Source organism: Halichoeres trimaculatus, unplaced genomic scaffold (assembly GCF_033239565.1).
Source record: "Halichoeres trimaculatus isolate MK-OKI-2021-1 unplaced genomic scaffold, fHalTri1.1 fHalTri1_scaffold_16, whole genome shotgun sequence".
Lineage (NCBI taxonomy): Eukaryota > Metazoa > Chordata > Actinopteri > Labriformes > Labridae > Halichoeres > Halichoeres trimaculatus.
This window is the reverse complement of record NW_027437194.1, coordinates 30,260,199-30,404,377: the sequence shown is the minus strand read 5'-3', so window position 1 is coordinate 30,404,377 and position 144,179 is coordinate 30,260,199. Positions and strand designations below refer to the sequence as shown.

The 144,179-nt window shown below is 40.3% G+C and overlaps 1 protein-coding gene across 1 annotated transcript; it reads left to right on the top strand.

Annotated features, from left to right (window-relative positions):
• The first annotated feature begins 25,378 nt into the window (after positions 1-25,378).
• Positions 25,379-117,181, top strand: trabd2a (TraB domain containing 2A). Its single transcript, XM_074690620.1, has 7 exons — positions 25,379-26,010; positions 26,973-27,533; positions 67,802-67,948; positions 68,411-68,585; positions 106,527-106,617; positions 110,712-110,984; positions 115,729-117,181. Exons 1-7 carry the CDS (start codon positions 25,906-25,908, stop codon positions 115,928-115,930), a joined length of 1,554 nt encoding a protein of 517 aa, XP_074546721.1. The 5' UTR covers positions 25,379-25,905; the 3' UTR covers positions 115,931-117,181.
• Positions 117,182-144,179: the final 26,998 nt, after the last annotated feature.

Genomic DNA, 144,179 nt, shown 5'->3' with positions numbered 1-144,179 from the left:
CTCCACCAGAGGGCGCAACCAAAAAGTGGAATACTAGTTTTCTTCCTTTGCATGGTCAGGTCATATGGACTGAGTAAGAAGAGCACAGCACATTGTAAGTTGAGATGAGCACCAATTAACCATTTTCCACCACCCAAAGTAAAAAATATTTACTCTATATCTTTTTAAATAACCCTCATTCAGATAAAAATCCTTGCAGTTATACATGTGGACTTGTAAAAGAAGATATTATGGCATCCAGTCATACTTCAGCCATTGTCCTGATTTAAGCTAACTTTAAGATAGAGCTAATATTAGCAAACATGTTCATATGGGGCAACTCGTCACTGTCATTCTGGGGTAAGTTGTCACATGTGAGTCACATGTAAGTTGTCACAGCTTACCCAAAAGCTGGTCTGAGAAAAAAAGTTACCCAGCAGAGAAAGAAGAGAAAAACTTCTATTCTCACTGACACACCTGTGAAGGAGGCTCTTAAAGCTGAAAAGGAGGCACAGGGGAAGAAAAGACTGTTCAAAAAGAAAGGCAAGGCAGCCAAATCTAAAATGCCAAAGAAGCAAAGCACAGGAAAGAAACAGAGGGCAGATACAAAAAGAAAAACTCCAGATGACTCCTCAGAAGAAGAAGATGAGTCCCTGTGCCTGGTCTGCATAGAGCCATTTGGAAACAGCTGCCCAGGAGAAACATGGGTGCAGTGCATGATATGCAAAGGATGGGCACATGAAGAATGCACCTCTGGCAATTCAGCCTTCATATGCCAAAACTGCAACTCAGATGAGGAGTCTGACTAGTGAGCTCAGATTTTGTCTGAAGTTTTCTTTTGTTCCAGGACCAGTTTTAGTGTCAGTTGCATGCATGTTGCATAATGTTTCATGTTATTTCATGAGTAATAAAAGTGAATTATTGTCATTTATTCACTTTCAATAAAAAAAAATAACAACAGTAATTTGGTCCTTATTTTATTGGTTGCAAAATCCAGTGTGACAACTTACCCCACATAGTGTGACAACTTGCCCGTTTGTGGGGCAACTTGTCACATGGTGACAATCTCCATTAGATTGCTTATAACTCTGTACTGACACAAGATACGGAGACTACATGAATACAAAATATATAGCTGAGACTTTGGTCTTTCATCTGGTATAGATTTTTTTTATGTATGGTGTTTATATTCCAAAATAAATATATGAGTGTAAAAAGTGTGACAACATGCCCCGGTCTCCCCTACACATTTGTTTTTAAATTGTAGCACAATGTTGAGAACCTGATAGACCCAACACATGACTATAAATAATGACAGGCTGAGCAGCTTTGTACTCATGGTGTGAAGATGGAACAACACGGCCAAAACAGCACACCACACACTGACAGAGTCCATTTATCAACAACAACCAACGCTCAAAACTGAAATCTCATACAATTTCTTGTGGTCAAATGGGGCTTTTGAGGAAACAAACACGGCCAATAACGGGATGGTTGTCAAACTTAAAGAGAGGGTATTTTGCTGCCCCATATCATCACCCTGTTAAAATAATGTCCCTAAGTCATTTTTTGGTGAAAATGAGTTTTTGGCTTAAATCTTCATTTGATAATGCTGGCTATTTGTGGTAAAATTGCTTAAAGCTTTAGCTAAAAGGATCATGCTCTAACTACTGGTGAGTTATCACATCTTAAAGGGTAGGGTATAATGTTGTGTAGTAACTTAGTCTAAATTTCACAAGTTTTGTTTACAAAATTTTATAAATCTAGCTACTTCTAGCTAGCTAACTATTCCTGGCTGGCCCACTTATTTCTGTGCCCAAACATAGATGAGCAATAATACCCTTCAAAGTATTCTACAGTTCTACGGTTTCATTTAGCAGACGCTTTTTTCTAAAGCAACGGACAACACAATCAAGAATTCAGATAGAAGGGAAAACAAAATTAGTGCGACAAAGTGCTCCAAGTTATTTTGATGCAGGTGCTAACATTGAGCACAAGAAGTTTTTTCATTTTTTATATATTTTATATATATAGAACGATGTAGCCAACTAACCACAACTAGTTACTGCAAAACTATCGTTCAACCTTCAACAACATTCAATGATCAGTGCTTAATATTGACTAAGAGCTGGGTCTGAGACCTTCTGACTTATTCTACTCCTGAGGACAAAGAGGAGAAGGCGCAGACTAAGGGCCTAAGTGTTCCCTGAACAGATGAGTCTTCAGACATCTCTTTAAGTAGAAAGGGACTCTGTGGATCGTATAAAGTTAAGAAATTCATTCACCATTTGGGAACAACAGAGGAGAAGAGTCTGGCTAGAGATTCAGAGCCGCGCTGGGCTGGGAGCACCAGGGCCCTGTTCTACGAAGCAGGATTACTGCCTAGCATGGTAGCTTTGAGGATAGGTTTCGGATTCCCTGTTCTACGACACGGGATCACTCCTCAGCGAGGCGAGTCTCCATGGCAACGTACGCTGAACGGCTAACCTGCCTCGGGGCAGGTTAGGTTCCAGATTGAACTCGCGGACTATCAAAACCCCGCCCACTGACCAATGAGTCTTCACGAAAAAATGGCTTGTCCGTTCTTAGAGGATCCCGTGGACATCGGAGCCCGACCCACTCTCTTTTTCAGATGACCACCTTTATGAAAATTACCGGTTTTCCAGGGAGGGGTTGGTAGTACATGACACTTTCTACAGGCAGTTAAAGGGAATGAAGAACTCTCATTGCCGTAATAAGATCTTCAATGCCAACACTTCTGTTCCATGACAATATTTTATTGCCCGTATTAAAATTGTGACAGGAATTCATGTAGGGCTCATGTGGGCTACATATCACACAACAATGTAAACACGATAGGAATGAACAAATGAATAAATTCATCTAAGAAATAAATTAGGTATGTTGCATGTTATAGTAAAAGTACATGGTGAACAGTGCTATTTCAGGATGATAATGGCACAAAAGATTTTATTTGCACTACACCACTACACTTACGCATTTAGACTGTCAGCAATTTTCTGCCAGCACTCCTTCCGTGCTTTAGCAGCGGCGACGGTGTTGCTTTTAACGTTAATTACATGTTTCACCTCTTCATAATTCCTCATGATCACCTCCTGCTCCTCCTGTGTGAAGTATGCGGTCCTTCTCTCTCCAGCCTGCTCTGACGCTCCAGACTGCTCCATGTTCGCGATTGGTCAGATGCAGTGGGCTCCGCCTTATATGTGTGCACACGCTCATTGCCTAGCTGGATCCACTTATGAGGTTGATAACCAGCGTCGTAAAACCGTGTAGCGAGATTGCTGGCTACCGCGCTCAGTTCAGCGAGGTAGCTCCAAGGCTATCTCGCTAGGCTGAACTTGCTTCGTAGAACAGGGCCCAGGTGTCTTTCACAAGCAGAGCATTGTGGGCCAGAAGGAGTGTAGATCTGGATGAGGGACCCCAGGTAGGCAGGAGCTGTTCTTCAAGAAGATCTTTGAATTTGATTGGAGCTGCAACTGAAAGCCAGTGAAGAGAGATGAACAGCAGGGTGACATGTGGTGTGCAGTTTTAAAGTTAAAGAAATGTTTTTGCTTTTTGGTAGAAGATGTATTGGTGTGCTGAGTATGCCTACTCAGCGTATGATTAACCTGACATTTGTTCAATTTAGGTTGGAGTTATTTACATTTTGAGTTTGCTTTATGGAATTAAAGGACACTTAATGGTCAGGTTTCAAAATGTTGTCAAAACTAGATGTTAGAAATGGGTTTAGTTCTATAAAAAAGACCCAGCAAGGAAGACCTGGAGAAGTTTAATTTTAATTTAATTTAATTTAATTTATTTGATTTACAGGGACAATGCATATTAATAGACATTTACAGTAAATATGCCAGAGTTAGCCAAAAGGCTAATTTTCATCTGTAGTCCCTGGCCAGATGTTAAAATGGTCAACCTAAAAAGCACAAGATGAAATAAAACAGAGCAGAATGAAAGAATGCAGAGTTAGTTATTTTAAAAAAATAATTATAATAAATCAATAAAATTACACCCTAAAGTTAAACAGTACTAGGATCTGAGAGAGAAGAGGAGAGAGACAGAAAGAGAGAAAGAGAAATAAAATAAAATAAAAGAAGTGAGGAGAGGGACTGTCTCCTGACCAATTTGATTTACCCGACATTTGTTTAGTTTAACTCAAGGTGATTTTAATTTCAGGGTCTTTTTCTGATCAAAACACTCCACTCTAAAGTAGCACCAGATCTCTGCGAGACTTGCTGAAATTATGAGGTCATTGTATAAGGATCTCCTAACTGCTTTATGACACTCTACCCTGACAGTCCTCCAGAGGGCTGGCCAATCAGAGTGAAGGGTTTGTGAAGCAGGGAGCCTTAAAGAGACAAGTAGGTGTTTCTAGGTGTTTCAGACTGAGGCTGAAATAACAGTTTTGTGAAACACCTGTAAGAGAAAAAACAGGACTAACTTTGATCTGTAAATCATGTAAAAGTACTACGCTGATAGCAGAGGTACAGATAAGATAAAACTTTATTGATCCCCAGGGAAAAATTGTTATTATGATTATGATTATTATTTCAATAATAATAATAATAATAATAATAATAATAATAATAATAATAATAATAATAATAATAAAAATAATTATAATAATAAATATTACAGCATAAACAATTAAAAAGGAAGCACAATACCCCTTTTTAAAGCTACTAGCTGTTAGCTCCTTAGCACATCTATTATGGTAACAATTTTCAATCAACACTTTCCCCGAACTGAAAACAATAAATCATTTAATTAAGCTGAAAGGTAACCTGTTGGCCACTTACCTGTCACAACCCATAACAGTAGTATCCTCTGATCTTAGCAAAAAGTAGTAAAAAGTTGCAAACAACAACAAGTACACCAGAGTCGAATAAGTACTAGTCATTAGGTTAAGAAAAGTCTGTGTTTCACGCCTGAAAAGAGTAAAATACAACTACAAGAGTGATGCTGTTCCATTTCTGTGTTATATGTCAAATAGATGAAGAGAGCGCTGATCTGGACTCATGCTGAGACACAATCAGTCCATCACAGATCAACGTAGATCAAAATCTTTAACAATCCAGAACATAACAAAGCCATAGTAAACCTTTGTAGCATTTTTTTTTGTAACATATTACTGCTTTTTTTAATCAATTCAAATGTTTTGATGATTCAGGTTGCTCTCTGTAATCACTCTGTATTGTATTTACTGTATCTGTATCCCAAATCTAGTTCTCAGCATTAAAGCAAACTCTGAACTTGGAGAAGTCTTTAAAACTGATTCATCACTTTTCACCCTGTCACATGTGCACATAAAAACTCACCCATAAAAAGTGTCATAGAAATTCAGCACACAGAGGCAGAAAAGCAGCGGTGCAGAGCGATAAACGTGTGAGTGACCTCCACGCTGTTTGAGCCAGAGTGAGTCACATCAGGCGCCGTGACCACTAAATCAAAGAGCTGTTTGAACAGCTGCATTCCTTCACACTGCTTCACACTCCTTCACACTCCTCCATCCTCTCTTTCTCTGTGTAGTTATACTCCTACTGCAGGATACCTTCCCCCCTCTGGGTCCTGTTCGGGTCTGATGGAGCTGAATAGAAAAAGAGTGTAGAGGTGAGGTAAGACATGGACTAATGGACAGGTGTCTGTTAGAGGGAGGTGTTAGGATGAGACACAAACTCTGTGAAGCTGTGAAGCTGATTTATAGATCAATGACAGACAGTGAGTGATTGTGGAGCTTCCATGACTTTCCACAAATACATCTGTCCCCCACCGCACTCAAGCTGTCAGCCATTAGCTTTTAGTGGCATTCACATAATTACAAATCAACAAATCAAATTTCAATAAGCAGTGAATTGCAGTTAACCATCATGTTCATGAATATATGTTCAAATTGTTTGGAAAAAAAATAAAAAGATAGAAATTGGAAAAAAAGAAAAAAAAAAAAAGATCACTTTTTCAAGATCAGTTAGAAACTCCTCACAGGCACTTCACACAACATAATTCTGACAGCATCATTTATAAAGATCTGAATAACTGCTATAACACAGTAAGGCATTGATTATTTTGTTCATAAAACTGCTCTTAGCTGTTATCTGTTGGTAAAGTAAAAGTGTAATGCAAAAGTGATAGATGAAAGATCAGTACATGACCTCAGAGTGTGTTTTTGTTTCAGTTAATAGCATAAAAAGTCTGACAAGCATGGAAACACAACGTTAGAGTCACTATTCATTTCAGAACAGTGGAGTATTCTGTATTTTTCTGAAAGTGGAAAAATGTCTGAATCCTTTAGCAGTGATGGATAGACAGACATGAGCTTGAGCATATCACCATGAAAACAAATGGTGTGAACACACACGCTCAGTGAACATCAGAGTGAGTCTCCTCAGAAAGGTCTGGAAGTTGAGGGAGGAGTTGGAATGATAATAGTAGGAAGGATAATTATTATTTTTTCTTACCTAACGCTGGCTCGGAGCAACGAACAACTAATCGTCAACTTTTGACCTCGACTGGAGACAATCCTGGAAGTGACAGGATGGATTTCACAATTTCACTCTGCAGATCAGCTTTACCTCACTGAACATGTTTCATTTGTCTGTCAGATCCGTGAGTGATTTTACATCAATAACTTAACAGTATCTGCTTCCAACTTACACAGGAAACAGACAAAAGTATACATATACATATACATGTTTTCATGGGACCCTCAGGACAGGGTAGCCAACTGTAAAAGCACCAAAACATCATGAATACAGAAAGCCATATAAGCTGATTTTTACAGCAAAGATAAACATGTTAACTACCTGGTTTATAATTTGTTTTCAGAGTTGTTAAACTTACAAGTTTACTGTTGACAGGTGGACATCCTGTAGGTTTCTGTTCAGACGCTTTCCCTCATCATAACAAAGGGGCTGGTAACACAACGTTGATTTTTAGGTTCAAAACACAAAGGTATTGTTGACTTTCAAGCTCTCGCCTCCAGAGTGGAAGTCTTCTGAAATTGAGCTGGAGTTTTCAGTGGAAACGCTGACATCAAGCTCATCTTGGCGCCTGACAACAGTAACAGAGGTGGACTACCGTGTCGTGCTTGTGCTGCTGAATCTGCTGACTGTCTTTCAACATCATGTATTGTTGCTCTATCTCTGCAATCAGCAAAGACACATTCAATATATACACCAGATGATCAGATCACCTCTACTTCAGCAGAGAGCTACCAAAAATCTACAGTTATATTGCCAACCACAGGCTTAGCATGTATACTACAACATTTATAGTCCCTCAGTGTTTCTGCGTAAACATCTTGTTTTTTTTTTCCACTGCGTTTTGCATTTTTAGGTGACAAGTCATATAAACAGAGTCTCGGTTAGGTGGAGTTCAGTATTGCCAATATGGCTGCCGTCAATAATGAGCTTTAAACTCTGCATCAGAAATGAGTGACACTGCAAAGTCAGTAAGTGGTTCATATTTGTAAATTTTAGTAAAACTTCAGGAAACTAGCTGATCAAAAAAATATTGTATATTATTTTTAAAAATTGTCTTGATTCTATTATTGACCTGCTGTCTGTAAAACAGAGCTGTGTGCACATGCACGTGCAGGTCTCCGTGTGTATGTTGTATTTATATATCATGTGTTCACATTCCTGTAATAATGTAATGAAAGTGTAAAAAAAGGTGATGGTGAAATCTGTGAGTACAAAGGCTTTGTGTTGGCTGAACATTATTCCAGAGCTGCAGAGCTGCTGTGTAAGAGGTTAATGGCTCTGACTGAGCTTCTGAAGGCCGTCTCAAGAGAGCTGCAAAGAATATAAACATTCAGACAGACAACTCAACATCTACCTCTTTAAATCTCACTTTTAACTGGGTTTTATTCCATCTGCTCTCTCTTATCTGACTAAATTATTCTGATCTGTCAGTTCGGTAGCACACATCTGGCTTATTTTGATTTATTGTATCAACTTTTTAAGACACTTATTTCCCCATTTTTGAAGACCTCGTGTTAAACAGCTCAACAGTTGTTATTAAGCCTTTTATTTTGAAAGTATCTTTGCCTGTAAATGCATTGTGAAGTGGGAGTAGGAAGGGTTAGCCTTACTTGTTTCTTATTTGTCTTTATATTCAGCACTTTGTGTCAATCATTGTTGTATGAAAATAAATTTACAACTTAGTCTGATTGATTGGCACTCGTTTAAAGTGGCTCTAAGTTTTTAGCACCCTGTGCTGCACACTGGACTTTCCTGAATTGACTCCCTGAAATAAATTAAATAATCCAGTCCAGGAGTTCCTGCACTTTTCACCCAAGGGTGGAGGAGACCAGTGGCCAGTCCTAAAACAGACAATACCAGATTTAAAAAAAGAAACCCAGAATGTTCAAGATACTTAGTGTAGCCTAGAAAGCAAGATTACCTATGGTCACCTATTCCTGTGTTATTTTATCACACTAAAAGGCGTATTTTTCACACTAAGCTGTGTTGTTCTGTTACACTAGGGGGTGTTCATTGCTAGCATTTACAGTGTTGATACATCCCCCATTCAGTGTACTTATGACACTAAAGGGGGCTTCACACCGCTGCGTGGCAACGCGCCGCCTCCAGTCATTTTAATGAGGGACGGCAAGACGGCAAGCGGTTCTGGCCACGGCGGTAGGACCCAGAAGCGGTTGCCGCCCACGTGAACATGCACAGATTTTCCCATGCCGCCCGGAGTCCAGTGTGTTGAACTTTCTGGCAGCAGCTGCCTGGGAACAGCCAATCACATTAAAGGAAAAAGAAAACCCGGAAATAGCAGGCTTCGCGGGGCAAAACAAGCAATGGAGGAGCTAATATCGCTGGTATCTGAATATCCAGAGCTCTACAATACTGCTCTACCGTTGTTCTACGTTTACCATTTACCATCTACATTGATTTTGATTTGATTTATTCACAGTAAAGGGGTTCAAACCGTATTTTCCCCTCCGTTTTATAGTCAGTAGTAATGTAATATTGTGGAACCAACCATTAAGACGTATTTCTCTAGGGAATTCTTTTGATGATAGAGCCTTATTTTCCCCTCCATTTTTTAGTCTGTAGTGATGTTAAATTCAAAAATCAGCCTTTAAAATGTATTCACAGAGGGAATTCTGTTGATGACAGAATCCTTTCTTGCACATCATACAGTAAACAGAAACTATAAGGTACTACTCGGGGGTACGTGGTTTTGAGGAGGGAGTGTTGTGAAGGACTTTTGGGTGGGCTCTGCTGTGACGTTCGCCGAATAACCTCTATGTCACTGCCGCCCATTACCCCATGCTCATGCCGTGGCGGCAGGAGCAGCTTTGAAAAACGCTCTGCATTTCAGGGGCCTCCGCCGGCAGAGAAGCAGTTTTTGGGGCGGTTACCGCGCAGCGGTGGGAGGGCTGCTTAAGTTGTGTTATTCCCTTACAGTTTAGAAGTAATTTTGTGGTATTCATAGTGTTACTTTATCTCCCAAGTCCATGCCATGCAGCACACAGGCAGACCGTCTGTGATGTGTACAGCATAGACAGCCAACCTGTGCTGTGGAGCGCAGACAAGCAGTCTGAAGCATTGAGCACACGCAGCTTGAGCCCTCATATTGAGCAGGGTCTCATATCCACTGTGTTCCCTCCTCACACACGGTTACTAAACACTGCCACAGCAAAAATGACTTTGCTAAAAATTGTCTTCAAATGTAAAGAAGCAGTTTTTTTTAAGTTTGCTTACAGAGAATATTTAAATGAAAAGTTTGGAAATTTAGCTTAGCTTGTTTTGAGTTGGATTTATACAAGGTGACGATTTAAAATGAATCAAATTACTAAGCACATCAAACTTAAACCAATGATGTTAGCCCAACATAAAACAGTTATTTGAAGAAACTTTGTGTGTGACCATTTGAAACTGTTTTGTAAAGTTGGAGCAACAGTTTTTTTTTTTTTACAGTTCACTGTAGTTTAAGTCAATACTTTTAGCATTGAAGTTGAACCTACTTAAACCTTTAATTTAGTTCATCATGACTCAAATCATTTGAGTGAAATCACTTGCCTCAATTTTAAAACAAAGCAGTTCTTGACAAAAACTTCAGTTTAATTTTGATTGAGTTAAAAGTTGTAAACGGCCCACTCATCATTTTTACTGAAACTCTACTGAGAAGGTTTGCTAACAAACAACTTCTGGGTTAACAGTGCTGATCAAAGGACAGGTTATTGTAAAAACACATGATTATTACAATCATGAGTGAGGAGTGTTTAAAGTAACACTGTGTGGTGTTATTTTTCATTTTTCAAAGTAACTCCCACAGTAGCATGGTTTAACATCAGTGTAGAGTTAAATTTCTGTGAACAACACCAAGAATTTAACACTTTACTCTGAACTGGACTGACACGGGAAGTTTAACACCAGGGGATTTGCTGTGTAGAGATGTGGAAAACAGATCAAACATTTCATGTTTGTGTGGTTTCAGAAAACATTTGACTCCTATTTTTGTTTAAATTTTTACAATAATGGAAAAAATATGAAACTTAAAGGTTTTGATTTTGGAAGGCATTATGCAACCCCTCTCTCTGCATTTTGTGGACCCCCACTTTGGGAACCACTGCTACAGTGTCCAGTGTTTTCCTTGGTATAGTTTGTCTAACCCAGATTAGTCACTTTAATGTCTGATAGGAAAGAAACCTCTCCAACAGTTTGTTACCTTTTATCAAAGAGTGGCCAAAGAGCCAAAGGGTTTGTTACTACTTATACCAGTGTAACTTTCATTTGGACACAGTAATATCTAAAACTCCCAACAAACTCTTCCACAGATGCATCTGAAAGAAGAGTAATATATGAATCATGATCAGGAATGTTCTTGGATACAGATAAATGAAATCTAGAAATGTGTTTCCTAATAAAAAGAGGAGAAACAGGAGAGTGGTGGTGAGAGGTTGGATCCAGTATACATGGTATGTGTGTGCGTCTGCCCACAGAGCCGCCAGGACACCCTGGATTCCAGTAAATGCTTTTTACCATGAACACCATTTTCGCTTTGATGCCGTGACTAAGAGCTCAGTCACAAAACCACTTCCATCAGCGCTAACCCAGCAGTCATGTCTTTATGCTCTGCGTGTCATGTGCAGTTAAAATCAGGGTTTTTGTTGAAATCCGAAACTGTTCATGTTTACAAGAAGCAGATAATTGGACGTGTTGTGAATATCAAAAACAGCAATCCTGTGGTTTGTTTCCCTTCCAAAGTTAAAGGTTCAGTATGTGAAATATACTGGAGTTGAGTAATCTGGAAGAATTGTTAAGGAATCACACATCAGATTACACAAGATTACTGTACATAGCCGACACCAAAACACCATTGACATCATCAGAGTAGTCAAGTCAGATTAAGATTACGCATGAAGGAAATCTATGTAGGTTACAAAACACTCAATGTTTGGACCAGAAAAAACAAAAAACACTGTGTTTAAATCTGTTATTATTGGCTGTAGTGCTGAAGCTGCTAGAATAACAGTTAGCAATCCACTTTATGGCCCTGGTCTCTGACTCCTCATCCTGACAACAGGAAACTAAACAGAATCAGTTTAAGTAGAATCAGAGCCTTGTCCTGTCAAATGAAACACTGGTTATAACCATCAACACAACTCCCTCCAGCAGCTGCTGAGACCTGTCAAGACATTCATATCAGACACTTTTTATCAGTTTGGCTTGAGAATAAAAATCCTCAAAGTCCAGCAGGGAGACCAGTCAGTGATCTATCTACATTATCAGAGGGACATTGTTGTCTTTACAGTCAGTCAGCAGCTCCAGATGTTAAAGTTAAAAACCACTGACCATGGCAGAAACCTGGGTGTGATCATGGACTCAGAGCTGAATTTTAACAAAAACATTAAGACAGTTACAAAGTCGGGCTACTATCACTTAAAGAATGTGTTGAGGATTAAAAGACTGATGTTGTTAAGGTTCAGAGGAACCGATGTGTTTTTAAATGACCCAAAAGCAGGCGGAGGCAGTGGAAACAGTTAGATGAGTTTTTAATGAGAGTTGTAGATTGAGAGGTAAGTCCAAATCCAGAGTCCGTTATCAGAAAGTTGAGGCTGTGTGAATGTAATAAGGGCTGCTGCAGGTTGATGAGAAGGCACTGGAAAAGAAAGAGGGAGAGCAGGCGTTAGGGGCAGGAAAACAGGCATACAAACAATCTTTATCCAAACAATCTCTAGCAATACTTAGACAAGTTGAGCACTGGTACCGTGGTCGAAGCTTCAATACTCTGGCACCGGTCTTCACTCTGACCAGAGCTTAAGAGCTGGAGTGGCTGATTGCTTATGTGGCGCAGGTGTGCCAGGATCTCATGCAGCAGCTTCAGAGAGGGGAGGAGGGAGAGGAGGAACAACTCCACACAGCCAAGGAATCACCACAGATGTGTCAGCAGGACCTGGAAAAACTGGTCCATGCTCTTATCTGCAGTAGGCTTAATTACTGTAACAGCGTCTTTACAGGTCTCCCTAAAAAAATTAGTCAGACAGCTGCAGCTGGTTCAAAACGCTGCTGCTCGAGTCCTCACTAAGACCAAGACAGTGGATCACATCAGTCCAGTCCTGAGTTCTATACACTGGCTTCCTGTTTGTAAGAGGATAGAGTTTAAAACACTCCTGCTGGTTTACAAAGCTCTGAATGGATAAGGGCCAAAATACATCAATAATCTTTTGATCCCGTAGGAACCATCAAGACCACTTAGGTCTTCTGGATCAGGTCTGCTTTCAGTCCCCAGAGCCAGAACCAAACATGGAGAGGCAGCATTCAGCTTCTATGCTCCGAATATCTGAAACAAGCTGCCAGAAAATATCAGGTCTGCTGAAAATCTCAGCTCCTTTAAATCCAGGGTAAAGATTCACCTTGCTGACTTTCTCCTGTATAACAATGTGTTTGATACTTTCCAATCAGGCTTTAGGCCCCACCACAGCACTGAGACAGCTCTGATCAAGGTAAAAAAAAAAAAAAAAAGATATCTGCCTGAACACAGACACAGGCAAAGTCTCAGTCTTAGGAGCCGTTTACACCACAACGATTTTAGGGCAAAACGCAAAAGTTTTGGGTTGCACTTTAGATTACGGCTCGCGTTTTACAGTGTAGCAAAGACAAGTGTGATCTTAATGGCCGGGTTACTTAAAAGGTGAATTACTATGTGGGGTCTCTGTGTGTTTAAAAAAATAAAGATATTTTATATGTCTGCATGTCTTGTCATTATTTTGTGAAACACATACTTATCAATACATTACAGTGTTTAAGTTCATCACTGGTCTACATTATCTGTTTCCATACTGATTGTTAAGATGAAGTGGCACATCAAGGTTTGCACAGCAAAAGCGTGTGTCCAGGAAAATTACAGTCCTGATAAGGTAAGACACAGGAAATTACACTGTAAGACTCCAGGACTTACACTGTAAGACGTGAGCTTAACAACCCCGTAGATACCACAAAATGTCATGGAACATGTGAGAGTTACCCCAACAGTTGAGGAAACTTCACTGTAAGAGACGGGAAACTACACTGTAAGACGCGGGCCGTAACCTAAAGTGCTACCGAGTTTTGTTGCATTTCAGCTTTGGGTTTACACGGAAACAGCGTTTAAGCCGACCTAAAACGCAAACTTTTGAAAATGGCTTCCAGGGTGGGATTTTTCTGGAACGCTGCTGACTCTTTTTAACAGTAAGCTGGCATTTTCAGTGAAAATGCTGGCGTCACACTCCGCTTTGCGCGAGCGCACACAACAGTACAACAGTACCGTTGTTACAATCGTCGCTAACTACCGTGTTGTACTTGTGCTGCTCAATCTGCTGACTGTCTTTAACCAAATGGGCATCTGTTGCTCCATTTTTTAACGTACCATTCCCCAATACACCAGATGAACGGCTCAACTCTACTTCAGTGGAGATCTACCTAAAGCTGCTTCTTGACAAGACAGTTGTAGCACCACCTACAGGTCTGGCATGCTTACTACAGCGTTTTCAGTCCCATGGCGTTTCTGTGTAAATGCAGATTTTTTTCACTGCATTTTCACTGCCTTTTGGTGTTTTCAGATGAAACGTTGTAGTGTAAACGGGGCCTTAGTTTTGCTGGACTTGAGTGCTGCCTTTGACACCGTTGACCATGTGATCTTATTACAGAGGTTAGAAAACTGGGTGGGAATCTCTGGTACTGCTTTAAACTGGTTCAAGTCCGAATTGGTACCTGTGTCCCAGACCAAATGGCTCTGACCTGTGGGGTTCCCCAGGGTTCAATCTTGGGACCCCTACTGTTCAATTTGTACATGCTTCCATTAGGTCAGCTAATACGCAGCTTTAACGTGTCCTACCACAGCTATGCTGATAACACTCAGATCTACGTGTCAATGATGGCAGGCGAGCATGGGCCTATAGATTCACTCCCTCGCTGTGTCGAACAGATCAGTGTGGAGAGTAGATGTGAGTCAGGTCCCAAATCTGACAATGTTCAAAACCCGGCTAAAAAAACGGCCTTGTTTTGCTTATCATACAACAACTGAAAGTATTGTAGTATCTGCACTCTCCTCTTTTAATTTAATCATTTTTAATGTTTTAAGTTGTAATTTTATGCAATGGTTTTATTTTGCCTATTGTGATTTTATTTAAGCTGTAAAGCACTTTGAATTGCCTTGTGTATGAATTGTGCTCCACAAATAAATTTGACTTGCCTTGCCTTTTTACTGCTGCCTTGTATTAGAAAACTTTAACTAATCTTTTTAAAAGCTTTTTTAACCGCACAGCTCTGCAACTCTGCACCGTGACTTTTATGCTTACGTCTCAAAAACTTTTTCAACCTTCTTTTTTTTCTTTTTCTAATTCCGTTTTGTTTAATTGTATATTATCTTATTTTTTCATCTGCTGTTTAATTGTTTTCTTCTAATATGTCTTCTCTGTAAAGCACTTTGAATTGCTTTGCTGAAATGTGCTCTATAAATAAAAACTTGCCTTGCCTTGCTTTGTGTCTGTCTCACTTCCTTTAGGATCTGATTTTCCGATGCTCTGATGTGAAGTTTTTGAAGCTTCCAGGTCAGAGAGTTCTGAAGACACCTCTTATTCAGTGTCTTTAAAATGTTTCAGAATTGCTCCTGCAGAGACAAAACTCCTCAGGTCTCCAGGAAAACTCGATCATAAGCAGATAGTTCTGTGACATAATAACAATGACGCTGCAGTATGCAGGAATAATCTGTTTTTATATTTAACACTGAGATGAAAAGTGTCTCTTTGAAGCATTACTCAATTACAAAGTCTTAAATGTGCTCTGGGGAAGATCTGTTTGAAGTAGACTGTAGCGTCACCTTTTGGCCCCGAGTCTCATGCACACCGTCATGAAGACTTTTAACAAGATATGTGTTTGTTTTAGAAATGAATGGAGATAGGGTTGAAACAAAGGGCTCTAATTTCGTAGACCAGGCGCAAGCGTAGGTGCACCTGCCCTGGCCTTTGCCGCGCAGACAGGGCATGACCGGCTGCAAGTTTCCTGCAGTGCCAAAAGAGGCGCAGTCAAGGCGCAGAGGAGCGCATCCACACCTCCCTTCGCGTACATGGCAGAGAGGCAGGAGAAAAGCCGTGAGTGGGTTTAACACAGCCAAGTGCTGTTTTCACCAATCAGATGAACTTCCAGCTGCCGTCAGGTTAACTTTCCATTATGACAAACGGCTTTAATCTGACATCAGATGTGACGGGACAGTTAATATAGATATAAATGTATATGCTGGTTCAGACAGTTACATTAAATAGCGATTGCTGTGATTGTTTATTGCATTAAAATTTGCCTGACACTCTGGAAACCTGCCTCTGAGGCTTTGATGACATGTGCGCACATGTGCGCCTGTCACCAAATTACAGCTGAGAATAGACCAGGTTGGAGCTGGCGAGTTTTCAGCGCACTTTCTGCACTGTTTTTGGCACAAAATTGTCACTGCGCCAACATGAATCTGCTGACACCTCCCCCTGGTGCGCTGTCAACTCCCCCTGGCGCGCAGTCACACCCATCTCTGCGCAGACGGTCTACCAAATTGTCAAATTGGAGCCGCACAATTTAACACTGCGCAGGGTGCGCCAGGCTTGCGCCCCCTGTGCTGCGCCAAGAAATTAGAACCCGAATTGTTCAAGACAACTTTTTATGAGAAACAGAGGGGCAAAAATGTATTTAGTCAGCCACTGATTTTGCAAGTCCTCCTACAGAGAAAGATGAGAGAGGTCTGGAGTTTTTATCAGAGGTAAACTTCAACTGTGAGAGACAACATGAGAAAAAACTCCAGGAAATCACATTGAAGGATTTTTAAAGAATTTATTTGTAAATTATGGTGGAAAATAAGTATTTGGTCAGTAATACAATTTCAGCTCAATACTTTGTAACATAACCTTTGTTGGTGAAGACAAAGGTCAAAGGTTTCCTGTCAGTCTTCACCAGGTTTCCACACTTCATTCCAACAGCTAATAAGCCACAATGCTAGCCATGCTTTTGACTGACCAATTTTTGCAAACAAATTTCTGACCACCTCCTGGTTACACAGATAAATTTCTTCACCTTCTCATGTGGAGGACATTTTCCCATTTTCTACTAATGTGATTGGACCCCCCCACCTCCAGCGCACTCTGACCGACAGCAGAAGTATGCAGACAGTCTCTCACACACACAGAAAGAGAGCAAGAAAGAAATGCAGGTACTTTGCCAGGTCTTGTAAATCAGAGCTTAATGTGCTGTGAAGAAAGTGGACCATGGTTGATATGACTGACCATCTGTAAATGGACTGAGTCACATGAATTTCAGCGCTTACTGGAAGCCTCACACAGCTTCTCTCTATCCACTCTTTTTCTCCTTTTTTATTTTCCTCCTCTTCCTTTCTCTTCTGCGTTCATGTGTAAAATGAGTGAATACATCTGGCCTGCAGTCTGTTACTGAAAGTTGTGCCTTCTCTGGTATTTATTCTGGATTATAAAAGCATCAGATGTGTGTAAACACAGTGTGCATGCACACATACAGATCCTGTGGAGTATAGATAGCAATCTGGAAGCACTTGCAAGCTTACATACAAACACAGATCCTTATGTTTGTTGGAATTAATATTTTCCCAACTTGACTTTAGGCTTAAACAATCAGAAATGGAGGTTGTGTTTAGACTTAAAAAAAAAAGGAACACTTAAGATACAAATACACACAGTCACAAATATTTCTCATTATATTCTCATTTTACCAGGAAGAGACTTGTGTGGGTCACCTGATAGGATCAAATAATCCACCTCCCAGTCTATATAAAACAAAACATATGTCCTCATTTCCATATTGTGCAATCCTTTTGAAGGTTTTGTCCAAAGACGGAGACTCAGAGGTTTGCTCGGGAACCCTCAGAAGAGCCCTCTTTGATGTTCACAAACAGAGCCACTTTAAAGTGGAAATGTACAGATGTGCCATAGTGTCAGTATTAACCGGAGGTCACTGAAGTCCACAAGTGGCTTCAAACAGATTCCCTTTCATAAAATAAAAGAACCGCATGAAAATGTTGAGTGGCTCGTTTTGTTGTGAGATTCATTTGACATAGATTTGAGGGACAGTGCAAATGCAGAATCAGAGAAAATAACAGAAAAGGATCATAAAAACAGAAAAGCACAGCGTTGATTCATTTCATGGCAGCCTGTTTAATCAAACTGCAGAATAATACCATCCATCATTGTACAGTGTTTAGTGAAATAACGAACCTTTACTCCTGAGCTAAATATCCATCAGTCAATGTGATGTCGCCAAAGGCTGCAGAGAGGGGTGCGTGCAAATGAATGTGAACTTATGTGATCTTTTTCTTGTCTGTCTGACCTCTCAAGGCCCATTTATGCTCACCATTAAATACAGATCTGGATAGAGCCTTCTGTCAGTACTTCTGCATGTTTCCATGAAGCTTACAGATTCACGCCAAACAGAGCAGTACCACCTTAAACTGTGGGGGCAGTGTTACTGTTACTGTCTGACACTTAGTTTAGCGGTCACACTGGCTATCCATACCGTGCCGTGCCTAAGCACAAATGACCCCCCGCAGCGCTGTTCCCCAGCTGGAGAGTACGGCCAGGGGTCACACTACCCCTAAATGAACCAGACTTTAGCAGGCATCATAAACACACATGGCCCACTAACATCATCATGAAGCTTCTGTTTCCATGAAGTGCAATCTCATCAGAGTCAGCACAGTGAGACACAGAGAGCACTGCTACAACTTTAGAGACTTTTGGACTTATGGTAACTTGTTCTGGCCCGACACAGCCCTCTAACACCCCGTTTTGTTTAAAATAATTGTTAAGAGATGCATTCGCAGCGTTCATGCGTCATGGATTGCATGCACTGTCCGTGCGCTTGTGCTCGTGCATGAAGTAAACCATGCGAAGGCCCACCTGTCTGAAGCGTGTCAAAGCAGAGAAGTGAACTGTGCTGAAGCACGACACGGTTTGCCAGTGTGTCCATGACCTTAGTGAGACATAAAGAAGAAGAAATTACAATGGCAGAACTTGTGCGATGTATTTTACTGCCTTACTGATCACCGCCCCCTACAACACTGCCTCTGTTTTTGTCTTTCATGCAAGAAGTACATCAGTGATGCCCCCTCCACAGTCGCCATGTTAGGTTTTGAGTTTGTTGTAGTTATAAACTTTTGACTCTGGGCTGACCCCCCCTGGTGGATGTATTGGTAAACAGCAATGCCAATGTAAAGGACACATGGAAGTATTACACCAAACACGAATTTGCGGCGAGATCACATACAAAGTCAATGCAAAGACGGCTTTAGATGCCGATTCACCCCAGACTGCGTGTTTAGGGCGTTTGGCATGGCGTGTTTGGAGCGTTTGCGCGTTTGGGTGGCAGATGCGAATTCGCTTGAGTTGGAAACATTGAACTTTTGATGCGAATTCGCGTGAAGGCTGTGCCGCGGCAGCCAATCAGCAATGACATTCCCCCACGACGTCATTGATTTGATGACGCTGGGGGGGAACTGCCACCTGCTCCGACTCCAACCCAGCAGGAAGATGAAGGAGAAAATAATCTGTGGGGTTTGTCATTATCCAGAGTTATACAAAACTCACCTCCTCATCACCGACGACGCTCTCTCCTGGATACAATCTTATCTAACAGACCGGAAACAATTCATCTTCACCAACAGCTGCTCCTCCACTACTGCCCCCCTGTCCCAAGGTGTCCCCCAGGGCTCGGTGCTTGGTCCCTTCCTCTTTATCCTGTACCTCCTCCCCCTCGGTCAGATTATCCATCACCACAGTCTCCATTTCCATTGCTACGCAGATGATATTCAATTCTACATATCCACAAATTCCAACCCTCAGATCCACTCCACCCTCACTGACTGCCTCTCTGACATCAACTCCTGGTTAGAAACAAACTTCCTCAAACTCAACAGTTCCAAAACAGACATCCTCATCATAGGTCCACATTCCCTAACCTCCGCAGCCAAAGATTTCCACCACACCTTCAACGGCACCACCCTAGCACCTGCACCCTACTGCCGTAACCTTGGAGTCATCTTGGACAGTTCCCTAAATTTCAACCAGCACATAAAATCAGTAACAAAAACAGCTTTCCACCACCTCAAAAATATTGCCTGCCTTCGCCCCTCTCTCTCCTTCCCTGCAGCTGAAACCCTTATCAATGCTTTCATCACCTCACGCATTGACTACTGCAATAGCATCCTCTACAGCTCACCATCCACCCTCCTCAACAAACTCCAGTACATCCAGAACTCTGCTGCTCGCCTCCTCACTCACACCTGTTTCCGAGAGCACATCACCCCCATCCTTCACAACCTGCACTGGCTCCCCATCCCATTCGGCATCTCATTCAAAATCCTTCTTCTTACCTACAAAGCCCTCCATAACCAGGCTTCTAGATTATGGTGCAGAAAACAATAGGTGATACGACTTAGTCCAGGTACATGCTTTTTTTTTAAGTCTATGGTACTAACTTATCTTGTTCATGTAACCCCCATACTGCAGAGCAGTGGAGGCTGTTGGTCAGTAAACGAGGGGAAGCTCATTTTTTTCCGGCCTACATCATAAATTTGTTTATTTATTTAAATGTAAATTCTACCTTCCGTGTCAGCTTGCTCGCAGCTGGAGCTGCTACGTGAGACTACGACAGACTGTAAGTGTGAGTGACAGGGGGAGAAGCTCCACAGCTGTAGCTGTAGCTGCTTATTGGTGAAAAGAGAGAGCATCTTTAAACACAACGCTCGTTTTTAAGAAAAGTAAACTCGCTGGGGATCGATACAGCCTCCGGATCAGTCCAGAACAACTGAATGTAGAACTCAGAAGGTGCTAGGGGGGTTATACTTCAAGATCGCTAACTGGCTCATTTCACTGTCAATCAAAAAGAGATTCGGCCTCAGACAGATCATCCAACCATCATCCAGAAGCCCAGCGTCCAGGCCAGCCCACTACCTCATGGACCCCAGAGACGCTGAGCGTCCGATGGGCGGGACAAAGCCCAGCATTTATCCAATGACCGTCCAGTTTCCACAGTGGAACAACCCACTCTACGCTTCCCCGCTGAAGCCATTGGTTCCACTCACTGGTTACACTGGGGCCTCTGGTTCCACCTGCACCCACCATCCCTCCCCCATCACATTTGTTTCAAATGGCAAGAGTTCCATTATCTCAACTATTATCTGTGGATCTACAAAATCATCTCACTCAGTTCTACGATCACTATCTGCCATCTCTGCTCTTTGGTTCACGTTTAACTTGCAAACTGCTGCCACTGTAAGAATGAGGTGTTTCCTGCTGATCCCTGGTGTAAAATGCAGATTTCACTTCCTGATGGCGTTAAAAGTAGTAGGATGAAGGGACATCATAGTTATATATATAATGTGAAGTGATAATGAAGTGGAAGTAAACAGAATCCCCAGAATTGTTTTTTTTTTTTTTTTTTTTTTTTAATTTGCTTAAACTGTAAATATTCTGAGTGCAAAGAGTTCATTAGCATGACACCCAAAGGTACAATAGGCATGATTGATAACTACACATCGTTCCCATCAGAGAGGATATGAACAACAAACAGCTACATGATGTCAAAATGAATCATCCCACCAGGACAGAAAAACAAAAGATAAAGAAAATAAAGAAGCAAAGAATAAGGAACTGCTGTTCCAAACAATATTTGATCATCTCCAAGTTTGATCAATTTTATAAATGTACAAAACTGAACTGGACTAAATTGATTCACATCATAAACCAGAACGTTTTTTTTTTTCCATATTTATAATCATCACAAAGAAATTAATAACTTTTCCCAGCAGGTACTTCATAATCTCAAAATAAAAGAAACCACTGCAGCAAGTGGTGTGTTTTAACTAACAACATTTCAAATTGAAAATTTGTTCAAAACAATTCTCGAAGGTATGCTTTTCTACATTCACTTTTAAATACAGTGAAAAAAAAGTATTAAACTTAAATGAAAGAGAGCAATTAAAAATAACATAGCACAACAATGAAAAGAGTAAAGAAATCTCAGGAGAAAAACTGAAGAAGTCCAGAAAATAAAATCCATGTCACCCTTCCCATATTAAGCATTAATAAAACACTGATTGAATCGAGGTTCATGATATATTCCCCAGCACTTCTTCTGGGATAAATAAATTCTATTCTATTCTATTCTATTCTATTCTATTCTATTCTATTCTATTCTACAATAATTGTTTCAATTTTCTGAATGACAGTGAGGCATTGCTAGGACTTGATGTTTGGCATTTCATAAGCAGAGGTAATGAGGGCATGATATTAAATACAACATCACTACCTTGAGTTTTTACGTCCCTAACCCTAACCCAAAGTAATGAATAAGAGATAGAAAACCTCCCAGAGTGCCAGCTTGATTTGGCAGAAATCTTATCCAATGAAATTATAACTCAGAACCTACTGTTATAAAAGGTTTTATGAGACTGTGTAGTTCGTCTCCCAACCTTTAATCATGTGAGCTTGTTTGTTTAGCAACTAATGATCCCTAACTTTCCCCCTGTTCCCTTAGTTTGGTGTTTGTGAAGAGCTTCGGCATGTGGTTCGTAACCCAGTGAACGATGAAAAACGAGCTGCTGTCTCCAGGTTTTACTTCGACATGTGTGATGCTGCACAGAGCTGAAACAGATGACGTATGCCGGATGAGTATTTATGTAAAAGATCCTCTGTGGACTAAGTGGGGAGATAATGGAAATAAAAAACAGGTGTGCCTGTGTGTGTGTGTGTGTGTTGTTTCCAGACATTAAAGAGGAAGCTGCTGCAGGTGTTCTTTTTACATTTCTACAGATACACAGCATAAACAAAGATCAGAATACAAACACTTCCACTCAAATATGTCCTCTTTCATCCCATCAGACTATTTTTACCGCTTTCATTAGCAGTCGACAACAGCTTGGATCATTTAGCTTGTTACAGAGGTAACTTTAAACAGGCTGCATATGGGGGATTGGCATTTTACTGTATTGTTTGCACAACATGTCTGATTTATATATTCCCAGAGTCTTTGACGCTGTTTTATTTTCCCTTCTCCATCTAATAAAGTGATGTAAATATGTGAAACAATTTTGCTCAGTTATTAAGATTTAAGAGGTTAATGCTGGGTCACATGCTGTGCCCACCCTGTTTGGCTTTTTTTCCACTGACAGAATGAAATGAGAGTGAACAGAGAAGAGTTGCAGTATTTTAAATTAAATGAGCCTTTTATTTTGGGGAATTATTCTTAACACAGATTAAATAAAATCTAGACAAGCCAGTCTTCAGATCAGTGCAGCTCTGAGCGACATGAATCACTCCTCAGAGTCTCTATCTGTTACTGTTTGTCTCTCTCAGATACCGCCTGACGGATTTTTCCTTCCTCGTCTGTGTTTGGGTTTCCACCTTTCCTTTCATCTGGGGTTAGGAAATGGAAAAAGGGATTGGGCCTGGTGTTATGTGGTCAAAGCCCAGACTGGTTATAGTAGAGTTGAAGAGATCAGAGGAGACCGAATGGAAGAGAGAACAGATGGTAATCATTTATGTGTCCACTAGGGGGAGCTTTAGCAGATTCAGATTACAAACAGTGCGCCCACTAACACTCAGATGGACTAACACTCCTGGATGAATGGTGTGTAGTCCCCAGTGAAAAGGATAAACTGATTCAAGGGAATTCTCCTTCAATCTGTGAGCTGAATCCAGATTTTGTTGCGGCATGTTTGATTGGCAGAGTGTCCACACCTACAGGATCACACAGAGATAAACCTCATCCTTTTTTTTTTCCAGGCCTTTTATTTGACTGCTGACTTCTACACGGAGCCATCCCTCGCGATAACAATCCGTTCCGTATTTACTCAGACGTCTGACAACATCAACATGTGTCCGCTGCCCCCGTGTGAATCAGCAGTTTGACGGTGGGACACAGAGCATAGAGTCAGGGCGCACAGATCGGCATGCTGCGCAAATAGGCTACTGTCCCAACATCTGCACTTTGGCCTGGAATTTTAGAGCCAGTTTTGAGTGAGGCATAGATTAAAGCTTTGCAGTTTGAGTAAGGAGTCTCACAAATAACTAAAACCTCATTTCCCCCCTCTCTATAGAGACATAAAAGTGTCAAATCACGTGTGAAGGAAAGTTGGTGTGGGCAGTTTTTAGGAAAAAGTATCCTGAGCTCTCCACATTGGTATCAGATTTTTGAAGTAAACAGGTTTTATCCATCTATTTCTCCATTCAGCAGTTTCAAAAGCACCTAAAGACAGGCAGTGATACCCAACATGAAAATAATGACCAGCGATCAGGCAAATTAATTAAGTTAATCTTCTGTTCACGGCAATACTTTTCTACTTTTCTGTATTTCTTTACATTTTTGATTTTATATCCTTCTTTTTATTCTACTCTCATTATTACTGCATTTTTGTACGCCTGTGAGCTGCTATGACAAAAAATACCCCCCAAGATAAATAAAGAATATTCTATATTCTATTCTATTCTATTCTATTCTTAAACTTAGAGGCAAATAATAAAAAAAGTTCATCCTAATGAGTATATCAACCACTTTGACGTCAGTGTGTTATTAGGCTATACAATTAAGACCCTAAAACTAGAGACAGACGCTTCTTTGGATGCAGTTACAGCATTAAATCTATTAACTGGAAAAGCCCTCAGAGCAAGCACATAGCTCCGTTAAGCACATTTTGATTGTGACATTACACAAAGTCCTACTTCAATGTTATACTCCTTTTTAGCAGACTGTCTGCTACAATTTGGTGTTAGCAGGTTTGTAACCTGCTTGTTACCTGACAGTGTTGGAAATGATGATGACCCAATACATATTTTATATTCAGGATCTTAGAATCTAGAATATTTCCAGGATCTAGATCGTACTTTTACATCTGTCAGAAATTATGGTGACCTTGTCTTGTATTGTTTTGCAAAGCAATCCAACCATTTATGGTGGAGTTATATACACATATGGTGAAAACAGCCCTATCTCACAATGATAAAGAACCCTTTAAAAAAGTCCTGGATCCAAACGGTGAGCCGGATCACCTCCAAATTTCAATCATTTCTTCCTTATCCTACTTTGAACATTTCCTGAAAATTTCATCAAGATCTGTTTGTTACTTCTTGACTTATGTTGTTATGCACCCTCCGTGGTGGAGGTTAAAACAGTGAATTATGTGAAGAGTTAAGTTTGGGTTTTGTAAGAGAATGCAGTTCTATGCTTTCCTGTTCTATGCTCGGATGTTAAGTTGAGCAAATTGCTGTTATTGCGGGTTTTCTCATGTTAATGCCGCCTGTTTGTGAGCCATTAACTAAGCAGGGCATGATCTGTCCACGGGATCTCCTCTGGCACCTCAGGTTCTCTGTGGGCTCCTTACAGGGTGACAGCAAGAGCAACACCTCACCGCCCCTTCTTATAAAGCATGTAGATATAAATATAAATAAATGACCTGATGGTACAAAGACACCAGGCTACATGGTTTTTACTGTCACAGCTCAGAGTCTGGCTCTTGTTGTGGATCGTAATGGCCCTGAGGACCGCAGACTAACACACCTTGTTTATTGACACGACTGATGTGAATGGAGACTTTACATGTCGCGGGCGGGGTGATGTTTAATCAGATTACCGCTGTGTGTGTGTGTGTGTGTGTGTGTGTGTGTGTGTGTGTGTGTGTGTGTGTGTGTGTGTGTGTGTGTGTGTGTAAGAGCGAAAGAGGGGGAGGTGGGGTCGGTCCGGGAGGGAGGGGTATGCAGGCGACCCAGGGGGTAGGTTGAGTCGCCGGACGGAGATGCTCCCTCTCTCTTTCACACACACACACATACACACACATGCCGTGGAGAGAGAGTTGCAGAGTTGCAGAAACAAACTCTGAGCCGGCAGGGAGGCAGAGCTGTGTGTGAGTGTGAGCAGAGAAGTGTCGAAGTTACTTCAGTTTACGCTCGTGTTCAGAAACAGGAACAGGGGTCCAGGTCCAGGTTCTGTTTTGGCTTCAGGTGCGCCAACGCGCGCGGACCTGCTGTTGTCTTTTTTTTTTTTTTGAACAAAAAGTCATCAAACTTTTGAGGAAAGTCGTGCAAACTTCCCAGGAAGGCGATGCAGGGACGGGAGTGTGTGGAAAGCAGGGTGATGTGACCCTGCGTAAACCCTGATGACCACCTCTCTCCCCCTCTTTTCCCCCGAACACACGTGAAGCAGCAGCGGCAGCAGCAGCGTCCATGTCCCGGCTCCAGCCAGCATGACTCTGTCCGGCGGTTTGTCGGATACTTGTCAGCTCGTTTTACTCGACCGCATGGAGCCGGGGCTGTGGAGATAACTGGACTTGACTCGTGTTTTCTCGGGTTTTGTCGCTGCAGCACGTTGGGAAGCAAACACCGACCACCGCGCACACTTTGGAGAGTGACCGAGAGTTACGATGCGGGGGACTTTACGCGCTTTCATTCAGTCCTGTGTGATCCTCCTGGTCCGAGCAGACCAGTGGAGGCTGAAGGACTCCACCAACTGCGAGCTTAACAAGAAAGTAAGTTATACACACAAACAAGTCAGGTTTTGACTGCTTTGACAGTCATTCTGTCTCCATCAGCCTCATGGATCCCTTCAAACCTACCACATGTTGACATCCTGTAGGTGCCTTAAAGTGTCAGAGAGTAAGACTTTAAGCTTTCCTCTGTTTTGTTTCACTAAAGTTCCCTTCATGACATCACTTCAGCAAGTCAAAGCCTAAAGCAGGTTTGAAACAGTCTTGTAGCTGCATTGTTTTTTTTATAAGTAAACATTTCATTTAAAAGGCATAAAAAGGAGAAATACTGTTGGAATTTTCATCAAAGATCCCACATAGCCTCAGTTTTACCTTCAAATTTATTTATTTATTTATTCTTAACCCGGAACAGCTAAAAATAACCAAATTTAATGGAAGAAATTCATAGAATCGTCAAAAAAATCGGTATTTTCAGGATAGTTTTTGAATAAAATAAATAAATGTTAGAAATAATAAAAGAACTCAGTCTAACTAATGTTTTTATTTGAAGAAACTTTGTCTTCCCACTCCATCCACATGTGTGTGTATTTATAAAAATGCCAGGATCTGAAGACTTACTGTGTCTTCTGTCTACACTTAAGTGCCTCATTCATGAAATTTACAGTTTTGTCCTTTAAACTCACAATCAGACAGTTTCCTGGCCAGATCCAGAGGAACCAGACAGGACCCAACCAGCTCTGCGTCTGACAATCACTGACATGTGTATTGTTAATTTGGCACCTGGGTCCTAAGTGGCCTGTTAATACGTCATTATCAGTCTGTTAGGAGCCGGTCTAATAAACAGCCTCTGGTAGACCCAGTGCTGGGTGAGCTGCTTGGTGTCGTACAGGCATCTCTCCCTCCATCGTCTGGTTCTCACTCACTGATGTTCACTGATGTATTTAAAAGAAATGTTAAATTTCAACAGACAGAAAAAGAAATGTGATGTTTTATCTTCTTCCCAGCAAACTGACCTGAACTCCTTCTTGTGGACCATCAAACGGGACCCACCTTCATATTTCTACGGCACAATCCACGTTCCCTACACCCGTGTTTGGGACTTCATCCCTGAAAACTCCAAGCAGGCCTTCCAAGAGAGCAACATTGTCTACTTTGAGCTGGACTTGACTGACCCATACACAATCTCAGCTCTGACCAGCTGCCAGCTGCTCCCTCAGGGCGAGAACTTACAGGACGTCCTGCCCAGGGACATTTATCGCAGACTGAAGAGACACCTGGAGTATGTGAAGCTCATGATGCCTTCGTGGATGACCCCAGATCAGAGGGGTAAAGGGCTCTACGCGGATTACCTCTTCAATGCCATTGCGGGGAACTGGGAGAGGAAGCGGCCTGTTTGGGTGATGCTGATGGTGAACTCGCTAACTGAGGCTGATATAAAGACACGAGGGGTACCGGTGCTGGACCTGTACTTGGCTCAGGAGGCAGAGAGGATGAGGAAGAGGACAGGGGCTGTAGAGAAGGTGGAGGAACAGTGCCATCCTCTCAATGGCCTCAACTTCTCCCAGGTAAGTCTGAAACTGTTGGATTATGGTTGTGTCTGTTAAAGAGTCTCATTAAGGTGAATAATGCACCCTAGATTATGGCTGACCAAAGTGAAGCTCAAAGCTGTCACACACTTTCCACACTCTGTCAGGGATTGTGACTTTTTAGAGCAGAATATCACTTTCTCCCTCTGTGTTTAGACCTCTGCAGCGTAAACTGTGGGACTTGTAGTTCACGGCTAAGTTTGTGGCTCAACAATTTTCTGTGATGGTTTCAGACAACAGGCACTTCTGATTATTGACTGTTTTTTGTTGATTAGTGTTTTTAACAGACTCTCTTAGTTGGGTTTATAATCAGGGCTTTTTCCTCTTTCCTTAAAGGAATTACTAAACTCAACACTTAACAGCTAAATCTCTTTGTACTACTAAGGTCAAAATAGACGTTTGGTTTTCCGTCTTAACCTGTCAACCAGCGGTTTTGACTTCGACTTGAATACAGAGCTTTATAGATTCTGTGAGGTGTTTTAAACCTTAATACTAAAGTGTGAAGTTTGCTGTCCTTTTGATTGACACCTCATTTGACTAACTGGGTCAATTTATGGTCTTTCTAGAGCCTAAACAAAAAGCAAAACAAAAAAATCCAGGTGAGGACAAAAATGTTTGAACTATGTCTTCTTACTTTAGTAACTACATACTCGTTACAGTTACAGTAAGTTTAACTGCTGGGGTTAAAATTTCAGTGTTACCTTTACAGAGACCAAGCTTCTGTTTGTATTCCAGAGGGTTTAGGAACGGCATAAGGAATGGGTACCCAACTAGGTACTTAAATGGTACCAACCAAATTCTGTCTGTACTACCGCGTATCTATTCATGTAAAATCAGATGGTATATTTGGGTACCTAAATGCATCCATGACTGTGAGGAAAAAGTAGGCGATTTTCCGTGCTGGACATGAACACAGCATTGCAAGGTTATATATTGAGAAATGATATATACTAAATTGAAAAACTTTAAGATTTTAGTATTAACGAATTGATATCTCTTACCTCGTTAACACTCAGAAGTACCAAAAATTGGCACCACTGAGCACCGTTACCGATTGCCAAGTACCGGGTATCGATACTATATGGTTTTAAACGTGAAAAGTACTCATCCTTAAACAGCATCTCATTTAATTTAGGTCTGCCTTTAATGGGCGTCATGGCATTTTTTGGTGTGTGTGTGTGTGTGTGGGGTAGTTAATGGGTTAACTTTGCTTGATTTTTAGCACTATCAGTGTGATTTTACAGCAGTACTGGTGTGTACCTTTTTTACCCCAGAGGTTGAATGTCAGAGCTTCAAATGTTGTCACTTCCCAGTGAATCTTGTTTCATTGAGGACTTCAAGAGAAAGTTTGGAAGTTTTTTTTAGCCAAATGTTCTTTTTGTTTTTAGCATTGTTAGGTAAAGCCTGGTTTATAATTCTGTATTGACCGTATGTTGCAGTGGTCGACATAGATGTGAGCTCCACACACTTTCATGATTGTCTTGCTTTGCGATACCTCTTCAAAACACTGGGGGTGGGAGAAAAAAATGTAATACAATATTTCAAGGTTTTGTGTTTGGTAACATCAAAATCTGGATTCTTTGTAAAAAAAAAAATGTTTTTTTTAATCTAAATTCGAATTCTTCATTTCAGTCTTTGTTTATAAACTTGATTGGAAAAAAGTTTCCTCCAGCAGATGGTTAAATGTTTCTCTCTGACTTGCGTGATGTGCATTTTATTGAAAAATATGGCTCCTGATACCATCTGTAGACATCATCATCCTCATTGTCAAATAGTTAAATTGCATTTTAAATCAAATCAGCACCCCAAAATATAGAACTGAATCACGAGAATAGCATCCCAGCCCTGCCAAACACATGAGTGCAGTGTGGTCTGTATAGGTATAAACCAGGCTTCATACAGGGGATAAGAACAAGTGACATGATGGTTTGATGGTTTCATCTGGTGGGGACACTGTAGATGAGGTATCAAACTTGCAGCTGAAAATCATACCATTTTCGAAATCATGTAAAAAGCACCACATTTCATCTCTCTTTAAAACACTGTTACACCCTTTGACCTTTGGCTGAAGTTGTATTTGCATCAAAGACAAAAAAGACAGCGAGTTAACCATTGGTTTATTAGCAAATTCCTGCTTGTAACTTTTCCTTTATCTAAACGCCATATTCATTTTTCACTTGTGGTTTTTTGGCAAATGCTTAATAAAGCAGCATCCCTCTAAAGTTGTTTTCTGTAAACAGCCCCACATCTCCTACAAGGATGTGCACAGCACATGTAAAAAGCAGGATGTATACATTCGGTTTTTCACAAAGGAGGCCTGTAGTTGTAGTTTTTCCCTCTGTTTCCCATGGCTTCACCTAATGCAGGAAGGTGTGCTCTTAATAATCAGCTGTACAAACATTCAGCCGTGCTCCACCACGCTCTTTGTTATTAAAGAAAAATGGATCCTAATGACTCAAGTCTGAAATTACCAGATAAAAAGGGACCTTGTTCCCCAAACCAGCACTCTGAGGTCCCCCTGTCTGTCTGCCTGACTGTCTCTGCGCCTGTGCCTTTCACTGACCTTCTTAGCATTACAAACATCTCCCAAAGGCAGCAGTCACTATGAAATCATGTTGCGTATTATTGAGGAATTTCTGCTAATGCTGGTTAGAAGCTGAGGGGATTACATTCGGGCGTTTAGCTTAACACCCAGAAGCTTTAAGTGTTGTTATTTTAAAGCAGGCCTCCTCGGCCTCTCAGATGTCTCAGAAACCAGCCGACGGCACTTTTATTAGCTTTCTCTGCAGAGTTTGAAGAAGTAGAGGGGAAATGAAACAGAAATGATTTTATTCATGCAATTTTGATGCATTGATGAGGTGACTGGAGTTAGCTTTCAGACATTAAGCTATTGTTTCTCCACCCTCATTCATGTCTCTGTTTTGGCAGATTAGACCATTCAATTTTATGTGTTACTTCAAATAATCACGAGTGATTTTGACTGGCTGTTGTCACCAGACAAGCTAAAACTGGTCGACCTGAAATGCTCTCTTGTGGTTGGTAAAATACTGATTTTTATGTCTCTGGTGATGTGTTGGAGACCAGTTGGTTTGCATCATGTCTCATTTGTTTCTTTTCATTGTATTACTACAAATACATAACTTATTATTTAAAAACAGATGAGACAGGTAAAGATGTGCCTGAGCAGTTTGTGGTTTCAGACTCAGTCTACCAGTAATAACTTCCCCCTCATTATCTGATACTTTGGGATATACTGTGAGGTGAGCTCCTGAAAACTTTGACTATTTTTGATTTTTGAACAGGAGACCATCTTATTACGTGGGCTAACCACATCAATGTGTCTAACCAAACTTTTTTGCTGTATTTAGTCTCTTGTCTTATTAGGTGTGTTTGAGCATTTAACAAAACACTTGGTCTTGTGCATTGCTGTTAGGGTGCATTTAACTCTAAATTTACCCCAGAGAAGTCTTTGTGTGGTTTTGCCACCATCAGATAGAGTGGCGCCAGAGAGTTATTTCTAAAGGTCTGAGGCCTGGTCATTTTCTGGCTTGTACAAAGCTCCTGCAGGGATCCAGTAGAGATCCCTTAGGTGAAGCAAACATGAAAGCAGACAGGGTTTATTCATCTGGTCTGCTCAGAAGCGATAAAATGAAATGAGGAACCAGTGAAACAGTGAGTGCCCGTGCCTCTAGGTGCCTCTTGCAGTCTGGATCTGAGGTGCTGTGAAGAGTTTCATGGTCCTTCAAGGAAGCTTAAAGGTAGGGTCTGCAGGATTTTTGATTACTTGTTAATAAACACAACATTCAAACTGGGCTCCTCCTCCTTGGGTCAGTGCCAGCAGCAGCGCACACCCACAGCCTCTCTCTGTGACATGAACACATTCACTAGCCCAGCAACCACTTGTAGCTTCACGTTTCTATGTGGGAGAGACTCACCTGACTTGATATGTTAGCACAAGCTAATCACAGGTGTTTCACGCATACCTGGTTAGCAGAAAGCTAAAGAAAGGCGAACCATACTTTACCAGTTTTTAGGAAAACGTTTTATCTGTTTGGTGTCTGTTGTGTTTTTCTTCCTCCGTGCCACGTTATGATTAGCTTCTTCACTCTCTATTGTCAGAAAGCAAAGTCACTTTTGCACTGGGTGCACTGTGATTGGCTGATGTAACCATGTCTACTCTTCACCCAGAAATGTCCTGAAACAACCAAAACGTCAACAAACAAGCAGAGGAGGGGGTTGAGGCAGACCCAGACACTGACACACATGTAAAGAGACCCATAGGAGATAATCAAGCAGGATTATTCCTGTAAAAGTTGACTTTCTTTTAGGAAAATCCTGCAGATTATACCTTTAAACTCTGGTAATTACTCTAAAGTAGGAAACACTGAGAAGATTGTCATTCAACATAGCCAAATGCATATTTACAATCTGTTAGCAGAGGAAGCACCACCAGCCTTTGGTCGTCCTAACTGGTCAGCATACACATTACTGTGATGACATCCTGGACCTGTTGAGTGGTCAAACAAAGACTAGAATTGGATAGAATAGAAGAAGCTTTACTTGTCTGCAATGTTTTAAATATAACATTTTCTGGATGATGATACTGAGCATTATTAGCCATAGCTTAAGAAATAACTAATAAATAACTGAAAGCATACATTTATAGTCTGAATGCAATGCTGCAAAAAAAGCAGGCGAAGAATACTGTTTTCCTAGCTGTTGATTTTCATGATCAGACCCCTGGTGTAACTGGTGTGACAGCTTTCTGTCCACATTTCATTCGACTCTAAAACACTGTTGTGCCCTCAAAACGTCTCAAGTCAAAGGTTTGGTTACCTGTTGCATAAACATAAGGTCTGATCTCTATTCACAGATGAATTCCTAAGTCAAGAGTAAAAGATAACAACTAGCCAATTAAAGTTCATGTGGTTCCTTTGTGATGCTGTAGTCGCCCTTAAAGCCCTGACACAGAGCCACAGTTTCAATGAATGAAGGTGTTCCTTTACATTTATTCACTTGGCCTCTAGAGGCATGGTACGACTGCTTCATCCTGAAGTATAAATCAAGCCTAACCATAATCATCATATTCTGACAGGCCTTTCTGTTGTTTTTGGAAGACGCTGGCTCATTGAGTTACTTTGCTGTTTACACACGGGCCGACTTGTTGGATATCAGAGGGAAAGTCAGTGGGTGGCTTAAGTTGGATTTGTCAACAGGGCTGTAAAGAAAGAAAACCTCCCATCATTACAGCTTTCATTGAGTAAGGTCCACAAAAGCTCCATAAAACTCAACAATGACTTGTAGTGTCCCAGAAACCACCCTCACCCCGACACTGCACCAACACAGCACACAGCACCGCTCTCCATGATTTCCACACTCTGATTCATTCTCAGCAGCAGCAGCCGCTTGATGGACGCCTTCACCCTGCTGGCTTGTGGCAGCCCGCTTAATATCTCTGTAAACATTTCCTTCACAGTTTAACAATGTAGTTGAAAAGGGCAACTTCATTTAAAGCCTTTCAGCTCAACCCGGCTGTGAGATGTCCAGATAGAGCGCGATGAGTGAGATACACTCTTGGTGAAACAGGACTCCCACTTCAGCCACCATTGATGACTGAAAGTTCTGTTTAATCAGGCTTCAGCTAGACAACCACATGTATTTATAGTCCGTAACAGTCTCTGTGAAGTTTTCACAGGCTATTTACATCTGGCATGACACTGACCTCAAGAAAGAGGAAGGAAAATGGAAACAAAGCGCTGCATTTGTTCAAGCAATGAAAAGCTCCACGTGCCTCGATCTTACCTCTTAGCTTGTTTCAGATGATTCAGGTGTTGGTGAAAGAAACAAACTTTCACTTTTTGGCTGAAATAAATCAAGACATTCTTTCTTTTCTGCAAAATAATCCTATAGGTTTTGTTGGGTTGAATAAATTCTGAATTGTTCCTTTTATCTGGAGAAACAACAGGTAGAAAGCTCCATGACAGCCACATCACCCTCTGATAGCTCATGTTCTGTTTGACAGAGCTAGCCTTCAACAATGAAGCACCAATCCACCTCTGACTGTCAGAGAGAAAAGAAAACTCTCAGACAGAGAAACGCTGACATTTGTGAGACTGTACCATTAACAATAAACAACACAAATTAGTGTTGCTATGGAAACATTCTCTAGCGGTACCTTTACCTGTGGAGCAGAAGGAGCGAACTTCAGGGTCGTCCTTCAGACCCAACTTTTTCATTGATGACTCCCAGCGCTGAAACTCTACACCTATGTTTACTCTCCTTTTAGTCGTCTGTCCCGATTTCTCTTCATTTCTTCCTGATCTTTTTGGACCAAAATGTGAGATTTACACTCATGTGATGCATTTTTGTGATTCTCCATCAGAAAATAATCTTAATACAAATTTTTCATGCAAAATAACAAATATTTATTCTCTCTTCTTCATCTTTTATTTCTTCAACAACAGCAACAACAACACCCACTGTCTTCTTCTTTGCCTGACTGCCAGGTAGCTATCAAGACCCCTGGCCAGGTGTTTCGCTCTTTCTTTCTCCCAAAATCTGCTGTAGACCAACATGGCCATTTGTTATTACTGCCTCTGTGAACAGATTCTGCGCTAATGTTAATATAAAAATCTTTTTTCTAACTTAAAAAAAGAAAACAAAGGTTTTATAGGGATAATTTTTCACTTATTTTAACACATTTTATGAGTATTTATAAACATTTTATCTCATTTCCTCTGTTTCTATTTGGACAAACGCTGACAACTTCTACATACTGCACCTTTTAATTACTTGAGGGATTTTGACCAATCAGAATTGAGCATTTGCACATCCAACAGACATAAAAAGAAATAATCTTCTTTGTACCTAAAGTTCTGATTCTGACTGATGGGGCTGTTGGCTCTAGTTTATATAAACTAACAAAGTTTTCTTTTTTTGTAACCCTGAGACTTTGTGTGACTCTGATTAATTACTGCAAACAAAACATGAAATGTGATCTATCAATCACAATGTTGTTACTTTTTCTGCTAAGCTTGGAAAGTATAACTTGGTTTCAACATTATGTCAACATTTTTTTCTGAAATCAGTGTGCAAACCTTATTACAAAGACTGTCAAGGTGATATATTTGGGATGCTAAAAAGAGATTGAGCATTAGAGATCTAAAGATTTATCAGTGATTGCTTGTAGTCTAGGCAAATTGAAGTGCTCAGCAAATAGTCCAAAGGACAGCTGAATTCACGAGCACTAAACATGATGTCTTCTTAAAATCTTATTTTAAAGCATTTCCATCTCGAGCTTGCCTGCCATAGTAAATGAAGCCCATTGAGCTCATTATTTTCAAAGCACAATGAATAATACTTTCTCTGCTCCGATCTCTAATCTGTCCAAGCATGACTGCTCTTATTCTTGCGCAGTGCCCCTTGTCTTTTGAAGAGCAGGCCCGGCCTTGCCCATTACACTAAGTGAGCTTGTTGAGGACAACAATGGCCGCATGAAGGCCGCCTTTCTCTGTCCCCGTTGTTGGAAACCCGCGGGACATTCCACACCTCAGTGGAGCAGTCCTGCTAATGAAAGTGTTGTTTCTTTCCTGCCATCACTGCGAGTAATGGTGCATGGAGAGGTGATGAATGCAGGTCTCAGTGAACGTCCATGAGCGCAGGGACAGAATGTTTGAAGCCTGATTATGGTTTATTCATGATGAGGAGGGACTGGGACAAGGAGAGTTGAGATGTAGACTGAGATCAGTGGAGGAGCCATTAAGGAAGGAAGGCGTGACTCCGACTCCATTAAAGGTATCATGACGTTACCTCTGTTTGACAACCCAGGACCTTCAGATGTGGTGTTTTTGTTTCACTTGAACTGACGGCGCTTCAAGGCTCAGGATCTGCAGGGTTTCACAAGGCCAGGCCAGATGAAATCCAAACAAAAGCCACTTGTATAACTTGATGGAAAGGCAAGGTTTTCCTCCTGAAACACTGACGGTTTCCCACAGAAAAGAGTGCTCACTGGCAAATGCAAAAGCTACATTTTTCTGCCAGTTTGTAAAAAAAAAATTCAAACAGTTTTTGAAAGATGTGTGAGTTACAGGGAATCTGATATTGAATTTATCCTGTTTTAATCTAGGCTTTCTAACATTAAACCAACATGAACAATTCACATTTGGTTTCAATGACTGACAGAGTTTGAACAGTTATTTTATATGTCAGAGAAACAGTTTCTACACAAAGTAAAAGTTGTACCATGTAAATCATAACAACAGAGCTGAGGTTGGTGTACTCTGACTTGAACAGAAAATATATCAAAATCTATTTTTATCTGCAGAATTGTGGGAGTATGTCCTGCTTCAAACTCATTGGACAGGATCGACTGTCACAAAGTGTGAGTATCTAAAAGATCCTCAAACTCCCCCGTCCTGTCCCGATGGTAAAAACCACTAAGTGTGTTGGTTTTACGGATATTATTAAAAGTGACGCTAGACAGCCTGGACAGTATAATGACTGTCCTTATTTCCAGCCCAGCATGGGCAGCACTTTTGGGAAAGCGCCAGCATGTTTGCCCACAGAGGAAAATCTGTTAAAGTCGCTTTGGTAGTGAGAATAAACGGCAAAGTGAGAATTATGATAATAGTGATAAGTAAAGGGTCTTTGGGAACCTTAAACTTAGTGCCATGGTTTGGTCATACCCATTCTTGCTCACATAGAGAACATGGTTTCTGTGAGGGCAGGTTGTATTAGGAACTTGTGGATGGTAGGTGTGTTACCTATGAGGAAAGAAACCAGGCAGAGATCCCACCATGAACCTGAGATACACCCAGCTACAGACTGGAGTCCAGGTCGCTGGGGCAGCAATGTCTTCAGCAAATACTAGGGATAGACGGATTATCGGCTGGGCCGCTTATGGGGGACAGTATTTGGCATTTTGAGGCATATCCGCATCAGCCTTTTTTTAACTCAACAAATTCAAAACTGCGTTGTTGCGGCTCTGATGCAGCCGCTCTGCTGTCTGCAGTCACTACTCAGTCCCCAGCACTGGCCCACCTACAGTACCATCTGATTGGTTACAAGCAGAGCCATGGCTCGGGTAACAGCCAATCATCAGTGCAGTTATTACAGTAATTGCTGTAACATTGAAATTTTGGAAAACTTTATTTACTGTGGAAAACTTTAGCTATTTGTTTTTTAAGGTTTAATTTAACTTTATAAAATGTGCTGCTGAGCCTGGGAGCTGTTTATTAAACTCATGCTTAAAGTTATTTGAATTAATGAAATAAAAAGATGAAAAAATTGACAGCAATATTTGCACTTGCAAATTTGAACACATTGCAATTTAATATCGGTTATTGGCCTCCTTCAGTATAAATAATCAGTATTGGTATCGGCCCGGAAAAATCTATATCGGTCTATCTCTAGCAAATACCAAAGACCTCTGTCCCAGTCCACTTCCACCAGCTCCTCTGGCGGGGATACGAAGGTGTTCCCAGGTCATCAGAGAGACATAATCTCTCCATCATGTCCTGGGACTACTCTGGGGTCTCCTCCCAGATGGACATGCTCATAACACCCCCCCAGGGAAGCACCCAGGAGGCATCCTGTGCCCAAACCACCTCATCTGGCTCCTCTCAACACGGAGGAACAACGGCTCTGCTTCCAGTCTCTCCGAGATGTCTCAGCTCTAAACACTATCTCAAAAGGCCTGTTTCCACCAAGCTGCTTAGCTAGGTTTGTGCGGTATGGCACACTTTTTGGTACCCTTCTGTTGGGGTGCCGGACGGTATGTCAAACCTCAGAAGGTGGAGCTACAAACACTGAAGAACAACATAAACCTGCCATGTTTAAATGTCCAGTCGACCTTCTGGTGAAATGTAGATGTCTTCCATCGTTGCTCTTTGTTAACGTCGTGTTTTCTCCTTTATTGGACTTGTTTGCGGGATACACTGTGTCCTGCTGCTATGCCGTCAAGCTATTATGTAGCTGATGCAGCTATCAGCATCTGGCTTACACGCCGCTTACCAAGGAAGGGCTGGTAATGTCTCAGAGGTGTAATGGTGAGAACAAGAGGTGCCACTGCTGTGCTAGCCAATACATACCTGTTTTTTTGTGGTGATGGTTTTGATCTAGGGAAGGATTTTCTCAACCCAGCATCTCAGGCTTATGCCAACAGAGCTAGTTCAGGGAGAAATACAGTGCATGGATGCAAAAGTAGTGCATTCTGCGAGGTTAACCGGGGAATTGTGGCATCTGCTGGACGTGAGGATCTGCATAAAAGTATAGAAGCATGATGGAGACAAAGCTGTTTTCCAGTCCAGTCAGACCCCAAAAATTGTGTTGGTGTACGTGCACACAGCTTCATTTTGCTGTCACAAAGCCTATTTGTTTAGGCACTATTTTCTGATGTGTCAGATCTATATGGTCCCCTGAAACCACTCCTAAAACAGGATTTCTTATACTATAGACATTATTTTTTGATGAATTAAAGAAAAGACTATGAAAAAAGCTGCACTTACCATCTCCCAGAGCTTCACGTTACATATCAACAGTCTTCTGATCTTACTCCTGGACTGGAAGCAAACAGGTATCCTCAAATGTCCTTTCCCTTAAGAAAATAACTATTCGAGGGGGTAGATAGTTTCAGTTGTTGCTTATACCGTGTGTGTGTGTGTGTGAGAGAGAGAGAGAGAGAGAGAGAGGGAGTGAGAACACATGCTGGCATGATGACAGTACTACACACTAATGCACAGGCAGCAAATCTGATTACATCTCATTTGTCAGACTGAAAAACCCCACACCTATCCGGTCGTGGCTCAGTGATCATAGGAGCAGAATGGCCTGCAGTGATGAAACGTATACAGATGGATAGATGCAGCCAAAATAATGACAACAGCAATGCATCTTAATCTGTTCTTGAATTTATTGAGCTCATTAAGGTAATCTAAGTTGGACTTTAAAACTCTGCCAGATGATGTCTGGGCTTGGGGAGAGTTGATTTTTTTTCTGAAGACAAATGATGAAATGTGGACTTTATAAACAGCCAATGAAAAACTTGCTCCATGAAAATGTCACTGTATGAGAAATGAATAGAAACAAGTAACCTAATATTACAACAACAGAGAAAAGTGAATGTGAACTGAGGAAGATCAAAGTGAAGAAAGTTAACATGCTACTTTTTAAAAGAAGATTTCAACTGATTCTTTGCTCATTCTTTGGAAACATGGCTGCAGACTGGTGCTCCACTAACCTCAACAACCACTAACTGTCTTTGTTTCATGGCTGTGTTCACAGTTTGATTCAGTCTTGGTAAAAGAAGATAAACTTTACATGTTCAGTGCCTAGTGCTGTTAATCAGTTCGTCTCTGACACAAAGATGAATGTTCTTACATGACCGTTTACAGGTACCTGCATGATTATGTCTTTGTATATGGATGTATACAGTTTAATGCTTGAATTACCATCCTGTCCTTACCTCTGAGTCGCTGGTTTCATGTGGCGCTGCGGTGCCTGGTTTCCTCCCCACTGTTGACCAAACACTTCCATATAAGATGTCTGACATTACCTCAGACGTTATCTGTCCATCTGGATACGTGACACCAGAGATGAGGATAGTGAGATCCTACTTTTTTTTCTTCTAAAACTTTCTGTCAACAAATCACTTCAGAAGAAGCTGATGAGCCAAAAAGGCCCAGAGGATGTTAGTGTTGATTTCTGGAGGTTTCAAACAGTCTTGCTCGCATTTGTAAAGTGTGTGTTCAGTGAGTGGTACAGTATGTCTTTGTCTATGAGGCTGTTCTGGATAAGCTGTTGGACTACCTTCTCTTCCTTTTCTAACAGAAAGATGGAATCCACAGCCCCTGTTTTAGGGGCCATTCACACGACTGCGGTCTTGGATAAAATGCAAAAGTTTTGTTGCGTTTTAGCCTCACGTTTACATGGAAACGGCGTTTCAGCCGACATAAGACGCAAACTTTTGAAAACGGCCTCCAGAGTGGGATTTTTCTGAAACGCTCCCGATACCGTTGCCATGTAAACAGTAAGCCGGCGTTTTCAGTGGAAACGCTGACATCACACTCCGCCTCTCGCGCACACATACAACAGGACAACAGTAGCGTTGATACAGTTCTCGTGAACTTCCATGTTGTGCTTGTGCTGCTTAATCTGCTAAATCTGCTGACTGTCTTTAAACAAAATGTGCATCTGTTGCTCCATTTTTTAACGTACCATTCCCCAATACACTAGATGAACGGCTCAACTCTACTTCGGTGGAGATCTCCCAAAAGCGGCTTCTGGACAAGACAGTTATAGCACCACCTACAGGCCTGGCATGCTTACAACAGTGTTTTCAGTCCATCAGCGTTTCTGTGCAAACAAAGATTTTTTTCACTGTGTTTTAGCGTTTTCAGATGAAACGTTGTCGTGTAAACGGGGCCTTAACGTCAGTATGACTTGAAAACAAAAACAATAAATGAAACAACTCAATGAGGAGAGTTAGGGGTGGAGAGTTTGTGACTGAGGGTGGAGCAGAAAGACACACAGCAGGTCACGCTGCTTCAGCAAGCAATCACAGGACTGAGGAGTGGATGTGTTTCAAGTCTTTTTGGATGCAATTTGTTATGCCCAAAAAACAAACTTTGGGTAATCTGCACCTTTTGTCTTGTGTTTAAGTTGACTTCTGTCAAGGAGCTTGAGGTTCCTCTTAGGGATGCAACAATAAACTCAGGATTCAATTAGATTTCCGATACAGGGTTAATGATGCCATTTACTCAAGGTTTTTTTTTTTTTAGAAAGAGCTTTCAGACAAAATATGACTGAAAAAGATTCTGTGTGAGAATATATTTTATTATATTTTTGACAAATTAGAGACAACTCCTTTGTTAAATCTCTGAGGGAGAGTAAACTATGCAAAACAAAGTATGCCCTCTCCTAAAAAGTGCAGGTAAAATGACATTTTTATCTTGAATAGCAAACACAAATACAAAAAAAGACTTTTTAAATAAATTCCACATCAAAATAACTAAATGAATAACACAAATAAACAATTTCAGGTTTGCATGTTTTAGTTTAGGATTTACATGTTTTTTACATCCTTACATTAGAGGTGTCCCAGTCAGATATTGATTGATATCGGAAATTTGTCCGATATCAACAAGTATCAATATCGTATCAGAATGCATCTAAAATCTCCGATATAAGCAGTTTCTGTTACCCACTGGTTAATAATAAATGGGTCAGTTTTTCCTCATACCTACTGTTGCTGATTACTGTTCTTTGTTTGAATGATACCACTTAATCAAGCCTTTTCTAACATGACAGACATACCGTAGAACAAGTAATAAAAGTATGCATGTTTAATGCTGATATCGTAGCGGATTAATATCGGTATCGGCCAATACTCAATGCTGCAGTAACGGTATCATATCGGAAGGGAAAATGTTGGGACATCCCTACGTTACATCCCTTGTTCCTCTGTATGATTCAGATCATATAGCTGTTAAACTTATGCCACGTTTCCACCAAGCAGTCCGGGTCGGTTCGTCTCGGTACAGTGCCCTTTTAGCGGCGTTTCCACTGACTCATCCCGGGACGGATCCCTGAAAACTGAGACGAGCTGTCCCACTTTTTTGGGACCCTTTCGTATGGGTGCCAGACTGAATCGATCCGCTCTCGGAAAGTGGAGCAACACACTGCAGACGGTTGATTGGTCAAAAGAATCGTCACTTACCCCGACAGCGGCTGTATTTCTCCTGGCGGCACACAGACTTCTCTGAAACAAAGCTTGATTGCACTTTGTAACAGAGAGTTACATGGAAATCACAGAGAGGACGAAATGCTGCATGTCTTCCATCCGTGCTCTTTGTTTACTGTGTCGCGTTTTCTTCTTTGTTGGATTTAATCGCGGGGTAAGCTGCTACGGCGTCGCGCTACAGTTAACCAGCTGCGGCTTCCGACATCCGGCTTACACGCTGCCTACCACATGAGGGCACAGTTTGCTGTGGAAACGCAAACAGGATCAGACTTAACTGTCCCAAACCGTACTGAACCGACCCGTACTGCTTGGTGGAAATGCAGCTTTAGTGTTCCCTGAGTTAAGAGGTCTGTGATCTAAGTGATACTATCCTGATTAAGTAAAGATGACAAAGAGAAAATGAAGAGTAAAATAAATTTAAGGGACAACGTTCAGCGAAGGGCTGAGCTCAGAAGTTGAACTAATGACCTCTGAGATGAGGCCTACAGCCTTCACACATGCTTCCAACAGGCCTGACATGCTCTTTGCACTATCTTTGAACAAATTTTCCTCCTTGCTGTTTTTGTATCAAGGCAGATCAAACCCCAAAATTAAGATTTTTGTTCTTCTGAAAGCCCATCCATCTCCAGTGTTGTTTTTCCTCTAGCGTCTTGGATTGAAAGTAGACTGATTCAGCTGGATGCTGCCAAACGTGCCAAAAAGGAGTCATCTCAGATCCTTAAAGGCATAAACGATAATACGCTGCAGTGGAGGAGACTCTGGCTTTTGCTGAGAGCAGCAGACTTTCCCTGGCTGTGTAACTCTGGCTTCTGCAGCTCAAAAAGGGATTTAACAGCTTGTCTCTGTGACTTAACACCAGGTCATGAAAACTTTAGCAGACTGAAGAGAACCATGGCATGATCACCGCTCTCTACCCCTTGATTCTACTTAATCACATGTGTCGGCTCTTTTAAAATGCCCACTAACACTACTTATCTGCACCGTGAAGGGAAATAAAAATCTGAGGTAAACCAGAAAACATACTTTACATCCCACAGGACTCATTAAGTGTTATTTGTATCTTTATTACTGTAAATATGCCATGAATTAAAATAGAGGAACTCTGATTAGAGTAAATACATCTCAGAGTTGTGCTTTAGTTGGCAAAATAGTTCCAAGATAACACTCAAGTTGAACCTTAAGTGAAATATTTAATAACTTGATCCACACCAAAGATTAATCTTCAATAAGGGAAGGAGTAAAAATAACTGTAGTTATAATAATAATATTCATCTCTGACACGGTTTTGTTTAAACAGGCAGTTTTCCACTCTCTGTTCCAGCATGTGATTGTGAAATCCTGCAGAGGGCAAACAGTCAACACAGAAACATTGTGACTGTGCCGCCCCGTGGTGTGCCTCCACCCTCATTTCACTAAGAAAAGCTCAGCATCTACAAACGTAGCCATCAGTCACCAACAGCGGCCTTCACCCAGGCTGAGCTAATGTAAGTTTAACCAAAGTGCCATTAGAGTCATTACGAGGCTCATTTGAATGAGCTTGGTGCCCATCATTTCCTCCATTGTTGTGTAAGAGAGGGTTATTGGAAGGCTGAATGTGGCTGCGGCTGTGGGGGTCATTGTCATTCATAAACTATGACTCATCACATTTGCATTTGACCAATCAAAACAAGGAGAGTTGTGTATGCTCTTCAAGTGGAAAAAAAGTGAAAACATTAATGGCTTTTATTTTATTTGATGAATTTGATTTAGTCTAATTATCCAAGACACTCTTTGAATGCCTCGTAAGGGGCTAAGGTCTTATTGGTCCAAAGAATGGAGTTCATGAAGCTGGTTTGATGTGACATGGTGCCTTTAAATGGGGTTTCTTTTGAGGAATTCACGCTGTGTTAGTCAAATTTTCTGACAGCTTTGAGTTTCCATGTTGTGATGATCTCACAGCTGGTGGAGCCATTGGATTCACTTACACATTTAAATTTATGTAATAAAACCTGATTTCCACCAAGCAGTCTGGTTCAGATCAGTACAGTTTGGTACAGGTTGGTTCAGTAAAGCCTGATCCTGTTTGCGTTCCCATAGCCAACCATGCCCTTCTTGGTAGGCAGTGTGTAAGCTGGTTGCTGATAGCTGCATCAGCTACGTTACAGTGTGACGCCACCAGTGTCCCTTGCAAATAAATCCATTGAAGGAGCAAAACGCTGAAAGACATCCAGCGATTTGTCTTCTTTGTGATTGTGGAAGTTATGTGTTGTTCTTTATACTGATGTCAGACAGGAAGTGACAATTCTTTTGACTAATCAACCGACTGCAGTGTTTCTAGCTCCACCTAAAAGAGGTACCAAAAAGTGGGAAGGTAGAGGTCGGTTATCTGGGGACCTGTCTTGGTTGCAGTCGAAGAGAATGCCACAAAATCTGTGCTGTACCAAGACAAACCGAACTCAACGGATTGGTTGAAAATGGGTTTTGGGTTATGTTACTGACCTGGTCTGTAGTTCGAAGAGCTAACATTAGCAATAGCACAGAAGTTTGGTTAATGTTAGCCATGAACGCCAAAAGGAGCAACAGCAAGTGTTGATGTGAGTTGTTCTCGTTCCAGTTTTGACACAAATTAAACAAAAATATTTTAGCATTTCTACAGAGAGAACAGAGAGTATATAAGTTTTGCATCTACGCTGCTCCGGCCTATTGCGCGCACAACTTTGTGACATAAATTTTTTTACTCTACTGGTTCAATTTGAAGGCAGCAATCGTGGGAAGCTTTGAAACAACCCCCTTAATTCACCATGTGTTTTTTTATTTAAACTCAAAATGGTAACTTTTAAAGTTTTGTTGTAACACTAAACAAGGCAAATTTATTTACATAGTACATTTTAGCAAGGCAATTCAAAGTGCTTTGCAGAGGTAGCAAGCAGCAAAACATAATGAAAGAAAAATATTGAAAAAACAATAAAAAAGCAGAAAAAAATCATAAATTACAATTTAAAAAATATCACAAAAATGTATACTATTATATTATATTAACATTTGTATTATATTATATTTTTTATAATACATTAAAATGATTTGTGAAAATACTCTAATAAATGCAGCTTTAAAAAGATGAATATTGAGCTAGCTTTTAGCATTTACTGTCTTCACTTACTTTTATCATAGTTTACCTTTTCAGTTATTATTAGACCTTTTCCAGATATCATTGGAAAACACACTTTTTCTACTTTTTACATCTTCACCCTGACATGTAGAAGTGTCACAAACCCCCACAATGACCAAACACAACTGGACTGGACTGTTGTCTTTAAGCTTGTTCTTTGTTATCAGTTACATTTTAACTTAGGTTAGGGTGTTGCCCAGAGGCTAAACGTAAAAATAAACTCATGGCTACTTACTTAAAAGAAACAATTCATAGGTTAATGGGTTAGGGGTTAGGGTTAGCTATTAGATTTGTGATAATAATAGTAGTGTCAGTCTCAATTGTGAGAAGCTGAAACCTTAATGTTGCAGTCTTTTAACTTTTTCTAGCTTAGCTTTCAGAGACCATTAGCAAACTCTTCACACAGTCAAATACTTTTTATTTGTAATGAGAAAGCTGCTTTGATTTGAAGAGAAATGCTCAAAAATGTGACATAAAGTTCCTTTGTTGTTTCATTTGACCTTTCATGGTCCAAAGTGAAGTCTTAAAAATTAGTTTACTACTGGTATTCATTATGCTCTCTCTGAACTGGCCAGCTCTGTTGCTGCTCTGGAAAAAATCAAACCTCTGCACCGCTGGTAGAAATGAGCCAAACCTGGCTGAATTACAGCCAAGCAATATGAGGCCAAAGCTGTCCACACGCTCCAACACAGAGGATTAATAGATCCTGCTTTCTTTAGGAGTGTCACCTGGAACTTATGGAAAGAGTTTGTGCAGCAGCCACTTTGAAACGGGGATTAAATATCTTCTTTTTTTAATGGACCCCTTCCCCCCAAATGAGACCTCTACTCCAGCACTGTTTGTACAATGCTCAGAGGTAGCACTCAGAGTTGTTTAAGATTTTCTTTACTCTTTAAAAAACACAGACTCTGTGGTTGGTTGAGTAGAAATTGTGCCTAAGAACGACAGCAGGGAATGCCGTCATATATGCAAACAAACAAAAAAAAACATGATTTCAGATGATTTGATGACAGCAAACAGCTGAACAGTTTCACAAAATTTGTACAATACTGTTTAAAATACCCATTTATCAAAAGTTCGAACACGTTTTTCTGCTAACCTGGTCGTACTGACCCTTGTCTTCCTGGCTCCTCTCCACATTTTTGGAGGCTTTTGTGGAATCTCACAGTTGAGCTCGACACTTCAGGGTTTTGTGAGACTGTCTTCCTCTTTACGGATGTTTCAGCAGACCCGGACTGAAACAAGCAAACATCTTGGCGCTTCGACGATGTTTCACATATTCTGGCAGCAAAATGAAGAATTGCTTGAAACATCAACAAGAACTTCTTCCAGCTGGGTGACTTCTCTAACCGATACGGCATTCTGCTGTTTCATGACTGGAGGCATTTTATCCTGTATTAACATTTGTGGTTTAATGTTCAAGGTTGACTGCATCATTAGTAGACGCTTTTCACTGAATAGAAGTTGGCTTTAAGTAAAGTGCATAGTACTGCAGAGAGAATTGAAACCCCTTACAAAATGACCTAACTGTAATGTTACAGCGCAGAAGAAAGAGGAAAGATTCAGTGAAGAGTTGTGCTTTTCCAAACTTTGATACACATAAAAGAGGTTGTTAAACAGTGGGCATGTAGTCATACAAACAAGAGTCTCTAAAGCGCCAACAGGGCCTCTCTATTAAGCAGAAGAGCCTTGTGTTTGCCCACCAGACACAGTCTGAAGATTAGATCTGATTTGATGACTGAGGAATGACAACCCATTTCTGTCCTCTCTCAACTTTAGTGTACAGATACATCCATATGGTTTTTTCAGGGCCGATACTGATACCGATTATTAGTAGTGAAGGAGGCCGATGACCGATATTCATTTGCAGTCAAAGTGAAAATATTGGCGTCGAAGTTTTGAATCATACGAACTCCAACACTTAACTATGTTTGAATACCTCTCAGCATATGTTCATTAAACAGCTCCCAGGCTCAGCATGTCCTATGAAGTTCAGTGATAATCTAAAAAAGTAAATAGGTCCCTAAAGTGTTCTACAGTAACTTAAGTTTTCCAAATTTTCATTGCAACAGAAAATTAACGTTATCTTTATTTTGAGTTCAATGAAAAACACTTTTCTTCTCTCTGCAGTGTTTGTGAGAACTGCGCATGCACAGCTTTCACTGCTGATTGGCTGTTGCCCAAGCCATGGCTCTGCATGTAACCAACCAGAAGGTACTATGGAGGGGACGGTGCTGCAGGCAGAGAGGTGCAGTTGTATCAGAGACAAAATAACCCAGTTTTAAATTGAATTCTTGCCATCTGTGGATTAAAAAAAAAAAAGAGAGAGAGAGAGAAATCTGATGCCGATGTGCCTCAAAATACCAATAATCTGTCAATCCCTACTTTAAAGTAGCTCTCTGGTTGTGGTGCACTTAACCAGTGAAGTATGACAACTGGCTAATGACTGTTCAGTTTGCTAACTGTGTGTAAAAGTTAGTAAATGCATGGGAAGCAGTCAAAAGAAAATCTCTGCTACTGGCTAACAGTAGCAGCCCAGTTAGCCACCAAAACGATGGCTTGCTTACTTGCTGGCCTCGTGAGTCGTCACTGTTCTGAGTTTGTACCAGGCTTCTCAGTGTGAGTGTCAACATCTGAAGCAACCACAATTTTTTTTTTCACTTAACAAAAAAAGTTCTGCTAATATTAATGGAGGGGCTTTGGTAACTCTCATTATGTCTTTGTTTCTTGAAGTCACTGTTACTGAAAATGAAATTTGATATTTTTCTCTGGACTTTGCATCCAACAATTTGCATGATTCTTTTTTCACACCAGCATTAGTCGCCCCGTAGAACAGCTGATTGATCGGGTGTTTTGATATTACATGCTCTGCTTCCATTTTCTCTCCTGAATGTGAAAGTGAAGAGAAAACACTCAGATCTGCCAGCTCCAACAGCCCGTAGTTGTATTTTCTAGATAACATCTTTTCAGTGGAACATATTCTGATTAATAGTTGTTGCTTCTTGGATGAGTGACAGATATTGGTATGAACACAACTGGAAATGTGATGGTCTGCTGCTCTGACTTGTTTTGCATGCGTTAAATAAATGGAGAGATGTTGTATAAACCTGTGGTGTGTGGTTGTGTTTCTGTGTGGTGCTCGTCTGACTTCATGTCAGTTCATCTCTTTGGCACCGTGAGGAACTTGAGGAATCTGTGAAGTTTTCAGGACAATTAAATCTGATAATAATATTTGATTCTTGACACTTCATCAAACCCGAGCAGAGGGTTGGAGCCCGATATTTTGATCCCATGTGCAGCATTAAACTGAAGATGCTTGAATCAGAGCTGAATCATACATCTGTGGTGTGTAATCTGTTTATATCTGACTGTCATATTGAAGCTGAGATACACACATGCACAGACACACCAGTACGTTGAGGTGTGTGTGTGTGATCTAAAATATGCACACATGCTTAAAGTTTTGTCAGCACACATCAGACCTACACATACACAAACACGTGAATCAGATTCCTATATACACACTGACTCGGTTTCATGCTGTGGATGATGGTTTCTGGCTCCTTTTAATGTCCCATGTTTCCTATATGCTGTTTGTTTTTGGGGGGTTTGTCCAGCTGTGGTATTTGAGATCATAAACCAGTAAGGGCTTAACAGCGATGCTATTGTCTGGTCTCCCAGCTTGTTTCACATCTGTGTTTTACCCTCTTTGGCTGGTTGGTCCTCTTCTTAAATGCAAACTGAAACAGACCAAAAGATTTTCAGTGAGTCCCCTTAAAATTTGGTTTAGAAAATCAGAATCCCATGTGGATACATTCTCCCCATCTTCTTTAATACCACCGTAAAACATTCTTAGTTTTTAACAGGACAGCTTTGGGATGGTCATTTTATGTGGTGGAGATTTTCATGCTTCCAAGAGGATGTAACCAAATCACTAGAGAGACTTTTCTTGTGGCGCCAATCAGAGATCAGAGTTTTATTCACTCAGCTAAATATCTAAATAAGAGGTGTCCCAGTCCGATATTGATATCGGATATTGGTCCGATATCAGCAAAAAAACAAGTATCGGTATCATATCGGAATGCATCTAAAATCTCCGATATAAGCAGTCCGATATAAGCAGTTTCTGTTACCCATTGGTTAATAATAAATGAGTTAGATTTTCCTCATACCTACTGTTGCTGATTACTGTTCTTTGTTTGAAATATACCACTTAATCAAGCCTTTTCTAACATGAAATACATATTACAAAATAAGTAATAAAGGTACGCATGTTTAATGCTGATATTGTAGTGGATTAATATCGGTATCGGCCAATACTCAATGATACAGTATCGGTATCGTATCGGAAGTGAAAATGTAATATCGGGACATCCCTAATCTAAAATTCTTCTGACATGAAAAATTGGCACTTCAATTGGTACTGAATTCACAAGTTGACTCCTTTGTACTTTATTTAATAATGATAATAATTATAATTGATGATTGTGGGTCTGTTCAAGAAATTCATACTTCCTTCAGGATAAACCATAAGAACCTTTGTTCTTAGATGTTGTGTCCATTAGCAGAAGTTAGCATGCTAATGCATCAAACTAAGATGGTCAAGGCAAACATCATATCTACATATTGAGAATGTAACCGCACTTTCATGCCTGTTAACACACAACATTTTACCCCAAAATGCAAAAACACAGTGAAAAAAATTCTGCTTTTACACAGAAACACTGAGGGACTGAAAACGCTGTAGTAGGCATGCCAGGCCTGTAGTGGGCGCTTTAACTGTCCTGTCCAGAAGCAGCTTTTGGTAGATCTCCTCTGCCAAGTGCAGAAGTGGAGCAACAGATGCTCATGTTGTATAAAGACAGTTAGCAGATTTAGCAGATTGAGAAGCACAAGCACAACACGGTAGACCATGACAATCATAACAACGGCACTGTTGTATGCACAAAGCGGAGCATGATGTCAGCGTTTCTGTTGAAAACTTTGGCTTGCTGTTATCACAGCTTGATGGCTTCAGCATGTCAGAGAATATTTACTCTGGAGGCGTTTTTTGTAAGTTTCTGTTTTAGGTCGGCTAAAAACACTGTTCCTATGTAAATGATAGGGGTGTAAATCACCAGTTTCATGACGATATGGTACGATATCGATTCTTTGGACAACGATATGATATTTGCCGATATCACAAAGTCTGTCACGATACGATAGGATTCAGGGGCCTTCGATTGATTTAAGACGATATAATGTCCTCACTGAACACAATCAGCAACATTTCTCCTGAGGCAAGAAAGAAATACAAAACAATTTTGTTAGTTTTATTACTGAAATGTGGAACGATTTGCTGACCTTTGGGTATGATAGTTTGTAGAGGATTATAGCCATCTGTATGATCTAATTATGATTTAAAATTAAAACTGGTTAAATTCAGGTAAGGTGCTTTTTTACTGTTATACTGTAATATTTGATTATTATATCAAGTAATGATGCAACACTATAATTAAAAATGACTGATTACATAAACTTTATTATTGACCTCCATCATTTGACCATTTTCTATCAAACCAAAAATCTGAAGCTTTGATTTTAATTAAACCCAAACATTTCTATTGTTTAAAATTAGAACTATCAACGTAACTAACTTAACATGGATAGTTTTTTTTTACTGTGATGCCTGATAACCACAGTTTGTATGTCAGTGTGATCAGACTTTGTTTCACTGTGTAATAGTTGATGTGGAGGAGGAATGACACTGAGCTCTCGCTGTTTTACTTTTTAACTTTATGAAATTTCATGAATCAGTGGCTACAAAATCAAATTGTGATATAACTCACTGCAGTCGTGTGATGATGCACTCCTGTTGTGTGTGCAGCATGAATCCTCTGCAGTCAGGTCGACCGTATCTTACCCGGATACAGGAGAGCTATTTTATGATTGGCCGATTTGTCTGGCTCTCGTTTAGCTCTGTGACGCTAACAGCGTCTTCCTACACGTTCGCCTACAGCGGTGTGACTCGGTGGGCGCTAAACAGTCCATTTTACAGCAGGAGAAATATCAGGCGTGGCGTGTCAGAGAGTGAAAAGGTTCAAATGTGTGTCTCATACGCGGAGTGCGTGAGGTCTGAGAGGAAACTTCAGAACGACTCGCGGAACGGACATGCGTGTCTGGTCGGGATTTCAAAATAAAGGCGTACATTAAAGATCACGATGATGATCGATGTTTTGACTTTCCATCTTTGTGATTGGATCATTGCTTAACCAATCGATGTATCGATGTATATCAATGGATCATTACACCCCTAGTAAATGAGAGTCTGAAATCCAACGATACTCTGCATTTCATCCCTGTTGTCAGGTAAATGCCCCTCAGTGGCCTCTACCTTAAGCCAGTGCTGTAGCTTGCCTAGAAACGTTTGCCTAGTCTCGAAAGAGGTACAAGGTTGCGCCAACTTCACTTTTATAAAAGCCTACACAAAATATAACAAGCAACACAAGTGCATGTTCATTTAACTAAGCCTGGATCCAGCAATATTTTCTGATTGAACACACCTGATGGTGCCATAACAGATCGAATCAGGTATAACTCCGCTTTGTTTTGAGTTTTATCAATAAAGCTCAGATGTTAGCACACTGATGTGTCAGTTACAGAAGGAAGGAACTTGACCATTATCTATGATTACCTATAAAAGCCCTAAAAACAATTTGCAAGGTAAAAGTTTAGTGGATTAAAATGGCTTGTCTAGTCCAGCCTCTTAAAAGCAAGAATTTTCACAGCTCTGCTGTTTTAATCATATCTCTTCTTTGGAGCTTACATTGGGTTGATGAAGGGAAAGTAATCTAGAGATTAAACTTTTTGCTGTTGTACTTTGTGTTGTGGGTGCTTCACAGTTTTCTTTTACCATCAACATTCTCACTGTTTAAAGTCCTAACTGAACTGACACTGAATCTGTAACCTGGTTTGGTCTTCCCAACATCTGCTGCTGAGTCTCTAAATAATCCAAAACCAGAGGAAAACGGTGCTTCTATCTGTGAGTGTGTCATTCTCTCCCCACAGCACGTCTTCCCTGATCTAAAATGAGTAGAAATCTTTTTTTTTCAGACTTGTGTTGTTTATGCAGTTTTGACAGTTGTTATTTTGGTCCTAAGCTTTTATGACTGAAGTAAATATGTATACAGTGTCAGTCAATGGAAACTTTGGATTCCCTCACACTCAGGATGCTCGGATGTTTTTCATATTTTGTTGGTGTTTGTTCGTCTGTGGTGGGGAGGCTGTGGGTTTTGGCGAACATCTGCAAAACAACAACAAAACAATCGCTCCTCCTTTGGTTTCTCCTTTCTTCATCCTCTCATCTTTTACCTATTTTCTTTAACCCATTTAGCATTTTGTCTCACCTCCAGACGAGATGCTCCCTTCCTTTGATTGGTCATCTCTTCCAACCTCTTTGTCACCTTTGCAGATAAGTGTTTCACCTCACGAAACAAGCACCCTCCTCACAGCTTTGGGTGTTGTGTGTCTAAATGTCCATGACAGACTCAGCCTGGATATGACTTTGGGGTTTGGGGTTGATGGCATTGAAGGCTGAGGTTAAGCATAATGTACTTTGGGTCAGGGGTTTTGGTCAGAAAAAGAAACGGATGCAGAGTGCCTTTTTACATGCATTATAATAAAAGCCTGCTTGGTTGAGAGCTGCTCACTGATCCCAGGACAGTGGTTTTAGGGAAATGCAGATGCTCTTAAATAGAGCTGTGTGGGTTTTTGATTCCTACTGTCTGTCTTTATCTGACTACTGCAGAGTCAAGGGGTCTATTTCTGGGACTGCTGTCTGCTGTTTTTGTTGTCCAGTTCTGAGAGCATGTTGTTTAGACTAAATTATACCCATCCTCCTGTGCACTTGGGGAATTGGTGTCTCTCAGTCCAAAGGCAGTGATCTGTGAAAGAGCAGTGTCAGTTCACACCAGGCCTTTGGATATTTTTCACCCTAAACTGCAGACATGCTATTAACAAAAATATGAAACCATGTAGTTTTAAGGTTTGGAATGGAAAACCAACACATTTTACGTTTTATAGAAAGGAGAGTAACAAAAGTGCATTCAGCACTTTGAAACTTTGTTAAGGATAACAGTTTAGTTTAGGATAACAGTTTAACACCAGTCATGGATGGGCTCAAAGTTTCAAAGTGTTTTTTTTTCTTTTAAATAAAAAAATAAAATACAAAAAATATGAAACATTTAAATAAATAAAAATAAAATAATAACAATAACAATAAAAATGGATAAAATAAATAAATAAAAAAAGCACTTTGAAACTTTGAGCCCATCCATGACTGGTGTTAAACTGTTATCCTCTAGAGAACACATTTCTGTGTGGAAATCAATTTGATTTGAAAAAAAAAAAAAAAAAAATTAAAAGTGCCTTTCACAACCAATGAAAGTGTTTTTTTTATAAGTATGGTTGTGTTAGGAACTTGACCAAAGGAAATGTTTTATCCACAGGGGTTGCCAGTTGGCTCAGTCCAAGGGCAAGAGATTAGAAACTGAAGCTGCCCCATCAACTGCTGCAGACTGGGTCAAACACATCCATGATATCTAACCAGCTATCAGAAACCCAGACAAAAATATTACTCACTCTGGAATAGGGATACACCAATCCAATTTTTCTGGTTCCGATACCGATACTGATACCTGGGCTTTAGATATTGACCAATACCTATACTGATCTGATACCGACGTTAATGCCCTATTATGGGATAAGACAAGTGATGTTTTGGGGAAAAGGCACAAAATGAGTAGATGGAATTACTGAAGTTAATATTTATTTAAACTTTAAAGTATTTATATGTTTCCCAGCAGTTTGGTAAAAGCAATGCTTCAGCATGAACAACATTGTAAACTTTTTTTACCCTGCAGGTAAAGCAGCAAAAACCAAAGAAAGTGTACCAGAGGTAACACTTTAAATCAAGTAGCCCAGACCGGTAAGAAAAAAGGCATAGAGCTGGTTGCCTGGGTCGGCACCATGGATCGGCCCCTTCCTATCGCTACCGATCCAGCTTTGAGGGGCACCGATACACCAATACCTAATACCAGGATCAGTATGAGTGCATCCTTACTCTGGAAATCTTTCAGCTTCTAACCTTTAGAAAGACCATACAGATCTGCACCTCTCTCAGAACTAAAACACCCACCTTCTTCAGCCTGCAGGGCACCCATCAGCTATTTAGGTATTTGATGTGAAAGTAAAATCAGATAATTTAAGATTTGATATTTTTGCATTTTAGGCTTTAAACAAATCAAGAATAGAAAAGTAGACTTACATTTTGCCACAGTGTCAAAAGGTTTCATCCTAAAACTCCTCTCTGTGGGTTGATTTGATATTATGTGTATGGTTGAGTTGTTTCTGGTCATGCTCTTGGTAATCAGTTAATTAACTTTATTTTTTTTTTAATTGAATAATCAGAAAAAAAAGTACCCAGGGAAACAGGAAGAAGGTCAGGAGTTCCTTCTTTTCTAACCAGAATATTTGGTTATGTATACGCCTATCAGGATATCTCCATCCAAAGGAATATTACTTTGTGTTCTGCGCATGTTCTGTTTGGAAGGAATCTTGGTCTTTTGAGTACAGGAAGTCTACCGTTGTCTGTGCGTCGCTGTTTTGATCAGGATACCATGTAAAAAGGAATAACCCTGTTAGCTCACTCATTTAAACAGGTTATTCTGAATGTTTCAGAAATGGAATATTGACCTTAACCTGAATACTGACTGCATGCAATGTAGCTAGTATTTTACCTTTTTCAAAATAAAATCAACTTTGAACGTCCCATGCTGTGTCCCAAATGCACTTGCTACTATTACTCACTATTTTACTGCTTAAGTGTGTTCACACTGACACTTTGATTCCTCAGCTGGCGCACTCAAAACAGTCAAAAAGTTTAGTGAACTGTAAACACTCACTGGTCACCATAATGTCTATGAAGAGGAAGGGGCGGGAACAGGTCAAACAATGTTTGATGGATGTAATCGATGACTAGCAAAAGGACAGCTGTGAAAGTTTGTGAGATGAAAAAGTAGTTTTCGGTAAGTGTGAAGCTGCAGTGTTTGATTTGGGAACACATTACCCTGTAAGACTTTTTGTGCTGTTCCAGTAAGTGCAGAGTGTACATTGTTGTGCCTGTTTGGAAGTGTGTGTCCTTAAATATCCCATGCAAGGAGCATGACTTATACACTGACAATGAAGAGCAGACTGTAGGGGATGATCATTACTTTGAACTCAGTCTTCTTCGCTTTGTTTACATGTAATAACACGCAATGTGAGAGCTCTTATGGTCAGTGTGAATCCATGATGAGTTCCTGCAGCTGTATTGGTTTGAAGGGCTTGGCGTGAAACAGCTCAGTCGTGTTGTTCCTGACTCACGCTGTTCTGAAGATTAACATCGTTCCTTCACTCAGAGGACAAGTTGTAAAGATTGATAGCTGTTTTCTTTGTGGCTAGCTGTGTTTTCAAGGCCCTGGACATGTTTCTGAGTGGACTGAGTGGCTGGACGGCTGCTCTGTGTGGTTATCTGTGTACTGTTTGTGTCTGTTTATGAGAAACAAAAGAGAGGAAAAGAAACATTCAGTCACAAAGAAAGAGATTAAAAAAAAGGGTGAATGAATGAGGTTGCAGAATTATTTGTCTGTGTTGGTAACTGCCACTGTGCTTTATGAGGCACCAGATAGCGTCAAGCAGCAACCTCCGGTCTAAGAATATGAGACAATGTGGAAGTGCTAAAATCTGCTGTTTCTTGAGTGTCCACTTGAAGCTGGCTCCAGACGTACAGGAAGTCACATACACACCAAGCCAAAAAAGCTGCTTTCACAGCAGAACTTAACCTATTTACAGCCTGGTTCAGAAACATCTCCTTTCTGAATCACTTATTTCACTATCCCCACACACTGTACGGGGGGGATTTTTTTTCTTGCTCTGCTTTTCAGAGGATATTAAGATGGCTAGCTTATCCAATTAGAGGCACAGCTCAGCTCATGTGACTGGTGAGCGCCCTATAGCTGTACTCATAGCCCATGTGACTTTCAGTGCGTCCCAAATCGCATACTTCCATACTCAAATACTCAAAATTTTGAGTATACTGCGTCAAAATGAAAAACAGTGTGCATAGTATGTGAGAAATGAGTATGCAAAAGTACCAGGATGATGTACTCAAATCGGCCCGGATTTTGAGTATGCAGCTGTGGACACTTAACGCACTCATTTCATCCTCTGGCAGCAATGTATAAATGTAACTTATTGATGTTGTTTTTTACACGTGTTGTTTCCACCAAGCACCATCAGCTGTTGACATTGTGTATGTGGTGTAACTTGTTTTTGTTTGTTTTGTTCCGCGAATGATAGGCTATGCCAGTGTTTCTCAAATCTGGTCCTGGGGACCCCCTGCCCTGCATGTTTTAGATGTTACCCCACTCCAACACACCTGATTCAAATGATCAGCTCGTCATCAAGCTCTGCTCGAGCCTGATAACGAGCTGATCATTTGAATCAGGTGTGCTGGAGTGAGGTAACATCTAAAACATGCAGGGCAGGGGGTCCCCAGGACCAGGATTGAGAAACACTGGGCTATGCTAATGCTAGTTGAGCTAACAGCTATCTCAAATGCCAAAGCTCATTGGGCTAACAGTTACCGGGGCCCTAGCATTACCTGGTGAACCAGGTAAATATAATAACAAGCGGGTTAGACCCTGCACAGTGAGTACATGACCAGAAGCACCACTCAGACATTTAATTTGTGGATGTATTTTAACTGCCACAGCGCCCCGGTAGCTCTCTTGGTAGCTTCAGTCAGCTGCACCGACCCCCATTAATAAACTCTACACCGCTGATTGTGTTATTAGCTGTGTTTAATATACTACTGAAAAGGCTTTGAAAATTTGCTGGCAAATAGTGGCGGTGTTTGGCGGAAATGCGCTGCACAATTAGACGTAGAAGCAGAAGAGGTCGACATCATGTCATCATTCCCGGTAAGTACGGCGCTCGGAAGTATGCGATTTGGGACAGCACTACACCCTCAAAATTTGCGCACTGAGCCAGTGAGTATGTAGTATGCTTAGTACACTCAATTTGAAAATTTTGAGTACACAGTATGGAAGTATGCGATTTGGGACACACTCTTTGTCTCAGAAAGTAATTATACAGTCTGTGGTTAGCATACAGCATGTAGTATGGCTCTGAATAGTTAATTTTACATTTGTTGCACATCTAATGCTTCTTTTGTCATGAAATGAGCAAAATGAGAGAGCTGTACATTTGACCATAGTACCAGAAAAGAGCTGATGATTGACTCAAAATGTAGCATCGGTAGGAAGCAGTTGAATGCCAGAATGAAAACGTTTTTTCCTCATTCAGTCATTTAGTTATTTTTATGCATTATAAATTAAGTCTGGGACCATATGCTATTCTCTCAGTTCGATTCAATCACAATTTTTGGGTTACTGATTCAATTTAAATTTGGATTCGACAATATTAATTTTTGTGATTTTTAGTTTGCTTTTTTAACACCAGACTATGTGAAAAAGTTAAATGATGATGCTAATGTCTAGACAGACTATATCAGAAGCCATATTTTCCCATTAAATGCACATCACGTGAGCCAGAGAGAAACATTTCACACTCTGCTGGAGAAAAGAGGTAATTTTTTTCCAATATTTTTTTTGATATTTTCCAACAAAAAATCCCAATATGGATTTTTTTCTCCCATCCCTATTTTAAATTAGGGATGCACCAATCCAGCTTTTCTGGTCCCGATACCAATACTGATACCTGGGCTCCGGATATTGATTGATACTGATCCTGATCTGATACCAGTTTTAAATAATAAGCGGCATGCTCTACTGTAGGATGAGACTGGTGATGTTTTCAGTAAAAGACAAAAATGAGCATATGTGGAATCACTGAAGTTAATATTTATTTATACTTTAAGTGTTTAAATGTTTAACAGCAGTTTGGTTAAAAAATGCTTCAGAATTTAAAGAAATAACTATTTGATTGCAAAGTTTTATACCTTGTAGACTAAATCAAAGTTTATCATATTCCCACCATATTCCAGCTTTGAGGATGGACCGATACCCGATACCAGGATCGGATTTGTGCATACCTATTTTAAATACACAGTAATATGCCATTGAGGAAATAAATGGAGTGAACTGGTTGTGAGGAATGGGTCCATATATACCTCACAAATGTTAAAGCAACCAACAAACACCATACCTCTATCTATAGTAGGATTTACTCAAAAAGAGCTACACATCTGTACAGAAACTGCCTGTTGCTGAATAGAAAAGAGAAATACTATATGATTAAAAGTATTTTATCATGTTGACTTAAAGTTGTAGTGTATTTGTGTGTTTCCATGTGTGTAATGGTTGGCACTCGTGTGAAGCAGGTTCAGGGTGTCGTGAATTTGGAAGGAGTTGGGAGTTTGTGAGGTTGACGTTTCTATCCCCACACACACACACACACACACGCACGCACGCACGCACGCACGCACGCACGCACGCACGCACGCACGCACGCACGCACGCACGCACGCACGCACGCACGCACACACACACACACACACACACACACACACACACACACACAGTCACACACATGCAGTCACAGACCAGAGCTGAGACCTCCAGCCATTTGGTTTGAGGCTGATTCTCTGTGACAGCCTAAATATTTGGCTGCGTCCAGGCACCAAGGTAAATGCACCCCACGAGAATGTTTTTACAGGGGGAGGGGGGAGAGAGAAGCTGAGAAAATGTAAAGAAAGAGGAGAACGGTGGAAACACATCACACCTATCATGGTTTCATAGATATTATTGATGTATTAGAGTGATCCCTGCCGATCCATTGTCTGCTTTAAGAGCTATCTGTGACCATGTGTTAAAAATATGATGCATCTCACAAGCATTTTAGGTCCAGATCTGAATAACTCTATCTTCAATGATGATACCCTTTACTCCTTGTTGATTTTGATCGGTGCATTTGTATGTAGTAGTTTATAGACCAAAGAGTGAGGATAGACTGATGTGTTTTTTCATGGCTGATATGGAAAATATTGGCGTCAAAGTTTTTGATAATATTAACTCCAACACTTGACTTGGTTGTTGAATACAGCTTTTGGGAGAGTCTGATGTCTAAACTTGCCTTTGAAACATAAATCTGCTTTCCAGATCTTCTCTAGTTGGCAAAACCGTCTCTCTTGTCCCCTCTTTAAATTGTTTTTTACCGGTTGTTACATGAAATAAAAAAAGACCAGTGCTGATATGCTTCAAAATGCCGAATATTGTCATCGATAATCATCCCAGCCTTTTATCAGTCTATCCCTACCAAAAAGTCACACCCTCATCTCTTTTTTTCTCTCGTATGGATTCTTCTGAAAACCTTTTGCATTCATATCTTACAAAACAGCTGTTTAAGTAGCATGCATCTCATCACTTCCAACACTTTTCCTGCAGTAAAAGTACTTATAATACTTAAAGTGCAGTTTTTAGTGTTGCCCAAATGTTTTTTTGAAGTTTTGTGGGTCATAAAAAGGGACCAGTAATTAATTTATCTTCAAGAAAATCAGCACGTTTAAACTGACAGATTTGTGAGTTTGAAACAGAACATGCAGAGACAAGAAAACGATCAAACTGTCCTCACTGTGTCAGACCAAAATCAACATCAACAAAAGGTTTTCATCCTGGCAACAGAACAGGCTCATCCAGGTCATTAGGCAAGCTTTAAACTGAATTAAAGTACGGAAATGTCCAATAATTGTGTGGTCTGTTCTCAGATAATAGCCCACAATGGACCTGTGGCTGAAACACGGTCGCAAATGTGTTGGTTTTCCATCATATTGTCAAAAAATACACACTTAACTGAAATATTAAAGGCATTACCCACAGCTGTTGTAGTGACTTGGTGAGCTTCATGTATGAAGGATTTTGGATTTTGTGGCTCAGAGTGGAAACCCTCCTCTCTTTCACTCACCCTTCTCTTTTCTTCTTCTGTCGGAAATCTAGCCCCCATATTTCCTTTCATTTGTGTCGTATGGGAAAATTAATAAAGCTTCAAAGGTCGGCTTTGAGCTGCGCAGAGGCCGCGGTAATCCACTATGATGAAGCATTTAAACACACATGCACACAAACACACACATGCACGCGCCTCAAACACACAGAGAAAAGACCTAATCTTGTACAGGTGTATGCACGTGTCTATGCATGAAAACACAACCACACACACACGCACACACACACCCAGGGAGGAGGTCAGGAGCGACCCGAGGAATGCAGGGTCAAATCTTTAAAGACCTGGCTGATAGAGGGGATGTATAGGATCAAAGGAGAAAAGGGAGAAAGGAAAGGAGAGATGGATGAAAAGAGCAGAGGGTGGGAGGGTTATGTACAGGATCAAAGGGGAGAGGGAGATGATGGGAGGATGAAGAAAGGAGTGATGGAGGTGTGTGGGGAGAAAAGGAAAGAAAACGGGTCAAAGAAAGGAAAAATGGGAGGAGTAGGAGGAGGAAATGGTAGATAAGAAGTAAAATGTAGATAACTCAAACTGACAGGTGTGTGTGTGTGTCTGTGTGTCTGTGTGTGTGTGTGTGTGTGTGTGTGTGTGTGTGTGTGTGTGTGTGTGTGTGTGTGTGTGTGTGTGTGTGTGTGTGTGTGTGTGTGTGTGTGTGTTTCTCTGTTGAGCCTCATTGTACCTCTGTAGAAATGTTCTGTCACATTAGTCTCAGTGAGGGACATATTTCGCCACCAGAAAGTAGGAAGTACATTTTTTTGCAAAACTAAATATATGCAAAATAAATAAATAAATACATAAATAAAACATGAAACATAAAAAAAAAAACTTTTTAGACTTTGATGTATTTCTTTTTAAATTTTAGAAACTGAAACCAGAACAAATAATGCTGTACAGACTCAAACCACTAATGCAGCCTTTTGTTTACTAAAGTTTCTACACTCGGTTACACATGTCAGCCTAGTAAGTTGCTTTGTGACTTCAATCCAAACTTAACTTTACTTCCTTTAGTTTTCACTAGAAACTTAAAAAAAAAAAAAAAAAAAAAAAAAAATCAACAATTTTTTTGTATCCATCTAATATAGTGTAGCTATAGCTAATCGCAATTAAAAGTTCTTGCAACAATATAGTTCAACCTTAAACAACATTCAGTCATTGGTGCCAAAAATTCACTAAGAGCTGGGTCTTAGACCTTCTGACTCATTCTACCCCCGAGGACAAAGAGGACTGGGCTCATATTAAAGGGCAACTCCGTTTTTTTGACACCTGGACCTTATTTATAGGTGTGTGCATGCTCATATACTCACTCAGACAAACATCGTGCAGCTCGGAGTCCTTCAGAAGTTATTTAGATCCAGCTGATTTTAGCCGCACTTAGCGGGGGCCACGGCAAGGGAGCTTCAGCGCGGGACATAATCTCTGCAAAATCCCTCATTTGGGCTATATTTTTTCATCCACTGCCAGTGTTATCATAAAGTCAGCTCGTCTACCGTCTTCAGGTGGGTCAGCTGACCCAGAGCTGACCTGGTTAACAAACGTTGGACAGTTGTTCTTACCCGTTTGAGCCTGAGTACACGGACAAGGAGCTCCATGAAAGAAGGATGCAGAGGGAGAGAGATGAAGAGCTGGCTCAAGAACAACAAACAGGAGCACGTCCACGACTCAATGCCAACTGGTGGTGCGTTTGTGGACAGTGTTCGCCTACGGCAACAGAAGAGGACTGTGTTTGTGATAACGATGGATAGCGATAGATGAAAAAATATAGCCCAAATGAGCGATTTTGCAGAGATTATGTCCCGCGCTGAAGCTCCCTTGCCGTGGCCCCCGCTAAGTGCAGCTAAAATCGGTTGGATCTAAATAACTTCTGAAGGACTCCGAGCTGCATGGTTTGTCTGAGTGAGTATATGAGCATGCACACACCTATAAATAAGGTCCAGGTGTCAAAAAAACGGAGTTGCCCTTTAAGGGCTCAAGTGTTCCCTGAACAGATGAGTTTTCAGACATCTCTTAAAGTAGAAAGGGACTTTGTGGATTGTGGAGAGTTAGGTAATTCATTCACCATTTTGGCACAACAGAGGAGAAGAGTCTGGCTAGTGATTTGGAGCCGCGCTGAGCTGGGAGGACCAGGCGTCTTTCACAAGCAGAGCGTAGTGGACCAGAAGGAGTGTATGCCTGGATGAGGGACCCTTGGTAGGCAGGAGCTGTTCTTGTCAATGTTTTGAAATCCAGAAGAAGAGCTTTAAATTTGATTGGAGCTGCTACTGGAAGCCAGTGAAGAGATATGAACAGCAGGGTGACATTTGCTGTTGTGTCAGGTAGGGTCTGATCCTCCTGATGTTATAGAGGGCAGATCAACAAGATCGAGCAATCAAGGCCCCAAGAACCTTAAAGGTCAGCTGGTCATCAATCAGGGTACCCAGATTTCTGGCAGAGTTTGTGGGCACAAAGAATCAAGCAGAACTGGAAATCTCCACCGTCATGTCTGGTGGAGATTGTAGACTGTGTGTGCACTTGATGGACAGGTAGAAAGAAGAAGAGAGAGACTTGTGTAACTCAGATAACATCAGGGAGTTGGACGGTAACAGAGAAGCAGTTGGAAGCCTGCGTTTGGTCTTGGGAGGTGGCCAAGCAAAGTGAGTTGGCTGCAGAAGCTCTCTGCGTCTTCCTCAGTTTGTGCAACAGTGTAATTTTGAAAGACTTGTTTTATTCCAGATGTGATTTGCTCTGTGCTCACACACACAGCGAGTAGGGATAGTACTCATGCAGGCACACATGCTTCTCTTTAGTTTCTAATTAAAACCAATTTGGAAATGAATTAAGTGTGAGTTCTCAGACATTTTCAGTCAGAATAGCATCAATGAGCCACAGGCTTGTGTCAGAGTTGGACTGTGTGTTTTGAAGCTGCTGGTTTTCACACCAGACTCTTATTGTGACAGCATCTCAGATACAGTTTACAAACTCAAACACATTCACACACATAAGTGTGTTGCTAACACATGGTTAAAGGATTGACTCCCTCTCATTGTCTTATCTTCACCTGTCTGAATACTGAATGAGTGAATAGTGTCTGGGTTGGATATAAAACTGATCTGCAGTGAGATGTGGAACTTTTTTTTAAAACACTGTAGCCTTTACATTGATTAAATGCAAACAGAAAGGGGTGATAAATGAGTAAAGATTCTGAAAGCCTGAAAGTACAAAACTCTAGAATTTCATGCAACAAATGACGCGTCATTTCATTTAACTTGTAATTTAACATCATGTCATGTAACACCATATCACACAACTTGTCATGTAACCTATTTTCATGTTTAGTACTTAGAGTCGTGTCATGTTATATTTAATTTTTTTTACCAACATTACATCATGTTGCATAAGTTCATGGCATGTCATGTCATATTAAGTCATGTTATGTCATGTCATGTTGCGTCTTGGGACATCAATTTATGTTACATCATTATGTTACATCATGTCATGTAATATCATTTTTGGCTTGCCATGTTTTGTTACATCATATCATGTCATGTAACATCATGTTAGTATGAATATGTCATGTTGTGTTATGTCAGGTAACATGTTCATGCAATCATGTTGTGTCATTTCCTGTCATTTTTAGCCATACCATTTCATATTTACTTGTTATCTATTGAGTCTTCAGGTCGTTTTATTTTTTCAACTTTTAATGTTGTGTTATGTCATGTGTGCACCATGTCATGTAATGTCATGTTGTATTATGTCATGTTGTGTTTACAATTTGTGTTTTAAGTAGGGATGTTCGATACCACTTTGAGTACTCCCTCTTGAGTACTCACGGATACCGAGTACCAATACTACTAGGACTTTTGACATATAAAATTCCAATTAACAGTGACAGATCATTTTGATCAAAGACAGCACGGTCACTCTGACATTAAGTCCAAATAAAACACCAACACACCTCTCTGAGTCTAGAATTTTTTTGATAAATATTTAAAAATATATACTAAGTGCACAATACAACTAGAAACTGTCACAGTTTAAGTATTTTTTTTAAATAAACTGAAGTGCAAAATAAAACAGTTTAACAGTTAACTCTCTCTGGTTCATTCATATTGACTGAACAGGACCTGGGGCACATATGCAGCGGTGTTAAACCGCCTCAATTAGCAGCAACTAGTGGCGAGGAGGACTTGCTCGACGTAAGATTTTCTTGCCTAGAGTATCTGCTGCTGGTATCTGCAGCCTTCATAAGTACCAATACCTTGAAAAACGGCAGGTATCGGCCCGGTACCAATACCTGGTATCAGTACTTGCCCATCCCTAGTTTTAAGTCAGGCCGTGTTATGTTTCGTAGTTTTTCATCACGTTACACATTTGACGTCACATGGCATTACTTCACATTATGTCACATCGTGTTGATTTACATGTAGTCACATTACATTGTTTCACGTGATGTCATTTTATGCTGTTACCCACACTGTGTTAAGTTTAAGGCAAGGCAATTCAAAGTGCTTTACAGCTAAAATAAAATCACAATAAGCAAAATAAAATCATTGCATAAAATCATAATATAAAACATTAGAAATGATTAATTTAATCAAAAGAGGAGAGTGCAGATAAAATACTTTCAATAGTTGTATGATTAGCAAAACAGAACTGTTTCCAGCCAGGATTTGAATATTGTCAGAGTTGAGTTAATGAAGTAATGGTGCATCTTGTCAGATGATAACTTACCTGTTACCATTTTTCATTTTTCACAGAAATAAACCATTACATATCCCTTGTTTAGTTTCCAGTGATCTGATATTACGAGTCAGCTTTTGCGATGCTGCTTGCTCCCTGTTGCATTGGTGGAAAACTCTGTTTTGAGATAATATTTGTCAAAGGTAGAAAAGTTGTTGGACTTCTTTTCCCAGTCGTCTCCCTCTGTATTATTATTCTTTTCAGACTAATGATTTGCTCTGCTGTTGGAAAGTAATCCAGCATTTGATAATTGTAATTATTGTAACCTCTCTTTGAAGCCACTCCACTAAGCATTTCAGCTACTTGTCTTGCAAATCCTAATCTAAGCTAACACAGTTCAGAGCGAAAGCAGCGAGAGTTTTTTCATCTGAGCCGCCGAACACTCCAGATCTCCACATGTGGGAATCTGCCTGTGATGATGTTTGCTGTGGATGCACACACCCACCCCACTCCATCCCAACAAGAGGGGACATTTCCATGACAAAGGACAATTATTGACTTTCATTGGCTCCGCTTGCTTTGATATCAGCAAGGGGTGTGTCTGTGTGTCTGTGTGTGCATGCTGGAGAGGGCGGGACAGAGGGCAGCCACGGAGGAAAAGAAGAAACATGGGGGACCTGATGAAAGGACCCGAGTGGGAAAATGCACCCACTGACCCACAGTGCACTAACAGAAGAGGAGTATCACAGTGGAAAGAAAGAAATCATTCATTAAGGTTTTCTTTCTTCCACTCCTCCTGTCTCTTCCTGTTTTCTGTATCCTTCCTCCCTTTCTGCTCTGTTTTTTCCTCCTGTCTTTCCCTTTTCCTTTTCCTGAATCTCACCCCTTTCTCACTCACTTTCCCTTTATCTGGCGCTGACCGATCCTCCCCCTCTCTCCACTCTCCTCCCTTGTCCCCTCACAGCCATAATTTAAGGGGCTGAAAGGCACGGCGAGTGGAGAAAGAGGAGAGGAGAGGGCTGAAGAAAAGGGGAGACCCTGCAGATGAGGGCCTTCCTTCACGGACGTGGCACAGATGTGAGGGTGTTTTTTGTGAAATGAGTCGGGGAGGGGCGGCGATAGGCTAATTTGCGTGGCATAAAGACGGGCCTCTTTTCATATGCAGAGCGCCACTTTGATGCGCGGCCGATGAAAGCTGGAGGGAGCGCGGAGGAGAGGAGAAGAGAGAGGGTGATGGAGGGGTTCTTTGTCCCCTGACAAGAAGGCATCTGCTCCACGCTGCCCTCCTCTCCTCCTTTCCTCTGCTACACCCAGGCTCCCACAATGAGCAGGCCGAGAGGGAAAAGTGTCATCAGAGCACCTTAGAAAACAGCACATGAGAAAAAAACTCATGCACTCGGGCTGGTTGGCGTTCTGGTATGCATATCAATACAGAATTCATTGACAGGAACCTGACAGTGCACACACGGTGAAGAGAACAAGGATATGCTTGATACGGACTCACAGAAAGTAGACACTTAAATTCAGGTCCATAACAACACACACCTTCACCCTGACTCAAAACAAAAAGCTCTTCTCCTCCATGGGAACAACATCAATAGCTGACAAGGTGAAAGGTGTGTTTTTGTGTGTGTGTTTGTGTGTGGAAAGATCAGACAGAGTCCATGAGCTGAGGTGAATGGAGGTTTCTGTGTGTGTCCTGCTGTGAGAAGACCGTAGGACCTCCAGTGTGTTAAACTGTATTTGTGTGCATGTATGCATATGTGTGTCCCAGCGGCACTGATCACAGGCGGCAGGCTCACCAGGGCCCTGTCACCAAACACTGGCTGATTTCATGCTTTGCACAAAGGCTGAATCCCTGCAGCAGAGCAGAGCAGAGAGAGCTTCGCCTGGAAAGACTCAGACTGTCTCTGCTGCCTCCATAGCTCCGTGAATCTAAGACCGTACTCAGTCAGTCTGGGTCTGTCCCTGGAGAAGCTGTTATAAGATGAACTTTCATTCTGAATTTCAGATACCTCTCCTAATCCTGATGTATGTCCTCAAACTGTCCCAAAAATGTGAATCTTTGATATAGCTATAATGTTGAGGCTGTGTGTCTGTATAAGAAAATCAGGGCAGGTATGTCGGTCAGTTCCATTCTGTCATTTTCCAGACTGAAAAAACCCAGTGACTGTGGGATGGGTTATTTCACACAAATGAGATAACTGACCCTAGAAGATGAAACTAAAGCCCAGTTTCCACTAAGTGGTCTGGTATCAGCACAGTTTGGTACGAGTTGGAAGAGTAAAGCTTGATCCTGTTTCTGTCTCTTCAGCTAGCAGTGCGCTTCTTGGTTGGCGACATGTCAGCTGGATGCTGATCGCAGAAAGTGTAAAGTTATCTTCTTAAAACTGACCGGAGACTTAAACATGGCAGGGTTATGTCTTTTTTTACTACCACAGCGTTTCTAGCTCCACCTACTGGAGATCGAACCAGTATGCCTGGCACCACCTTAGAAGGGTACTAAAAATGGGGATTGTACACGTTGGTAATTTGGGGACCTGTCCTGATTTAGTCAATGGAAATGCCACAAAATATGTGCTGTACCGAGACGAGCTGAACTGAACCACTTGGAGGAAACCGGGCTTTGCTGGTTTGATGTTCCTCTGACTAATGTATGAGCTACTCACCTCTTCCACCTAAAATATCTAAACATCTGTCAATGAACTAATACTTCATGGATTTTCATGGTCCTCAGGGGGTGACTACCACTGATTTTTTATTTACTTATTTAACTTTTATTTAATCTCTTATTTAACCAGGTTGGTCTCATTGAGATGAAAAACTTTTTGTTTTAAGTAAGAGCTGGCCAAGACAGACAACGACAAAAACACAAAGTCACAAGACAGGAAGCACGAAAAAAGACAAAGCACAGTCAATTAAACACAAGATAATGGATTAAAACCACGTTTAAGGAACCAGTTGTTCAAACAACCGAGCTGAAACATTGATATCTTATAGAACCAGCCTCCATGTCTTTCATTTTAGATTTGAATACATCTAAGGACACCAGCTCTTTGAGCTTTAAGTCGTTCTGCAACTGGTTCCACGATGAGTGTGCAGAGTCTCCAAAGGCCCTTTTCCCAATATCTGTCTGAGTTTTTGGGACAGAGAGCGTAATGAAGTCCTGAGAACCCAGAGAGTACTGTCCAGTAGACAATGGCAAATCCCTTTACTTCATGTTGATCCCATCAACAGGTCAAGTTTTCTGTTGTTATGTGAACCAATTCAGAATTCACAAACTGGACCGGTTTAATAAATTTGAGGCGTTCATGATCTCCAGAAGATGTGCCCTTCTGTCTTCTTGACCTATAAGCAGTTGCTCTGTCACATCAGGAGGTCAGCCTTTTCTTCTGGGTCTCAGCATCAACCCAGATTACTGCAACAAAATCAGTGTGACATTCAGCGTCCTCACAGACTAGCTGCTGCTCATGCTTCATCTCTGTAATTAGTGTGGACAAAATGTGTGGTTTCCAGATGCCTGTTGTGACTGTACTGTTTGTCGGCCCTCTTTATGTTCCTGCTTGGATCTATGATCCATTTACTCGTCTGAATCCAGTCTTTCAAACTATGACGCTGTAAAAATGCTTGTATCAATAGCTGCGTGTCATTGTCTCATTCCAGGTGATCTTTGCCCTGAACCAGACGTTACTGCAGCAGGAGTCGCTGAGGGCTGGTAGCCTACAGGTCCCATACACCACTGAGGACCTCATCAGGCACTACAACTGTGGAGACCTCAACTCCATCATCTTCAATCATGACACATCACAGGTCGGTCTGATGTTACCTCATGTTCTCTTCTGCAGCCGTGGTTGAGCTACTTTCGCTGTAGTTAATAAGCTAAGAAACATGTTGACCTTTAGACCTTTGGGAGTGTCCCAGTGACATGACCTTTGACCCATTACCTACACCCTTAACCCTCTGAACGACCTTTTGACCCCATGTATATCTCCATACCCTCTTCTCTGGAAGCCTCTCCAGACTTTTCCCAAAGTTTTCTGTTTCTGTGCTCGGCTGATCTTCATCTTTCCATCAGTCTCAGCATATTTGTTCTCTGATGCTGCTCCCTGCATGCTCTCTGCACACGGTCCAGTCCAAACATTTGCACAATGCTACACTTTCTTTTATCTTTCTTCTTCTAAAATTTTCTTCTTTTTCATTGGAAAAACCTGATTAAGAGCCCTGGAAAATGTGACAACATTCAACTGAACCATCCTTCCTCTGACCCCGCAGGTTCCTAACTTCAATAACGTGACGCTGCCACCCAGCGAGCAGGTGACCGCCCAGGAAATAGACAGCTACTTTCGACAGGAACTCATCTACAAGAGGAATGAGAGGATGGGGAAGAGGGTGAAGGCGCTGCTGGAGGAGCATCCTGACAAGAGCTTCTTTTTCGCCTTTGGAGCAGGTTAGTGTTACAATATAAATCAAACAGTGTTTTTCAACACTTTTTGATATTTGAGAATTGGCTGTGCAGAAACCAGCATCCTGGGGTGAAAATGTCTGACAGAAATATAAAGCTGGGTTTTTATTTGGGTTTACTCTAGTGTTGGCCTAATCATTACTCTAACACTACACCTTTAACTCCCCTTATGGAGCCATCCTGCTAAGAAGATAGATGGTGTCTTAATCCAGAGAAAGAGAAAACAAAGGCAGGAAATCTTTGCAGATCACACGAAGGCTCAAACTCGCTGATAACCTCCTTTGTCTAATGTCCTCCTGAGACTCAGAAGAAAAAAGTGCTGCAATTTCTGATTTTTTTTTTAAATTTCATAATTTGCATTATTCGAAAGTAGCATGTTGCTTTTTTTTCCTTTTCCTTTTTTCCTTTTTTTTTTTAAATTAAATGTCCTTAGGGATTTCCTTATACTGAACAATAGTCTTTTTTCTGTCATCTTTCCGCAGTTTTAAAGGGGGAACCAGCAGTTTTTTGTTATCAAAACCAAACACAAATCATTTACTATCTAAGAGTTAGATTGTAACAGCTGTAGCTTGTTTTTCTTCCCTTTTCAAGGTGTATAAATGTCATCAAATCTGGAAAAACCATTGAAAATTTAAAACTTATCCTCAGTTGAGATATATATGTATGAATGTGTGTGTGTGTTTATGTATGAGTGTATTTATTGGTTCTTAAAGGTCAGTCTGTGAGTATGTCAATCCTCTGTCACCTGAAGTTTCCTGCATTTCCCATGAAAAAGTAGATCTAGCCAGTCCCTTTGTCCACCGAGGAGGACATTGGGAAAAATTTTACTTTAAGCTTAAAAAAAAGGCGAAGCATGACATCAAAACTTCTCAAAATACAGCTTAAACACTTGTGTTTTACAAAGATCCAATTTTTATCTTTGAAAGCAGTGTTTGCATAAATCTGATAACTTTCTTTTCTTACACTCATAAAACAGTGTGGTCAGTTGATTGGTTATTTTGGAAAGACCGTTTTTTGTTTCATTGGACAAACTCTAACAAATCAGGTATCATTGGAAAGCCCAGAATGTTCTCTAAAAAGGTTTTATCCTACAGACTATTTTATTTTCCAAATAAAGCTCTCAGCATGATGTCCTCTACAGAGGACAAAGAGCATTATTGGGAGAGCATTTACTTTTCGAAAAGTTTCAACCATTCCCCTCCTAATACTCGTTGATTCTGTTTGAGGAGCTGGTGTTGAAAGCAGCCCTGCAATCCAGTGGCTTGCTGAGTTTACTTGAGCAGACTAGACTGAGTCATTGATCTACAGCTTTATCAGCCAAGGGTCCAAATAAAACAGAGCTGCGGTTGGTCTCTCTGTTGAGCTGGGGCTCAATAAATCCTTTTTTTATCAGCTCAGGCCTAACCAGAAACAGACGTTTGGCCTGCTTGATCCTCTCACATAGTTTTAAACATGTCGGTTCAATGCTTAAAATTCCTCAATAAGCGTGTAGCAGCCTCATAAGCAGCACGGCCTGATAAGAGGGAGGATAAAAGAGGAGATAAGAGCAGAGAAGATTCCTCTGAGCTGTCTACCTCAGCCTGTGTGTGCCTGTGTAGGTGTGTCCACACATGTATATCAGAGGCAGACAGGCTTTGTTTAGTGGGAGTTGGACTGGTTTGTTTGACTCCAGGTTGTTTAATCAAAGCTCTGTTTTCAGCTGATAAAAAAGAAGAGCTTATTTTTAAGCAGATGCTTATGCAGGGAAGAATCCTGACGGAGTGAGCAGAAAAAAAAAAAAAATTTAAATCACAGAATTTTGTTCATAAATCTTTTTTTTCTTAAAGGGGCTGTGAGGAGAAAAAAATGTTACTATCATGTTGTATCTGGTACAATGTTTTTTTTTGTACCAAGAAAATTTGTTCCATAACACACACCTGGTTAAAAGTCACATCTTCACAACAGTGCGTGTGAGACTCCGGGCCAGAAGGCAGTTAAAACAGATCCTCCGCATACCACCTTTAAATCTTTTAATTTTTTGGTCTTTGTTTTTAAACTGGGTTGATTAAAAGTTATTGCTCTTCTCCAGTAGGGGGCATAATATGTTTCTTTAAAGATCTTATGACGCGATTCAGTACACATTATCGTCATCATTCAACTTTTTCTTATGCTCAGAGATATCAAAAAACTGCAATTTAAATCAAATTGTCACCACAAGTAAAGACAGTGGTGTCCTACATCCTGCTTGTTGTTGTAACCTCTGCATTTCTGGGCCGTTTTCTTTGTCTGCTGTTTTTTCTGGTGACAGGTCGGTCAAGATGACTAACTTTGGTTTTGTGTTTTACACTTTAATAGTTCTTAGTTGCAATAGAAGAGTGATAAGATGTTTTGGGAAGCATCATCTTTGCCACAATGTCAACAAGGAAAGGGGAAATCATAGACTATATAAAGCCCCGTTCTCATCAAGTGGTCCGGAACAGTTTGGTACAGGTTGGAGCAGAAAAGCCTGCTAGGGAGTGTGTCTAAGCCAGAACCTGATAGCCACTTCAGCTACGTGATAGTATGACTGTACAGCAGTGTGACACAGTGTACCCTGCTAATTTATCCAATGAACAAGAAAAACAGGAAACAGTAAACAAAGAGCACGCCGATTCGTGATGCCACCCCCCCCAAAAAAAAAGTTCTCTTCAGGAAGTTGACAGGAGGTTAGAACATGCCAGGGTTATGTGTTGTTATTTATTATCACTGAAGCATGGTAAATGAGGACTGTAGTGTTTCTAGCCCCACCTTCTGGGGTTGGATCAGTTTGTCTGTCACCCCAACAGCAAGGTACCAAAAGAGGGACGGTTCAGGTCGGTAATTGAAAACTAAACCTCTTTGTGGAAACTGGGCTGTAATGTGCTGGACTCCTATCAGCAGACTAAATAAATAAGACCTGTTGAACTTGGATAGTGTCTCTGTTGTTGATAATGAGTCACTGTTGTCTTTGGGTTTTGACCAATCAGGATGAAGTACCTAACACAGCCAGGTTTTTAAAGAGAAGTCAGTCCAACTCATCAATTTATTGTTTTGGTCATTTGCTTATTAATTTACATTTCCTGCTTTGTGTTTTGTTTTAAATGATTTCCAAGACAGTCACCAAAAAAAAGTGCTGATTGAATATTTTGATGAGAATCCTATCATCAAGTCTGTGATTCAGAACTGACTTTATTGGAAGAGTTAAAGTAATCAATTAAATTAAAGTTGCAAATAATCCAAAAATAAAACAGATCCGGAGCATCTGTCAGAAGAAATCATATCAGCAAATCTAAAAACAAGGTTTCAGTGTCACGTTTTGATTAAAATGTACTGCAGCTGTTTAAATTTTACTCGTACATGCTATAATTTTGTAGTTAGTTGTCAAACTGGTGCAGTTGCACACTGTGGACTTTTAAGTGAAGTCAATTTATGACCGCAGAAACCATAAAAGCCCCCTTAAAGTTTATGATATTTTTATAGTGAGGGGTTCATGCACTTTGGAAAGAATCTGTTCGCCCAAAATTTAATTTAGTGTATTATGGGATACGTATGAGGCGGAGAAGTTCAAATCTTGGTGCCATCGATTCATGTCAGACTTTCCTTCCTGATGACATCGTCAGAAACGTCCTCATCCAGAGACTCTTCAGTCATTCAGACGCAGGAAAGCAGCAAAAATGGGAGCAGAAAGAGAGGCCTTCACAGTCTGTTGGTCTCTGAGCTGGCAGGAAACAGCTGAGGAAAAGCAGACACACACACACACACACACATGCACACACACACACACACACACACACACACACACACACACACACACACACACACACACACACTGGATCCCTAACAAGGAGTACATTTCACGGTGTGTCCCAAAGGAGGTGCCTTTACAAGGGCTTGGTCTTAAAAGGTGTGTGCCTCTGAGTGTGTGTGTATGTGTGTGGCTGAGTGTGTGTATGTGTGAGTGCATGTGTGAGAAAGAGAAAGAGACAGAGCTGGTGAGTGAAAGTGATATGGGCAATCAGCCCAGAAGCATTAGTCGTAGACATACAGAGGGCAGGTTGGGTCGGGGTGTACACGGAGCGGGATGAGGCACATTAAGGTGCCTGCACATGTGTTTAGGCAAGAACGCACACGCACGCACACACACACACACACACACACACACACACACACACACACACACACTATATGTACACACACTTTCCAGCCCCCAGGCTAAACCTAAGACAGACCTGGGTAAAATGTGTCCTTAATTATCCCTGGAGGGGTCAAGACACACACTCACACACACACACACACACACACACACACACACACACACACACACACACACACACACACACACACACACACACACACACACACACACACACACACACACACACACATGCTACAATAGGGCCCATTATATCCCTGTACTTGATTTCTGTGTAACATCAGGTGTTTGACCGTTCTAGCGACTACCTCATGTCTCTTACTCTGTATCCACAGTAAGGCCGCTCTGGTTCTTGTGTTTGTGTTATGAAAGTGTTCTGTACTTCCAGTCTGGCGTCTTGAAGTGTTGGGAAAATAGGAATCAAATTAACCCTTAGATTTACTGAACACTTAGTGTATAAGATGCACTGAACCTTTATTGTCAAGGACACAAATGTTGTCCAGCATAAAGTTAAAGGTAGGGTCTGCAGGAGTTTTCATTACTTGTTAGCAAAGACAACATTCAATCTGAGCTCCTCCTCCTTGGATCAGTGCCAGCAGCAGCGCACACCCACAGCCTCTAACTGAAGTTATGTGAACACACTCACCAGCCCAGCAACCACCTGTAGCATCACATTTCTCCGTGGAAGAGACTCGAGAGAGGCGCACCTGACTTGGTGTCTTAGCACAAGCTAATCACAGGTATTTGACACGTACCTGGTTAGCAGAAAGCTAACTGTCCAGTGCTGCTCTTTAAGGGCCCAAAAGTGAGTAAAAGTTGAGCCAAGCTCCACCCTCGTTTTGAAAAAAAGCTTTATGTGTTTGGCGCTTCGTCTTTGGTTGTGTCTCTCTTCCTCAGTGCTACATCTGATTAGCTTCTTCCACTCGCTATCATCATTGTCCACAGTCACTTGCCCACTGGTTGTGCGGTGATTGGCTGAGGTAACTGCTTTCACACTCCACCCAGAAACATCCAGACACAACCAAAACATCAACACACAGGCAGAGAAGGGGGTCGAGGCAGAAACAGACACTGACACACATGTAAAGTAGCCCATAGAAGACAACTGAGCAGGGTTGTTCCTGTAATATATATATATATATATATATATATATATATATATATATATATATATATATATATATATATATATATATATATATATATATATATATATATATTTTTTTTTTTTTTTTTTTTTTTTTTTTTTTGGTAGGAAAATCCTACCTTTAAGAGAGGGATCCCCTATACTGTCACAGAATTTTGCCCAAAAGATGGCGCTCAAGAAGGAAGAGACCATTCTCATGGCATCACTTTGTGGTGTCCCCTTGTTGGGAAACCTCTTTAAGATGATGAGTGACCAGCAGGGGTGCCAGTTAGTTGTAAACCCAACGTTACTGAATGCTGTGCTCAAAACAGTAATGGTCACTTGACACACAGTGACAACAGATACAGAAAGGTACTTGAAAAGAGCTACACATCCTCATGGTAAGTGCATATTGCTGAATGCAGTGCCTCCCCAGAAGCAGGAGCACAACTTGAACCTTTTCCCCTGAAGTTGTCTGTTTCATGTATCGGTATAACTCAGATTTTCTGTAAATGCTTCTGATAAGTTTAGAGAACAAAACTTATATTCTTGCCATGTGTCTCATTTTGTCTGCCCCTCCAGCTGAAGCAGGTGGCTGTCCATATTTTAATTCATTTGGGCATAGCATCCATGTGAGTTAGCCTTAATGCTAATTTTCATCAAGACCCTGATACAGAGATGAGTAGTGACAGAAACAATACATTATAACTTATCAGCAGATCATTAGTCTGTCAGTTGCCTCACAGCAGAGTTTGTCCTCTTAAAGGGGTAGTCCAGTGTTTTGAAGTAGAGTTGATATTCTTTGGACGAGGCTCTGAACTCCCAGTTTCTTACTCAATCCACTGGCCTGTCTCCACCCTTGTTTTCTTGTTTCTGTAAGAGTCCAAGCCATGTTCTTTATGTGTCATAAAATAAGTGTTTGTCATGGTTTGACTTCGCAGAAATGCTAAAATTGATTAATTGGTCTGAATATGACTTCATACAGAGGAATCAGCTATGTGCTTCTTTATGGAGTAATTACATATTGAGCATACTTTCTTCTCAAGTAATGATCCCACTACCCTGCGGGGGTCAGCCCACAGATTCCTGACTGACCTTTGTGGAAAATTGTTGAGGCTTCTCATTTTTCCCAGGAATAAGCCGTATTGCCACAACAAGTTAGCGAAAAAAGTTCATACATGATGATACATTTCCTTTACAACTGCCCGTTGGACATAGTTTGTGCTCAGTCAGAGGAAACCTAAGATATCACAAAATGTATGCAGAAAAAAGAGCCAGGAGAGTCTCATGATTGGGTTTTTTTAAGGACACACCAGTCACATTTCTGTATCAGGATTTATGTTTTCCCATATTTATATTTATATATGTTTGATAATGACGATGATGTTAAACCTTTAAGACAACGACAAACTGCCAGAATATCTTTTTATTCTATTTGTCTTTTTTCTGCCGCAGCATAAGGCTCCTTAAAGATTATCAGCCTTGATATGTGGTTGAGAAACTTTCTTAACACCACAAAATCCAGAGCTGTTCTCAAATCCTAATAGAAAGAAGCTGAGCCCGACACTTTGGCTGCACCATCAAGATCATGTAATGATAAAAAGTGGAACAGTAGTGAAGAAAAATGGATAAGTGGCTGCTTTTGGTTGTTATCTGTGTCCACGGGGAGGAAATATTTTGAGTTTCTTTTTTTTTGCGGTTTTGGAAATAGTTTATGGAGAAAGCATTACCGGTTGACAGTCACACGCTGCCAAACCAGAGCTAAGGTTTTCTAACCATAAATGATTTCTCATGTGCTTACGGCACGCTCACACACACAAACCAACGTGGCCAAGCACTCATTTTGTCTGTGCTTTCGGTAAGTGACTGCACTTAGCAGACTAAATCTTGGCTTTCATTCAGTGAAGAGTCATATTTGAGCTGGATTCTTTTCATGGTATTCAGTTATTAGAAAAGTTAAAGAGATATAAAATCAACAAATCCATTTCCCTTTGGCTTAGTCGACATAGGCTGGGTTTTGAGGAATCATGACAGACATTTCAGGGTTATCTAGATATTTCTTGTTCTTCTGTTGGTCTGTTTTTTTTTCTGCAGCCAGGTGCTGTGATGACAAAGAAGAAAATTCACTACAAGGTGCTGTTTTTTCTGCACTTCTGAGAAAAATAAAGTTTTTTCAAGCAGCGTGGTCAGAGCCGTGGTCAACAAGGCAACCGTAAAAAAACAACAGTGGTCACTGGCCTACGCAGAGGGACAAACATCTGTTCATCCCTCTCTTCTCTCCTTGCATGGATACTTGCTCTTTCCCACACCATAATCACTTTTTTATTTTATAATTGTCTAAGATTACACCTCAGCAATGACTGCTTTATACGGGCTATTACAAGAGTGGGAGAAAAAGTATCACATTTATGTAATCCTTTATTATAACTTTGTATATGAAACAAAACAGGACAGAGCAGGAGAACGATGTGGCAGCAGCTTTTACCAGGATGCATGTAAAACAGATAAAGATAGAAAAGGAACTAGCGACAAATCTAACAACTTTTTCTGGAGCTTAAAGACTGAGCTTAGAGATACACCAACCATCGGTACCGTTCCCAAACACGCTTCAAGCATAAAGTCCAGTTCATTTGGCCAGCGTGACCGCAGGTGTGGCGTGCTCAGGCTCATTTCACTTCTCTGCTTTGGAACGCTTCAGAGAGGTGAGCTGTTCAGCGTGCTACACTTCATGCAGACATGAGGTATGATCCACGACCTGTTCTGCAGCCTGAGGAGACATCTGCATGCATTGAATCCCAACCCTGGATAAAGAAGGAGCATGATTATTTTTACATTAAAAATAGAGTCAGAAGAAAGTTCATTTGCAGTTATAAACACATTTAAGGTGCACTCAGTATTTTCTGACCTGTCACTTGTTTGCACCTGTTCTTTTGCATTGGTAAATATTTGTTGTTGATTTTTTTTTAATAAGAAAACAATTTAGAGTGGAAAAATACTACAGCTGAAAAATGACTCAATATTTTTACTGTAATGTGAAGCATCATTTTCTTTTTATTAGAATTTGTGTAATATTGGTATTGAACAAGGAATCATTTAGAGACCAGTACTGAAGTGAGTGTATCAGTATTGAACATTTTTAAATGGCACCCAGCCCTTAACCTGACACGCCATACGGACAGTTTCATATATCCGCAACAGAATTATTTCACAAGTCCATCTGGGTAGCAGCTCTTCTGATTTGTTTTCAGAGGCGGGACTTAAAAAAAAATCCGCAGCTGGTGATTGGACGACCGTTCTGATTAACACACTCACCACGGACCAATCCACATCAAGCCACGGTATGATATAGCTTATGTGAGCCAATGCTTCTAAGAAACAATAGATGAACAACTACTGAATCGCGACAAACAGCTGTGAAAAAGACGTTAGACGACAGCTTCTGTTTTTATAGATTTAACTCAAGAATCAAAGGAACGCTGACAAGTACGAAAGTCTGCTGACATCACGTCTGCTCCCACAGCTCCCGCCTCTCTTCCCTGATTGGGCCGGTCAGAATTTAGCCGAGTGAATTCGTTGGTCATTGGAGCCTGACAAGATGGACCTGCAGGAGTTCAGAAACTGAATCAGACAGGTCCGTCTGCTCTGCAAGGTTACCCAGCCCTAGTACAGGGATATAATTTATCTAACAATTCACATCTCTAGACACACAAACAGGATCAGTCCAAACAATGTTAATTAATGAAATGTGCTTTCTACACATGTAAAAGGCCCCACATAGTAACACAGTCCACTAACATCCTCAGGTATAAGGAACTTGACTCAGACTTGACCCTATGGTGGCTCACACTGAGAACTCAAGCCCTGCCTTTGACTTCAGGTTTGATGTCTCCACCACAACATTGGACTTTGGAAAAACTAGACATGTAGCACTAAAGTCCTTGTGAAATAAGTTGCTTAAGGTTTTTCTTTCTAGCTTTCAGCCTGTGCTGAATTTTAGGATTTGGTATGCTTACAGTGATTTCCCATTTCTTTGATACACTTTTCTCCAAAACTTGCTCCAAGGCTGAAAATGATTTTTGACAGCTAAAACTTTCCAACACTACTCTGCGCTTTGATCCCAGCAGGCCTGCAGTGTTTTTGGAAGAGTAACTCTGACAGAACTGAGCATTAAACGCTGAACGCGTATTCATAAGGATAGAAATATGAAGCTTTGTTTTCCAGGTTTTCAGATGCATAACTAAACTGCTGCCCTCTGTAACCCTGCTTTGAGTTTAGGACGTTGTCATGCCTCACTATACTTAACTGTGCTGTAAGTAAATACCTCCTAGAAATTTGTCTTTTCCCTCCATCTGTTTGTCTGAAATACCACGGCCATCACTCAGCGTAAATGATGATGTCGAGAAAGCCCCATGTGTTCAGACGAGCATATGGAAGCGGTTATTGCTGCGCTCCATAGGTACAGTAACTTAATCCATGTATACATTCAGAGCCTGTGTTCCCGTTATAATCTCTGCCATACGCTGGCACTCCTGACGTTAATAAAATGATGTGTTTACATATCGCTGGAGGCTGCGGGCCCCGTTTCTGCAGGCGCTTACTAATTCTTGTCTGTTTTTTTTTTTTTCCAGACTGAACTTGAATGCATCCATGTTTCAGTCTCAGCCCCCAGGCTGCTCTGCACATCATGATTCCCCTTAAACGGCACTCCAAAACCACAAATTTAAATATTTGCGGTGGTGTAATTGCCAGTGTGGTTGACAGGCTCTAACGGTTACTGTACTTTGAAATGTTTGACTCTTTTCACAGACAATTAAGGTTTGCCTTTGGATCTTTGGCTATTTAGGTTGGTAGGGCCACGTTGAAGTCAGTACCCCTGGGTTAGTGACGCTGTAATAAATGGATGGTTTGGCCGCTGCGCTGTGGCTCATGACAGAGGTTGACTTGAAGTCATAACTCACACAGAGCACCTTGACTTGTCAGTATGTGGGCAGCTCTCAGCACTGGAGCGGGGAAGTAGTCACTTAATACACTGTACTTACCCAGACCAATGCAGAGTCTAAAGTCAGTGTGTCACTGTGTGCTGACAGAGGCAAATTTTTAATAGTCAAGTAGAAAAATGACCTAATTGAGTGATTTATTTCACCTTAAACACTTGATCCTTTAAATGGTACACCGGTAAGGAAAACTAAAAACTCTACAGCAGCACTAAGAGAGGTTTTAATGTGCAGGGATCATCACTTGTGACTGGTGCTGAAGTACTGCATGTGAAATAGTTTATTTGTGAGAGCTGTAAAGGAGGGTTCATTTTGGTTAGAAGTCGTTTGTTTTGGTGACATCAAGGCCAGAAATGATGCCGAACAAAGCACAAGTGGTGTGGTTGATTTGACTGACAGAAGGGGAGCTTTGCAGTTGTTGGCGAGGTGTCTCAGCTGTGGCCTCGACTCCCTCCCCAGCTCTTTGCCAGTTCCTGGATTAGCTGGAAGCTGGTTGGAGTCAACATTTCCAACTTGGCAACCATCATCTTTGGAGTTCTTAACGTCTCAGCAGAAACTGATGGGTATCGCCACTGAGACTACTGCCATGTTTTGTACAGTCCATGTTTGACACCTGGTTTACAGCCAAACTTCAGCCCAACCTGCAGATCTTCATTCAGATTGCTGGGCAAGACCTCAAAAACTCACTGGTTTGAGACATGGGTCTTCAATGTTTTTCGGACCAAAGACCCCCTTTCCTCTGCCATAGGAAGCTGGAAGTAAATGCTGGGTGAACCTGTGTGTTCTGACTGAATAATAACATTTTATGCCTCTGTTTATCCATTGATGTGTGTTCAAAGGCATTAACATGAGAAAAAAAGAAGAAAATATTTGGAAATTATAACTTGAAAGCCCTGGACTCCCTGTTAAACACGTCTGGATTGAGAGTTTTACCTTTCAGGAGATATTTTCAAGTGCATCTATTTCACATACCTTCCATCTAAAGATTGTCACTTGCACAAGTTGCAAATCTACTCGTGTGTGGGACAATGCTGCAGTGGTGTAGCACATGCAGGAGACAGTTTATATCACAATATCACCAATGAAAAAGCTGATATCACAATACCTATGAGGAAGCTAATAACACCATAACACCTATGAGTTAGTTAATATCACAATAAAATCAATAAGGAACGTGTGAGGTAGTCAAAGTCACCATAACACCAAAAAGGAAAATAATATCACTGTAACGCCAACAAGGGATCTGATAACACCATGAGAAAGCTAGTGATTCTTACATCATCAGAAGAGCAGCAAAGAAGTCAGTGTCACTATAAAAACATTGCGGAAGCTTATATCACAACAACTCCAGTGAGGAAGCTTATAATACCTTTACACCAATGGGGAAGCTTGTTCACCATAAATCAATGAGTAGCTTATATTACCATAACACCAGTGAGGAAGGTTGTATAACCTCAACACCAATTAGGAAGCTTATATCACCAGAACACCAATGAGGAGGCTCATATCACCACAGCACCAATGAGGAGGCTTATATCACCACAACACCAATGAGGAAGCTTCTATCACCACAACACCAATGAGGAGGCTTATGTCACCACAACACCAATGAGGAGGCTCATATCACCACAGCACCAATAAGGGGGCTTATATCACCACAACACCAATGAGGAAGCTTCTATCACCACAACACCAATGAGGAGGCTTATGTCACCACAACACCAATGAGGAAGCTTACATCACCCTAACATCACCGAGGCAGATTTTATCACCACAACATGGATCAGGAAGCGTACATCAACATAAAACCGGTGAGGAAGCCTATATCACAATAACACCAATGATAAAGCTAATATCACCACAACACCAGTGAGGGAGCTTATGTCACCAGAACAACAATGAGGAAGCTTATATCACCACAACGCCAGTGAGGAAGCCTAACACCAATGATGAAGCTTATATCACCACAACGCCAATAAGGACACTTATATCATAATGAAACCAGTGAGGAAGCTTATATCACCATAACATTGATGAGGAAGCTTATATTACCAGGACACTAATGAGGAAGCTCATATCATCATAAAACCAATGAGGAAGCTCATATCATTATAAAACCAATAAGGAAGCTTATATCATAATAATGCCAATGAGGAAGCTTATATTACCACAACACCCATGAGGAAGCTTGTATTACCATAATGCCAATGAAGAAGCTTATATCACTTTAAAACCAGCATGGAAGCTTATATCACAGAAAAGAACAATGAGGGAGTTATGTCACCAGAACACCAATGAAGAAGCTTTTATCATAATAAAACCAACGAGGTATCTTAAATCACTTCAAAACCAACGAGAAAGCTTATATCACCATTAAATTAATTTGGAAGCATATGTCACCATAAAACTAATGATGAATCTTATATTATCACAAGAGCAACAAGGAGGTCAATGTCACTATAATACCATTTAGAAAGCTAATGTCACCATTGAGGAAGCTAATATCACTTTAACACCTATAAGGAAATGTCTGCTGTTTAAAAGCAGCTTGACACCAACAGCCTCACCACCTGCTTACTCTCTTGTAATGATTGTTACCTGCTGCTCTCACACGTCGTCTTCCTCTGTCTACATGAGGACATCTTACTCTGAGGAGTGGCACAATCACCTAAGATAAAGATGGGCAAAAATGTTGCCCCAAGCGTTTATACTGGCAAGCTAACTGCACACTTGTGAAAAATTTTCAGAAATGTAATGCATGTGTAAAAGGGACCCATAAGCCAGACTACGCTTTAGACAGAAAAGTCTGATATAAGGATAAAATCATATGGATGTATTTCTGTTGGCTTGCATTGATATTCAGTGAGATGTTGGAACAAACTGAGCTGAGTTACACTGAACTTTAAAACCTCAGACAATGTGCAGTAAGCTATTTTCACGTTTTTTTTAACAAGCTGCTTTTTTAAGAGAGCCCACAGGATTTAATAGAGAATTTAAAGAAGTAATTTTCATGCCTTTCTTTTATAAACAGGGCTTGAACCAGCCGGGTTCATACTCAGACTTTAAATTCAGCTCTAAATCCCCAGACCAAACCCTACACATACCTGGCCCACGTCCCGTCTGTGTGTTTTTCACACTGAGCACTACATCACTGCAGCCGCCTTGTTTTTTTTTTCTCACTGCTTTCCTTCCCCAGATGGTGTGAAAGTCAAAAACGCAGTGCTTTTTCACAGCACCGCGCGCTCATAAACAGCCAGTTTACAACTGTTTGGGGCAGTCGCTGACATGAGTATGCACATGTCATACAGCACCATTAAAAACCCAGACCAGACCTACCACACACTTGGTAGCGGGCAGGCAGCGGTGAAACGTCTGCCAAACCTGGATTCAGGCCCAGGGTTATATTTGAATGACACCTTTATACTACAGCTTTTCTGCAAAATGTGTTCAGGTTGTGAGAAATATCCTGTAGGATTCATTTCTGCCGTAATAAAGAACGGTTTTCTTTATACAGCCACCAGGCCTTCACCACAATCCGAGGTTAAATTGCTTCTTAAGTTTTTTATAAGTCATTCAATACAGAAAACAAATTCATTAGGCTTTAATGTGTTTCAAAGACATTGCTCTTGCTCTCCGGATTCCACCGTATGACATTTATTTGAATACCTTTCATACAAACCTAAGCTCCATTCATGAGTCTATTCTGAGGCTGCTATGAGCAAAGGAGAGACGTTATGAGCAATCGTTCTCTATAGACAAAGAGTTCAGAGAGTCGAGAGAGATTTCGTTCTGGTAAAAGAAACCAAACAACAGAAAAGATGAAGTTGGTTTTTGATCGTTTCTCAGCAGCTCTGTCCATACAAGCAGGTGTTCATGTTGTTGATGAAGAATATGACAAAAAATATTTGTCAACAAACCTTTTTTCACAGACTCAAAATAAATGAAAACTTAATAAGCAGTCAGACATGATGACAAAGATTGTGACGAAATGTAACTGACACTTCCGTCAAAAAAAGATCAAAGGGAAATGTTAGGGAGGGATGCAGGCCCAGACTGGCACTGGTTCCCAATTATTTTTGGGGGGGGACAGACAGTGGATAGGGCAGGAAACAGGGTCAAAGTTGGGAGTGATATGGACAAAACAGGCCACAGGGTGGATTCAAACCCGGATCATCCGTGCAAGGGAGAACCTCATGGAGCGCAACCTAAACCACTCGTCCACCTGTGCTCTGCCCCCTGTTACCTTGACGACACATTGGTGCATGCGCACATGCAACAGTTCTTGTCAGAGGATCATGAGAAGTTGTACAAAACTTTATTGTTACACAGTCTATGGTACAAACACAAGAATATAGACAGTAAGAGTAAGTGACACTGGAAAAGGTGGGATATAAAGAAAAGCATTTCAGCTCGATGTGACCTCAAGAGTCAAACTTAAAAAACTTTTTATTTTTTTTTTTTATCAAAATGAGCTTCGGAATGGAAAAGAAACTTCAGATGGAGAGGATGGAACAGGTAAAGCAAGGTGTAAAAGAAAATACGCTTCTCGCAAACCACCGTCCAAGGTTATAACTGTTATAACAGTACACTGTTATAACAGTACACTGTTACAACAGTACACTGTTATAACACTGTTATAACACTGTTATAACAGTGTTATAACAGTGACAGAACACTATTTTAGTAGTATTATAACATTGTAACATCGCTATAAGTGCATAAGCATTTAATAATAGTTTAATACAATGCCACATAACTTTAGAGTCGAACGTCTTTATCTAAAGCCCCGCAGCAGCAGCAGAAGGAGGACGAATATACGTTTACAGAACTTTAACCAGTTTGCAGGACATTTTCACAAAAGTTTGGTTGTTTACATCGTAGTAAACTGTTATTAATTATATTGTATTGGACTAAAATCTGCTAATAGTTCATCTGCTAAAACTAGACTAAGACTAAAAAACTTGAGACAAGATCAGGGTAGGCAACCTTTTCCATGGGTCTGGCCACTTGAAAATGCACTCGTGCCCAAAGTGTCAATACAATACAATCCATAGGAAAGCATCCTTAATATCCCACTAGAAAATGTTTGTCCATTATTCACTTTGCTGTTAGAAAAGGTATAACCTCCTCCCGTTGTCTAGTTTTCAACTGTACAGAAAATTTTAATGTGTTACTCTGTTGAGCAGCCTTTTGCTAACACTATTTTTACTAACTCCAAATTTACCTGTCATGTATCTGAAGTTTTTTTTGTTTGGTTTTAAAAAGACACTGCACACTTGTGGCTTACATACCACACTTTCACAGCAAAGGGTACGTAAGGCTGTCTCCAGCATCTGCGGCAGTAAACCCATACTTCCATGTCCGACTATGTTGGAAAGAGCGACTGGAACTTGGTTGGTTTGCCATAACACAGCTAAATGATTGGAACTGTGAGCTAGCAGACTGAACTCCCAAAAGAGTTGTGTTGAGGCACTTGCAAGTAGTGCTGCACGATTTGGGGAAAAGGTGCGATTTGCGATTAGGTGGACAATATTGCGATTGCGATTGTGCTTGCGATTTAATAAAAAAAGTTGTGTCATGATGAGTCTACTGACTTGCTTGGTTATCATGGAGAAAAATCTGAATTGCATGTGCTGACATTGCGATTGCGTTATCCTCTTTTGCGATTACGTAATTGCATGTGCTGACATTGCGATTGCGATTGAGATTGCGATAATCGTACAGCCCTACTTGCAAGTCACATTTGCACACTTGTAACATCATTATATAAGTTTATTATTTAATGTTTATGATTACATTTTTACATAGGAGCATTTATAGTGTGCTTAACACACTGAGTATTAACAGCTTTGGTTGGGGGCTTACTGAAGTGTTATAAAGTAGAATACAATAGTTTTGTTGTTATTTATTCATTCCTTGTAATTATTCTCTGCATGCCGACATATAAAGCTTCACGTGCCACATATGGCACCTGTGCCCTAGGTTGCCTACTCCTGACCTAGACTTAGACTGAAACTCTTATGGTATTTGGTGGACTACTACTGGACTGAGACTGAAAGGTGTCACATGAGTAAAATATGACTAAAACTTAATGTGTTATTCAGAAGACTGAGACTAAATCAGAATTTGCTTTCAAAATTAAAATTGATACGCACTTACAAACAAGTCCATTCCTCCGCTTTAACCTGCTGAAGTCAAACCCTATCCTGCTCACACTGTCTTTCTGCTTTGCCCCCCCTCACAGTCCCTACCATCGTATATTATCGTACCGTAACCTATCCTCTCCTATCCCACCCTGTCTTATCTCAAGCTAACACATTTACAACCCTTAATACAACCCAGATTAGCATGAGGAACATTTCAGCAGAGGGATGTTGACATGTCAGCAGCGCCTGTGATGCATCATCTGCTGCGTCTCTGTCTCTTCTTAAATGGGAGGATAAATCTGTCAGCCCCTCTGAATAACTAACTGTCCTCTGCTCTGCTGAGTGAAAAGCACCTTAACGTATACATTTTGTAGCACTCATCGGGTCAAAGGCCTCGTCTGTGCACTTGAAAGACATATTTCATACGGCCCACACTTCTCTCCCATAGCAGTGCACGCCTGTCACAACAGCTTGTTGTGATTTATTGAAAGAGTTGAACTCCTCACCCCTGACCCTATTCAAACCCAGCAGTATTTCCTTCTGCACCTGGAATTGGCTTTTAACATGCCTGCCCAGAGGCCAAACTTTCATTTGCAGCAGAAATACCTCACTGCTGTATGAAAGGGAAAGGGAGAGGAAAATTATAGATGTAGTTGGTGAACAGCAGTGCAGCTATTGATGACTGCGAGGGGGAAATGTTATGAAGAAGCTGTCCCCTTTCATTTCGAGGGGAAAGAAACATAAAGGAGAGAAAGACGCTGCCCAGAGGGGACGAAGATATGAAGAGACAGAGGGAAAACAAAACTTCTGTGATTTGTGGCTTCCACTCTTTCTTGCTCTTTCTTTCTCCATGTGGAGGCGATGAACACTCTTTGATTGACTGGAACGAGGCCTTTGAGCCCGGGCAAACCAGGATAGAAGTTACACAAGTTCAAGGAGAACATGCTTGAACTTTTACACTTAGATGTACTGGATGATATCTATCTGCAGTTTCAGGCTTACATTTCAGTTAACTTGCAAATGCATCCTGAGTTATCTCTGAAAATAGATGTTTCTTTTCGAGGTTGTGTCATTCAGAACCGAAGTTTGTCAAACAAGCTGGACAAACTTTTGTGGTTTTATTTTTCTTTTATGAACCAGTTTTTCCCCACCAGCAACAACTGTAGCCGAAGTGTATCACTGGCATTTTCTACTGACAATAAAAAATCTCAACGTTATTAATTAGGGCTAAAGGATTTTAGAAAATAATGGAATTGTGATTTTTTTGGAACCAATATCGCGATTACAACTTTGCATTTGATTTTTTGGGGGGACATTTATCTCACACAATATTCACTAAACAAAAGCAATAAATTATTTTAAAGTATGACCAACACAACAAAGGATACTGTCAACATATAAACAAGTCTTTCCTGTAGGCCAGGCCTACATGTTATGATGAAATAAGATGAATTGATGCATGAACTGATATGAATAACATTTATCTATTTAACTATTACAATCACAGTAGAATATTGACTGACTGATTTAAGTTCAGGCCTTGCAGATGTGAAATATAATCATCATTAATCTCCTTAAATACAGTCAAAGAAACAAAGCACTGCAGAACAGGCCCGGTCCTGTCTTCTATGGATCTCACACTAAATAAAGTGCAGAGATGTGAATAAGACCATATCTCTGGCTAAACCACTGACATATGTCAACATGTGAAGTGCACTTTTTTAGATAATGAAAAAGAAACACTGAGTGAACCTAAATTCTAAATTTATAAAACTATCAAATTCAATTAAATGTTCAGCCCTATTACTAATACAACATTTTCCACTTATATGCTACAGTGGTAGACAACTTAGACAAAGATTTTGGTTTATTAAAAATATTTTCCCGAGTAGTTCCTGTCACATGACATCATCTGTTTTCTGCTCCTTCCAGTGGAAGACATGGTGGAAGCAAATCCTCCTGGAAAGAGCCAATTTTCATACATTTCTTATGATTTCCCCCCAAACTAATTAATAATTATTTAATCATTCAAGTCTCTAGACACCCCCCCCCCCCAAAAAAATAAATAATAAATAAATAATAAAAAAATAATAATAATAAAAAATAATAATAATAATAATAATAATAATAATAATAATAATAATAATTAATTAATTAATTAAAATAATAATAATAATAATAATAATAATAATAATAATAATAAAAGTAAAAAAAATTACCTGGGATTAATATTGTTTTTTATTCATTGGCTTATTTCTGTGGCCGATGTGCACATAGCTAGTCGCTAACTCGAGAAAAACACTGCCAGCAGGATTGCTCATAATTTACTTTTTTCAAATTGAAGAATGAGGTACAGTGGCTCATTTAAGCCCTCTCAGAATACTCTTCCTGGCTTCATTAATTCGCTGGTGTTCAAGGCCTGTGTCTAAAGGATTTTGACATGTTACCAACAGGGACTGGCGAGTACTGGTACCTGTATCAGATATTGGGCATTCTAAAAGTAATCATTTAGGTTCATTTAGGCCCCAACAATATAAAATGTATTTTGTGTCATAAATTCAAAATGTTACATACAATAAGCGAGTTCAATAATAGTCTTAAAGCATAATTGTAGATTATTTTTTTTTTATCAGTACAGTAAACATAAAACAACCTTTCTTTGATAAACTTTGAATGTGGGGGAAAAATTTATAAAATGTCCAATATCATCACAAAGAGGCTGTTTCAGGTGCCATATGGAGGTAATTGATAAAGAGAAACAAACGTAAAACAAAACCCATCAGAGGAAAAAGGAGCTGACAGAAATACCTGTGGTGAGACGAGAGATGAAGTGACACAGACTGAAAAACAGGCCGTGTGTGAACGTACAGGCCTCCATCCTGTGGATCTGCTCTTAGTTATAACTCAGCCCTAAATCACAGATGATACACAGGCCTCATTTGACAACTACAAAATCTCCTGCAGATTACTCGAGTTAAATAGGCCCGAAATTGCTCTCTCAGCCACATGTTTCGAATCGGAGCTCAGTGAGAAAAACATCTGAGAGAAACTACAAAGCAGAAATTCAAAAATGTGTGCGGGCATCTGACTCCCCTCGGTGTCCTTTTCTGTACGGAGCAGAGCGGAGCAGAGGAGTCACAGCAGGGTGGAAGGAGGGGTGTGTTTTTAGAGGAAGCAGTTTTTAGGCGCAGTGTGCAAACTGCAGGAATATATTTGGCAGGTTCGGACCAGAGAAATCACATTTGTGAGGAATGATACCGTGTGTGCACGACGAATGAACCAAAAGATTGTGATCAAACCATCGGTTCACGAGAATCTGGAATAAATAAAGAGTTCAACTTTTCTGCTTTAGTGTTTTTGTAGAAACTGATCTGACATCTTTACACTGGTTTACTTTGGATGCCTTTCTCTGTGAATGATGTTTGATGTTATATTAGTTCAGTATTAGTGGTTGAACTATTACTGTTGTGAGACGGATCAAGATTACTGGTGATAAAGTTAACTTAAACTAAACAGGATGAAGATGTGTCTTTGCCTCAGGTGGAGAATTTTAAAAATCTCATGGTTTTGTTCATGAATTAAAGGGAAAAGGAGCAAGAGATTAACAGAATGATTGGGGCGGTGTCAGCAATGATGTCGACACCTTACTAGTCTGTTGTGGTGAAGAGGGAGCCAAGCCAGAAAGCAAAGCTCTCATTTTACCAAGTCCTTCCAGCCCTCACCTTTGGTCATGAGCTGTGAGTTATGACCAAAAGAACAAGATCATGAATACCAACAGCTGAAATGAGCTCTCTTTCTTCTTTCTTTCAGCCTTAGAGATAGGGTTCAGAGCGGTTGCACCACCGTATTAAAAGCAGCCAGATGAGGTGGTTTGGCATCTTTTGGGGAAGTGTTCCAAGCATGCCCATTTGGGAGGAGACCCCAGGGTAGACCCAGGACACGATGGGGAGATTATATCTCTTGGCTGACACTTTGGTATTCCCCCCAGAGAAGCTGGTGGAAGTGGCCGGGGACAGAGGCCATTGGTCTTCACTACTAGCATTGCTGCCCCTGTGACCCGGATAAGTGGTGACAGATAGATGAATGTGTGGAAAGTAGACCAACTTGTAGCTGCTTTTCTTAGGGATGGATAACGGAAACCACTTCCTGTTGAGAATCAATAAAAAATGTTTAAATACATCAACATCATTAGCCTTTACGTTTGATAATAAATTCTTTACCTTACGCTGGAGCTGCCGGACCTTACGTCCACTAGTCTGCTGCTAGCTTAGCTTAGCAGTTAGATAACTCTGATTTCAGATTTTCAGCTTGAAGTTTTACTAAAGAGCTAAACACACACAAAAATAGCACTAGCCTGATACTAATGTATATGGAAATTGCACTAATATGCTTGCAGTATTACTTCGACTTCAGAATAGAAATTTAACTTTCGTCGCAGAAACACATCACAGTTACTCAATGTAAACACTACAGAGAAATCCAAATGTCCAAATATCTGCAGGCAAATAAAAGGAAAAAAAAAAGCACAGGCTCATGGCTGACTTTATGACTACGGCAAGGTTCACACAACTTAAGAGTAAAGCTATAACCACTTTGAGACACCTGACGGCCTGCTTGAGTCATTAACGTCACATAATGTGTGATTTTCACTTATTTCTATACATTTATGTCCAGAGCTATTCAGATCCAGTAGCCAATTTTGTATATATTACTTATTGAAATATAATAATTTTCCCCCTGGGGATAAATAAAGTTTTATCTTATCTCATCTTATCTTAAACTCAATCAAATGTTGACACTGAAAACCTGTGATGCTACTTTTAGTACAGAGAAAGGTCTCTATAGAATACACACGTCGTATCATATAACTCTGGATAATGACACACACCGCACAGATTATTTTCTCCCCCATCTCCCGGCGGGGTTGGAGTCAGAGCAGGTGGCAGTTCCCCCCCAACGTCATCAAATAAATGACATTGTAGGGGAATGTCATCGCTGATTAGCTGCAACGGCACAGCCTTCACGCGAATTTGCGTCGAAGTTCAATACTTTCAACTCAAGCAAATTGGGTCTGCCGCGCAAACGCGCAAACGCCCCAAACGTGCCGTGCCAAATGCGCCGTCCGGGGCGAATCGGCGTCTAAATGTGTCTTTGCATTGACTTTGTATGTAATCTCGCCACAAATTTGCGTTTGGTGTGGCCGTACCATAAGAGTGAGGAGTGACATGCTGGAAAGAGTCTGTCTGTTGGATTCAAACCCAGGCTGCCCACTGAAGGGCTTTCCTCAGAGTTTGTGAGAAGAATGAGAGCAAAGCATGTGTGAGAGAATAGTTGGGAGAAGAACAGTCATTAATAAAAAAGTAAAAATAGATTAAACAGTGAGTAATACAGAGAAAACAGAAGCAGATGGATTATCAGTTGTTATCGAAACTCCTGCTGCGTTGATTTTGACTCCCCTGAACAAAGCTCCACCATGTTTAGGGCTCATTGGTACAATGCAGTTGTGATATTTTAATATGAAACTTTTTGGGTCATCAGAAATGTTTTCTGCCAGCCTGAGCTCAGGTGAGCAGGTTCATGGGGTATGAAACCTTTTCATCATGCTGGCATGGAGGAATATTCAGCAGCATGGACATCATCCAGCCACGCTCCAGTCCTCTTTTTCCAAGCAGCGCACTGTGACAGGATTTTCTGACTTTGATCACTCTTTCATACCACCACAGTGTTCAAGCTGCTGTGTGTGAGTGTGTGTGAGAGTGAGTGTGTGTTTAAGTGCCATCATTCCTTGGCAGAACTCAGAAAACTAAGCAGCGCTCTGAGAGGGCGTGTAGAGACTGTTGCAGCCTGACAGATGTAATCCCAAACTTCTTCTCCAAAGCGCCGCGTGCCACCACAAAGTTTGAGTGAGGGTTTATTTAAAAAACAAGCTCACACCACAGGCCTCCTGTGTGCTCTGTTTCTCATTTATTCTCAGCGTCGATTCAAACACGCTCAGCATGATCTCAAGAAAACTGGTGCACGTAGTTTAGCTGTTCAAGCCTCGGATGATAAACATGACACATCAAAATTTATACACAGGACAAGAAGCAGAGAAAGTACTTGAAACGAGTGCACGCTCTCCAATGCATCTTTTTAATTATCCCAAATGCTTTCTTTGTAAGCTAAACAAACCTCCTTTTCCATCATTCCTGTCACATTCCCATAAATACAGCTCGAGTAAGACATTGCTGAGCTGCTCTTTAACAGACCATAGGTTTTTAATGTTTGTCAGAGGCAGTTTCAAGATTTGATGTGTCCTCCTAGAGATACAAATGGTAATCTAATTGTTTCTCTTGCACAGTAAGAACTACTGCGTGTTTACATTTTTGGATACTGATATCACACGTAATTAGGGATAGATCAATCATCTGGTGGGCTGCCGGTAATTGACATTTTGAGGCATATCAGCATCTTTCTTCCTTTTTTTTTAAACGACGGCTTTTAAGAAAAAAATTAAAGCAGTGTTATACTGGCTCTGATGCAGCCGCTACCGTCACTACTCTGGCTCCAGTGTTTTCCCGCCCACAGCACCATCTGATTGGTTACACATAGAGCCATGGCGTTGGCAACAGCCAATCAGCAGTGAAAGCTGTGCATGCACAGCAGGGGTGGCATTATGGGTGGGCCCAAAGGTCCTAGGCCCACCCTAAACTTTTCTTTTAATTTTTGTGTTTTTAAAACTGTTTAAAAAAAAAAAAAAAAAAAAAACCTTGGTGAAATTTTGTCACTTCATGTTTGTTTTGTTAGCATTCATCTTCATGTGGGCGAAATTAGAACATTATTTTGGGAAAGACTAGATTTTTATTAATTTTATTTAACCATGGTTAATTTCTATGCTCATACAGCTTATAATGCAAAAAAGCAAATTAAAGCTGAAACAGAAAAAAAATCTTATTTGGTATGTTGTCAGTCATTTTTATTAATTAAACTAATGATCTACAAACTTTTGTAACTTAAGGCCAAGCTAAAATTTGTCTGGCCCACCCAGAACTGAAATCCTTGTCCCATCACTGATGCACAGGGCTCACACACTGTGGAGAGGAGAGAAGTTTTCGCCCAGGGGAGAAGCTCTGGAGAGCAGATAAATGTTTGAAAGACAAGTTTTGGCAGCAGACTCTTCTAAAATTTAAATAAACATCCCAGTCCATTTTTTAAGATTTCATTTAACTTTATTAGACATGCTTTGGAGCTTTTTGATGAACATTGCTTAACAGCATTTAAACAAAGTTAAATGTTGGAGTTTGTATTAATCGAGATATCCAACTATCAGTACTGGCCCTGAAAAAAACATATCGGTCTATCCCTGAGTTAAATGTCTGATTTGTGGGTTCTGAGTTAAAAATAATGTTGGAAACCTGTAGGTTAAAGAGTGATAAAGCTCCAGCCTCAGTTCTGCTCCTTGTTTCGTGCAGTAGACTTTACATGGGCACAACGTCAACATCCAGTCTACGTGGTCTCATCGGAGACGTGTATTACTGCTTGTCTGAGGGCCTCACAGGATGCTCTTATCCTCAGCTATCACAGTCTGCCATCTGATGACTGAACATTCCTGTGTTGTTCTGCGTGCCTTTTCCCTTTTGTCTCCATTACCGTTTTCCTGTCTGTGTTAAACTCAGCAGAAGACATCACCTTTTTCCTGCACCTCTGCTTCTCTTATCTCCTTTCCTCCCTGTTTGTCCTTTTTCATCCCTGTGTCTATCGTTCTCCTTCACCTCTCCCTCAGCGTCCTGAGTCTGTTTGTGAAACCCTGACTGGTATCTATCCTACGATCAAGGAGTGACCTTTTGTGTTCGGCCTGTTTCTGAACCGTGCGTCTCTCCGTGGCTTGGACAAAGAAAAAGAGAAATATCTGGGTGGTTGTGATGTTTGCATTCTTTGGCTTGACTTAAGAGAGGCTTGTTTCATAAACCAGAGTCCTGTTTGCGCCTTCGGGTGCCGTTTTCTGTCTTTCAGATTCACACAGCCATATCACAGCTGTCTTTTATCGCTGTTTCCTCACATCACTGGTATTCTTCATTAAAAAAAATCACATAGAAAGAATGCAGATAGAAAAGCTTTCTAATTCTTTAGATAAGTCAACAGGACTGTCTTAGCTCTGCAGAGTGCAGGAGGTGCCAATAGCAGCTTTTCTTCGTGAGTTCTGAAAATTTCCTAGAAGTTGCTGAAAAGTTTTTTTAATAAATAAAATCAAATCCCAACATTTTTTCTCACAAATCAGAGAGTCTGAGAGTCTCACATCTCAGAGGCAAGATAAGAACACTTAACACTAACTTTAAATGTCATGTTTCAGTGCATTCAAGTCTGAGTATCTTCAAAACAAGTCTATATAAATATTTTTAAGTTTTAAAATTTGGTCTGCTTGAATTCAGTTGTAATTTTAGCTTCAAGTGAAAACATGTTTGAGGTAAAAGAGCAGAAACCTTGTGCTGATATGGGTTTTTCAACAATTTGTATTAAAGTTTTTAACTAAGAAATATCATTTTACAGCAGTATATCTTAAAACTGTTTTAAATTGAAAATGACCCCCCCCCCCCCCCCCCCCCCAAAAAAAAAAAAAGTAAATAAATGATATATAACAAAACTTAACTTAATAAAAAAAAAAAAAAAAAAAAAAAAACCTAAATAAATAAATAAAATAAAAGTCAATAAATAAAATGGAAAATACAACAACTACTTAAAAATAAAAAGTCAAAAGCACAAATTAACTGGAACCACTGTTCAGCTGTAACCATATGGTTTTTCGATCTCTGTATGTTTGGGTCATTGGATTTTCTGTTCAGAGAAAGATGTTAAAAAAAACAATAATAAAATAATCTGTGAATATTTAATTTTCATATTAAAATTCAGAAATTAAACTTGAAATTCAAGGCATTTTTTTCTTTGTCAGAGTCAAGAAGGGAGAAGCAAAACTTTAAAAAATGAAAACTGAAAAAATGCTTTACATTTCCTATTTCTAAAAACAAAATGCATATCACAGCAGAGTGAGGGTGAAGAAGGTTTTTCTTCTGGTAATGTGAGGATTTCTCTTGTTCTTATTTTAATTTCACATGATCATTTTTTTTAATATAACACTAAATGATAATTGAACCTTTTTAATGTTTCCTTATTTTTTTGGTTAATGGCACTTTAGAACTTTGAATTGGACATGCTAAAGATAATTTAAAGATAATTGTTCTAACAAAATCAACAAATAAATAATGCAGGTTTAAAAAAAAAAAACACAAAGGCAAAATGAAAATCTTAAATTATCCCAACTCTTTAACATTACTGGTGAACAGTAAGGAACTGTGCTGGCAGTGCTTATTTTTAGTTCAAAGTAAATATAGTTCAGAGCTTTCAGCGCTCAGCATCCTTAGATAAAATATAAAATTAAATTAAATTATAAAATTCAATTAAATTAAATTAAATGAATAATTTAAAAACACATTAACAGTGTAAGTTGAGAAAAAGGAAAAAACAAAATCATATATATATATATATATATATATATATATATATATATATATATATATATATACGTATTAAAAAAAAGGTTAAACAAATAAAAATAAAAACCACAATACAACTTGCGCCTTAATCAAAAATGGTCTCACCACCACCTTTGTTTTTGAGGTACATTTTTCAGGTCTACATATGTTATTAAGGCTACTTTTAGGGAAATGGGTGCAGTGCATTCTCGGTTCCCAGATGGTGCATCCTGTTTGTAACCTTTGAGTCTAGTAGATACTGTAAATGCTGTTTATCAAACTCTAGTTTTACTGTATGGTGGTGCTCTGTTATTAAACAGCTCCAATTTTCCATGAACTCTGACGTGGTTTTGAATAAAAGGAGGTCCTCATATTCAGAAAGAAGGTCCATACAGCAGGCCATTAATGAGTGAGCAGCAGAAGCACTAAAACAACATGTGGAGGTTTAGTTTGGCTCAGTCTCAGTTTCACCCTTATAATGGATTTCTCTGCTTCTAAATCAAAGGTTTTTTTCTCTCCTGCCCTTCTAAGTGTATGGAGTAAATTCTATGTATTTTTGTACATAGAGGTACGATCGTATATTAGTTATTAAGGATTTAGGCTTCAGACTGGTTTCACCAAATGACAATGAAATATATAGCATTTCCCCTGTAGAGTAGTTTGTAAACATTCTTCACATTCTGGTTAGGAGACAATGGAATTTGTGTCTAATGTGCTGTTTTGTAGAGAGCGGCCATGTCCTGCAGGGAGTTTGGATCAGAATGATAATATATTGCTTGATGTAACGTTGTATATAATTGAATCCAGGCTGAAATGCTCACATTCAAAGCTTGTCCATGTCTTATCCAGTGGTGAAGAAGCCTGGTCCTGCTTTAAAGAATGTTTTATCAACATTTTAAGACTCTTAGGTTCCAATGCTACAGGCTGGCTGTGTTACATAAACGACAGAAGTCTCCCTTAAACAAACACAATAACTGCTTTCTAGTAATTGAATTGTGGTTGGGATTTGTTCCCATAAAAGTACAGACAATGTGGTTCAAAGATGCTGTTGTTGGTTTGTTTTGCTTGGTTTACCACATTCTGATATACTGCCGTGGATTTCTGTGAAAGAAGTTCATGATCTGAGAGGAAGTCCTCAGAGGGACGCTGCAGAGTTCTTGACTTCTCCTGAAGTGACACCGTGAGGTTGACTTTTTCTGCTCATAAAAGCAAAACACAATTATTCAAGAGTGCAGAACATTTCTGGGATGAGATGCTCAGAGAGACACAACCTTTCTGGACTTTGTGACCCATTAAACTTTTGATGTTGTGTCATTGTTTGGTCAAAAAACAGACTACACTACATCCAGTGATTTCAAATAACAGAGACATTTTTCAATGATTTAATTTTCCATGTTTTTGGTTTAGTGTTCTGAAGAAGTGTGTGAAAATGTTGATGCTAGCTAACTTTTAGCTGACCAATACACAGCCAAAGGGATGGAGTTAAGGCCTTATCTTAGCCGCCTTGCAGAAAGCTACAATTCCCCCTCCTCTCTGTTAAAACAGCTGGGCCCATTACTGCTGCTTACTTATGTAAAACTCTTAACAACCACACTCTGGTGAACAATCTAGAAAACTGGATTATTTTTCTTTCTTTTTAAAAAATTTTTAGCTTTGGCTTCAATTTTCAATATTTAAGATTGTTGCTTAATTTTGTTGCTTTACTGTAAGTTAGCATGCTATTAGTTGAAAGTCTGTGTTCATACATATGGGGATCAGCTATTGTGTTGCGTATCACTACTACACCTCGCTGGTTGCAGCAGTATAAAGTTGTTGAAAAAAAAAGAGTTTTCTTTGACTTTATAGCTTAAAAAATATAACTGCATTATAATTAAAAAGTGACACATAGTCTAAGGTTGGAAGTAAAATGATGCTAAAAAATGGTTCCAGTGTTAAAGAGAGAGCATTAAACTGCCACATGTTGTCAGAATCTCACAATCTGTCTGTTAACTGCTTAAAATGCCCTGTTTTAAAAATGGCACCAGGTCTTCATGAGCCAGTGACAAGGTCATTGCATAAGGATCTCCTAACTGGAAACGTTGGAGGGATGGGCCTTAAATTCTTGCTCTGCCCTGACAGGCCTCCAGAAGGCTGGCCAATGAGAGAGAAGGGGGTTTGTAGGGCAGAGAGCCTTAAAGAGACAGTACTTAAAACAAAGTAACTCAGACAGAAGCTGAAATAAAGGCTTTCAATTAACAGGAGTACTGAGTATTAGCTTTAGGGATGGGTACCAAGTTAAGTACTTTTATAGGTACCTACCAAATTCTGCCTGTAGTATTGATTCACAAAAATTTAAACGGTACCATGCTTCGACTAAACGGATCCTTGTGAGGTAGTTGAAGATTAGATGATTTTCCATGCTGGACATGAGCACAGCATTGCAAGTTTATATATTAAGAAACAACTATGTTAAATTGAAAAATTGATGTCTATTTTTAAACAAATTTTTATGCATTTCTACATGAACACACACAAAAGTACCAAAAATTGGTACCATTGAGTACCAATACCAATTGCCAGGTACCATGTATCATACTGTAGCATTTCAAATGTGAAAGGTACCCATCCCTGAGTAGCCTCACAAGATTTACAGCTTTTTCTAACGTAGGAGGGACAGGAAAACCCTGGTAAAAACAAGAAGTCCTTTTTAAAGTTCTTGATTGGAGTTTTTGAATTTTACAAGGCTGCCTATCTATGGTAAACCAAGAAAGACAACTTTCACGTTGTAATGTCTGTAACTGTCTGGAGGAGGTTGAGGTCAGACAAAATGATTTAGAGCGTAAAAAAAGGAAGAAATGTAAATTTTTCTCTTTTTCCACTGAATATCCACAGGAAGTGATAAACCTGACTGGTGAAATAAAGAGATTTCTTTATCAGAAAACACAACTTACAAATGCACAAGACAAGATCCCTAATCCCTATCCCTTTCCCTAACTCTCACTTTGCACATAAACAGCAACATAGAAGTCTTAAAAAACAGTCTGATAGAATAGTTTTTGATCCTTCCACTAATAACAAAGAAGGGATGAAACAGATATTAACAGACTTTGTTAGAAAGCTACCACACTAAACCATTCCCAGATATCTTGATGTTGTAGTCATATTTTAGCTCTTGAAAGAACACGCCAACATGTCCCGTTCTCGTCAAACATATTGTGTATGACTCGTAATAGATGAGATTTTAATTCACTTTCAGAGGGAGGAATGCGCTGTTCATGAAAAACAGGACGGTTTAACCAGACAGAATAAGAAGAAGTGCTATGTTAGCAGAGCCTCTGTTTCCAGACACTTGATATGTGCATTAATAAAGAGCTGGCTTTGTTGGGAAACAGCAGACTGACTTTGATGTCTCTGCCAGTGGATAACCAATAATTTTCCTGTTATTTCTTTTGACGTGACTGTCACTTTTATTGATGGCTGCTTTTCCTTGACTTGAGGTTTTCTTGTCTGTTAGCAGCTCTTTGAGTTTCCAGTAAAATCTGGCTGGTTAGTACTTCCGCTGGCCTAGAAATGTCAAACCCTAAAAATCAGTCTATTATTTAGTTTTGACATCAATCTGAAGGGCTTTACTTTCTCTTTTTCTCCCTTTCCCTTTCAATTCATAAGGATTGATGTCTGTAAATCCACAGTAATATCGGATATCCACACCAGAATAAAGAGCCTTAAAATGTGGAGTTTTGAAGTATAGTCACAGAAAGTATAGCGCTTTACGTTATTAGGAATAAACATTTTTTTCAGGAGTTAAAGATTTTCAACACTTTGTATTGCAGACTGTTAAAAGCTGCAGACACCTCATTGTCATCCTCTTAAACACAAGGCTTCATTCAGTCTTTAGCAGCAGTGATTATGTGCTGCAGGCTTCAGCTGACTCATGTAGACATAAACAGCTAGCTAAAAGGCTATATGGGGCAGAATGGGCTCAGCGCTGCCTGCAGCGTTTGTTTATCCAACGTGCTGTAATGTTATGAGAACTGCAGCTCAGCCCCTGCTTACAGGTTGTAATGTAAATATTAACGTGCATGCTAAAGGAAAGCTATTTAAGGCTTACCATATGTTGTATTAATCTGAGCCACTGATTGTGGAGACTGGCTGTCTTTTTAAGGATGGATACCCTCATGGTTCTCATGTGATGTTTGACTGCCAACAGGTAGACTGAAGGTTTCAGTCAAATTTGTTTTTAGAATAAGTGATCCTTTTTTTCTCCTTACAAATTACTCTCATTGGTCCTTCATGTCAGGTTTGTCACGTACATTTTACCTTAAAGGTCCCATATTATGCAAAAATCACTTTATTAAGTCTTTTAGTGAAATTTGTAGGTCTTTGTCTTTCCTCCCAGCCCACAAAATGTGATATTTAATGACAAACCCTGTACTTAGGAGTGCTGTGAATGTAAAATCCTGACCTAAAATGAGCTGTTTGGATTTTGGGGGTTGCCGACGTCAGCGATTCAATTTTTTGACCAATCAGGAGCAAGGCTGACCTGATTGGTCCACCGGTGCAGGTACCAGAATGCTGTGTGCTGTGGAGCAGGTGCAAGAGCTTTTCCTCAGTGTTCCCCCCTGTCTCTGTGTTAGCTTCAGGATGCTAACTTTAGCTGCGGTTAGCATATTGTTTTAGCCTGTAATGTAACAGTAAACGAGCTTTGCTGTTTTCTAAACATTGTGCACTCGGAGCTCGTGGTGCCGCTCTCAGTGACGTGGAAGAGCGGGGCGGTATAAGCGGTGGCTCATTTACATATGAAGGTCACGCCCACTAAATCCGAGCGTTCTGAACAGAGGGGCTATGAGAGCCTGGAAACAATGCTGCTGTGCTTGATTTATTGGCTTTTTGGACCAAAACATGTTACTACCATTTCATGAAGACATCAATGATCCATATTAAACTGCAGAAAAGGAGCAGAATATGGGACCTTTAAGAGCAGGTACAGGGTGTTTATCTTTGTTCAAGTGTTTTCAGAGACCCAAGAATTCTTGCTGTGAGCAGAAAGACATTAGCATTGACATCAGAGTCAGCACAATGAGACAAAGAGACCAAAAGGACTCAAAATCAGTCAAACTTAACATCAGTCTAAAAGTCTCTAAAGTTGTAGCATTGCTCTCTGTGTCTCATTGTGATGACTGATGAGATCGCGCTTCTTGTAAACAGATGCTGCATGATGATGTAGGGGAGCCATGTGTGCCTAAAGTCTGGTTCATTTTGGAGTAGTGTGAGGGCAGGACGTACTCTCAAGCAGGAGAACAGTGCTGCAGTGCTTGGGTATGGCACAGTTTGAATAGCCAGTATGACCATGCCCTCAGCGACTTTTTGGCTGATTGTTCTAGTCTGACAGCTTCCTAACACCCCTGTTATGGTTTAAAATGATTATTGAGAGGAGCATAGATCATACCTTGCTTGAGCTTGTGCATGAAGTGACATTTGCTGGAGCCCACCTTTTAAGCACAGCACTGTTTGCCAGTGTGACTGCGCCCTTAGACATTTTCTCTTAAGGCTATGTTATGCTTTACACGCAAACATGACACTCGGAAATCAGACGCACGAGATCCATGTGAGCCTTTTATGCTAACAACCCCTGCAGCGTCTGTTGGTGTCCATTCCTAAAATGCAGGGGGCGGTGTATTACAAACGTATGTCTACCAGAGTACTCAACGAGACTCGAAGATGTTTGCCTTTGTTTACAACATGACATATCTGCCCCTGAGCTTTTTCCAAGTTCTTTTAACCAATTTCTCTTCTCTGCCGAGAGTGGCCGCAATTTCACGCCATGAACTATTTACCACTTGGTTATCACGGTGATCTCTGTGAAAAGAGTCACACAGAGGTCTGTATTTCTGCACTTCGACTGCTAGGAGATCCTGTTCTTCTGCCATCTTGTCTGCGCCTCTCCGTCCACCAGTTGAAAATTTTCGAGTGTGCGTGGAAATTTTCCACATGAAAGGAATCGCCCTTTCATGAGGGGGTTACAACTCAAAAGTTCTTAATTTTGTTTTACATAAAACTTCCTCAGTTCACTTTTGCTCATTGTTCCTATAAAAAGTTAATTTAATTTGGTTGACATGACACCTTTAATTATTCATTTCTATGTACTGAAGAGCAGTCTGATCAAATGTTTTTGTTACTTCTCTTGCCCACGAGTAATTCTTTGACAAGTCCCAGTCAAACATCTCAGTCAGTCTGCTATTTAGCATATTGACCAATCTATTCCATAGATTGTCACTCATATGTCTCACTGCGTGGTTCCCAACCCATATCACCATTTGTTGCAGGTTTGGGGGCATTTTTATGGATGAAAGCTCTATTCTAAATCTCTTCACATCTAGATGGGTTACAGTTACCCCAAACCCCTGCACCATAGTCTAACGTAGGACAAACACAAGATTTATACAGCTGTGTGTACCAAGTGAAACTTGTACGTGTCAGTGAGTCAAAGGGACGTAGAGCCAAAGCAAAACCAACTCAGTTTGTGGCTGAAATGCGTGGTCCTGCCTGTTAGCTCACTTCTGAAGTCAATAACCTTCATATAAACTGTTCCCAGCACTCAGATTTCTCTTCTTATATAAAAATCTGTACGTCTCTACAACCATGTCATGACTTAATCTATGCCCCTCCAACTCTGAGCGCCCACGTCTGAAGGTTGCAGCAAGTAGAGCGTTAGCTGTGAATGAGAGCTTTCAGTTCTGTCCCTGCTCTTTATCTCCACCATCTCCCCTCTCTTAGAGCTGCAGGAAAGACATACAGTCCGCATATTGTGCATTGATGTATGTACTTTTGGCCCATTTCATAGATTTAAAATGTATGAAATTGGCCTACATAAATAATCTGTGGAAATATATGTCAGATGTCACAGATATCACTCCAGAAGTGTGTGTCGTAAACTGTGGGCTTGGCCTTAACATGTGCTGCAGGCCTGAGTCTAATCGCACTCTGAATGAGTGTGGTCACTGCTTGTCTTATGAAGGGAACATAAAGAAAATTTCAGTGACATGTATTGGGTCCTAACACATAAAAACTCTGGATCTAAACAATCAGGAAGCATGTCCTGAGGTGTGTCTGCTCACAGATGACTAGAGAAGAAATCTGTTTCGAGACAAAAAAAAAAAAGAGATGTTTTCATTTTGATTTGCCGTGAGACAACCAACAAGCAGAAAAACTGATCCTGATTCTGTGAGTCAACATATTTAACAAAGCCATGTGATGGAAACATCTGGGGAACCAGTGTGGCTGAACCAAAGTTAATATGACACAGAAGAATGCAATAAAAGCCCCAAAACATCAGCATTTTTACAGTTATCATGTGTGTTTTATTTTCAAGCTCACATGAAATGAAGAAAGGAAAATATGGACATAGTTCTGCCGTTTGCAGTGAGTCACTGTTTGCTTCAAAGCTACAGAAATGTCCTCTCTGACAGGAGCTGCTGTGTTTTCCCTTTACCCTCAGGTTTAAAATCTGACAGCTCTCATTAAACGTCTTAGAAATCAGTGGGTATTTTAACAGCAAGACATTTTTTTGATGAGTCTGATTAAATGCAAAGTTGTCATGAAATTTAAAGGCCTTTGAAGAGTTGAGAAAGAGTCCTCCATAGAGAACTGGTCCATCTTCATTCTAAGGTTTAATTTTTCTGTAAACTAGGCTTTCAGCAATGATTGGAGTTTGGAGATTTGAGGTGTTTTAAGGTGGTTTTTGAACAATCGGTCCGTTTCAGTGGTCTCTAGTCCTAGTTGTCACACTAGTTGACCCATACAGGTTTCCATACACAGATTTATTATGGAAAGTCAACTTAAGCCCTGTTTCCTCCAAGCGGTTCAGTTCTGTTCGGCTTGGTACATTTTGTGGCGTTTCCACTTGACTGATTCTGGGACAGATCCCAAAGTAACCGAGGTAAGCCGTCCCATTTTTTGGGACCTTTCCGTTGGGGTGCCAGACCTAACCAATGTGATTCCAGAAGGTGGAGCTACAACACTGCAGACCATTGATAGGTGGAAATTGTCACTTCCTGTGTGACAGCAGCAGCTGTATTTCTCCTAGCGGCACACAGCCTTCTCTGAAACGAAGCTTGATTGCACTTGGTATCAGTCACATGCCAATCACAGAGAGGGCAAACTGCTGGATGTCTTCCATCGTTGCTCTTTGTTTACCGTGTCAAGTTTTTCTTCTTCGTTGGTTTTATTACTGGGGTACATTATAAAAGTTAGTAACGGAGGTGATGCAGCTATCGGCATCCAGCTAATATGCCACTTACCATAAGGGGGCATGGATGACTGTGGAAACACAAACAGGATCGGGCTTAACCGATCCAACCCATACCAAACCGTACTGTTCTAAACCAAACTGGTTGGTGGAAATGGGGCTTAAAGGTACCAACGACCAAGATGATTTCAAGACAGATTTAGAGACACCCCTGATGATCCAAATCTTCAAGAATGAGGTGTTGGTACATTTAAGCTTTATTCCCACCAAGTGGTTTGGCATGGATCAGTTTGGATCGGTACAGTTTGGTACAGGTTGAATCAGTAAAGCCTGATCCTGTTTGTGTTTCCACAGCCAACCATGCCCTTCTTGATAGGTAGCGTGTAGGGCGGATGCTGATAGCCGCGTCAACTATGAAATAGCGTATAGCAGCACGACACAGTGTACTCCTGTAATAAAACCAACAAAGAAGAAAAAGGCAGCACAGTAAATAAACGGTATAGGTGGAAGACATCCAGCAGTTCGTCTTCTCTGTGATGGTGAAGTGGACTGGAGATTTAACCGCGGCGGGGTAATGTGTTGTTCTTCATTACTTCTGTCACATTGGAAGTGACTATTCTGTTGACCAATCATTGGACTGCAGTGTTTCTAGCTTCAACTTCTTGGATTGGATGCCAGATGATCAGCCTACCTCTACTTCGGTGAAGGGTGACCAGAAGACTCTACAGTCATATCGCCAGCTACAGGCCTGGTATGCATACTACCGAGTTCTCCATTTTTTTTTTTACTGCATTTTTTGCATTTTGGGTTGAAACCTTGTGTGAACGGAGACTAATCTAACAGCTGATCAGGATGAACACTGCAGATGATGTGCGATCAAGCTAGAATTTGGGTTGACTCAAAATCTCGTTGGGATACTTAAAAATTCACCAGGGTATATTTCATGTGATGTTTAGGAAAGGGGGGATTGAAAGGAGGGGAAAGACGAATAATACTGAGCAGTCATCAGTTTCAGTCAGTTTCTGAGGTTTTCTCTCTCTCATTGGATGCTGTCTGTCAGACTTCTCCCTCGTTCTTTCTGTTTGACAGAAACCAGAGGATGATTTATAGCTTGATACCAGCTTTGAGCAGAATGAGGGCAAACAGAGAGGGCAATTGTCACAAATCACCTGGCGTATTCTGGCCTTAAAGTCTGCGCCGTTTGCCAAAGGCTACATCATACATGAGGCCTAATTTCAGGAAAACTCAGACCTTTTAAAACATAATTTTCTTTTCCTACTCCCTGCCTCTTTTCCAAGCAATCAATCATTTTTAATCAAAGATGTCTGAATTTCATTTTTGTTTGTAATTCCACGACTGCAGCAGCGACAGGCTGCAGTTCTGCTCCCCCCGCTGAAAAGTATGAAGCGTGTTCTTGTTGAGGTGCCTGTGGTCCTCATGTGAAACATTCAGAGCAAGCAGGGTGGTTTTAATTCTTTCTTCATCCTTTCTCTAACACAGAATTTTAATAAAGACGTAGAAGAAAAGGCGCTCTCAGAAAAGTGTGTGACATGGTACAGATGAGGGTCCTGTTCAGTTTTTTTGTGAAGTTATTGCTCTAAAAGGGAAAGTTTGTGTTCTTTTTTTAAAAGAAGTTTTTAATGAGAGTTCAAGCTTGTTTTGAAAAAAAAAATTCACAGTGCAAGGAAAGAAAATCTTTTCTCAGGTTTTTAAAATAAAAAAATACTTTTTGTTTCGTTTCGTATTTCTTTTAAACTTAAAAACGTGAACAGAATAAACCTCATCCAACCTCAGTGAGCACGCTCAGTTCCCTAGAAACACATTAAGGCCTTTGGGGACAAGTCAAAGTTGATGGTCCACCTCTTATTAGAACTTGTGTGTGTATATGTACTTGTGTGTGTGTTTGATTATGTGTGTGTGAGTGTGTGTGCATCCCTTTGAAGTTGTGGAGTCCGCCCACCCTTCTGCAGCCCTGCATTGTGCCGAACAGCTCCATTTGTCCCGTCTTAATCCCCCTGACGTAAACTCACATAAATCACACTGGGTTGTTTCTAAACGTGGGCAGGCTGGAAAACTCAGCCTCTGTCTTTCTGTCGCACGCTGCTTTCCAGCTTCCATGGAGAATTTAGGAGCTGCTGGGTGCTCATTTAACCAACCACCTGTATTGATAATGACCTAAACTGAGGGTGGAAATAAATGAAAGTCTCGTTTTTTGGATGGAGACTTTGTTATCCTCCAACAGGAGCCTGAAGATGAATTATAGAAGCTTTCAAATTGAGGGAACGCACATTAAATAAAAAAAAATAGAAGAGGTGAAGTACAAGTTTTCACCATCTAAACACACTAGATACAGAGCAAAGAGTGAGTAAAGATGCATAGACAGCTGATCAGTCAGATCCTTGCTGTGTTTTATCCTCTGTGAACTTGTTTTTACCAAAAAGACCTGACCTTTTCAGTCCTCTGTTGCTCAACTAAATCAAATGTTGACTTTGCTCTCCTCATTCGAGTCCCCTCAGTGCTTTTCCACGACACACTGGGACAGTTTCAGTCCCAGAGACGGGGCAGCATCATGGCACCCATAGGCCCGACCCCTCTCTCCACGGATGGCTCGGGGCCAGATTAAAGTGCCGGGGCTCATTGTTTACACAGCTCTGTGGTGCCACGGCTGAGCAGCCCCAAACAATGAGCCCCTGCTCCCCCCTTGTCAGAGCCAGGGGAAGAATGGAGACCTCTTGACATGGCAACCTGAAGCCTCAATGCCCCCACTTTATGTAGTGGAGAGGGTCAGCATTAGAGAAAGAGAGAAAGAAAAAAGGGACAGGAGGGCAGGTTAGAGATAAGGAAGGAGGAGAATAGAGAAATAAATTTGGCATGGGAAGAAGGGAGGCAGATATGAGGGTGGTAAATTATCTAAAAAAAAAACAAAACAAGAGGGACGTTTGCATGAAAATAAAAGAGATAAGATGAGGTGAGAAACATACACAAAGAAATGTAGCTGACAAAAAAACAGAAATCTGTGCACCATGGCAGCTGTGGAAAAAAACAAAATAGGGAAAGAAAAGCAAAATGAAAAGAAATGAAGCATTTAGTTGTTCACATTATTTGAAACTTAACTTTAAGTTGGAATCTGTCTTATGGCAGTCAAACAATGTTTACTGAAAGTTGATCTTTTTTGAAAGCTACATAAGTAGCTTCTTTGCTAAGCCGGCTGTTAGCACTCTCATACAGTTGAATTAAAACTTTGAAAAGCTCCCAAACATCATGGCTTCCAATTCTATTACAAATCTATAATGTAATTGGTAGCCTGACTTATGCTAAGCTACGCTAACTACCGCCCAGCCTCACCTCCAGGGTTAATATGCAGCCATGAGAGTGACGTGTCAATCTACTCGACTCAAGGAAACAAAGTCAAAGAAACCTGTCGCAGTTCATGTTTTATTTTGTGGATTTCGTAGAACTCCAAGGAAACGTTTTCTGACATTCCTATCAATATTCCCCTTGTGAGAAATTAGACTCCTGTGGTTTCTGGTGCACTTTTCTCGGTTGAATTTTCATCCTCTCACAGTGAACATCAGCTTGATGTGGATGTGTCTCAACATGTCACACCAGTTGTCCTGTGTGTTTGTCACAGCACAGGACAACTTCTCTTATTTCTGTAAAGCTCACTTTTCTATCTTAAATCACAGTCACAGAAAGAGTGAATTTCTGACATCACTCTGCTTGTGGAGGCTCATCTGTTGCTGAAGGACTTGGTGGTCATCACTGTTCTCTCTATTGCAGGTCATTTTCTCGGCAACAATACAGTGATTGATGTCCTCCGTCGCCAGGGATACGAGGTGGAGCACACCCCTGCTGGGCAGCCCATAAACAGGTACATTTATTGCTGAGTGCTCTAAAACACACCCCCGCATAAACACACTCACACACAGACACTTCTGCAACATCATGAAAAATGACCTTGGAAATTCAAACAGCTCCCTCTCTCATTGTGAGCTTCCTGTTTGACAAAATTACTTCAATTCATTCTATAAATATATCAAAAAATGTTTTTCTTTCTTTTTTAAATGATTTTATCTGCTAAAATCTTTGAAATTGTTCAAATAATTTATTTATATTTTCATAACCTGCCACATGAAGGACAAAGCTTTAGTTCAGTTCCAGCAGGGAATGGTTTATTGCTGATGAGGCAGGTTTAACTACAAATTTATCCAAGATCTTTACACAAGATTTCACTCAAATGTGATGATCAAAAATACTTAAAAAGAGAAAATTATTAACCCCCAAAAAAACTTTAAGGGTTGGTTATATAACTCTGGTAGTCTTAAAATCCTTAAATAGATTAAAAAAAGAGTCAAACACAAAGAGGATATTCAGAGCCCGACAGAAAATACTGTGTCTCCTTGTCCTTTTGGCCGTTATGATTTCCTCTGAAAACATGACTCTGTAAATCTCAGACCCACATTTTATCACTTAAAGCGGAGTAAGGTTTCCTACCGGGCCACGTTACACTGGGCAACCACTGCCTCATGGCCCGGACAGGAGTATATATTTCCCTCAACCTTTTCATCGGCTGGATTTGAAATAGGAAATCATTTTCCAAGCAAGCACACAGCTCCATTGCTGCTCTGAGTTCATTTTCCAGACCTGAAACAGATGTGAAGATCTGTGTCTGCCTTTATGAGAAATGCATCGCCTGCAGATCGTTAGGAAAACACAGAAGCTGTGTGTTGAGTGATTCTCCTCTTCAAAGTCCTTTCTCGCTCCATTAGTCCCTGAAACTCAGATTATGGATTTATTGCCTTATTTTGAAGTTTCTCATTATTTATTTGTTAACCAGCATGATTTACAGCGGAGCGTTAACTTCTCTGTGTGGATCTGACACAAAGCGCTGATCTTCTAATCCCATAAGAGGAGCACTTTGCTGAGGAAGCAGTGATCAAAGAGAAGAAAACAAACAGATCCAAAGTGCTGTTGTTGTTTCACTGGATGAAAGGAACTTTAATGGTTTCAATTTCTAAGCATTAAACTCTGCTCAGATTTTTTTTATTCTGTATTAGTTTTAATATTGTTGTAGCTCTGAATCACTTTTACCAACACTCAGATTTGGATTCACTTGTTAAGATTTGTTATTCCCCTGGTTAACACAGCATAAATCTGAGTAATAAAGCAGATAACTTTATCCAAAAATTACGTCCTTTGATTTAAAATGCAGTAAATGTATTGTTGAATTATAAAATTAAAACACACAATGCTATGAATGACTTTTTTATTTTTTACTTATTTATTTATTTTTATTTTATTCTTTTTTTTAATTCAGATTGAGTCTCACTGTTTAACTTATGCTGTTTTGAAGCTTTATAATGCTATGACTGATATACATCGGTCATAATGAATGACAATGGATAAAAAATATCCTGCAAATTCAAAAGTGATGTACAGACAAAAAAAACAACAACAAAAACTTTATCAACAACAAATATGCTGCAAATACAAAATTGATGCAAATTCAAAACCACACAAACAAAGCAAACACCTGTAAATCCAGACGTGACATTTTGGAGTCCTCCAGGCCTGTAGGGGCACTAATCTGAACTCAGTTTTGTTTTGTATTTTTCACGTTGTCTGTGTTTTTGAATGTTTATTGTTTCCAAATTTAACAGTTTTCATTGCACATCAGTTAGCTTTATCAGCCACCATAGTATCATGGCTGAAAGAAGTCATTACATAGCTCAAACCTGCATTAGATCCATAGGCTGAGTAAAATATGGACGGGGTCTCTGTGATGTCACCTGTCTGATCCCGATACAGTCAAATGAAGTTGATTGTTGGACATGGCGATGTTTGATATGACACAGGCTGTGGGCTTCCTTTCTAACAGCTACAGAGCGCTCATTCGTCACATGACCTGAGCTGTGTCTCTGATTGGACAATCCAATGATCTTAACATCTTCTAAACCGCAGAGTTAGAAAACATTGAACCCCCCTACAGAGTGTGCTGATAGTAAAATCAGGGTTTTAGACCCAAGCTGTAAATACTGTATTTTCTAAAAGTGTAAAAGTCTGCTTTATTGGCTCGGTGTGAACCTTGTTTTTCTGTCTTTCTGCAGCCAGCGTCATGTAGATTCTTTGATGAACATCAACTTGTATCACTTCTGCATAGGCTTCATTTTTCTAAACCAGATGTTGCCCTTTGGTTGAATCACTTACACTCTGTTTGGGATGTTTTCCTTAATTTTCAAACACTGAATTATTCTTTAAAGGAAACAAATACAGTTTTAAAAGTGTGTGAATCTAGAGACAATACTGTGCTTAAACAACAAATGCATCCAAAGGAGTCCTCTGAATGCAAAGCAATAAAAGAACAGACAAAAGCCTTTGATGTATGTCCTGCAAACAACAGGAATCTGTGGTCTTTATCGATCAATGTAAATATTTTAAAGTTATTGTGTTTGATCTAGTGACATACGATTTAGAACATGGCATTGCAGACTGAAGTAGCACAGCATGGCAGATGAAAGCTAGAGGAATCCCAGATTTTACTTTTAGAAAATTAAAATCCTTCATGAAGTCTCTGATCTCAGGGCTTTGTAGTTTTTTTCTGCTGTTTCCACCATGCAGATTGCTCAGCAGATAAATCTGACAAATCCCCATCGGCCACCTATGAAGAGCTGTTGAAAAGGCCAACCCAAGCAGAGCCCAAACCTCCTGCTGTGAAGCATGTAGTGCAGTCTACCGTGGCTCAGTGTGCGGGTGATATCTCACTGCAGATCTGTTCGTGTGTGAGTGGCTCTACTTTCACACAATCTCTGAGTTTGGTGCAGTTCGAAGCAGGAATATGAGCCTGTCAGGAATCTGCTTGGGACTCCATCACACAAGACTCAAGCTGTCATGTTTCTTACTGTACTATCTCTGCTGACTTTCAAATCTGTTTCTGCCATTTTATATCTGAATACAATCTGTACCCATGTGTAAAAAGATGGGAAAATTATATGTAACACGATATACTTTGCCTTTTTGCACATTTGTGCATGTATATGTACAAATGTTATTGCAGTCGAAAATTTTAAGTAACAAAAAAGCAAATATCAAAATGATGTTCATATTCTGTTTCATTTCAGAAGTTTTCATTTCCAACAATAACATGAGAAGCCAAAGAAAATAATCCAATCCGATCCCAACCATTTTATTTATATAGCACATTTTAAAAACAATAAAGTTTACCAAAGTGCTGCACAGTTAAAAAAAAAAAAACATCAATAAAAAATAAGAAAAAATAAGATAACACATACAAACAAATTAGAGCCATAAAAACACAGGGGTTAAATCCAAAGCATAAAAATGAGTGCCCTAAGTGAAAAAAATTAATGCCTTGCTCCACAAATCCCTGCAGGTTTTTAGATTTTCAGCCTTCGTAACTGACATACTCATGGTGCTGAGAAAACAGCGTTACCTGACTAAACAGTTTGGAGGATGAAGTTGTAGAAAAGATATCTTTACCTCTAAAGGAGATAAAGAGGAGTGGTCATGACTAAAACTTAATATTTTAAAGGCTATTAACTTAGATTCATTCACACATTGGACTGTGTCTGCAAATATGTAGAATATACTTAGCATAATTAAGTAATGCAATCAGACTTCAATCATTTATGAAAGTCATTGAATCTTTGATTTGGATACAAAGTCGGGGTTTACAGTGTAAGACTCAAAGACTTGGATCTCTAACTGGAGCCTAATGATGGTACAACAAAATGAACTGACCAGCCTCTTTCCTGAACAAACTTTCAGGGAAAGAAAGAAAACTTTAAGTTGAGAAAATTAAGATGTAGTCTTTTCTCGCTCTTCACAGGAAAATGGTCACATCACACAGCTGTAGGCGATACTGGTCATGTGAACATGTTACATGTACATGATGTAATAAAATCTTCTTTTCTCTAACTTTAAATATCCTCTTTCTCTTTATCTTAGGCGATCATCATCATCATCCAGGTCATCAGACTCAGAGGACCACCACCCCGAGTCTCCCCTGCTGCAGCCTTTCCTCCATGAACTCCCTCACAAAGAGGATGACCAGGGGCGTCCCCTAGAGGACGACCTGCTACCCCACATGCTCCTTCCAGCAGACAGCCTGGAGCTGCTGGAGAAAGCAGAGAGGAAGATGCTGAAGAAGAAGAGGAGGAACAAGCAGAAGAAGCAGCGGCACCGGCATTTCAACGACCTGTGGGTTCGCATCGAGGAGAGGTAGGAACGCATAGAGCTGCTGCTCTGAAAGGGTAGACGTGTGAGGTCAAAAGTGAGGACAAAAGAAAGGAAAATATCCTCAGCAGTTTGAGAAGTCAGACAGGATGTTGGAGGGGAAATTGAAAATGTGTAATGCAGTCTATCCGCTTGTCTATAGAATAAAACTGACACTTCCTGCTGTGATGCCGCGGGCTCAAACAACCAACATATCGAATCACCGTACTTTTCAAGCTGTCTGCACACACTTCAGCACACACACATATACACACACCCTGCAGTGTGGTATGAGCCCTGACTGGCTTTTAGCTGGTATAAGTGTCTTGGATGTGAAAATAACAGCCTGGGAATTCCTACTAAGTATCCGGTTTTGGACTCACAGTAGCTCCAGGCAGGGACTAACCGGACAACAAAACAAGCTCACCTTTCAGACAAAAACGAGACCTCAGCACAAGGTGTGGTCTGAGGTGAAACTTCTCTCCTGTGAGGAGGTGTGTGTGTGTGGGGGGGGGGGTTTCATGGATATGATGTGACTCTGCACAGGAAGCGAAACATTCATTCGACCCTTTATCCCACCTTCAGTGTGGAGTATCTCAGCGCTCACTGATGTGAGCAGCCACATTGATTCACAGCCAGAGGCAGCACAGAGTTCATCCCACTTTCACATCTTTGAGCTGTGAGAGGAAAAAGGAGCGCTTCGATGAGAAAGAGTTACAAGGAGAAAATGCAAGAATGCCTCAAGAGCTTTCTTCTGTGAGGGTGTCGCTATGCTCAGTCCTTACAAACAGGTTAATTTGAGCCTATCTTTACTACTGCAGGGTGAAAAAGTCAGTTCAGTTACATTCTTGAACTCAAAGAGCAGAAGATTTGACAGAGAAACAAAGCAGAACAAAGTGCTGTACAAGTTTTTTTTGTTTGTTTTTTTTCAGCCATTTTTGTTAAAAACATAGTGCCAACCCTCACAATGTCATGTGTCATATAAAAGCATTTAAAGCATTTCAAGGTCCTCATTGCTGCTGAAATTATAACAGACTCTATGCACAGATCTCTACAGCGTTGGCGTGAGGTGGCTTGGGCATGTACGGTTAGCGAAAAAAAAAAAACATTAATAAACGACGGTGTCAGTAGATAGTGTTATGATGGCAGAGATAAGATAAATAGGGTGTTTGCTAATGATATACAGAGAATCATCCAGGTATCTAGTACAGCACCATGTAGCAAGTTGTATAAAGGCTTTAAAATGTATGTTTTTTTATTTCTTTGGAGCTTTGTAGGTAACCCGCTAACACTAGCTAGCCTGAGCTAGAAGACTTACTTTCTCTAAAGTTAAGAGCTTCAGGTCAATCATACTTTAAAGTCAGTTTAATCATGTGTATATACCTCTGACTTTATATGTTTGTGCTTTTGTCAAAGCATTAGGTAAAAACAAAGCTACAAAGCTCTCCCTGAGAGCCACTGATACAGAACTCTCTGACAAAAGATTCCTGTTCCATACATTCAACATGCTAGACATCGAGATGTAGGTTCAAATTGTTTGGCTACATAAGGAGCCCCTTATGTAGCCAAATGATATAAAAACAAAGAGCTGACTTGACGCTAACGTAAATTGCATTTATATGCTCGTGATTAGCACACATCCTGCAGAATTTCAACTTTCATCACTAAATACACAAACAAATGTTCATCACCATCTAACAAAAGATTCATTTTTAGTCCATTCAACATGTTTTACAGGTACTACACCACACAGCATTGGTTGGGGATGGATAGAAGAGCTGCCATCCCATCTTTGAAAGGGCACTTTAGTACGCCTACATGCAATTTTGTTCAGTACGTGAAAAATAAGGCTAAATTAAAAACACCAACATAAACATTAATATGAACAAGACAGCAACAATGAAAATTAACATTTTTGAATGTTTTGGCAACAAGCAATCATAAGGCAGCACAGAACTTTACGGTAACCAGAAGTTTACATACATCCTAAGATTTAACCAGACTTGCGTCACGCTAGCCTGTGCACAATGTCTATCGTCAATAAAAACAAAATAAATCAGTCTGATAAAGGCATTCCCATTCAGAGCAGCACCTGGCTTTAGAAAATGGCATATTCCACTCTAAGACAAGTGGTGTACCACTGACGGAACTGGCATTCTAGTTTTGCCACCAAGGAAACGCCATACCAGTTTTCAAACTGGAATATGCAGAGAGGGAGCTGGCATATTCTACTCAGCTGCAAGGGCAAAGCCAAATACCACTTTTCACTCTCAGTGCTGCTGGGAGTATGGAGTGAGGCTGACTGGGAGAGTGGATTGAGCGGTGAAAGGGGACATGGGAAACTGTGTGATGGTTTGTTTGGTCTGCGTCTATATCACTGATTTCAAAATCAACACAACCACGGGCATGCAGCGGTAGATTGGAGAGATTTGCTCAGAAAGGACTGTAGATATAATACGAGTGAGTATTTGCTAAATTTGCCCCCATGCAGGTCTCTGGACTTGAGCTGGCTGTTTTTTTTTAACCTCATCTGAACATGTAATTTTCATGCACAGTATCCACTGTTCCAAATTACTGCAGGAAAAAAAAATCAAACCATGCAGCGTCTGTTCTACCCCCTGAACAGAAGTCGTTTGTGAACGTTTGTGTACATTATGTCTGCAGAAATGTTTTCTTTCTCTCTGAGAGGCTCTGTGTTTTGAATTGAGAGGAAGCAGACAGTTTGTGTGCGTGTTTCTGTATATTTGAACTTCTCTAAAGGTAGAGGAGGGAGGAACATTGGAGCAGAGGGAACCGGAGCACCAGGGTTATCTCTTACATTTGTAGATCAGCGTCTCCTCATGTCCACTCCTCTGTCAGGTTACATTAACATAAACACTGTTAGCCTCAGCATTTTTTCACGGGGTGGTGTCAACACTTCTGCATTTCTCAGTTTTCATTTGTTAACAGAAGCAGAAGGAAAAGCAGCACTTGTATACTGTCTTATTATTAATCAAAGAGAAATTCAAAGGATGTTTTTTTCACTGTCATTTATGGACGTCTAACTTTGGTCTCCTGAAGGTGCAGACTGTTACTGTAGATGGCAGACATCACACAATACCTCTGTTTAAGAGCTAGCCCTTAACCTCTACAGGAAAACACATCACCATTTTAGAATGGAAACAGGAAATGGAAAAAAACAAAGAAATATTACTTTGATTTCAAATGTTTAAAATTAGACATCCAAAAATGATGTTGAATCGACGTCCTTTGAACGTCAGTGCTGTGGGCTAACTCATTCACTCCTGTTCAGACGTCCACTTGACGTCCAAAAAGCCAGCATGTAAATGTTGAACTATATATTGACATCCAAGTAGCAGACCTAATTTAAATGTTTGGTCTTGGACCAACAGGCATTATATAGATGAGATCTGCACGTCCATCACAGGTCTAAGGTTTAGTGGGTTATCTTTTAAAGTCTGTTGTCATTTTTTTTTTTTACTCCCACACTCCTGAAACACTGCCTGAGCTCAAACTGTGTTGTTTCTCGGTGTCTTGATTTGGTTTCACTCAGCTCCTTCTGTTGTCAACCATAGTGACACTATTCAAATTAAACAACCATCATGAAGTGATTTAAACCAATCAAAAGCAAGTATTAACACAGCCAGGTGATAGGTGAAGCTTGGTTTATGCTTGATGCATTCCCAAAGTTTGTGTGGGTTCATGTAAATAAATGATGTTGTTTTAGAAGCCTTGGCCCCTCACAAGGTCCCTTTCAAGTGAAAAGTTTTTGCATCACCTCTGAAAATTTCTAATTTCTGCACAGAGATGAACAGGAGCTCCAAGTGTCTAAAGCACTATTTATACTGAAATTTATCACGCATAAGTCACCATGATGACTGTGTGATGAACAAATCCTGGCGTGAAGTTGTGGCCTCACTTGACAGAAAAAATGATAAAGGGGACATATCATGCTGATCCCTGATTTAATACTTACATATAATATAATAAATTTGAAAACAAGACCTTTCACCCCCTGAATTTTCAAAAAATGAGATATTGTATTTTTTCTGATATCCTTGAACGAGATTTGATGCCTCTGAAAATAGGTCATTGACATTTGGCCGTGAGATTTCGGCCTTCGTGATGGCACGAGGATGCTTTCTTTTTATTGGAGTAATCTGATAAAGCAGCTCCTCCTCTGTGATGTCAGTTAGTCACACAACCGCCACCGAGGGATACACCCACCAAGAGCCGAGTATAAACATATAAACTATACACGTTACAGTACCGGTTTGACCCACCACACTGAAGCGTCCTGAGATGATCTGTGTCCAGGTGGATTTTCTTCCTCCTGAGCTGCAGAGCCGTCCAGGTCAGGAAACAAGCATATGTCCCCTTTAACAGTGGGAACAACTTCTTCTACTCTAGTTTGGTACTGTGGCGGACATGCATTTGTGATACAGCGCCCCCTAGTTTGTGAACGAACACCACACGGAGTGTTAAAAATTATAAAAGCCACACACACTTTCTCTCGTGCTGATTCTGTGCACCACATTCATGCAGAAAGTACAACCCAGCCTAAAGAAAGCCAGGTGACAACTGAGGCGAAACGTGTTCAAAAAGTAAATCAGATAAGAATGTTTATCTGTCATGAGAGGCCAATTCCTACATTTTCTGTTCTGTTGCTCATTGAAGGTTAACATAACAATGCTATGAAAAGATATTTCTTAATCTAAGTTGTCTTTTCTTCCTTCTCTTTTCTTCTCAGCTCCATGGTTCAGTCTCCGCCTCCCCCGCTGGTCCGAATAATCAACGGTTACATCACAGTGCAGCCACCTGACAGAGTCCAAGCCCACCAGGACTACCATTACTCATCATCATCATCAACCAGCTCCTCATCCTCACTTTCTTCGGTGGTCGTCTTCTGCACAGTGCTTACAATCCAGACATGGACTTCACTCCTCTGGTAGAGAGCTGGGTGGACCTGACTGAGTATAAACTCACATACAGTTCACTCTGTCAGCTCAGTGAGACAGCAACAGGGAGCGACATCTCTCAGAGACTGTGCAGAAACAAAAGCACGGAGAGAGGTTGTGAAATCAGCCTTTAGCTGTCAGGTAACACTTCATTCACGGACGTTAGGTCACATAACGTTTGTGCTGCTGAGACTGCACGATGAAATACGTCAGCAGAGCACATCTACGAGAAACTGGAGCCTCAATGAGCATGTGAAGGCATTGCAGAGTTTGGTTTGGTTCACAGGACTGCAGGCAAGAGTGCACAGGAAGCCAGAGGGTAGACATGTTATATAGCATCTCACAGATAAAACATATCAGCTCCTTAATGAACTACAGTGTTATAATAAACTCATCTTCCAACATCCAGTACCTCTTAGAACAAAGCACCTCACCAAGGGGCTTTTAGGTAGAATAACATTGTTATAAAAACTATTACTACATATTAAATCCTTCAGTTAATACAGCTGGAAGTATTTGTCTGAATGTGTGTGTGTGTGTGTGTGTGTTTCCCAGAGTTTGAGTGTGTGTGAAAGAGAGAAACAAAGTCTATCAGCTCTTAAACCCTCGGGGCCTTGCAAACAAAGGACTTTAATTTATTCTTCCATGGAAGAATACTCCACCAAGGCGCTCAGCAGGGGTAATTGTACATATTGTTTCAAATTAATAGAGATGTATTTTAGAATTATAAAAAATAAAAATTATCAAAAGTGTTGTTGTTGTTGATTTTATGAATAGATATGCAGTATATTTTTTAAAACAGAAAATCAGGAACTAACCACATAGCCTGTGTGTCATGTGTCTCACTGAAATGAAAGGGATATGTGATTGTATTGAACTCTATGTATCAGTGTTATCACTCTGCTTTGCTCCATGTGTCTGCTGTCAGGATTCATCTTGTTGTTGTTTTTCACATAGAGATGTTGTTTTTGGTGTTTAATTTATTTAACTTCTATAGTTTTGCTGTAGGTCACATGAAACATTCCCCGTGTTTTTATTTTTTTATATTTCTTCCAGTCACCATAATGTCAAAATGCATTACTTCCAAATGTTTCTGAGTGTAACTGCCGGTGCATATGATCATGATAATAATAATGAAAATATTCATCTACTTAAAGTTGTCTGCACAGACACAGAGCATACAGCATAGGGTGGGTCGTCTTTCACATTTCACTTATGGCATGAAGTGATTGTAATAGTATTACAATGACAGCAATAAAATATTTATCTAGATCAGAATATGATTCTGTTTTTTCTTTTGTTTTCTTTTACAACTTCAAGAAAATCATTGAGTGCAGCACAGAAGCCCTGGTGAATGCCTCTAAGTTTTTTGTTTACACAAGGTCACTTGTTAGTATGTTTCTGTGTTCAGAACCAGGAAAAATCCCCTTTGGGCTCTTCCATGTCATTAACTCTAAACTCATGTGGCCAGAAATCATATCCTGACATTTCTTTGTACCTGATTTCTACACCAGGAAAACACAGAATGCAAAGCCTGAAAGCTACGAAAGCCTCTATGTGATTCACTTTACAGTTAACAGTGGATTGACCTAAGTAAATGTATGTATTACCTATCTGTACTTTTGGTATTTAACAGAGACTGTATTGTAAATAGACGTATAGTCTCTGGGACAGTATTTAAGTAATATCAAATACTTTATACAGCACAACTACTGCTGCTTATGCTGGAGGTCCCCCTTATTGGGAAAACTGGGTTAGCCTCAGTTTAAGATAGTTTACAAATCATGTCGAGCACAATGTTCATAATCACACAAACAAAGACAAAAATGTTTCAGTGATGAAAAATATAGCTAAATGAAAAATACTTACATTTAGAGATTTTGTAAATGGAGGAATGATTTAATCCAAAAATACAGCATAAATTAATGTTAAGTGACACAAAATGGGAACCATAAATCCAGCTATTGTTGCCCGGATTGTTTCTGAAAATTGCAACTTTCCATCAGTTTCTCTTAGTCTTTCTGTAGCCTGTAAAAAGATGGCTCTGAATGATTTTTAAACATGTTCATTCAATCAATCCTGTGGCAGCTCTTTCCCCTTTTTTAAATTTTGTTTTAGAGACGGTAGTTAAAGGTCCCATATTCTGCTCCTTTTCTGTTGAATTGAATATGGATCATTGATGTCTTCATGAAATGGTAGTCACATGTTTTGGTCCAAAAAGCCAATAAATCAAGCACAGCAGCATTGTTTCCAGGCTCTCATAGCCCCTCTGTTCAGAACGGTCTGGTTTAGTGGGCGTGGCCTTCATATGTAAATGAGCCACCGCTGATACCGCCCCACTCTTCAGCGTCACTGAGAGCGGCACCACGAGCCCTGAGTGCACAATGTTTAGAAAACAGTGAAGCTCGTTTACCGTAACAATACAGGTTAAAATAACAGGCTAACTGCAGCTAAAGTTAGCATCCTGAAGCTAACACAGAGACGGAGGACACTGAGGAAAAGCTCTTACATCTGCTCCACAGCACACAGCATTTAAAATACTCACATTTCCAGGGTCTGAGGTTTGTTGGAGGATGGTTGGTAATGTGCCTGGATTCAGGACCAGTCTATTGGCTAGCCCTCTGTTGTACTGTCCAAAGTTGGAAAAGCAGTCAGCCGTGAAGTGACTAGCACACACATATACAGTGTTACTGAGTGTAGCTGGAACATTTCCTTGATAAATGAACTCTAGACAATTAGTCTTGTCTTCTTCTGAGATGGAAAGCTTGTGTATGGAACTGTATGGCTGTTTACTGCCAAAAACAGCCACACTCCTCTCCCGCAGCTGGAGAGATTTCTCTCCAGATGCGGTGAGGGGAGTGGGTGGGGAGGGGGTTTGGGGGTATCTGCTCCAGTGGACCAATCAGGTCAGACTTGCTCCTGAAAAAAAGGGACTCGCTGACGTCGGCAAATCCCGGAAATTCCAAACAGCTCATTTTAGGTCAGGATTTTATATTCACAAGCACTACTAGATAAAGGTTATGTCATTAAATATCACATTTTGTGGGCTGGGAGGAAAGCCAAAGACCCACAAATTTCACTAAAAGACTTAATAAAGTGATTTTTGCATAATATGGGACCTTTAAGCCAACACTGCCAGTCATCTCCCTCTTTCTGCCACTCAGTGGGTGTAACAGCAATGACTTCTGCTTGCTGTAGCATCACGTGCATATCCTCTATAGTGGCCAGGGATGGGTACCTTTCACATTTGAAACGATACAGTACTGATACCTGGTACCTGGCAATCGGTTCCCGTACTCAACAGTTACCAATTTTTAGTACTTTTTTGTGTTTATGTGGTTAAAAAAAAAATCAATTTGTTTAAAAATGAAATATAACTTTTTTTCAAATTCACATATTACTTATACAACATATATCCTTGCAATGCTGTGTTGATGTCCAGCATGGAAAATCTACTCTTCCACTAACTCACAGTCACAAGGATGCCTTTAGGTACCTAATCATGGTACCTTTTGATTTTACATGAATCAGTACCCGGTACTTTTGACAGAATTTGGTCTGTACCTTTAAAAGTATCTAATTCGGTACCCATCCCTAATAGTGGCATTGTATAAATTGTTGTAATAAGCTAGCAGAGGGTATAGAGATCAAAGAGGCTGTATCGTTTAAAAGGCGACACATTCTGCTACACAAACCTTTCAAAACTTTCACTCCTTTCACTTTCACAACCTCTTACATCAAGTTTATGTCTACAAGTAACATGTTTATATCAGAAAAGGTTAGAGTGTCATGTAAAGATGGAATATGTTACCAGGCACTTTGGGAAACACAACTATCTCTAAATACAAGTCAGTGTTGGGCTGATACACTCATCATGTGTATAGTCTTTGATTTACACACAGACACACTCACTCATGCTCCCCTCCTGCGCTGACCCAGGGTTCATAGCGTGTTTATGTGGAGTTAATGTGCTGTGATAAGGCTGCTATTAGAAGCTGTTTGATGTGTGCATGTGGTCCGCCGTGGACAACAGCAGCCGCTCTGCTGTCGCACGTCAGCCCTGCAGGAAACAAACAGGAAACCAGCGCGAGCCGACCCTTTAGATGTACAGGAAATGAGAGTTAATTGATTTGTTTTCTCAACAGGAATAGAAGTCTAATTGGCTTGTTAGTTGGTGCTTTGACTTTTAAGTGACTGTGTGCTTAGGGTCTGCTTATAACTGATGTTAAGAAAGGGAAACGTTCATTACTGGTTTAAATGAGCTGTGAGGTAATACAGGACAAGTATCTGAACATTTTCTGTCTGATTTGTTAAAATCTGATTGAAATGGTTCAAATCCAATCACTACACTAATGGAGTCACTGATTTTGAGGCTCAGTAAGAGTGTGACCATACACTGTAAAAAAATGCAGTTTTACAGAAATGGTCTGTAATTTTTCCTGTTTTCTAATAAAACCACACATTTTTATTTTCAGTATTTTTACACTGTAAAAAAAATCAAAATTTGAAGGTAATTAACCCTTAATTATTGAAGTTTTTTTTGTTGTTGTTTGTTTTTCAAAAATAGTACAGGAAAATTTAAAAATACAGAAATTATCTATAAAATAACATCCTGGATGTTTTTTTTCTCTTTTGTCTGTTTTTTTTTTTTTTTTTTTTTTTTTGTAATTTATTTATTTATTTATTTGGTATTGTGCTAATACAAGCGTATAGCTGCATCCTGTTCCCTCCTCACTCATGGTGCCAAGGTAAAGTATTTATTAGTATAGTTACATAGTTACATAAGGTTTGAAATGTGACATCAAGCAGACGTTGTAGTAGCAGGCTACATGTAGTGCTATCGGCAGCCTGGTGCATATATCACATATATGCACTAGGGCTGTGACTTTAACATGTTAGATTAATTAATTTAGAATTAACGCATTATAAAAATCAACGCAAGATTAACTCATTAGCTACCGGCCATTTTCAGAGCATCTTGAACGATCTTTTAAGACCCAAACAATCTTGTTTTCTCTGACCATGTAAACATCAAAGTTACTAAAGAAGAGTTGACTCTCTTCTTTATGTCTCTCTTCCTGTTTTTGGCCAAAAAAACAGACAAATCAAACTTTTTTATTCGTGTTTATCTCGGGCACTCCATCCTTTGATCCTCTCCATGATCTCTGTCATCTTTTCTCGCGATGGCGCCGCTCTTTCTCTCTGAGCTACAGCGACACGTCCTCTGTTGGAGCGTGAGCTGCCTGAACTTTCCTGACTTGCAGCGTCTCTCTGTGTCTCTGTCATCTCACATTTCTCTTCATATCCATGCTGAGCTCTCATCCAAAGAGCACACCGCTGTCACCCACAGTAGCTTACTAGCAGGATTTTGATTGACAAGCTCCACCAGACCCCGCCTCCCTCCGCTGAAAAATATAATTTACTTCTATAGACGCAGTAAACAGTAATCGAATGTCAATGGCAGGGAACACAGACATTTTAAATAATACTGTCCAGTTGAAAAAAAAAAGGATTTACAAATCTTCTCTTTTTCGTGAATTCATTCAAATACATTCATTCACTCATTAGTCATGCACTATGATTTTGTAATGCCTTAGAATTCAAATTCTTTATGTGGGGACTTTAAGCAGATATAAGATTAAAATGTGATTAATTAGATCAATTAATTACAAATCCTGTAATTAATAAGATTGTTTTTTGTAATCTCCTGACAGCACTATTTACCACATAACGGCTGATGAATGTACTTGAAAGTAGTGTCCTCAAAAAAAATCTTCTGAACAAAATAAACAGGATTTTGTTGTTTAAACTTGTGTATGAGAATATTCAATGATTTAGTCTTCTACCAAAATCTGTTTGAATTGAAAAGTGTTGCTTCTGATGTTGAATATTGATGTGATTAAAATGCGATTAATTATGATTAATTAATTACAAATGGCATAATTAATCCATTACTTTTTTTAATCAAGTCCCACCGCTAATATGCACATATATGCACATATCTGTAGGCTAACGTAACAACAAGTAAACGCTGTCAGTATGTATGTAGTTTCATAGCTGTCTATATTTAGCACAGCTAGCAGCCCAGTGCTCTAAGACATGTCTGTAATGTGTAACGTCAGTGAATCCTGGTTATGTCCTGCCAGTCATCTACCAATCAGAGCTAACATAACCTCACTCTTCATTTTTTTGATAGACTCTCAAGTTTGAACAGACCACTGCAGAATAACTGCTGACTGTTGGAAGTAGCATTTTGAAGTAACTTTTAATATCAGTGCTGATAATCTCATTTTAAAGTATGGATTACAATCTGACATATATCTGGAAGGAAGACTTTTTCAAGCTCACTTAGAAACTCCTAACAGCCTCTTTAACTTTCCATGCACAAATAAAGAATCATGCAGAGAAAAAACAGACTTCATAACTTAAGTCGTAACAGCAGCTGATCAAAACTGCACCAAAACTCCCAAATTAAATCGACATCAAGTTCAAAACAGAACATGACACTGAACAAGATCTCTGCTGTGCTCTGTGTAACACAACACTTTACAACAACAGAGTGTGTAAGTCAGTCAGTGACTCCATAACAAGATCAACAAACAGGAGTGTAGGTCACCTGAACTGCCTGCTGTGGAGTGTTTTTCCTGACAGATGATACAGCTCATTTACTATCAGAGACAAGTCCCATGAGTAAAACTGTGAGTTAGAATTACAGATGAGACCAAATTGTTTTTGGTTTTTAGGAATCAGATCAACTGAAATGGAACAGTAAGCGGTTACTTTGACTCCAAAGAGAGGGATTCTTCCTGACCCCTGACTGTGTTTTGCATGTATGTTTCTCCTTAGAAAAACTGAATTTACTCCACCAACACAACACAAAACTCCTTTAAGGATTTTCCCAATGTATCCATTTTGTTCACATCATCCCCTTATTCCTAACATTGTGATATTAATACAGTCCTGACAGTCATTTACCTCTTAAAACACAATCAAACATGAAAATGAGTCTTATAAAAACACACCATGCTGGACTGGAGGTTGGGTTGCAAGGCTGGACAGAGTAAACCTGTCGGAATTGAAAGCAGATGTCCACGCAGACGTCTGTTTCCTGTGGAGCACAAAACCAGCCAAAAATAAAGACACAACATTGAAAATCATATGTAGTTTTGTTATAAATTATTCTGGAAAAGCGTGAGTCGTGCTCACTGGCGGAGCTTAATTGTCAGTATACTTGGAAAAAACAGGAAATCCTGTGTTACAGTACCTAAAAGGGTGAAACTAATCACATAGGAGGTGGGTTTTGAAACAGCTGTGCTGTTTTCTTTGATTCCTCTTCAAAAAAGACACCACCATAAATAAATTCTCACATCAAAGCTGACACAAGTATTTTAGAGGCGCTTTTTATTCATTTGTTCATGACTCTAATTTCTCTTATTACAGACACAAGGATTCTAATTTCACTGATTTTAAACAATCCATGGAAACATTCACCCACTCCTTTCTGGGCTCAGACATGTACGCAGCCACTTCTTCTGCACACTTAAAGACACAAGGTCAAATCACTTTCACATTCTTCAAACAAGCCCAACATGTTATTGTTTATGTGATGTAGAGATGACCAATCCCTCCCAGCCTTGAACAAATAAGCTCATGTTTGCGAGCAGGATTCTGCGGCTGTTATTACTGCATTAGTCAAAGAGCCAGAGCAACATGTTCACTAAGACCTATGTTAACAAGAGCCTTGTTGACTGACTCCTCTGTATGTTTGTTCAGTAAATCTGATTGGAGTTGTGTTTAGCATCTATTCTTACTTACTGAGTCAACAGGAGCTTCACTGAGTCTGACTCTTTACTTGGATTTTCTGTCAAACATCTTAAAACAGGAGGTGTTTTTCAATTACCTAATGGTTTGTACTGACTGTTGGTGTCCACCTTTAATCTTTTGAAAAGTCGTCTGTCTTTGAATCAGAAATATCCAGGAGGTCATCCGTTTTTTCCACATTTTGAAGACATTGTCAAAATTTGGTTTTGTGTTCCTACGTTTCCCTTCAATTTAAAGTCCCTTTAAGAATTTTGAAAGTGATCCTGAAAAAGTCTCCCTTCTGCATATATGCCTGATTGTAATCCACACTTTAAAATGGAATAATCAGAGCCAAAATAGAGGTTATTTCTAAATGCTACTTTGTGGCTTCCTGACCGGGTCGACCGGATTGATTTAAGCATGTCTTACTCTCTATGACAACACCACACTGTCAAATAAAGTTTAGCAGTAAGAAGAGAGATCTGTGTTTTTCTCTGCTAAAAACGATTTCTGTGATTAATTTTGTAGTGATGGTGGACACTGGAGCCAAACTGTCAGACAGAAAAAGGACAGAAGAGCAGAAGAAAGATAAACAGGAGATAGATAGAGCACAAGCTAAGGGCTAAGGCACCAGCTAAAGGCATAACACAGGCCAGAGGCTAAAACACAAGCTAAAGGCTAAAACAAGAGCTAAAGACTAAAACACAGGCTAAAGGCTAAAACAAGAGCTAAAGACTAAAACACAGGCTAAAGGCTAACACAGCTGTTGTTGACTCCAACCCACAGTCAGCAGTTATTCTGCAGTGGTCTGTAAAACTTGAGAGTCTATCAATAAAATGAAGAGTGAGGTTATGTTAGCTCTGATTGGTAGATGACTGGCAGGACATAACCAGGATTCACTAACGTTACACATTATGGACGCGTCTTAGAGCACTGGGCTGCCAGCTGAGCTAAATATAAACAGCTACTAAACTACATACAAACTGACAGTGTTTAATTGTTTTCACGTAAGCCTACATAATCTTTGTATTTGTATTTGTATTTGTATTTGTATTTGTATCGTAATCTTTGTATTTGGAGTGGATCATCACTTTGTATGGTTCATTGTCGGTCACGGACACCAAACTTTTTGTGTCTTCGGTGATATTTTTTACTACTTTTCTAGCGATATTTTTTACTACTTTTCTAGCGATATTTTTTACTACTTTTCTCCTGTGTTTGTCTGGAGATCCTACATGTAACCATGGCTGCATTGTTTACATGCGAAATTAGCTGTTAGCAGCCTGTAGCATGTCAATGCTAACTAGTGTAGGGCTTGATGATTTCCCTCGAGCTGAGGAGGAGGAGGTGAAGACAACGTGCTGGTTCTCGGATGTGAGCTGAGAGGTGACGTCGTGGACCTGTCCTTCCATCCATCGTTGTTGGGAACGTGGGATCTAGCCCCGGGGGATGGACGAGCTAGCTGTGCTAACCCAGCGGCATCGTGCTGTTCAAGGACGTGGCTGACGGAGCTGACATCGGACGCCGGCGCCACATTGGAGGAGCTTCGCCTGCTGTGAGCAGACAGGATCCAGGAGACAGAGACTGAACAGACTGCTGGGGAGGCTCAGTCCTGGACCCTGTGGAGGTGGAGACTGGCTGGGCTGGAGAGTGGTGGACAAGTGGTGGATGGGATGTCGTCATCTAATTTCTTATGGACCTTTTCGCACTATACTCTTTCTTACTTTTGTTTTCTTAAATGCTGCGGTGACTCCTGAATTTCCCCTCGGGGATAAATAAAGTATTTTCTATTCTATTCTATTCTATTCTATTCTATTCTATTCTATTCTATTCTATTCTATTCTATTCTATATACTTGCAGATTTGCAAATATGTGATATATGCACCAGGCTGTGGATAGCACTACATATAGTCTGCTACTATGTTTGCTTGATGTCACATTTCAAACCTTATGTACATATACTGATAAATATCTTACTTTGACACCATGAGTGAGGAGGGAACAGGGTGCAGCGATATGCTTTTACTGGCATCATACCTTAAAATAAAATCTAAAAAACAAAACCAAATCTAAAAAAACATCCAGGATGTTATTTTACAGATAATTTCTGTAATTTAAATTTTTTCTATACTAATTTTGAAAAAAAAAAAAAAAAAAAAAACTTTAAAAAGTACAACGTTAAAACTTAACATGTCACAGAGCACCGGGCTGCCAGCTGAGCTAAATATAACGGGCTACTAAATTAAGCTGCAAACTGAAAAAGTTTGCTTGATGTCATGTTTGAAACAACAGTGCTACATAACTGTACTTATACCTTACCTCATTGCATTGTATCTGGTAAAATGTTTTCTTGAACAAAAAAAGTAGCGTTAAGTTATCTATTTACAAAAACAAACAAAAAAAAGACTTTAAGAGGCACATCTTCACAACAGTGTGGGTGAAACTTGCATGGACCAAAAGGTGGCACTGCAGTCTAATTAAAACAGATCCTCCTCTCAGCAGCATTGAAGTGTAATGTTAGTGAATCCTGGTTATGTCCTTTCAGTCATCTACCAAGCAGAGCTAACATAACCTCACTCTTCATTACCTTCGCCAAGGAGTTTGTGCTTTTGGGAGAGTATGTCTATTTTTTGGTCTGTTTGTGAACAACATAACTCAAAATGAGATTGGGCCTTTTTCATCACATGTGTATATAACTCCAAGATAAATGGTTAGACTGCTTGGCACAACAAAACAAGACAAGGTCACCATAATTTCTGACAGTTGTAAAAGTATGATCCAGATCCTGGCAATATTCTGGATACAAAGATCTGAAGTATGAAATACATACTGGGCCATCATAATTTTCCAGAGTCCACCATCACTACAAAATTAATCACAGAAATCCTTTTCAGCAGAGAGTTCAGAGCTTGTGTATCACAGCTTAACTTTGCTGGCTGGCATGATGTTGTCATTGGGACTTTTGGTCTAAATCAAGACTTATTTACTTTTCACTTTTTAAAATCCTTACAGGGCCTTTAATACAAAACATAGTCCATCCACCCTAAATGTTTGACATGAGCCAACTGTACCAGGTCTACTCCCTGTTCATGGAAATCAAAGCAGCTGTGTAATCCTTGTACTCTTGAATTTTTCAGCTCAGTAGAATGTAAAGAGCCAAACATTGTTCACGTCTCTCAGGGCCTCTCACGGTTGGTCTGCCTGTGATTGTCAGCTTATAAACAAATGAACCATTAGAGTGCTGGCACTACACCACAGGGTGTCACTCAGTTACCGCCCGCTTCAATGGATCCCTTTCACGGGCAGGGTTTTTTGGGGGTGTGTTATTGATCGAAGGAAGCCCACAGTGGGAGCTCAAACCTGGAGTCATAACATGAGCACAGACGCTCTCCACTTAAATTCACAAGACAGCGGCGCACACGGTTCACACGTCATAACACAAACGTACACAAGTGTCAGGGTGACACATGCGCTCTAAAAACACGCACTGCCTGTGTGTTAATGCACTCCAACTGGACACATAAAGCTTCTTGGTGTGTTAAGTTGATATCCTTTTCACCTTCAGTTACTCTCACACTGAAAGACCCCCCAAAGGTTGACAGAGTTATGTGCTTTTGAGTGAACGTCTGTGCTCTTATATTTGTACAATGCTGCCCTCTGCCTGTGAGTGGAGTTACTGCAGTCAAAGAGCACTGCTTATGTTACATGGGTCTGTGAATTCTGCTGCCTGCAAAAAGAAGTCCCAGATTAAAAGATGATACTGAAAGATTCGTCTTACTTAATGATAGAAAAAACAATGTTGGAATTAATGAAGTAAAAGGAGCATGCATAAACAGTCTCAATGATGCTTCGGTAGAGAAACCCCTTCTAAGCTCTAATGCCACAAGTTGCAATGCATGTCATTCTTTCCAGGAATTAAATAATAAATGAATACATGTACCTGGTTTCACGATGGATCAAACAAATCAAGAAGAGGACAAAGGGCAAAAAGGGAAATGAATCCACAGACAAAAATGAATAAATAAATAAATAGAGTTTAAACCAAAAAAAGAAAAAAAATGAAAGGAAGGCAAAAAGAGAAAAAATATGAAAGTTTGAATCATGTACAAAAGGGAGACAAACCCACAGGGAAAATCGCTGCCTGACAGAGAGAACTGATGATAAACTGACATGGGACAAAACACACAGATGGTAATGTAACACAGGTGTGTCATAATTCACAGGTGTAGTTAACAAAAGTGCAATCAAGGAGGAGGGAAACACAAAAGAGCAGAAGGTATAACTAAACCAGTCATACAAGCTGTGTCCCATTTCAGGGTCTGCAGCCCATACAGGCAGCTGACTCCAGAGGACCTGGCCTTCGCAGCCTGGGTAGACTCCAAAGGCCAAACTGAATTGAGACAGTATTGTCTACAGAGCATTTCCTGTTAGTCACCCTCGACGTCACACAGCACCGCCCTCACCTGTCATGCTTACATTATTTTTCAAACTCGTAAATGAAAACCTTACATTAAAAACCGTTAGTTTTCACTATCAGTTTTTAAAGATTTTTATTTCTAATCATTATTTTCATCATTGATAGAGAATAGAACCCAACAATATACATTTTCAACGTTTAAACAAGCGCTAGGGGGGATGTAAGATTAAAAAGAAATAAAAAAGTATGCTGTTTCAGTTTTAATGGTGTTTTTTAGAGCAGTGTTTCTCAACCCTGGTCCTTGGGCCCCCCTGCCCTGCATGTTTTTTATGTTTCCGACTCCAACACACCTGATTCAAATGATCAGCTCGTCATCAAGCTCTGCTCAAGCCTGATAATGAGCCATTCATTTGAATCAGGTGTGTTGGAGTGGGGTAACATCTAAAACATGCAGGGCAGGGGTCCTCCAGGACCAGGGTTGAGAAACACTGTTTTAGAGTAAAGAAAAAAATAAATAAATAAAACTTGCTCTAAATGGCAACACCTGCAGCCAAATAACTTGAAGCACTGTTGTCTCACTAACTAGGTTTTCCTTCTGTCTAAATTCTTGCTTGTGTTGTACGTCACTTTGGACAAAAGCGTCTGCTAAACAAAACTGTAGAACTGTAGTACTGTAGTACTGAATTCATTAAATGTGTTGTTTGAATTTCCTGTAAAAATAAATAAATGAATAAATAATTACAATTAAACAAAAAATGAAAGACATCAAATAAGGTTGTTGTTGTTTTTCCCAGAGAATTTACAACTATGAAAAAAAAAACATTTTTCCATCACAAGAAGGTTTATAAAGAACTGTTTTTCTCAGTATAGAATATAATAGAATAGAATTGAATATAATACAACTTTATTTGTCATTGCAACCAGTGCAATGAAATTGTAAAAGCCCTTCAGTCAGTGCAAAACAGTTAAAAGTGCAAAATAGCTGCCATGTTCAGGTACATTAATGACATGAGGTAATTGTTATGTAATTATATGACGACAATGAGGTAGTGTTTTTAGCCTTTGTTCAGGACCCTTACTGCTGTTGGGTAGAAACTGTCTATGAACCAGTTTGTCCTTGTAGTGATTGACCTGTACCGCCTGCCTGATGGTAACAGATTAAACATGTGGTGTCTGGGGTGAGAGGGGTCCTGGGTTATTTTCCCGCCTTTCAGAGGCAGCGGGGATAGTGCAGTTCTTCCAGTGTGAGGAGAGGGCAGTCAGTGATATTTTTAGCTGTGTTGATGATCCTTTGTAGTGATGATCTTTTGTAGTGTACTTTGTAGTATATTACTTAAAAAGAGCCCAAACAAACATTTTTCCGCAGCAAAACAAAATCTTCAATATTGTAGAAATACAATCAGACAACTGTTACGAGAAATCCCTCAGAACAGATAAAATTGTTTTTGGGTTTAGCTGTGTCCTCATCTTCTAAAACAGGAAACACTAAAAACCTTACTGGAAAACACAGATACAATCACACACACACACACACACACACACACACACACACACGCACGCACGCACGCACGCACGCACACACACACACACACACACACGCACACACACACGCACACGCACACACACACACACACACACACACACACACACACAAGGAAGAATTAAAACAAAGTAAGTTATTCTGTAGCGAGTTAAATCAAACAGAGATTAGAATGCAAAGAAAGACTTTTCCCACAACCATCTCTCTGTAGTTTCTTCTATTGACAGCAGGTGTCACTGTATGTCTGCAGCTTGATTAAGATTTCTTTCTGTCCAGGTCCTGTTGTGAGGGCTTTTAACTGCTGGAGAACAGATGTAAGTTTTTGTAGGTTGCAAGTTTTAAGGTGAGTTTTCACCACATTGTTCTTGTCACTTGGGGGTCGAACATCTCAGTAGCTCTGACTGAGCTCCTTAAAAAATGACGAGCATGCCAAATTTGACAAAATGATTACCCAGTATGATGAAGTACTGGCTCTAACTGAGGCAGTTATGATATTTGAAAAAAAAAAAAAGAAAAAGAAAAAAAAACTCAATTGCATGGCAAAAGTAAGAACTGAGAGTTCAGAGCTCCAGAGATTCTTGTTTTTACAGCTTGGAAAAACAACTGGAGGGTAAAATCTGAAAAGCTATGTTTAGAGAAAGAGCAGACAGCGTCAGCACGACGAGAGCTGGCTCTTTTCCCATCATGCATGCTCTTATATAAAGCAGACAGCGCAGCTGATCTCTGGTGAAATCTCAGTGTTTTTGGAGTTAAAAATCAGGTAGAAACAGCAACAGCACAACTTCTTATAAAAAGACGCAAGTCACCTGTCAGTGTACAATTTACATATTGTTTTAATAGAGCAGAGGTAGTTCTGACCCTTTTTGTGCTCATGTCAAAACTGCAGGAAACTGAGGAATAAACTAGGTTTACTAATACATATTTATGAATATCTATAGTTTCTCACTTCATGCTCCATGTTTGTGCTCCATATCCTCTTACAAACACAGAAAAACAACCCTACATATAAAGATGTTTAACATAACATGCATTATACATTTTATATATCATTCATGATGCGTTATGTACCAACACTGCAAAAAGTTTTTAGCATCATTTTTTAAAATAAACCTCACCGTCCCACAGGGATTTGAAAAAGCTGCTATGTTGGACATTTTAATTACAGAGCACTCTGGTAATAACTCCATCAAGTTACACCGGTCCTTAAAATGTCATCATGCACAATCTCAGGACCCTGGAAGCGGAGCACCTGAGCAGACTGCAGCCATGATTTATGTTACCTCTCATACCTGTTTTTTCATGATGGGGGGAGTCAAAATCTCTGGGAGGCGAAAGATCATACATGCTTTTAACATGTCAGGTATAACACAGTGGAACTCATGCTGATGGCTTCACTGGTTCAGTGTTTTAGAGACATTACAGACTGATTGTGACATACAGTTTAACCTGACAGGGAGGCACCAGAAAGGTCACATGTTACAGATTAGATTAGATGGTTTTGATATTCAACAAAAACCCTGACACATGTTGGTATTCCAAAATGAAACTGCACATCAACAGTCATTCCAACATATCAACTGTATAAAGTCAATTATAATCTATAAAAGCCCAAAAGTGAAGCAATCTGCACTTGGGAGATCATTTCTCTGTTAAAACAAATATCATTGGCTATAAATCTTTGGAAACCCCAAAAATGGCGAATCAACCAAAAATGCCACAGATCCCCAGCAGCACCTCCATCAAACCCCTAGGGGCAGCTGACCCCCTCAGAAGACCTCTGTCCTATGAAATGAGATCATGTGGACGGCAAGCCGTGCAAATGCTCCTCTTGGCAGCACTGCATGTACTTCATTTACAACATTTCTAAAATCACCAAACAGCTAAAGTACATTGATTGTATTAAACCTCCTACATCTCTTCTGTATTCCTTCTTGTAACAGCAACATTCATCAGCATCAGACACTCAGAGTTGCCTTTACCCTCTTTTTGACTGAGCTGATGCTAGCACTAGTTCCAGGTCAGTGCCTGACTTAGCACTGGTTCTTTGTGTTTCCACAAAGAACTGGCTCCAGGTGTTCAAAGCTGATGCTTAGCATCATGGGCAGCGTTATGGGTCCGCTTAACGGTCCATGGCCCACCCACTTTCTGACTGCTCCACTCTAAACTTGATGATTTTGCTATTATTAGATGCCCTGTCTTTATAAATGGAGCTGAGTGTCGCAATCTTAGCCTGTTGGAAAGAAATAAATAAACAGAGTTTTGAAGCTCCATGTTGAGCCACTCACTAAGACGAGATAATGATTTTGGGGAAGACTGTAGATTTTTGTCTTTTATTTAATTGTTGTTAATGTTGCTGCTCTCACAGCCGGCTCTGCTCTCTGATGAACAGGGCCTATTGCACATTACTGCCCCCTCCTGCTCTGGAGAATAGAATAGAATAGAATAGAAAATACTTTATTTATCCCCGAGGGGAAATTCAGGAGTCACCGCAGTATTTAAGAAAAAAAAAGTAAGAAAGAGTATAGAAAGTGCAAAAATGTCCATAAGAAATTAGATGACGACATCCCGTCCACCACTCGTCCACCACTCTCCAGCCCAGCCAGTCTCCACCTCCACAGGGTCCAGGACTGATCCTCCCCAGCAGTCTGTTCAGTCTCTGTCTCCTGGATCCTGTCTGCTCACAGCAGGCGAAGCTCCTCCGATGTGTCGCGGCGTCCGATGTCAGCTCCGTCAGCCACGTCCGTGAACAGCATGATGCCGCTGGATTAGCACAGCTAGCTCGTCCATCCCCCGGGGCTGGATCCCACGTTCCCAACAACGATGGATGGAAGGACAGGTCCACGTCGTCACCTCCCAGCTCACATCCGAAAACCAGCACGTCGTCCTCATCGCCTCCTCCTCAGCTCGAGGGAAATCATCAAGCCCTACACTAGTTAGCATTGACATGCTACAGGCTGCTAACAGCTAATTTCGCATGTAAACAATGCAGCCATGGTTACATGTAGGATCTCCAGACAAACACAGGAGAAAAGTAGTAAAAAATACCGCCGAAGCCACAAAAAGTTTGGTGTCCGTGACCAACAATGAACCATACAAAGTGATGATCCACTCCAAATACAAAGATGACGAAAAAGAGACAAAAAAATTACAAGAAACGGACAAAGACGAGAGAGCTGCTGCAACAGGCAGCTACTTGGGTAGCGCCTAGCAACCGTAAAATGTGCATCAGAGGTGTTGCAGATGGGATTCCTACCTAAACCAATTAGGTTGAGTTAACATAAAGTGATCTTGTTGTTTAACAGTTTTGCACATCATGCTGAAACAACATGATTTAATCATTTTAAACCACTGAACATGAAATAATCTAGTAAAAGCTACATGTTTTATTCATGCTGATTAAACAAACACCTATGTTCCTTTTTCGAGTGTATAATAAAGGAAAGTTGAGGCGACACAGCTTGCTGATGCGTAAGGGGGCCACTCTTTGGCTAGTTACATGAAGAGCAATTGCAGGTAGGCCCGTCTGATGCACTAAAACATTTTAAAATACAATCAAAAATTAAAGGAGCAAAAAGCAATCAAATCTGCTTCAAAACATAAAGGTAGTAGTAGTGACAGAAGTACATATTTATCCATATAGCAATAGTTATCTACTGACTTTTGTATTTTAACCCACCCAAAATTAGTTTGGCCCACCTAAAACTGAAACCCTGGCTCCGTCCCTGCTCAGCATTCTTAAAAAAGGAAAGCTGCAGAGGGAGTCATCTACTGTTTTGTAGGTGTTTCGTCATTCAAACATAAAATGGAGGAGAAACTGAAGCAGCAATGCAAGGTCTCCCTTACAGATCAGGTTTCTACCTTATTTTTTAAGTTCTTAAGTTATTCATCTTATTTACATGACGGAAGGTCATTTTATGTTCATGTTTATGCGTTCACATTTCTCCTCAGTCAGAAAAAATAATGTCACAAACACAGATGGGAAAAAAACTCTATTTCTTAGTGCTCCCAGTGCCATCTTTGTTGCCCCCCAGCAGAGGCTACATAAGCAGTGACATACTGACATTTTACAGTGAAGCGTTGACGTGGGTCCAACTTGACTCCTTAATAATACAAAACCAAACTGGTTTTAGGAAGAACTTGAAGGACTCACTAAGCACATGCGGCAAACGATTACTGGTGAAAAAGGGTATTTGTCCCTCGTGAAGAAGTAAGCAGAAAGCAGAGAAACCACAGTGCCTTCGAGTGTTTGGGCAGAGTATTTGAGAGCAACACAAACACAACAGCCCATGAGTATACTGTGCTCACAACTGTTGGCCACTATAGCAGAGAGTCATTGCAGAAATCTTAAATAGACTTAGGATCTACCTCGAAATTTACTGGCATATGGGTTCAAGTTTTTGCTGTTTGCGAGGAAAGTGTGGCTCAATGAATGAGTGTGATGTCTCTGAATAGTTAGGTCCAATCCCAGCTCCAACAGTTACATAAACCTTAGTCATCTTAGTCAGGATACTAAGCCTGAAATGAATCCTGGTGTCAGCATTGTGTTAATTGAACAGTGTCAGTTAACACTGATGGTCCACCACTCTAATACCCTCTTCCTTCTGTGTGTGAATGTGATGTAAAAGGGTGTAACAGCCCTTTTTATAGTTGAAGACATTGGAAAAGCACAATGTAAGTACACATTCAGTCACATTCACCATGATAGAATACAGAGTTTGTGATAGACACTTTAATCTCTGGGGGATAACTGGTCAGAGCTGGTGATGAATTCAACAATCTGAACAAAACCAGGAGAATTACTTTGAAGACTCAAAGGCAAAGTTCTGTAACTTAGTTTTCTCTGATACAATCTGAGGTCCATTAGAAGTTTTGCTTGGTCACACTGTGAGGTGGCTCGGTAGTAGAGTCGGCCATCTCTCAAATGGAAGGTTGACAGTTCTCATCCCAGCTCCTGCAGTCAATGTGCCAAAGTGTCTTTGGGCAAATCACTGAGCCCCAAATTGCTCCTGTGGGTATAGCTGGCTGTGTTCGAATGGGTTTGGATGGTAAGGATGAACACTGAGGACAGCAGCCTGCACAGTCAGTGTGAGAGTGTGTTTGAACGGACCAACATGACGTGGAGCACAAGCAGTTTCAGCACTCTTTAGAATGCATATGTACTGTAAGTATTATCCATTGAGACTTCAACATTTGATGATACAAGCTGAGCATATATTAAGTTGCTTTTATCATTCTCCACATCAGTCCATCAGAAGCCACATTTCCAGCATGCAGTTCAGTTATGGCACACATTTTGAGGCTTTTCCTCAGGACAGGTCTGTATCTTCCCACTTATTGTTACCCTTCCTTTGGGGTCCAAACATACTAATCCAACCCCAGAAGGTGGAGCTAGAAACACTGCAGTCCATTGAAGAAAAACACATAACCCTACGATATTTAAATCTCTGGTGGACTTCCTGGAGAGGACTTTCTTTTTGTTTTGAAACTGGCATCACCAAACAGTGAAGGTATGGACAAATATTGATAAGGCAATATGTTGCAACATCTTGACCTCTGAAACAACATCTTTATTTCAACTCTTAATATCTAATTTTTTTTTTCCTTTTTTTTTTGTAAAACTAAAAATCTAAGTGTTTTAGCTGAGTTGGAAGTAAAATAAGGCTTCTGCATCTGCCGTAGATGATGCTGAAGAGCTACCAAATGCAATCTCAAAGTATATTTATTTATTTTCTAAACTTGATTATGTGTGTTTTGATGCCATTGACATCTCTCTGTTTTTGGGTCAGTTGGTTTCAAATCATTTCATTTTTTTTTACAATGTAGTAGACAGATAAAATCATAATCATTGTCAGTTTTTAAGGGAATATCATCATCATGAGTAACTACGTTTACACTAGGTGACATTTGTCAGTTTCACCAACTGAGACCTAAACTGTGTGAAAATTGCAACATATCACAATATTGGGATATCATGAGACATCGTGATAGTATTGTATGGTGACCCAAGCATCATAATGTGTATCGTATTGTGACAATCTTGCCATTACTCATCACTGGCTTACAGCGACAAAACTGTGTCCCCTTTTTCATGTATGTTGGATTTATTAGCAGGGTACACTGTTTCGTGCTTGCTATGCCGTCACGCTATTGTGTAGCTAAGCTATCTGCATTTGGCTTACACGCAACCTACCAAGAAGGGCACAGGTGGCTGTGAAAACGCAAACAGGATCAGGCTTTACCAATCCAACCCGTACCAAACTGTACTGATCCATACTGGACCACTTGGTGGGAATGGGGATTCAAAGATTTTGGTTCCCAAAGACAAGACAATGAGATGGGTGGCTCAATGGAATCATTCACTCTACATTCTGCCATTTGTACTGAAGACAGTGACATCTTGCCTCCTTAAAGGAATCAGCCAGATCTTTAACTCCTTTTTCCCTCTGCTGTTGGCTCTGTAACACTGATAGCTGATACCTGGGTCTGTTCATACACTGTTTTATTAGTTTAGGGGTTCTTTTCTAATAATCTAATTGTGGTTGCATTGTATCCCCCCTGGACTACATAAAGATGCTTTACAATTTGAAAATTTTCCACTGGCACACTTTGATAAAATGTTTCAGAAAGAAACTTTTCTGACCCTGACCTGGGCTCCTTAGACCCAATAACACAAATCGGAAGACGATAAAGCAGGAAATGTTACTCCAGCCCCAAGTGTTTCAGGGTGTTTTCCAACCATCACAGAGCACATGAGTATGAAAAAAACCTCAGGTTTCCAGTGAGATTCAATAAAGGAAACAAAAATAGGGAATATATTTTACCATTTGTGTTCAAGGATTTGTTGGATTTGTTGGTCTGTGCTGCTGCTGTACTGATATTAAATTGGACAGTCAACAAAAAATGGTTTCTGGCTCATGCTAAATGCTCACATTTGTCTCACTTATCCATTTTCTTTACTTTCTATTTGTCATTTTCTCCCGCTGCAATAGGCTTCAACAGACAGAGTACTCAATTTTCATATTATCCTTAAAAAGTCTTTGGAGGCATTTTATATGCGGGGGAAATGTTGTAATATTCAGCACAGTCCTCAGCACAGTGCATCAGGGGGTGCAAATTGGGGACACATTTCAGGGAAATGGATGTAACCTTGGGGGTAGTGACACAGGCCTACAATTGGAGAGCCTGCTCCTGTTTCTCACTTCTTTATATTCAGCACAGTGCTTTCTGATAGGCCTTAGTGGGATTGATGAGGAGGGAAACATTTAGCACAACAGCAGCATAAAGATGTTTATATTTTCCTTGTTCCCTGATCAATTTAGAGGGAAAGTAATTCATCCATTTTCCAAATGAACTAGAGCTAAACCAGTCAGTTCATGATCTTAATTATACAGCCACTCCCAAGTTATAATTGATGAAGCTGCAGCTTTCTGATGATTTCCCGTCTGTATATCACACTTTGTATTCATCCACCCACCCTGCATTTATTTGCCTGATGCATGGAGGAGAATTAAACCATACAAGAGCAGATCCATACACAGCAAGATTCAATCCTTTTCACAAGTCAACCTTTCTCATACAGATTTCTTCTTTTCTGAAGCCTGCAAAATGTGTGATAGCATGGGGCTGTGGCTTTCTTTCCTCTCACATCCTGATCAGTGTAAATGCAGCTGCAGGTTCTGGTATAAATCACAGCAGAGGACACTTTGTCTTGGTCTCGTCTGGTTTTAAAATGTCAATCTGTCCCCCGTGCGTCTTCATATTTTCATATTCTCCCTTGTGTTCCCGACCTTTAGCTGTACTCTCACACCACACAAACATTTGGGTTTCTCCCACACCTGCCGCCATACCTCGCACTGATGCTGCGGCGATGTTTGTAAATGAGTATCTATTAAAATGCCATTATAAGAAATGGGGAGTGATGTTGTCCCTGGCAGGACTTTATTGGAGAGTAAATGTAAGCTCCCACACACAGCGAACACCTCATTAACCCGGTGGATATTTACAGCCCCACAGCACGGAGGCACCAAGAGGGATAGAGGCGGCACTCATCTTAATAGCGTCTCAGCTGATAAGACCAAGACTCCCATTCATACCTGGACTTCTAATGAGACCAACTCCTCACCAAATGACCCTCATTGATCCGTGCAAGGTGGCTGCCTTTGACACAAAAACCCAAAGCTAAGAGGGGTGATTGCCTTGCTCAAGGGCTTTTTGAGGGCCTCTTGTTTCTGAAAAAAATATAAAGAACCACTAAAGCCTCGTTTTCACCAAGCAGGATGGAACAGTACAGTTTTATATGTGACTAAGCAGTGACACTTGTGCAAGTCTTCAAGTTTTTGTCTGTTATCATATGCTGATATGCTGAGGTGTTTTTTTCTTTATCTCAAACTACGCCCCCTGTTGGGGAATAGTCTGGAATTGACGTTTTTTTTCCCCTCTCTTCTTCTAATGTAGTTGTTTCATATCTGTTGCAAAGTGGCACTGGGTAACTGCCAGCTGGCAGCTCCTAGGTTGATCCCACTCCTGTTTGTTTTCCCACATCTAAGTATGTTTTCTTATATGTCTTGGAAGGGATGTAACTGAAATGAAATTCCCCCTAAAGAATCAATAAAGTATTCTGATTCCATAAACCCTAGAGATGGTTGTGGGTTAAAATCCCAGTAGATCAGCATTTTCTGAAATACTCAGACCAGCCCGTCTGGCACCAACAACCATGCCACGTTCAAAGTCCCTTAAATCACCTTTCTTCCCTATTCTAATGCTCGCTTTAAACTGCAGTAGATCGTCTTCACCATGTCTACATACTTAAATACATTGAGCTGCTGCCATGTGATTGGCTGATTAGAAATTTTGGTAAACGAGCAGTCGGACAGGTGTGCCTAAGGGTGCGTCTCAATGCGTTAACTTCATGCCTCTTCTGTCCTATCTCCTCCGGCACCTGAGGTACTTTCTTAGTTGCCATTTTAAAGACTGTCCCAAAGTGATAATTGTGCTCAGAGGAGAGAGGATGGAGGAGACTGATCAGAGGAGCTATGATCCAGGAAACACGAGAGCTGGCTTTGCGGAAGTCTTTTCACTGACAGACACGCCCCCATATAGAATATCACTCTCTGATTGGACGCTGCAGCAGCTCAGACTTCTCTACATGAAACTTCACAAACACAACAGAGTTTAATGAGAGAAAAGACGAGCTGAGAACAGGCACCGAGGATCGTTCAGAAACTGATCATAAATCTAGTAATTAAGTGTTTGTTGTGAGTTTAAAGGAACAAAATACTGAACTCAACCATCATCAAATCAATATAACAGATTATTAATACAGAAAAACTGAAATCTAATATTAATATCTTCCTGAAACACAATAAACTAGGTTGTATTGATAAGTTTCAAAGTTCAGCAAAGTGATCTGTGAGCTTCTAAACAGCACACAGAATAAACAGAAAGCAGGTTTTCTTCGTGTTTGTTTAACTGGTTAAAGGAACAGACAAAGCTCTGTTACTGTTTCTGTTTGATCAGAGTTATTACAGCGCACATGTGCAGACACACAAACTGCTGTTAGAGCTGACTGACAGATAGTAATGAGAAACTCGATTCTTTTTACTGAATCGACTTTAAATGAGCCACTCACCAAAGTGAATCGGGTTTATGAGTCATTTGAGTCACTCAAGTCAGTTACCCAGAAAGCAATTTGGCATCATATATCTAATACCTGGCTTGTAAACAAACAATAGTGTTGTAGGTGGCAGTGGTGCTGTTTTAATGAGAGATCAGCATAGACAGGAGAATAAAATGCGAGATGACAGCGATATGGCGAGACATTGCAAGTTGGAAAAGTTTGCGAACTCAAGTGTCTACGCCAGCGGGAGGTGAGTGAGAGTCGATTGAGTCGAGCCGTGCAACGTATTAAGCTATTGAGTGATTCGTAACACACAGGGAGGAAGGGGGTGCGTGAGTGACCAGTATGTACTTTGAGTCATTTTGTGAGTGAGTTAGTGCGACCCGTATGTGCTAAGAGTCGAGCCATGCTACGTACATTTGAGCTGGCAAGTGACTCGTATGTGCTTTGAGTCATACTGTGAGTGAGTTAGTGATCTGTATGTACTGTGGGTGAGTTAATGACCCGTATACACTGTGAGTTGAGCCATTTTACGTACCAGCCATTCTCCTGTGATGTGAGTGAGGGGCTGGGCTACCGAGAGCTTTGTTCTGGGTTAGTAAATGAGTCATTTGTGGCAGGAATCATGATTTTTGAGTCAGTAAAGTGATTCTCGGGTATTGAACGATTCGTTCATGATTCGCACAACACTACTGACAGATGATCCAGAGGTGATCAGCTGATGCCGTCATTACTGAAACAAGTCGCTTTATGTGACGCTCCGGAGGAGAGGACGTCCCATTGCTCTAAAAATGAATCTCCTCCATCCTCTCTCCTCTCTTCATTTCCTCACATCTCGCCATCATCTCTGGTGGGAGGGACTAAGACGCAAGTGAACAATGCAAGTGAAGGAAGGAAGGATGGATGGAACTTAATTGCTTTCAGACGCACCAAAATAAAGTGGCCAGTGAGTGTATATACTACAAGCAAAAGCAGTATGCAGTATGCAGTGCCCGCTACATACTACATTCAGTGGTATGCTGATTCTGTTCACCAACCAACAGACTGCTGTGTTGTAGCTCCACCTTCTGGGGTTAGATCGAGCACCCCAAAAGAAGGTACCAAAAAATGGGATGGCACGGGTGTATGTATGTATGCTATAAATGTATGCTGTACTGAAACTGAATCCCTTGGTGAAAACAGTATTAGCCTTTACTGGTTTTACTGGCAGCATTGCTGGGGCAGAGGAAAGATGACCAAAATAAAGATGCTTTTTTTTTTTCTTTTGTATGACTCCTTTGAACCACATCGTCATATTGTTTAATTGTTCCATTTTCAAGTTTAATGATTGTCTTGCAACAAAAGTATTTTGGCACATAGTTGAGAGTGCACCATCAAAGTCCTGTTAATTTGGCTGTTTCTATTGGCCTCTGTACCTATAATAGACATATTATTCTCATTGTTATTTGCCTGAGTAGGTTAGAGTTCAGTAAGTGGTTGAGAAGCTTCTAATTAAATGGATGCTAATGAAATGCCTTTTGTATTGATCTTTGTTGATTATTTTTTGCACCTTGAATCTAGCCTCCTCACTCGTGGTGGGTATGCACTGACACAGCTCAGCCAAACTGAAATTACAGTGCTGCAGCCTTCTGCTGGCAGCTCAAAATTACAAATTGAGTGTCTGCTGACATGATAAATATGGGGAATAAATGTTGCATGACAGGGAAAGTAAAACATGTCTGTGATTCCTGAGTGAGTAGAGAGCATGCAAAATGAAGCGTGTTCATCTATCATGTTTTTGGCTGGCTTTATTTCAGAGGGTTGCTGTTGATTAAACATGTTTATAATCAATGTGAGCTTGGAATTGGCTGCAATGTCCATGTTGCATAAAGAGAATGTCACTCTTTTTCTGGATAACTAAGGGTTGAAGACTTTACAGGTTACACATAAAAACTGCTTGAAGGAAGAATCTGCAGGAGTTTTCTTTACTTGTCAGCAAACACAACATTCAAACTGGGCTTCTCCTCCTTGGCTCAGTGCCAGCGGCAGCACACACCCAAAGCTTCGGGTCATAGCTATGTAAACACACTCACTAGACCAGCAACCACCTGTAGCATCATGTTTCTAGGAGGGAGAGACTCAAGACCCGTGGGCCTGACTTGGCATGTTGGCACAAGCTAATCAAGGGTACTTGACACATACCTGGTTAGCAGAAAGCCAACTTGCATCACACCTAGTCTCGTGTTGCTCTCCAAGTGCCCAAAAGCAAGTAAAAGTTCAGACAAGCTTCACCCTCGTTTAGGAAAAAGCTTTATCTGTTTGGCGTTTTGTGTCACTTTGGTTGATTTTTTTCCTCCGTGCTACATCCACTATTGTAGCTGCTCTGATTGGCTTCTTCAACGCGCTACAACATGCAAAGTTGCTTGCGCACTGGGCAAGCTGTGATTGGCTGAGGTAAACTCTGCTACTCTCTGCCCAGAAATGTCCTGACACAACCAAAACATCAACATACAGGCAGAGGAGGGGGTTAAAGCAGACACAGACACTGACACACATGTATAGAGGCTCATAGGAGATGATTGAGCTGGACTATTCCTGTAAAAGTTGACATTTTATTTTTTAAGGAAAACCCTGCAGACTCTATCTTTAAACCTTTAGATTTTAACCTAACTTTTAATTTAACCATTTTTCTTCAAAATAAACCACCTCCATGGAGCCCCTGAAGGGTCATGATGAGATTTTCTTTTTTAGGAAGACTTTTGTGTTCCCACTTTACACTGAAACACCAGCGACATCTGCAAGTGTTTTCAAAATGTCTTTATCCAACCCCAGGTAATTGGGTTTGACCGCAAACAAATAATATTGACTGCAGATATTCTAAATCCAGTTGTTACTTTGCTTATTTAATGAAAAAGTTTGTTTTCGGCGGAGGTTACGTATCCAATATGGAGGGGAAATAATAAGTGAACATATAAATTATGGTGATTAACACAGACAGATTTCATGATCAAAGTCAATTTATGATACATTATCAATTTATGATACATTTATAACAAACCAGGTCACTGACTCAGATGCCTGTGTGCTCGCCTTTGGTTTGGGAGGGTTTCTGATTTAATGACACATGTTTATGCCCTGAAATTCCACAGTCTGGTAAGTGCCAGCGGATATTGCAGTCATGAGTAACGTGTGTTTCAACTCTTCTCCGGGTACACCCTGGATTTCTCCACTAAAAAAAACGTCTGTTCACTGAATATCTGTTCACTTGCTGATCTCTTCTATCCACTCACTGCTTTTGTCACAAACATGGGAGCCATTTACCATCTTTCAAAGTGATGATATTGAGTTAAAAAAATCTGTTTTTTTGATGGTTAACTTTCCTGTGTTGCTTGACAAACCATTGTACTCTGCTCCTGCAATCAAAATGTGCCTGCAGCTATCAGTGTTCACCAACAGTAAAGGGGTCTATTGCAAGGGGACACAAAAAGTATTTGACTTTTATAATTTTTGAAAACAAAGAGCTTTAAAAAGATGATGGTTATAGGTGACCCTTGACTACTGACACAAATGGTCACATGGAGTGTTGCACTGACTTGAAGAGCAGCAGTTTGAGTTTAATTATAACACCACACTGGTAGATTTGAATAAAAATGGATAGACAAGGAAAATATTGCACTGACAACTGAAGCCAGTATGAAATACAATGTAATGTTCAAGTATAGTTCCATATATTGCACAATATTGTAAGGGAACGCACAAGTCTTCCTAAAAAGAAAACCTCTCGCTGTGACCCTAAGGGGACCCCATACATTTCAAAAGCAATTAAAATAGTCAAAAACACACTGAAAAAAGGAAACAGTTGGACCAACTTAAATTATTTCTTCAATTCGTCACCCCTAAACAAATTTAGTTATTTGAAATGAAGTTAATAAGTTCAAACAACACAATTGATGAAGTCAAATGAACTTAAATATTTGATTGTTCTCAAATCAACATTTTGCATCAGTCCAACTTAAGGTTTTCAGTTGTTTCAACTCAATAATTTGCAAAACCTCGAAGTAAAATCTAACGAGGTGTTTTTATATTTAATTGCACTGTAAAGATGTGACAAGATGAGCTTACTTTTAAGTAAGCTCAACTTGTCACATTATAGGAAAATAATTGCATCAAAAAGGTTAGTGAATATGACTAATAGTCTTAAGTGGAGTTTACTTTATGTCTATTTGTAAAGTTTACTTTACAGCCAATTAAATTGACTCATTTCAAACCGTGAGTGAGGAGGGAATGCAGTGGATTTTAGACCCCGCTGTACATTAAGATGTTAACCTGCCAAGAGCACAGGCTTTCTGTGCTCCGCATGACATGGACCTGCTGTCTGTGCCCTGTGGCATGGACCGTGTACCTTTAGCGTGTTTGATGTTTAATATGTTAATGAATGAGATGTGTTGATGGGCTAAGATTATGATCAGAAATGACAAACTGGGTTTTGTCTTCAGTTATATTCAAATTACCATTACTGAGAGATTATTTTGATTGGAGCCCTCACTGCCGTGGAGCACAGCCAGGCAGCCAAGCAGCCATAGACAGCCAGGTGGTCCATGCCATGGAGCACAGACATGCTGTCCCTGCGTCGTATCTTAATGTGCATCAGGGTCTCATATCCACACTGTACCCTCCTCATCCATGGTTCGTCCTTTTGGGGTTGCAGATTATTGAGTTGAAACGACTTCAAACTTTAAGTCGGATTGATGCAAAATGTTGATTTGAGAAGAATTAAAATATTTAGTTTATTTGACCTATTATGTTGTTTTAATTGAACTTATTGACTTAATTTCAAATAATTTATTTAGGTGTGACCAATTGAAGCAATTATTTTAAGTTGATCCAACT

Coding starts and splice junctions, on each gene's coding strand:
- trabd2a (XM_074690620.1), top strand. CDS start 25,906: ATGCGGGGGACTTTACGCGCTTTCATTCAGTCCTGTGTGATCCTCCTG. Junction 67,949..68,410: donor TCAATCATGACACATCACAG/GTCGGTCTGATG, acceptor CTGACCCCGCAG/GTTCCTAACTTCAATAACGT. Junction 106,618..110,711: donor GCTGGGCAGCCCATAAACAG/GTACATTTATTG, acceptor TCTTTATCTTAG/GCGATCATCATCATCATCCA.